Genomic DNA, 144179 nt, shown 5'->3' with positions numbered 1-144179 from the left:
AAATTATAGTAATTAACATATAATTCGTGCATTTGCACGAGTAATGATATAAAAAATTAAGTTAAAATGTGACTTTATAATTTAACTCAATATTTTTTTTATCTAATTATTAAAAAATATGACAAAACTTACATTTTTCCACTCGTTTTATTTAAAATGGTTTTGACTTTATAATTTAACTCAATATTTTTTTAATCTAATTATTAAAAAATATGACAAAACTTACATTTATCTACTCGTTTTATTTAAAATTATTTTGTTATTTTTTTAAGTCTACCCCAAATCATATAAATTGAAAACATTCATTAGGTGGAAATAAAAGTAATTTCGATAAAACAAATATTCAAACATTGAATTTTGTATCAAATTATCAATCAAATATAAAGTTCTACTTGGTCTAATATTACTTATTATTATATCCTTATTTGAAAAATAATAAAATATTAAAAAATTCATATAATAATTACTTTTTTAAAGAGATTCGAACCCTGATATTTAGTTAGAAATACTAACACCGCTCATGATTGTTGAAATAATTATATTATTTTTTGTATGTATATATATTTTGTAAATATATTTTGAATAATTTTATAAATTATCTATTGGGATCTAATATTACTTATTATTATATACTTATTCTCAACAATTTTCTTCCTCCTCCTCCACAATCTTCTCTTTCTCCTCCTCCACAATCTTCTCTTTCTCCTTCTCCTCCTTAGTCTTCTCATTCTCCTTCTCAATATTCTCCTCAGTCTTCTCCTTATCGTCAGTCTTCTCCTTTTCTTCCTCCTTATTCTTCTCTTCCACCTCATCATTCCTCTCCTCTGGGCCATCAAAATTCAATTTGCGAGGGATGTAAAATGGAATTGAGTCTTGAGGCGTGGGCGCAAATCCTCTTCCTCTTCATTCTCCTCGTCCTACACAATCAAAAAATCAGATTAATATACACTGTAGAGAATGGTGCGTGGGGCGCAAATTTATCTCCTCTTCATTCTCCTCCTCCTCCACCACCACCTCCTCCCCCCCTCCTCCTCCTCATCCTCCTCGTCCTACACAATAAAAAATGAGATTAATATACATTTTGCGAGGTGTGGTGCGTGGGGTGTGGTGGGGTGCGTGTTGCGTGGTAGGGTACGTGGTAGGGTGCGTGGGGCGTGGTGTGGTGCGTGGTGCGCAAAGATACATTATTTTCCATCTCTGCCTTCCTTTTCTTGGTGCGTGTTAGGATTTATATCTCCCAAATCCGACCTGCTTGAAAACAATCTGTAAAAACACAAGAAAGAAGAATACAAGAACACACAAATTTATAGTGGTTCACTCAAATTGAGCTACATCCACTTCAGCCACCACCAGATTTACTATGAAGAAGAAGGAATACAGAGTTTTTTCCTCACATTTTATCTCTCTAGAATTCTGTCTTCACAATGTAAACCCTTAATAATTACCTATTTATAGGGTAAACATTCATGTAATAAACCTAAATAACTTTGGTCAGGCTCAAGCCCAAAACCAAAAAAAGAAAACTCAATAAACTTTAATTAACAATGTAAAGTTTATTATAAGTGTAGGCTCCATAACTCAACAATCTCCCACTTGGAGACTAACTTCATCATCTCTCGATTGGTAGTGGCTTTCCATTCGGTGTCTTAACGAAGAAGACCAACTGAAGTTGCACACAACTTCAGTTTCTCATTTGTCACAGCTTTCGTCAACATATCAGCTGAATTCTCACTCCCGGGAATCTTCTCAAGAGCTAATACTCCATCTTTTAAAGCTGATCGGATGAAATGATAACGAACCTGTATATGCTTCGTCCTGCCATGATAAACATGATTCTTTGCCAAATGAATGACACTCTAACTGTCGCATCACAACACACTTCCCTCGTAGTCTTGACCCAATTCTCGCATAAAGGGTTGTAAACACATCATTTCCTTAGCAGCTTCTGTCACAGTAACATACTCTGCCTCACAACTAGAAAGAGAAACAATCTTCTGCAATTTTGAAACCCAACTGATTGCAGTACCTCCCAGAGTATAAATATACCCTGTTGTACTCTTCCTACTATCAACATCACCACCATTGTCAACATCAACATATCCTTCCAAACTCATATTAGACTTTCGAAAACACAAAGCGAGACCCGTACTTCCTCTTAAGTATCGTAGTATCCACTTTACTGCTTCCCAATGTTGTCTACCCAGATTGCTCATGAATCTGCTAACAACTCCCACTACATGTGTTATGTTTAGTCTTGTGCAAACCATCGCATACATAATACAACCAATGGCAGAGGCATACGGAACAGTTGCCATGTAATTTTTCTCCTCTTCTGTTGAAGACGACTGATCTTTAGATAGTCTAAAGTGACTAGCTAAGGGGATAGTAACTGGTTTTGCATCATACAAGTTGAACCTACTAAGAACTTTCTTCACATATTCTTCTTGTGAAAGCTTGAGAACATCTTTATCCCTGAAAAATTCTCATCCCAAAGATTTGTTTAGAAGTTTCTAAATCCTTCATTGCAAACTTTTCAGACAACTCTTTCTTGAGCTTGTTAATCTCATACAAGCTTGCTCCAGCAATCAACATGTTATCAACGTAGAGAAGAAGAATAATGTACGATTTATCAAACCTCTTGATATAGCAGTAATGATCAGCTTCACACCTCAAAAAATTGTTACTTTTCATGAAGCTATCGAACTTCTTATACCATTGCCTTGGAGCCTGTTTCAAACCATACAGACTCTTCTAAAGCTTACACACAAGCTCATCTTTTCCTTTGATTTCAAATCCTTCTGGTTGTCGCATGTAAATCTCTTCATCTAAATCACCATGAAGAAAAGCATTTTTGACATCCATTTGTTGAAGATGAAGGTCTTCTTTTACAACCAAACTCAAAATAGTTCTGATTGACATCAATTTAACTACTGGAGAGAAAATCTCATTGTAGTCAATACCTTCTTTCTGTTGAAATCCTTTCACAACCAATCTTGCCTTGTACCTCATGGTTTTATCATGTTCTTCTTTAATCCTGAAGATCCATTTGTTGTGAAGTGCTTTCTTTCCCTTTGGTAGCTCAGTGAGCTCCCAAGTCTGATTCAACATCAAAGAGTCCATCTCATCTTTCATAGCAGACTCCCACTTAATCGATTCATAAGATTGTATTGCTTCCTCATAACATTCAGGTTCACCTCTATCTGTCAACAAGATATAGTTCAGAGATGGAGACCACCTCTCAACTGGTTTCGATTCCTTGATGATCTTCTCAACTGTATAACCGGTGTTTGCTAATTTACCTCTAGGGCCACGTTCTCAATGATTTCATCTTCAACAACACATTTTTCTTCTTCGACAACCGGTATATATTCAGCTGAAAATTGTCTCAAATCGACTGTACCAGTCTCTTCCAACTTGGAATCACCATCTGATGTCTTCCCAACACAATCTTTGTAGAGAACCTATTCATTGAAGATAACATTTCTGCTACGAATGATCTTCCGATTTTGATTATCCCAGAAACGATAACCAAACTCGATATCACCATAACCAATGAAAAAATATTTATTAGACTTTGGATCAAGTTTGCTCTTATCACATTCATTAATATGAACATATGATAAACAACCAAACACTTTCAAATAAGAAAAATTTACCTTTTTATTGCTACAAGCTTCTTCAGGAATTCTGAATTCAAGAGGAATAGAGGGTCCCCTGTTTATCAAATAGGTAGCAATATTAATAGCTTCTGCCCAGAAGGTTTTAGGCAGCCCTGCATGCAATCTCGTGCTTCTAGCACACTCGTTCAATGTTCGATTCATTCGTTCAGCTACTCCATTTTCTTGAGGCGTTCGGGGAACAGTTTTCACCATACTAATCTCATTCACATCACAATACTCTTTGAAATCTAAATTGATATATTCACCTTCGTTGTCGGATCTCAAGCATTTAACTTTCTGATTTGTTTCATTTTCAACCAAAGCCTTCAATTTCTTGAAAATAGCAAATACTTCAGACTTGTGCTTCATAAAATATACACATACCTTTCTTGTCGAATCATCTATAAATGTCACGTAGTATTGTGATCCGCCAATAGAAGAAACAGGTGCAGGTCCCCACACATCAGTGTGTACCAACTCTAGCCTTTCTTTCTTGAACTCCTTCCCAACTTTTAAGAAACTCGCCCGTTTCTGTTTTCCAAGAATACAGTTTTCGCATAACTGATGTTCAACAGACTCTAGTTCTGGAATCTGTCCATTCTTCAAAATAATTTTCATCCATTTTTCACTCATATGGCCCAACTTGCAATGCCACAACTCACTGTTCTTCGAGTCATCAACTATAGCAACAACTGTTTCTTTGCAAGTTGAAGTCGTGTATAACGTTCCAGTTTTGTGACCTCGAGCAACAACAATTGCTCCTTTAGTCACCTTTCACGCACCATTTCCAGAACTGAAATTGTGACCTTCTTCATCAAGTTGTGTAATAGAAATTAGATTGCGCATTAAACCTGGAATGTGTCTCACCTTATTAATCTTCCAAACAGAATTATTTGTCATCTTCAATTTGATGTCACCAATGTCAACAATATCCAGTGGCTCACCATCCGCGAGATAAACTTTCCCACAGTTTCCAGCCACATAATTCTCCATTAATTCTTTTTGAGCAGTGGTGTGGAAAGACGCTCCTGAGTCCAAAACCCATGAATCTATCGGGCTATCAACAGACAGAAGTAATGCATAGATTCTGTAACAACGTTGGCTGCATCATTTTTATCATCACCATTTTTCTTTGGTGCTTTGCAGTTCCTCTTTAAATGACCATGTTTACCACAATTTCAGCACTCAAATGTCCTCCCAGACTTGGACTGACTCCTCCTACTCCTTGACATAGAGCAGAACCTTTGAATGTTTCACCAAAATCAATTTTACGAACCTCTTCAGCAAACATACGATCTCTAACTTCAACAAATTTCAGTTTAGCATTTCCAATTGAATTACTAATTGTTGCCCTCATAGGTTCCCAACTATTTGGTAGAGATGCTAACAAAATCAGGGTACTAACTTCATCCCCAAAATCAATCTCAACAGATAGAAATTGATTCATAATTGTATTGAATTCATTCAAATGAGTAGTGACAGAAGTACCATCAACCAATCTTAAGTAAAAGAGTCTTTTCATTAAGTGTACCTTATTGTTAGCAGATGGTTTCTCATACATATTAGAAAGAGAGCTTTCATCAGACCCATGGTGGTCTTCTCCTTTGCTACATTGTGAGCAACCGTCTTGGCTAGCGTCAATCGGACAACTCCCAAAACTTGTCTATCAAGGAGTTTCCATTCAGCTTCATCCATCTTCTCTGGTTTCTCACTCAAAGGAACATGAAGCTTCTTTCCATAGAGATAATCTTCAATATGCATTCTCCAAAAGGCATAATCTGTCCCATCAAATCTTTCAATCCCATGTCCTATACTGTTCTCACTTGCCATTGTTTCCAATGCTCAGATCTAGCCTAACTGCTCTGATACCAGTTGTTAGGATTTGTATCTCCCAAATCCGACCTGCTTGAAAACAATCTGTAAAAACACAAGAAAGAAGAACACAAGAACACACAGATTTATAGTGGTTCACTCAAATTGAGCTACATCCACTTCAGCCACCACCAGATTTACTATGAAGAAGAAGAAGAAATACAGAGTTTTTACCTCACACTTTATCTCTCTAGAATTCAGTCTTCACAATGTAACCCTTAATAATTACCTATTTATAGGGTAAACATTCAGGTAATAAACCTAAATAACTTTGGTCAGGCCCAAGCCCAAAACCAAAAAAAGAAAACCCAATAAACTTTAATTAACAATGTAGAGTTTATTATAAGTGTAGGCTCCATAACTCAACAGTGTGTGGGTGTGGTGGGGTGCGTGGGGCGTGGTCGGGTGCGTGGGGCGTGGTGTGGTGCGTGGTGCGCAAATATACATTGGCTGCCATCTCCGCCTTCCTCTTCTTGGCCAACTCCTTCTTGGCCAACTCAGCCGCGCCAACTCCATCAGCCTCTCCTTCCTCTCCTCCTTCTTTCTCTTCATCTCTTCATCCTCCTTCCATTTCTTCATCTCCTTCTTCTTCTTCATCTCCTCATCCTCCCTCCTCTTCTTCATATCATGCATCTTCTTCATCTACTCGCTTCCTCTTCTTCATCTCCTACCTCTTTTTCTCCTTTTTCTTCTCAGTATCAAGTGCAGTACATGCCTCTTCCTTTTCTTCTCCTCCACCATTTTTTTGTTCCTTTATTTCCCCCAAAAATGTGATTATAAGATGTTGATTCTCCTTAATGAGTTTGATTTCAGTTTTAATTTCATTTACATCATTTGTCATCTCATCAAGTTTGGCATCAGTATGGGCTTGAGACACTCGATTGGGTGCACTAGATGTAGAATTGTCTTGATTAGTTTGAGGAGTCGTCGCATAAGGGACTTGATGAGAGTTGTCTTGGCTTTCATGCTCAACTTCAGGGTTGGGGAGCTGGGGACTAATAAGTCTCCTCTTTTTGGTCGGCGGTTTGGGAGTCCTTTCATCTTTTTCATCTTCTTCACAACCTTCAATCATTCTCTTCCTCCCATCCAATTCAAAGAATTCATCATAAATGTTGCCTCTCATATCTTCAAAGTCGTCCCTAGAGTACTTTCTTTTCTCCTTCTCAAACTCGTCAATTTTGCTGAGAACATTGCACTTCTGGAGGGCAGTGAATACCTCCTATATGGAATAACTTCTGTAGGATGTATAGAGCACTATCCTTGGGATTATAGGATCTTGCCACGTCCTTTCAGCAAATTTGGGGACACATGTATTGATAAGCTCATAGGTCCACACTTAGAAGGCTAGTGCGAACCCATGTAAAGTATAAGCGACATCACATACATTTTTCTTGTTCCAGATTTTCTTCTTGGCGAGATATAACCCTCGGAGGTGTTTCATATCTTTGTCAATACCCTGCATGATTGCTATGAAGGACACCTTTCCCCATGGAAATTGGAGGAACATCTTCATGTCCTCCACCATGCGAAAGATTCTGAAACTTACCTTCCTCCTATTATCAGCTGCGAACAGATACTGGTAAATGAGGAATATGAGCCCCATCTTCCATTATCCTCCTTATCAGAACATTCGACGAAAATGGCTTCAACCTCTTTCAGTCTAACATCCATTTTACCCTTAAAATATTTGCGGACAAGGGGTGGACATTCTTCTACCTCCATGTTTTCCACTAAAGGAAATTTGCCAAAGTTGAGGCCTGTCACCAAGACATAATCTTTCATGCCCCATCAGACCTCCTCACCATTGACCAAGAACCTTATCTCCTTCGAATTTAAGTTGATTTTCCTGATAAGCATCTGATGGAGTATGGTTCCTGAAAAAAATAATGTCGGGGCTTTGAATAGATATTGGAATTGAGTCTGCAAAACCCTATCCAAAAGATCATGGTGAGTAAACCTCTCCCTTTATCTTTGCCAAGCTGGTGCCGGTGGATTTCCATGAAGCACGACCAGTAAAATCATTAATAATGGTTTCTGTTGGTGCCATCTACAAAAACAGTAAAACCATATACATAATGCCAGACGCAAACTAGGAAAATTGCATTTGCGTACGTACCACACAATGCATTTGCGTACCACGCAACTCAATTTTGTGTACCACGCAATTGAGTTGGCGTACCACGCAATTAAGTTGGTGTACCACACAATTGAGTTGGAGTACCACACAATTCAATTGCGTACCCACGGAAAAATGTTCACAAACCATTCAGATTAAGGAAAGACTATACATTTCTTATATCTCAAAACATTTCAAACCAAAACAATAGAACTCACTAAAGCCTAAACCCTAACTAAAATCCTAAAACCCTAAAACCTTTCATACTCAACATGCAAGAGAGGGAGGAGTAGTTGAACTAACCAAAAAAATGTTGGGCGAACGTCGGGGAGACGGGCTTAGCGTTCAGGGCTTGGCAATTTTCGGGGAGTCGGGCTGGAAGCGTTTGACGATCGTCGGGTAGTCGGGCTCGAGGGGTAAGCGTCCGACGATCGTCGGGGAGTCGGGCTGGAAGCGTCTTGGCGATCATCGGGGAGTCGGGGCTTGAGGCGTGGGAGTCGGGGGGAAAGAGCAATGGCCGCGGGGGAAGAGAGGGGAAAGAAAACGGGACTGAGAAATGGGGGGAAAAAGAAAAGGGAATAAAAGTAATAAAAAATTAAGTAAGGGTAAAATTGTCCAAACTTTTTAAAAAAAGTTTTATTTAAAAAATCAAATCATCAAGTTTAATTTTAAGGATTAATTTTGAGAATGACCCTCCTTTTGAGGATTATTTGATCAAATTTCCCTTAAATAAGTTAAGACCATATAAACGTAAATAAGAATAAGTTAGATAAGTGGACGTAAATAAGCTGACAATAAACAATTTAGCCCCTAAATTTAACCTGTTATATATTATATTATATTAAAATCATATAATAAACAATTTAGCCCCTAAATTTAATCTGTTATATATTATATTATACTAAAATCATATAATAATTTTGTATTATAGTATTGTTTTCGCATATTTATTAAATTATTAATTCATTTAGTTTTTGTAAGTGATTTATTTTATATTTATTAAAAAAAATTCAGTGACTAATAAAAACATTATTTTGGTTTTAATATATTATTTATAATGTATATCTAATATTTTATATTAATTATATTTTATAAAATTAATAAATATTTCGAAATTATAATTTATTTTAAATAAGATTAATAATTATAATTTATATATATATATATATATATATATATTTGATTTATAATTGTTAAATTAATCATTTTCTTTAAATAATAATTTTGTATAATTATAGATTTTTAGATAATAATTTTATTTTAAATTTTGTTAATAAGATTAATAATTTTAATATATAATTCATATGAAGTGAATATCATGAACTAATTAATTAGAAGAGCATAATTATTTAACTCATCCGAACCGAACCTGCCCTCACAAATCATATGATTTGTCTCTCTCTCTCTTGCACTTTCTTAAAAGTTGTTCTTTTCTGCAATGTAAAAAGGTAGATGTCAACTCCTTCCTATTTCCTCACCAACCCAACAAGAAATTATGATAGTAGACCGTCCATCCAAAAGTTCTCAAAATAGAGTAATCAGCAAGCTTCCCAGACCACAGTTCATAAGGAGTTTTCAGATTTATACTTGTGTGAGGTCCACGATTAATCAGATAGCATACTGTGTTTAACTGCTTCAGCCCAAAACATTCTTGTTAACCCAACATTTGAGAGCATACACCGAGCTCTCTCCAGTAGTGTCTGATTCATACGCTCTGCTACACCATTCTGTTGAGGTGTATTCCTAAACGTATGATGTCTGACAATCCCCTCAGTTTTGCAAAACTCATTAAACTCAGACCAACAGAATTCTAAACCATTATCAGTTCGTAACCTCTTGATCTTCTTCCCAGTTTGATTCTCCACTAATGCCTTCCACTACTTGAAGTTCTTGAAAACATCACTCTTATGCTTCATTATGAATATCCAGGTCATCCTTGAATAATCATCAATCAACGACAGAAAATACATGTGACCCCCCAAAGACTCTACATGTGACGACCTCCAACAATCAGAGTGGATGTAATCAAGTGTGCCTTTTGTTATATGAATCGCTTTGGGGAACTTTTTGCGATGTAGTTTCCCAAAAACACAATGTTCACAAAACCCAAGATCTTTTATCTTATGCCCACACAGAAGATCATCTTTAGCCAGAATTTGCATCCCCCTCTCACTCATATGCCCAAGCCTCATGTGCCACAACTTCGTCATGTCTCATTGGTCAATCTCGGAGGAAGCAACATCAACAGAATCAGATATCGTAGTACCTTGTAGAAAATACAAAGTGCCCCGCTTCACACCTTTGAGAATCACACCTAAACCCTTTTAAACATGTAAGGCTTCACTTTCACCTTTGAAACTAAACCCCTTCATGTCCAAAAGACTTAGAGATATCAGATTCTTCGTCATGTGTGGAACATGTCTAACTTCGTTCAGTGTACGGAATTTTCCATCATGAGTCCTAATATTGATCGAGCCCATCCCAACCACCTTGCAGGTAAAGCTATTGGCCATAGAAATATTTCCACCATCCACATGCTCATAGGTTGAAAACCATTCCCTCCTAGGATAAATATGGTAAGATGCTCCAGAATCCAGAACCCACACATCAGTGTAATGTGTGTGACCATCAGCAACTAAGTCAATATCCTCTTCAGAGTTTGTACCATCTTCAGCAACTGCAACAGTACTTGGTGTCTTCTCATGTTGACTTTGTCTCTTCTTTGGACATTCATTCTTCCAATGTCCCTTTTCCTTATAGTAATTGCACACATCTGTTGGTTTTGAACCTCTACTGAATGGTTTCTTGGGGAACTTCTTTTTCCCCGGTTTACCATATCCCTGATGGTTGTTTGCAACTAGCCCAACAACCTGACTATCCGAAACAGTGCCACTGCAGCTATGTCGCAATTCCCTACTGTGAAGGGCAAATCTAACTTCTTCTAGAGCCAATGAATCTTTACCACTAATGAAAGACTCCCTAAAATTTTCATATGATATTGGTAAAGAAATTAACAGAATCAAGGCAGCGTCCTCATCATCTATCTTAATATCAATATTACGCATATCTAATAATATTGCATTTAATTGATCTAGATGGTCTCTAAGAGGTGTACCTTCCTGCATACGCAGACTGAACAGACGTTGCTTCAAAAACAACTTGTTGGTTAAACTCTTCTTCATGTATAAAGTCTCTAGCTTAGACCACAAACCAGCAGCGATTTCCTCCTCAGCCACCTCAGTGATGATATCGTCTGCTAGAGCCAAGAACAATGTTGAGTGTGCCTTTTCTTCCAAAGACTCCATATCAGCAGGTGGTAGGACAGGTGTAGGCTTCATCAAGGGAGCCCATAGGCCGTGTTATTTCAACAATGCCCGGACCATGATCTGCCATAGACTGAAACTATTCCTCCCAGTAAACTTGTCGGCTTTCAAACTTTTACCTCCAACCATCGTTCTTGCCTAAGAAGATCTGAACAACCCTGCTCTGATACCAATTTGTTATAACGGATGCGAGAACAATGATAATAATAATAGTAAAAGACAGAATGAAAGTGACACCCGATTTAACGTGGTATCCAGCAAAAGTGCTGACTAATCCACGGGCAGAGCCACTGAAAAATATTCCACTATAATCGTTAACTCGAATTACAGATACTCAATAGTTCAAGAGAAAACTAACACCCAAGCCATTTATTTATAGGGCCAGGTCAATACATTTTTCTTGCTCACTTCCTATGTGGGACAATCACCCAAAAAGAATATTCTAGACAAAGAAACCAACATACTGGATACTAGCGGAGTTCAAGAGATTAAAAAAGATGAAAATTAAATAAGGAATGTATATTGAAGAGAAGTGAGAAAGATGGAAGAAAATGAATAGTGAGAAAGACGGAAGGAAGAAAAGGAAAAGAAATTAAGGATATGGGTTAGGCCCGTTAGGATTAGGGTTTTTTTTTGTAAGATAAACAAGTTATTTTTTTTATTAATATATTAGGTGGGTCGGGTTGGGTGGGTGGGTTTGGGTTGATGAGTGACCTAATTTTTTAAATCAGGTCAACCCGGGTTGACCCGAACCCAACCCAATCCAATTTTCTTTTTCAAGTTATATTTTGGGTCTGACCCGAAATGATTCAAACCCGAAAACCCCCAACCCTAACCCAATATTCTTCGGGTCGACTTGTGTCGGGTTGAAGGGTCGAGTTCATTTTTGACACCTCTACTTCATATAGTGATTATTATGTCTTTAGATTATCTTTTTATGTGTAATTTGATTATGAATTTTGTTGAAGAAACATCAACAGATGCAACACCAACTACTTCAAGTGTACAATCTCAAATTTCTGTAAGAGGAAAAATTTATCTTACATGGGCTCATTATATAGAAGACTTAGTAATTAACAAGAATGAAAAAAGGCTCGTCTATCTCTATTGCGAAAAATTGATAAAGGGTGGAAATATTAATCGGTTTAAACAACATATCGCGGGTGTCAAAGAGGAGATTCCAGCTTGTACTAAAGTTAGTGCACAAGTGAGATATGAAATGCAAAATTTTCCAGAAGTTAAAAAGAAAAGATTCATGCACGAAACAAGTGAGCACCCAAAACAAAATTTGAGAGATGAAGAGAATGAAATGTATATGTAAGTTGGAGTAGAAAAAATTGACAATATAACCTCTGAATCCAAGAAGAAGCCAAAGACGATAGCCACCATGTTTATGCCAATAACTATTCCGGGAGCACAACTAACACTCAAAAGTGTTCATCAAGGAAAATCAGCAAAAGAAAATGTTGATTTAGCTATTTCGAATTGAATGATTATGCATCAATTCCTTTTAATGCTATAAATTCTGCATATTATCAGTCGATGTTTGACGCAGCTTGCTCTTTTGGAGCTGGTTACAAAGCTCCTAAAGTTTATTACTTGCGCGGTTATTTGTTAAACAAAAATGTTGAGCAAGTTAAGAATTTTGTGGATAATTTTCGCATCAATTGAAAAGAAACGGGATGCACTATTATGGCAGATGTTTGGATAGATCAACATATGAGGACTCTTATCAAATTTAATCTCTACTTTGACCATTAGTATACTAATCAATTTGATGAATTTTTTTTCTATTTATGTATTATTATATGAAACTCATTGGTTGAACCAGTAATCCATTCCCTTCACCGGGTTTCAAAAATATGGTTTTAGGTGCACTGCGCATCCAAACAAAAATAAATATTTAAGGAATAATTTTTAAAAAAAAAAATTATAAAGAGCAATTTCAACCAAAAATGTATAAGAAATAATTTAAAACAAAATCAAGTAAAGATATTTTAATTTGTTAGTATGCAAACAAGAATTAGTAACTAGTACTATTAGAAAACCGTCTTCTAATACTGGTTGTGATTTTAGTTAGAAAACAAAATACTTTTAAACAAGACTATTTTTATTTGAGACAAATTATAATAAAATTTTAATTTGAAATTAATACGATTAAATCCAACATTGATAAATAAGATCTCCATTAAATTTATGTAATGAAAGGCTACCCATGTAATGTGTGGAAGACTCTCCTAAAATGATTACCTAATTAAACTTTGTAAAACAAAATGATAAAGAAGAAAACAAATATCAGTGAAAAATAAAATTGAAGAGAAAAATGTACAATATCAAGAAAAAAATGTCTCGAATCTCCAAAATCGCAAAAGAAATATTCATATATCATCGAGGAAGAAGAACATTCAATGAAAGCGTGCTCAGTTGTTCACGACGAACAGTAACCACACATTCAACAAAAAGCAGACAACAAAGTCACCCCTCTTTGTCGAGAATCCATTGCTTTTTGGTCTCAATATCCCAACAAACACCAACTCCATATCCAAATTCGTCAACATATGCCTACAACCACGTTTTGCACAGATGAACATAGGATATGTATCCTCATAGTGAAACAAACCTGTTTATTTTTTAAATGATCTGAAATGACTTTCACTAATCCACAATTTCGTGAAATTCGCATATCAGCATTGAAAATAAGGTAATAAAAACATTACATCCCTATAAATTAAAACAACATCAAAATGATCAACTAGCACTCAAAACTCTACAACAAAGTTGAGCTTACACTGCGCAGTGGTTACCTTGTTGGTCGATCATGGAATTAGAAAACCTTGGTGTACTCTTCTCATGATCACATGACTTTAATAGCATGATACAACCTAAATAAAAATTATAAGGGTGAAAATAATGCATACATTATAGATGATCCAAAAGATACAACAATGTTGATAAATTCATGTCATCAGTATTTCAACTATCATTCTATATAAGTATATAACCAATCTAAAACAAGTTCATCAGAAATCAACAATTACCAGCATTATCTGCAAAATAAAGTCTAATTTGTCTTACTATTGCGGTGCTGCCCATTTGGAATATCCAGCATTGTTGTTCCCAACCGAAGGCAATGGAATCTTTGGTCTGGTGTATTCAGGAAAGATAACCCATTCATCCAAGGAATAATCATTCGACAAATATTGGATTATTATCAATTCAAAGCATTTTCATCTAAATTGCAATCTGAATAAAATATATGTATTAGTAAACGCTAATCTTGTTGGGAAATCGCAATGGGAATAGGGGGCTTAAAAAAAATGAAAGTAACTAGAACTGTTTAGTTCAATGGGAGCTTGGAAAAAGTGGTTGTTTCTAATTTAGCAATGTATGTTTGAGAGTGTCAAACAATCTAATAGTCATTTAATTTGGATGAAGCATATATGACCAAACACATTAAAAAAGTGACTGTCCAATTAGGAGCACCAATGGGCTGATAGGGCTTGGGCAGCACCGGCCCGTTATCCTTCCACTGCAAAGAGAGGGAGGTAATCGCTGCTCTGTGAAACCAGCCTGGCGCTGTGCCCTCCGCTCTAAAGAAACACAGACCTGAGCCTTCGCCCAGACCTGCGGTCGTAACTCATCGCTTGGAACGGGCGGGCAAGCAATTAGAAACCCAGAACCCCACCCAATTGATTGAACCCATTATCCAGCCGCATTATTGACCCGACTTGGGTTACAAGCCCATGTTACTGAGCCCGGCAATTACAAATAGAATTCTAATCAATTATATTCAAAACATCACCTTTGTAATCTAGCAATGTGGGAATAATGTCCTCCCTCCTAACATACATATCTAGAAAGTATGAAATTCAAACAGGTAAGGCATCCACTCCCCCATCTTCGTCCTTTATGTCCGGCATTCATTACCTTCTCCAAATTCGCTAATCTTCAGAAAAATGAACAAAGTTAAAAGATATGTATTCTTAAACGCCAATCTTAGATGAAACTTGGTCATATACGCTTTTGACCATCAGAAAACATATATAGGCTATCAATTGAATCAACCAAAATTATCAAATCCAAAATGAGAGACTGTAATAATAGATGGATAGCTAATGCATTGCTTCTTTGTTAATTTGTTGGGATTGAAGGCAGATAAAAATGCTATCTCTGTATAAGTTACTTGACAGATTATTATTATTATTACACAAACAAAAGGAAGCATTAATGCTATATAGACTGATAAATCTTTGCAAGACTATAGATGGAAATTATGATAGCGATATAACCATCTGGATTTATTCCATGAATGCAGAGTTGGAATTTATGAAGCACAGGTTTAAAATGGATCGATGTTTTACCTTACCTGTCACAGTTTTATCATAATCCAATAAAAGTAAGATCTACACAAAAAGAGGGAAAAAAAAAAACAAAATACCATGAGTCGTAGTCTCCAAATACTCGAGAACACTGTACTCTTAACCCTAAGCAACCTCCTCAGTAACTAAGAATCTTCATTCAAATTCACAGAATAATAACGAAACTTCCTTTATCTGTCGCATGATCGATCGATGGTGGAAGCACCGTTGCTTCCCTCACCGTCATCGATGGGTTAGTTCCTAGAGGAGACAGGCTTGAAAGTCTTACTTAGGATAGATAGACTTTCATTCATTTTGGCGGTTACATATGATTGATTGCTCACATCTTACAAAATCTTTAATTTCATCAAATACATTTCAATATCTTTATAAATTTTAAATTATTTAATCACTACCTTAAATCTTAATATAGCAATTTCATAATAATTTAGTCCTATTTCTTTCCTAAATCTTTATAAAATTAATTTTTCAATTGATCACTTCTCGTCTCTCAATTACTTCTTATCAATCACATCATTCATTTTATTAACCAAAATACTAAAATACATCTAATTTAAATTATTATTTTATATTTTATTTATATATATATTAATACTTTTTAAGTCTTTTACCAAAAATAATCATTAACTCCTCAAAATCATCACCCACCATTTAATTTTTCTATCTCTTGGTTTTAAAAAAAATATAACCGTAAGAAGGCCTTAGTATTGTAACTAAAACATGATAGTTAAAAAAAAAACAAACAAAACATAGGTGGGGAGAAGATTAAGAAAGACAAATGATTGTAGTAGTGTCTTCTCTTGAAACGAACATTGTTCGTCTCGACAGAAAAAAAAATTCAGTGTCAGTGGTGAGTATTATAAATAGGGGCGTAACTGGTTTGGTTTGGTCGGTTTTTCATTGATAATTTTATCTCAATCGTTGGTGTCGGTTTTTCAAAAATTTCATTCGTCGGTTGGCGGTTAAAGGTTAATTCGATTAAAAATCGGTTCGGTCAATTTATTAGTTTAATCGTTTGAAAAATTACAAATATAATAAATGAAAAAATTAGTTGAAATTTATAATATATAATACGATAAACTAAACTGAAGAAGAATAAAAAACTAATTAAGTTTTATAATAAAATTCTAATAAATTAAGTATTAAAATAATTATTCAACTTAAAAGAAAATATTTTAGAATATTAATAATCATTAGTTATGAATTAAAAAAGAATTAGCTTCACAATCATAATTCCGCTTAACCTTAAAACGCGACTTTTTGTCTATTAAGTCAACTCTTATCACTTGACTAAATTTGTTATTAATTATATTCAACACTTTATGTATACAAGAGGAAAATGTAATTTTCAACGATTATCATATCCATAAGTCGCATTAGTGTACAATGGAAAAACATATATCTTTTCATATAAAAAAGTTGTACTACAACTTCCTTCTCATCATCAAAATGGCAAAGGGTGGATTCGGGACCGGACTCATGTATGTTTTTAGAAACAATATAACACACTATTTGTCGATAGTTATATTCAACACTTGCATATATGATATTCGTTGCATTCTTTTTAATAAAAAGTTGACACTAAATTATAATTCGACGGACAGTATTGATTGAAAATAATCAATTTAATATGACTGAATTAACATTTTTTTAAAAACTAACTCAATCTTACATTATGGTATTACAAAAAAGATTATGCTCACGAGGGTTTCTCTATCTAACTCTAGACATTAAAGATAAATCATCAATTTTAAGAAAAAACGCAAATACAAACTCACAAACTCCATAATTATTTTATTCTTCAAAGTTTTATTACTAACATTCTCACAATTCAAACCACAATTTCATCAATCCCTCAAATTCACAGCCTTTCAAAGATTCATTATTAACATTGATTCAAACCACAATTTACTTCAAGTACCATAATATCTTATCATTCAAAGATTTATTATTCACATCACCTCACAATTCAAACCACAATTTCATAAATCCCTCATATCCGCAACCCTTCAAAGATTCATTATTAACATCGCTCTTGATTCAAACCATAATTTTCCTCAAATTCGCACCAAATTCTATCAATCATCATTGTTCATCCCTCTAATAGGGTCGACCTTATGGTAAGCCCGACAAGACCTCGGGCTAGGCAGGCCCGACCAGAGGATAATGCAACCAATGCAATTGCATAGGCCCCCATATTTTAGGGGCCCCAAAATTTTAATTTTTTAATATATAATATTATTAACTATATATTATAAAATATATATATTTTACTGTATAATATTATATTTATTAAGCTAATTTTTTCTCTCTATATATAATATTATATTTATTTCATTATAATACACTGTATATATATAATTATATTTATTTCTTTATAATACGTTAACTTTTTCCTCTTTTCTTCCTCAATATTATATAATAATATATATTACTTATTTATCTCTATATTATATATAATATATTAACTTTTTCTCTCTCCATATTATATCTAATATTATAATATATTAAAACAATTTATCTCTCCATAACTCTTTTATCTTTTATATCACTAAACCTAACTATATTGTAACCGATTTTTCATCTTTAATATTTATTTTATTTTATCATAAATTCAACCATAACCTAATTTTAAAATATTTATATTTTTTTTATTAAAGAAACATCATACACAATATATCACAAATATTATTAAAGTAGGTTTCAAAATCACCAAGAGCATATCAAATATTTATACGACCACAAATATTTTTTTTCATTTTTTAATGAATGATCTAGTTAATTATATATTTAATTTGTATATTTAATATGTTTTTAATAAAATATACAATTATTATATTTTTTTTTAAATTTTGGGGCCCCAAAATTTGAATTAGGCCTCCCAACGGGGAATAGTAAAATATTTTATTAAATTTGTTAAAATTTTAAACATAAAGTGTTTAGCTTAGTGGTTGAAGATAAGAATATAAAACTTTTATTTGGTCATGGGCTTAAATCTCACCAAAAGCTATTTTTTTATCAAAATTTTAAAATAGACCAAGAGTAACAACAAAAATATCGATCTTTTTTTCTACCAGAGGTTCGAACAACTCAAAATTCGGAAAAACTCTGGCATATATCATTATATTTCATTCTTAAAGGATTCATCACCCTCAAATTCGTACCCACACATTAATTCCCTTCATTCACACTCAAATATACCACCATCCTTGTCATTTTAATTTTTATAATATTTATTTTAAAATTTGTAAAATTATAATTTTCATAATATTGAAAAAGAATCATTAATAATTTTATTGATATATTAAAAATAAAATTTTAGTTTGAAATTAACCATTTTAATATATATATATATATATATATATTTATATATATATATATATATATATTTATATATATATATATATATTTATAATTGTTACGCTAAATCCTATATTCTCATATTATGAATAAAAATATCAATAATTATTTAGAATACTTTTATCACACAACATAATTATTTGAAATACTTTCATCATCATTTCTTCTTCTTTATAACATTTAACTACATTTTCTAGACAATGAAGGGTCAAGTTATGAAAAATAAATGAATAAATTATATTAATATGAGAAGTGATAGAGTAGGAATTTGAGAGAGAAAATAATAAAGAAGAAAAAAATAATAAAAGGTGAGGAGAGAAAAAAAATAAAAAATTTATTAATTTTTTGAGTGAATAGGATTATTATTATTAATTCATTCTCAAATTCCATCTCTTAAATTTCCTCTTAAATTCCATATTTCAAATAATTTATCTATTATTATTATCCAAAATAATAATTATCAACTCATAGAAAAATAAATACACTGTTGTTTATCTACCTTCAGACTCTATTCATCTATTCGCATCTAAATTAATTTTTTACTATCACCTAATATATTGAAAAAATAAATATAATTTTCTAATACAATTTAAATATATTTATAATACGCTAATTATATATTCTTATAAATGTATTCATAAAAATTTATTATATTATTATTCTTTATTAAAATTTTTTGAATAACACCATTACAGTGCATCTAGTGGTGTTGAACAAAATACTATTTTTATTTTTCATTTAACTGTTAAATATTCTATTATAGGAAAATCATATAATAATTTGTATTATAACTTTTTTTCAGCTTATTTATGAAATTATCATTGCATATAGTTTTTCAATTGATTTATTTATTTATCATTTAATATATATATATATATATATTTCTTTTTTTGGTTACCGTAAATCCTATAGTTTGTTATGACTGTTATAATTTCTCAATGCCAAAAACCAACTATTATTTATTATATTATTAATAAAAATTATAGTAATTAGTATGAGTAATGATATAAAAAATGAGGAGTGATAGAGAGAGAATTTGGTGAGAGAATGACTTGGCATCTCTTCATGGAAAATGTAAAAATAGGAGGAAAGAGAGAAATTATTTGATTTTTTCAGCGAAGATTATGCCAAAGTCATTTTCTCACCAAATTCTCTCACCTAATCATTTATCATAAAAAATTAAGTTAAAAATGTGACTTTATAATTAAACTCAATATTTTTTTATCTAATTATTAAAAAATATGACAAAACTTACATTCCTCCACTCGTTTTATTTAAAATTGTTTTGACTTTATAATTTAACTTAATATTTTTTTAAATCTAATTATTAAAAAATATGACAAAACTTACATTTATACACTCATTTTATTTAAAATTATTTTGTTATTTTTTTAAGTCTACCCCAAATCATATAAATTGAAAACATTCATTAGGTGGAAATAAAAGTAATTTCGATAAAACAAATTTTCAAACATTGAATTTTGGATCAAATTACCAATCAAATATAAAGTTTTAGTTGGTCTAATATTACTTATTATTATATACTTATTTGAAAAAAAAAATTATTAAAAAAATCATCTAACTATTTCATTTAAGTTTTTATATTTTTTATATCTATAATGAATAATAACCAAATTCAAGAGTGCATTCTTAAACATTCAATTACGAACCCTGATCTTCAGTTATAAATACTAACACTTTAACCGCTACACCGCTTATGATTGTTGAAATAATTATATAATTTTTTGTATGTATATATATTTTGTAAATAGATTTTGAATAATTATATAAATTATCTATCGAGGGTCTAATATTACTTATTATTGTGTACTTATTCTCAACAATCTTCTTCTCCTCCTCCTTATTCTCAACAATCTTCTCCTTCTCCACAATCATTTCCTTCTCCACAATATCCTCCTCTTCCACAATCTTTTCTTTCTCCTTCTCCACAATCTTCTCCTTCTCCTTCTCAATATTCTCCTCAGTCTTCTCCTTCTCCATATTATTCTCCTTCTCCTCCTCAATCTTCTTCTCCTCCTCCTTATTCTTCTCCTCTAGACAAACAAAATTCAATTTGCAAGGCAAATCCTCTTCCTCTTCATTCTCCTTGTCATGCACAATCAAACAATCAAATTAATATACATTGTGGAGCATGGTGCGTGGGGCGCAAATCTATCTCCTCTTCATCCTCCTCCTTCTCCTCCTCCACCTCCACAATAAAAAATGAGATTAATATACATTTTGCAAGGTGTGGTGTGTGGGACGTGGTAGGGTGCATGGGGCGTGGTGTGATGCGTGGTGCGCAAATATACATTGGCTGCCATCTCCGCCTTCCTCTTCTTAGCCAACTCCTTCTTGGCTAACTCCTTCTTCTTGGCCAACTCGGTGGCCAACTCAGCCGCCTTCCTTCTCTTGGCCAACTCTATCAGCCTCTCTTTCCTCTCCTCCTTCTTTATCTTCATCTCTTCATCCTCCTTCCTCTTCTTCATCTCCTGCATCTTCTTCATCTCCTCAACTTGCTTCCTCTTTTTCATCTCCTTCTCTTTCTCAGTATCAAGTGCAATACCTGCCTCTTCCTTCTCTTCTCCTCCACCATTCTTTTGTTCCTTTATTTAACCCAATAATGTGATTATAAGATGTTGATTCTCCTTGATGAGTTTGATTTCAGTTTTAATCTAATTTACATCCTTTGTCAGCTCATCAAGTTTGGCATCAGTATGGGCTTGAGACACTCGATTGGGTGCACTAAATGTAGAATTGTCTTGATTAGTTTGAGGAGTCGTCGTAGAAGGGACTTGCTGAGAGCTGTCTTGGCTAGTTTCATCGTTAACTTCAGGGTTGGGGAGATGGGGACTAATAAGTCTCCTTTCTTGGCCGATGGTTTGGGAGTCCTTTCATCTTTTTCATCTTCTTCACAACCTTCAATCCTTCTCTTCCTCCCATCCAATTCAAATAATTCATCATAAATGTTGTCTCTCATATCTTCAAAGTCGTCCCAGAGTACTTCCTCTTCTCCTTCTCAGACTCATTAATTTTGCTGAGAACATTGCACTTCTAGAGGGCAGTGAATACCTCATATAGAGAATAACTTCTGTAGGATTATAGAGCACTATCCTTGGGCTTGTAGGATCTTGCCGTGTCCTTTCAGCAAATTTGGGGACACATGTATTGATAAGCTCATAGGTCCACATTTGGAAGGCTAGTGCAAACCCATGTAAAGTATAAGCGATATCACATACGTTTTTCTTGTTCCAAGTTTTCTTCTTGGCGAGATATAACCCCCGGAGGTGTTTCATATCTTTGTCAATACCCTGCATGGTTGCTCTGAAGGATACTTTTCCCCATGGAAATTGGAGGAACATCTCCATGTCCTCCACCATGCGAAAGATACTGAAAGTTAGCTTCCTCCTATTATCAACTGTGAACAGATACTGGTAAATGAGGAATATGAGCCCCATCTTCCATGAATCCTCCTTATCAGAGCATTCGAAAATGGCTTCAACCTCTTTCAGTCTAACATCCATTTTACCCTTAAAATATTTACGGACAAGGAGTGGACATTCTTCTACCTCCATGTTTTACACCAAAGGAAATCTGCCAAAGTTGAGGCCTGTCACCAAGACATAATCTTTCATGCCCCAGCAGACCTCCTCACCATTGACCAATAACCTTATCTCCTTCGAATTTGAGCTGATTTTCCTGATAAGAATCTGATGGAGTATGGTTCCTGAAAAAAATAATGTCGGGGTTTTGAATAGATTTTGGAATTGGGTCTGCAAAGCCCTATCCAAAAGATCATGGTGATTAAACCTCTCCTTTATCTTTTCCAAGCTGGTGCTGGTGGATTTCCATGAAACACGACCATTAAAATCATTAGTAATGGTTTCAGTTGGTGCCATCTACAAAATAGTAAAAACATATACACAATGTCAGACGCAAACCAGGAAAATTGCATTTGCGTATGTACCACGCAATACATTTGTGTACCACGCAACCTCAATTGTGTACCACGCAATTGAGTTGGCGTTTTCGCGTCTCTCTAAAATTGCAGTCATGGTAAAATCTTGGTTTATTTAATCATCAGGGACTCCTAAGCTCACGAATTTTCATAAATAGAAAATGGAAAGCTTGTTATTTAACAATATAACATGACTTTCAGATGCATCAAAAACGACTAATTCATACAGGGCCATCGAACCGGCCCAACCAGCAACTAGAGCTGTATGCATTATATGGACCGAAAGCAACCGACCGGGATCATTCAACACAACGGTATGAACACAATACTAAGGCAAACCCATGAAAATACCCCTTATATCAAAAAAATAGACACTGTGTTACTTTATTGCATTCAAAAAGACTCTACTTTGGTTTGGCTATGACTAGGCTATGGATCTCCCTTGTTCGGTGGATTCTCTTGTAGGAACTCCTAATTCTCTAGCAAATACAACCCTTTTGATCATTTCTTCGCATGTACCTACAGTAGCATTCAAGTAATGCCCTTTGATTTCACCTGTTTCGGTTTGTGATTTATAAATTGCTTCAGCACAAAACAAGAAACGGTCTCGCTAACGCATAAATGGTTGAGAGTTCACGTTTTCATCATCTTTGATTACCTACTACAGTACTAGAGTGAATGTGATCTCCCCCAGACATACGTAACTCTTTAGCAAGTACACGAAAGTGTATACCATGCTTCTTCTGTCTATCAATAACTTCGTAAGAAGATATCTCGAGAAATCTATGAAGATAGAATTAAATCTCAACAGCAGAATCGGTGTTTTACTACCAATCATAAGTTTCATGTTGAACGCAGTATTCATACTGGAAATTATAATCAAGGATTACTTAATCAATCGCCATCTACTTCAACTTCAGAGATTCCTCGTGAAATTTTTTTCAACTATAAAAGTTCAGCATCTTCCCTAGCAAAACCACTCATTAGAGCCAGCATTAACCATTGATCCTTAAGGCTTATTCTCAAAATACCTATATCTACAATTGTGGCAATCGGGGCGTGATTTGGTAATACGCCAATTTAGTTGGCGTACCACGCAACTCAATTGTGTACCACGCAATTGAGTTGGCGTACCACACAATTGAGTTGAGTACCACGCAATTTAATTGTGTACCACGCATTTGAGTTGGCGTACCACGCAATTGAGTTGGCGTACCACACAATTCAATTGCGTACCCTTCACAAACCATTCAGATTAAGGAAAGACTATACATTTCTTATATCTCAAAGTATTTCAAACTAAAACAATATAACTCACTAAAGCCTAAACCATAAACTAAAATCCTAAAATGTAAAACCTTTCATACTCAACATGCAAGAGAGGGAGGATTAGTCGAACTAACCTCAGAAATGCTGGGCGAACGTTGGGGAGACGGACTCAACGTTCGGGGCTTGGCGATTGTCGGGGAGTTGGGCTAGAAGCGTTTGGCGATCGTCGGGTAGTCGGGCTCGAGAGGTAAGCATCCGACGATCGTCGGGGAGTCGGGCTGGAAGCGTCTTGGCAATCGTCGGGGAGTCGGGGATGATTGTAGTTGGGGGAGTTGGGGCTTGGGGCGTGGGAGTCGGGGGGAAGAGCAACGGTCGCGGGGGAAGAGAGGGGAAAGAAAACGAGACTGAGAAATGGGAGGAAAAGGAAAAGGAAATAAAAAATAAATAAAAAATTAAGTAAGGGTAAAATTGTCCAAATTTTTAAAAAAAAATTATATTTAAAAAATCAAATTATAGAGAATGGCCCTCTTTTAAGGATCATTTGATCAAATTTCCCTTAAATAAGCTAAAATCATATAAACGTACATAAGAATAAGTTAGATAAGTAGACGTCAATGAGTTGAGAATAAACAATCTAGCACCTAAATTTAACCTATTATATATTATATTAAAATCATATAATAATTTTGTATTATAGTATTATTTTCACTTATTTATTAAATTATTATTTCATATAGTTTTTGTAAGTGATTTTTTTTATATTTATTTTAAATGTAAATATTTATTAAAAAATATTCAGTGACTAATAAAAACATTATTTTGGTTTTAATATATTATTTATAATGCATATCTAATATTTTATATTAATTATATTTTATAAAATTAATAAAATATTTCGAAATTATAATTTACTTTAAATAAGATTAATAATTATAATTTATATATATATATATATATATATATATATATATATATATATATATATATATATATATATATTAGATTTATAATTGTTAAATTAATCATAATTTTAAATCATTTTTTTTAAATAATAATTTTTTGTAATTATAGATTTTTAGATAATAATTTTATTTTAAAATTTATTAATAAGATTAATAATTTTAATATATAATTCATATGAAGTGAATATCATGAACTAAAGAGCATAATTATTTAACTCATCCGAACCGAACCTGCCCTCCCAAATCATATGATTTGTCTCTCTCTTGCACTTTCTTAAAGTTGTTCTTTTCTGCAATGTAAAAAGGTAGATGTCAACTCCGATAATCTTCCTTCCTATTTCCTCATCAACCCAACAAGAAATTATGATTTTTTATTAAACGGGAACTATAGTTTACATAATAAATAATAAATTCACTTCTCCCCAAGCGATGGTAAAGTTGGCATATCTTATAGCAGAGTTCCTATTGATTGCAGCTGCCATTGTCAACTGCGATTATGTCCGTCCTCAGCCCAGAAAGCTCCTGAACTTCCCCTTGAGCGGACATCCTTCTCCATACCCTCAACAGGTCTTCTTTTTCTTCGATCTCTCTTGTTGTTGGTGGCACTCTCATATTTCTTTACAAAAATCTGCAGGTGCATATCTCCTTGGCAGGTGAAGCACACATCCGAGTGAGTTGGATAACAAAGAGTGAACATCATCAATCTTCATCTATAGTTCAATACGGAACTTCCACAAATAATTACACCAATGTAGCCCAAGGAGAAACCACTTCATACACTTATCTACTCTACAAATCAGGAAAGATTCATCATACTGTAATCGGCCCATTGAAACATGACACTATCTATTTCTATAGATGTGGAGGATTAGGTTCCGAATTCAGCTTTAAAACCCCTCCATCTAAATACCCATTAACTTTTGCTGTGGCCGGTGATTTAGGTCAGTCCGGTTGGACTAAAACAACACTTGAACACATCAAACATTGTGAGTACGACGTTTACCTTCTCCCGGGAGACTTGTCCTACGCCGATCATATTCAGTCTAGATGGGACACGTTTGGCAAGCTAGTTCAGCCTTTGGCTAGTTCGAGGCCTTGGATGGTAACAGAAGGTAACCATGAAAAGGAAAGTATTAAGTTAGTTGAAGATGGCTTTGTGTCGTATAATTCTAGATGGAAGATGCCGTTTGAGGAGAGTGGATCGAGTTCGAATCATTATTATTCGTTTGATGTTGCCGGAGTTCATGTTATCATGCTTAGTTGTTACACCATGTACGATACGTATTCTGATCAATACAGATGGCTGAAGACTGATCTCTTGAAAGTGGATAGAATGAAGAAAAGGCCTTGGCTTGTTGTAGTGTTTCATGTTCCATGGTATAACAGTAATTATGCTCATCACGGTGAAGGGGATAATATGATGACCACAATAGAACCGTTGTTATATGGTGCCAGTGTAGACATTGTTATTGCCGGCCACGTGCATGCTTATGAGCGCTCAGTATGTTTCGAGACCAGAATCAATCAATCAATCAATCAATCAAGGTGGTTTAATTCAGAATCGAATTTGAGATGTTTTATTTATCTGGGTTATTTGGCAGGTACGTGTGTATAATGGAAGATTGAATCCTTGTGGTGCTGTCCATATTACAATTGGTGATGGAGGGAATAGAGAAGGTTTAGCATACAAGTATGTTGCTGCTGCTGGTGTTGGTTAAGTGTTTTTCTTTTTTCTTTCTTTCTATTATTAATGGCTTGAATTGCAGGTATGTAAAGCCACGGCCTGAATGGTCTGTTTTCAGAGAAGCAAGCTTCGGCCATGGCGAGCTGAGGATAGTCAACTCAACTCACGCATTTTGGAGTTGGCATAGAAATCAAGATGATGAATCCAAGATGTCAGATCAGACTTGGATTACCTCTTTGTCTGGATTAGGAGGAGGATGTCTTAAGAACAACAAGAAGGAAGAACATGAAACAGAATGAATTTAATGGCATATAATATTAATAATGTTGTTGGATTTGATGAGAAGATACATACACTAATCTAAGTCCAAATGAAATAGTTAATTAATTAATTTTACCGGTGGTCATTTTTCTTTGATCCTTGCAGCGTCTTTGATCTGTAATAGTTCATCCAGCCCATGATCAGTTTCATCTCCCAAGCCTTTCAAAGCATATACAATGCTTTCAATGGTGGACAAGCATCCATCCCTTGGCTGACTCCTTACTTCACTGTACAAATGGGGCAACAGATCCAGCCATGGATTCTCCTTATACATCCTCTTTGCCTTTGCCCAAGTCCCATCAAGAACGATCAAATTCTTTACTTCCTCCTCTCCTGAATTCGAACTTCTCTTTCACTAGGGAAGAGAAAAGCATAGATCATGCTGGAACTTTGATCTCAAACTCCTCACAAACCGCATTGTCAATCTTTTTCACCACAAACCCTTTTGACAGCGCATCATCTGTCAATTCAGGATTGATAATCTCTGGGGTGGTGGTGGTGATTTCATCTCTCCTCCGTATTTGGCGATGTTAAAGTAAAATGAAGAATCATCAAAATCTGAACTTTTTTTTGGGTGGATCCTGAGTTTCCATCATCACACGAATGGAAAAAGTGGCGTGGATGTTAACATCGGAGACAGAGGCAACGACAACGTTTTGTAGTCCTAAAGTGGCGATTCTGGCGTAATTAAGAGGGTGCTTCTTTTCGAGTGTGTGCTGGAGAATGGTGACGGCAATGGAGTTATGGAGATTGGGGTTTTGGATTTGGACGCACAGGAAAAAGAGGGAAGGTTTGGCGCAGGAAGGACAAGTGGGTCTGCGATTGGAAGAGGACGGCGGTGGAGGACAAAATTATTGAATTAAAGTGAATTAAACCAGGTTTAATTAATATTTAAATGTTTGAAAAAAATTAACAAATTGAAAAGATTAATGATTGATTTTATTTATATGAAAGTTTATATATTCTTTCTAATATAAAACTCTCGTCTTTAATCTCTAATCTCAAATCAACATATTATTTTATAATTTCGCTTTAGGATTTTAAAAGTCATCTCCTTATTTTGTGAGTAATCTTCGAGTTCTTCATTCGACATTTTTCGTTGAAACTCGGTGATAGTTCATGTTGTTAGGAATTTCAAGTTAAATAATATTTTCCTATTGAAATCAATTGATCTGATTAATTTCACAAGTCAACCAAATTATACTAGCAGATCAGAAAAGTAATAAAAAACACCAGATTTACGTGGAAAACTCTCTCAACACGGAGGGTAAAAAACCACGGGGCAAAACCAACAGATTTCACTAATCAGTAAGAAACCGATACAATTGTTCTTCTCTACTTTAAACCTAAAGTTGAGGTATACATACAGAGAAACTAATTTCATTCAAACCCAAACAAATCTAGAGTTGAGAAAACATGAAATTCCCTTTACAAATAAGAGAGAAATGAACCTGAGGGTAATCAAGACAAAGAAGGTGATACACTGTTCTCCTTCTCTTCTTCTTCCTCTATATCTTCTTCTCTTCTCCTTCCTCTGTATTTTCTTCACTCTGTTTCTCTTGATCTCTTCACAGAACTCTCTCTGAAAATTGTGATAGAGAGAGAAACAAAATTAGGGTTTATTTGGTTTTTATATTGCCTAATTGGGCTGGACCCATAAGGCCCAACAATCTCCCCCTCCAGCCCACGGAGAGAGGCACACCGATTTTCAAGTCATCACTTGGTATTCACGCCGACAAGCCGACAACAAAGCTCAAACTTGTCTTTTGGAACTATCTTCGTAAACATGTCTGATGGATTCTTATCAGTGTGAATTTTCTTCAACTTCATCTGCTGGCTTTCTATTGCATCTCTTAACCAATGAAATCTCACATCAATATGATTAGTTCTGGAATTATATGTAGCATTCTTGCTCAAATCTATAGCACTCTGGCTATCATAGAAAACAACTGCATCTTCTTGTTGCATACCAAGCTCTAAGAGAAATCTAATCAACCACAATAGCTCTTTACCAACTTCAGTGGCTGCAATGTATTCTGCTTCTGTGGTTGACAAAACCACACATTTCTGCAATTTGGATTGCCATGACACGGCTCCCCCTGCAAAAGTAAACACATAACCTGAAGTGGATTTTCTGTGATCCAGATCTCCAGCCATATCAGAATTAGTGTAACCTTCTAGCACATGTTTGCCATTTCTAAAACTCAAACACAAATTGGAAGTGCCTCTTAGATATATAAGAATCCATTTCATTGCTTTCCAATGTTGTTTTCCTGGATTAGAAAGGAATCTGCTTACCACACCGACTGCATAAGCTATATCTGGCCTAGTGCAAACCATTGCATACATCAAACTCCCTATAGCTGAGGAGTATGACACACTTGACATTTCATCATTTTCTTTTTCTGTTGATGGACACAACTTCTTGCTCAATTTCAAATGTCTAGGAAGTGGACAACTTACTTTCTTTGCTCCTTGCATGTTGAATCTTTCAAGCACCCTTTCAATGTACTTCTCTTGTGACAACCAAAGTTTCTTAGCCTTTCTGTCACGAGTAATCTTAATGCCTAATATCTGGCGTGCTTGACCCATGTCTTTCATTTTAAATGTCTTGGACATCTCTTTCTTCAACATAGCTATAAACAGAGCATCATGTCCTGCAATCAACATATCATCAACATAAAGTAAAAGGATTATAAATTTTCCATTAGGAAATCTTTTGAAGAAAACACATGGATCTGCCTTGGTTTTCTGGTACCCATGACTCATCATAAAGGAGTCAAATTTCTTGTACCATTGTCTCGGGGCTTGTTTCAAACCATATAGACTCTTTTTCAATTTTCAAATCATGTTCTCTTTTTCTTTCACTTCAAATCCCCCTAGTTGCACCATATAGATCTCTTCTTCAAGGTTACCATGAAGGAATGCAGTTTTTACATCAAGTTGTTCAAGTTCAAGATCTAGGCCAGATATTAGACCTAACACTGCACGAATGGAAGTCATCTTTACCACTGGTGAGAAAATTTCCTCAAAGTCGATGCCCTGTTTCTGTCCAAAACCCTTTACAACCAGTCGGGCTTTGTACTTCATAAGTTCTCCATTTTCATCTCTCTTTAGCTTGAACACCCATTTATTTCTTAAGGCCTTTCTGCCCTTAGGAAGCTTCACAAGCTCATATGTGTTATTTTCTTGCAATGACTTCATCTCGTCTTTCATTGCATCCTGCCACTTAACTTTGTCTTTATGAGCTTGTGCCTCCTGAAAACTTTCTAGCTCTCCTTCTTCTGTCAACAGGATATACTCTGAAGAAGGGTATCTTTTAGAAGGTTTGTGCTCTCTTTCTGATCTTCTTACTTGGGGCTCTTCTGGCTCCACTTGATGATGTTGCTCCCCCTGCATAGAAGCATCATTAACAATATCATCATCATTACTACCATTCATGTTAGAGGTTTCTTCAGCAACTTCTTCATCATGTTCATCTTCATTTGTTACTGCTGACTTTACATATGAAGGAACTGGTATGAGTTCTATGAACTCATCAACCCTCTCTGAATTCTCGTTGATTTCTGGACTTATCCCTGTCTGACCTTCAAAGAACACAACATCTCTGCATCTGACAATTCTCTTCTTTTCTGAGTCCCATAACTTGTACCCAAATTCTTCATTTCCATATCCAAGGAAAATACATGGAGTTGCTTTATCATCCAACTTGGATCTTTGTTCCATTGGAATATGCACATATGCTTTGCATCCAAACACCCTTAGATGTGAGTATGAAACATTCTTCTTAGACCATATTGTTTCTGGTATCTCGAATTTCAAAGGAACAGATGTCGACCTGTTTATGAGATAGCAGGCTGTGCGAACTGCTTCTCCCCAAAACTGTTTTGGCAACTTTGCCATCTTCAGCATGCATCTCACCTTTTCTACAATGGTGCGATTCATTCTCTCAGCCACACCATTGTGCTGCGGAGTTCCAGGCACTGTCTTCTCATGTCGAATACCATATTTGGTATAGTATGCTTTAAATTCCTTGGAGGTATACTCTCCCCCGTCATCAGAGCGAAGACATTTCAGCTTACTGTCTGTCTCTCTTTCTACCATGACATGGAACTCTTGAAAGTAATTGAATACCTGGTCTTTTGTTCTCATAAAATAAACCCACACCTTTCTAGACGCATCATCAATAAATGTTAAAAAATATCGATTGCCACCCAATGACTCCATTTCAAAAGGACCACACACATCAGAATAAATCAAGTCTAACACATTATGTTTTCTTTCTGATGTCTGACTAAAAGAGACTCGATGTTGCTTACCAATGGGTAGTAGTCGCATAGATCCAGAACCTCATCTTTGGTTGAGGGGATGTGCAGCTTCCTCACCAGAATTCGCAGCCCTTTCTCACTCATGTGGCCAAGGCGTTGATGCCACAGATTTAGAGAGCTTTCAGCTTGTACTGCATTCAGATCATCTTTGAGTACCTTCACATGTGTTCTGTACAATGAGTGCCACGACTTCCCTTTTGCTACAATCATTGATCCTTTGCTGAGTTTCCATTCACCACCACCAAGATAATGCTTGAATCCATCTTTGTCCAATGCATCACCTGATATCAAATTTAGACGCAAATCAGGAATATGCCGCACATCTTTCAGTGTTAACCGATGCCCCTGTTCTGTCTGCAAATAAATGTCACCAATACCCACAATGGTTGAGTGACTAGTATTACCCATCTTCACTGTACCAAGATCTCCGGCCTTGTACGTGGTGAAGAACTCTTTATTCGGTGTAGCATGATAGCAAGCACCTGTATCAACTATCCACTCAACTCCTTGGTGATCTTCTACATGTAGATATTGTTCCTTTTCACAAGAAAGAATAACTACATCCTCTGCAGTTACTGTGGCTGTGGTATTTCTGTTTTCATCATCTTTCTTCTGATTTTTGCCTTCATTCTGTAGTCTTTTCCAGGCTCTACAATTTTTCTTCATGTGACATTCTTTACCACAGTGATAACATTCTCTTCCCTTAGATTTTGATCTGCCTCTTGACTTGCTATGGCCTCTTGATTATTGTCGGTGTTCAGATCTTCCCCTGTTCTCTGTGACTAGGGCCTGTGCATTATTTGTATTAGTTGACTTCCTTCTTGTCTCCTCATTGAACAAGCTGCTAGTAACTATACTCATAGTAAGCACACCATTCGGAGCTGCATTACTAACTGTCACAACCAATGTCTCCCAACTGTCAGACAATGATCCCAATAGAAATAAGGCTTGTAGCTCATCTTCTAAGGTCATCTCCATCACTGATAATTGATTAATCAAGCTCTGGAACTCGTTTAAAAGCTCAGTAACACCTGTGCCTTCTCTGAATTTCAGATTTACCAACTTTCAGATTAGAAACGCTTTGTTACATGCGGTTTTCTGCTCATACAATGACTCTAGCTTCTTCCATAGCTCATGAGCACTTTTCTCACTTGCTACATGGTGATAAACACTATCATCAAGCCATTGTCTGATTGTGCCGACTGCTTTCTGGTTCAGTTTTATCCAATCAGCTTCAGCCATCTCTTTTGGCTTTGCACTATCTCCTTCAACTGGCTCATACAGATCCTTACAATAAAGGATGTCCTCCATTTTGGATTTCCAAATCTGCCAGTTATTGTTTGTCAGCCTGATCATAGCGCTACTGCCTTTCATCTGAACCTGAGAAAAGCACTCTTCAATAGAAAGTAAACCTAACAGCTCTGATACCACTTGTTAGTAATTTCAAGTTGAATAATACTTTCCTATTGAAACCAACTGATTTGATTAATTTCACAAGTCAACCAAATCATACTAACAGATTAGCAACGTAATAAAAAACACCAGATTTACGTGGAAAACCCTCTCAACACGGAGGGTAAAAAACCACGGGGCAAAACCAACAGATTTCACTAATCAGTAAGAAACCGATACAATTGTTCTTCTCTACTTTAAACCTAAAGTTGAGGTATACATACAGAGAAACTAATTTCATTCAAACCCAAACAAATCTAGGTTTGAGAAAACATGAAATTCCCTTTACAAATAAGAGAGAAATGAACCTGGGGGTAATCAAGACAAAGAAGGTGATACTCTATTCTCCTTCTCTTCTTCTTCCTCTATATCTTCTTCTCTTCTTCTTCCTTTGTATTTTCTTCACTCTGTTTCTCTTGATCTCTTCACAGAACTCTCTCTGAAAATAGTGATAGAGAGAGAAACAAAATTAGGGTTTATTTGGTTTTTATATTGCCTAATTGGGCTGGACCCATAAGGCCCAACACATGTACGTTGGTCAAGTTCGATGGATAGTGATTCTAGTGCAGAATCACTATTAGATTTGTTGTATCATGTGAGACAACCATCTGCGATAAGTTCCAGCACAAACGGGAGACGATAAAACTGTTTTAAGGAAAATGTGTTAAGCACATGCATCGAATCTACCATTTATTTAGTGATTATGTATATATATTTTGTACCACATCATCTAAAACATATTACATCATCTTATCATTTCTCACTCTAAGATTCCAAAATATATTTCTTTATCTTTGTAAGTATTCTTTGTGCGTGTTGTTCGAGTTCTTGACTCGACTATTTCTGTTGAAACCCGATGATTTGATTCATGTATCTTTGTCATGTTCGATGCGTAGTGATTCTAGTGTAGAATCATTACTAGATTTGTCGTACCTTGGAAGACAGTCACCTACAATAAACTCTATCACAAACGGGAGACGATGAAACTATTTTAAGAGAAACGAATCAACTTTTATTTGGTGATTTTGTTCTTCTTACATCTAATTTCATTTCATTTCTTTTTAACACCAATATATATATTTAAAGATAAAAAGTTCTAACAATGTTCAATTAAATGAAGTTAAATGTCACTATAATCAATCACAAGGCACCCTCTAAGCAATTATTAGACAATTATCTAAATAAATGAGAAGAGGGAGAAAATACAGGTGAAATTATGAACTAGTATTGAAGTAAAATTAGGAAGTTACAAAGTGTTTCCTAATGATTTTAATAGACACTAAGAAACTTACAATTGAATTGGAATAATAAGAGAAGGCTGTGTCGAAACTATCTCTCTAATGATCCTCATAATCCTCCTCTATCAACTTAGAGACAATCCTATATTTATCCGCCACTATGGATCGAGCAGTTATTCAACGGTTTCTAAAATCCAGTTAGTTAGAATCCGTCCGAGACTAGCTCGTCACATCGGTCGTGAGTCACAATCCGATCATTAGATTTGTGATTTTTAAAGTTATAAACTTTGGGGTAAAAAATGAGTGTCTACAATGACGATTTCTGAGAACATTCTAGAAAGTCAGTGGGTCAGAGAGTTAATCGTTTTTCTTGAGTAACTTCGAGCTCGATAATCTATTAGGTAACGTGAATGCGTATTATATTCTTTCTTTTTTCTCATGTCATGTTTTGTTATTGTGTTTAATTTGTTCTTCTTATTTTTAATATATATGAATCATTTAAAAAATGTTATTTTTTATTATTTTTTGTTTAGTTTTAATGAGGATTTTATCAAAATTGTTATTTGTATACTTTTTTATATTTTATTTGTATTTAAAGTACTATAAATTGTAATATACGAGTGTTTATATTTCTCTAAAATGTTAATATATATATATATAACCTTCCATAATTTCTTGATTTTAAATAAATTTATTAAGATACAAAATGTTTAACATAGTTCTGAAACTCAATTATGGGTTCAAGTAGTGAGTTTCATATAATAATAAAAAAATAACAAAAATCCATCAAATTGGATTATGCAAGGGAGAAGGCTTCAAATTAAACTATAATTTTTTTTGATAACTATGTTTTTATCTAGAGAAGAAACTATGTTTTAGTTATGACTTATAATGATACCTTAAATCGTATTTTTAGTCTGGTAAAAGCGGAATCAGCTGGTTCAGGTAGGACGTGGAGCTTGAGATAAATGAAAGAATTTGTCATTCTCAGTGTTTAGAAATAGAAATCAGTAATCTGAAACTAAAAATAGGTAAATTCAATGAGAACTAAAAAATGGAGAAAGAGGAAATGAAAGAGTGATAAGTAAGAAATAAAAAAATGTTTTTTTTTTTAATATGATAAACCCGTGGATTAACCTGGGCTGCCAGATTTCTGATCCAACCCCAGGTTAATTAATTAAATTGATTGCATTTACAATTTTTTATATTAACCCAACTCAGTTTAACGATCAGTTCACCGAGTTTGCCGATCTAAACGTTGGGTCGGACCGAGTTTGCCGATCTAAACGTTGGGTCGGGCCGAGTTTCAAAATTATGGTTTTAATTAGTTGGAGAACTAATAATAAAAAGACCTATAAGAAAGGTTAAATAATTTTATTTTATTTCTCTTTCTCTTAAAATGACAAATAAATATAAGCATGAATAAACACAAAATAAGGCATTCTTACGTTAATGATTCATTATTGAAATCTAGGTAGGAAAAAAATTGATAAAAATAAAATATAGACAAATCAAAACAAATTTGTTTATTTATTCTTAAATACAAAATATATATTTGTTTTATTTTATAATTATGACCGCATCTCACCTCAACACCTAAATAATTAGTATATTTTTAATTTTATATATAGATAACATAAAAAAAGCTAAATTCTTATATGATAATGAGATATATCTAATACATATAAGACAATATAGGTTCACGACACGCAGGACAAGAATTGCTGATCTTCATCCAATTCTTAATACAATCACAATGAAATTGATGTGAACAATGCAGCATTAAATTAATCTCATCTCCAGCATTATAATTCTCCAAACAAATTGCGCACATATATTTCTCCTCCCTATCTGATGCAATTGATTTATTCTCATCCATGATCTTATCAATGTCGTATTCTAGACGGATGTAGAATGAGAAGTAACACATGATCGAACACTCCCGTAAGATATTGTTAATCTTTTCACCTACTTTTTTCCTTTCATTTAACTGCACGTCTGACTCTCGAAGCCATTCTTGAACATACGTCGCAATCTCATGTCTTTGAATGTTCTCAAAATATGTCCAAACTTCTGGGCCAATATCTTTCACATCGATGATCATCGATTCGCCTCCTGTTGAACGACCCCATTCTTCCTTAACAGTTATCATATGAAGAGAGATGCTATATGTGGGTAGTTCGTTAATTTTGAAAGTGTCATCAAACTTGATGGTAGCATGAACCTGTTGAAAAGAACACTCAAATAGCTCCATCATCAAATTTGATGTTACAAATTTGAAATTGTTAAAAGAATATAGAAAAGAAGGAGGGATGTTTATTTATATGGTAATGTTTGACTAATTATACTATAAAAGTTTTTATGGAAAGGATTAGAAATATGAATTAGTTTCCTATTTAATATAATGTTCTTTTATTAATAAATTAGATTATATATATATATACATACTTAAAATGTATCTTATTATTCTTAAATTATATTTTGGATATAATTATATATTTGTATATCCTAATTTTATGAAGAGTATCAACAAATTCTATTGAAAAATATTTTAATATTAAAACTAATGTTTTATAAATATAATTAATAACTGTTTTTTTAAATACAGATTAATTTTATAAGAGATGATTTTTGGATGGATATGGATTTAGTTAAACTTTATTTTTAGTATTATATAAGATCAATTTGATTAGTTTTTTTTTTATAGGTGATCCATGTATAGTTAAAATATATATTTCTAAATGATTATATATTAATGTTTTAACATATATGTAGTTAAAATTAAAAGATATGATTAACTTGACTGTCAAAATATAAAATAATTAATTAGAATAAAATTTAAATTTTAATGATGATAAATAAAATATATTTTATTTTCAAATATATATTAAACAATTTATCACACTTAAGTATCTCATTAACAACTTATAATATCTGGTTCGCATTTATAATATTTCATTCAATATATATATATATATATCTATATATATATATATATATATATAAATTCAACCAATTATTAAAAATAATAATCTCTTTCCTAATTATTCATATATATAGATTTTTATTATATTTAATTTTATAGATATATAATTAAGAAAGAGTGAATAAAAAATGAATGAAAAGATATTTTATTTCATTTTCTTGTAAATAGTTCTGAAGTTTGATGTATATATTGAAAAGATTCGCCTATAAATTAAAATAATATATAACTGATATATTTTAATTAATGTCAAATAATTTCGTTTATAAAAGGAAACAATATATATTTCACAATTTTCATCTATTTCATACAAAATTTTTAACTTTAGGAAATCTGGTTTATTTGGAAAGATGAATAAGAACAATGTTCATAACTTCTATTACAACTCCTAAACTTTATTACTTGTTCAAAATTATTCCATATACTTTATATTCAACATATTATTTTCTTAAACTAGATTTAAAACTTACCCTTATATTTGAAAATTTTAGGTCATTTATCTCTATTTGTTATTAGTTATATATCAACAATATTTGAATTATATATTGGTCATCTCTCTTTCTTTTGTTTTCAAAATAAATCTCTATTTAGAATTTAATATATTCAATTTATCAAAAACTTGATTTAAAACAAATTTAAATTTTCTATGATAAGTGTCCATGAATTCCTCTTAAATGTTTTAGAAAATTAAGTTTATTAGGATCTTCACCTTCTTTAAATATATATATGTTCAAAACTAAATTTATATTCAATTATTAAGATCATGTAAAAATTCCAAATTAATGTTTATAATTTTAGATTATTGAATTTTTTTTTATTATTTTAATTCTTTTTCTATTTTTTTTATTATAGCATTGTCCTTGATATACCTTATCCCCTAAATGAATAAACTATTTTAGTACTAATTTATAGCATTCTCTTCCTAGATATTAAACTTATTTGTGTGTTTCTGCAATCACCAATGCTTTTAATTTTTCTTCTTCTGTTGGTTACTAATGGAGACAGTTTTATAGTTTGAGAATTATTATTAAGTGAGTTTTACTTTTACACAGCATTAAGATCACGTTCCACTTTTTTTTTTACTGCTTTCCTAAAACTATACAATTAAAAGATTTATGATTTTTTTTTATCAAGTTTGTTTTAGAAAATTTAAGATATGATCTTTATTTTTCAACAATTTAATTGATTTTAGTTAGTTAGTTAAATTGACGGTGGTTTATGTTCAATGTTTGAAATTGAAGCATAATTTAATCTTTACATTTTGGTCTTATTTCTTTGCTAGATTTAAATTGTGATATATATAATTAGCCATTTTCATTTCTAATTGGTATTAAAAAAACTAGGAAGATCTCCGTGCGATGCAAACGGATAAAAATATATTGTTACAACGTCCCGTGTTCATCAAATTTGGTGTTGAATTTAAAATATAAAATGTTATTAGCCTAGTTGGTTACAGAGTTGTAATTGTTTTATTAGGTTGTGAGTTCAAAATATATCTATAACATTTTTAATATTATTTTTAACCGTTTTAAGTTTATGGACGGGTCAACCCAGAATCCGACTCACATATCATATTATGTCGTTTCATACTAATATCGTGTTAATTCGTATTTATCCAACTCATTGTCCTTCTCTAAGAAAAACCCTAATCATTTTTTATTGTAGAAAAATCTCAATCATAAATATGCTAATTTGACTTATGAATAGTCTGTGCTATTTTATATATGTTATATATAAATCACCATTAGCTCAAATTACAAATACAATAAAAAAAAACATGACATTCTTTCTTTCTTCTTTACAAGAAAAAAAAATTGTTAATCATAATTTTCATATCCTTATTTGATTGTGAATTAGTTGCGTAATGTAGGGAAATAGTAATTCCTTACTTGTTTAGCACTGCCCGAAGGATGCTGTTTTAGCTAACGACACCTATCGTGCTCAAAACTTTCTTTTGACATGTAAGGACCATGGAAAATTGTATTCGGGACTAAAAGTATAATTAATTCAACAAATCGGCCAGCTCACCCAAATCAATATTTTTGTTGGTCATTTCAAAGTTTTATTGAGAAACATTTTAGAAGACTTTTATAATGAGTCTGGGAAAAGTCAATCCGTCCCAAAATAATGTGCACGGTTCATTCTTCGTGTCAACCACCCAAAACAAGTTGACATTTTTTATGCAATACTTATGGTCACATGGTGAACCAACAGAACGACACAATGTTTTTCAACGCCTACACTTCCTACCGTGCCAATCTCACGATGTTCAAGACGAAAAGTGTGACGATTTAGGTTGTTGTCAAGTCACGATTCCTCAAAATACACTGTCTTTGAACAATACAATTTTTAGTTACTATAATCATTTCAAGGTTTTCGGCTTTAATCCTTAAAGTTATGCTTTTGTAGCGAATACACGTGTCTACAATTTCTTTAGCAAGCATCTCAAGGAAAGGTCGTAGGAGGAGAACTGACTGGTCGTGCTCGAATGGGATATAAGTAAGAAAATGTCCGATGAGATAACCAAAGATGCTCAAACATTTGATTGTAATTGTCAAAACATTGAATGTTTGGACTTTCAAAATGGAGAAGGTTATAAATGCAAATGTCTTGACGGATAGTAGAGTTGGACAATGGGTTAGGTCAATATGAACCAATACGATCAAACACGATATTGGTATAAAAGACTACAGTACGATATTATCTCACTCGGGTTGTGAGTTGGACACGACACAAGTTCGAGACAATACAATCACGAAATGATTCAAATTAACACGATAATGACACGATCACGAGTGAGCACGACACGAACACAACACGAGTACAAGTCTGCAAACGAATTTGAATCGAAATGAGCACAACTTGTCACATGACATGTCAACTCTAAATTTATTTATGTTATACTCACATTTCCTATTTCGATTGTAATAAAAAAAACTTAAATAATAAAAAAAAATAAAAATAAAATATATTATATAAATATTTAAAAAAATATTATATGAATAAAAATAAGAGTCATAATTTTCTAACATGAATTTCCGAGGCTATTCTCAAACGAGTTTCCCAAGAAGACATGAGGTGAGAACTGGTCTTATTGTTTTTAGGATGTATGTGATCGTGTAAAGTTACATTTGAGATTTACTCGTAAACTAATAAGGGCACTTCCTCCAAACAACATCAAGTAGTTTTACTATGTGTCGGTGATTGACTTACGATAAAATAATGACCTCGTTTATGAATTCTTCGTTTTGACCCTTCTTCTCGTCGGGGATGAATTGTTCAACGTGGCATTTCTGCATGTTTTTCGACACCTTAACAACAACAATTTTATTTGGAGGCCTTTATAAATAGTGTCAAAACCGTCTTCTCTGAGTTGTATAGTTCGGTTGCCACCTCTAACTCATGGCGCTAAATATCTTTGTAGTTTCTGTAAAAGATGACCCTTGACTCGATGAGAGATGATTTCGCATAATGAAGTCCCTGTTTTGTTGAAAGAAACTTTGTATGATTTTTATTAAAAAATTTTTTACCAAATGATACAACCAAATAAATACTGTGATTAAGAATAATAAGCCCATCCCAATACTTGCATGCAACTTAAATATGTCTAATTAAATTTAATTTTCAAACAAATATTGTTTTCAAATGTTAATTATAATTTACCGAGAACAACTATAACCACCAATGGGAAAACCCTTGAACAACAAGTCACACCATTCTTCCATTGTCATGATATCGCAAGGACAAGAACACTAATTAGTCCCCTTGATGCAATGGAATTATCGACAATGATGCAATGCACTCTCGGAAGACTAGACCTCGAGTACTAAAGTTGAACAATGAGTTGGATCAACACAATCCAAAAAGATATTCATACGGAATTGCACGATACGATAATATTTCACTCAGGTTATGGGTTGGACACGACACAAGAACAACACAATTACAAATTAACACGATCATTACACAATCACGAGTCGACACGAATCGAACACAACACGAGCACAAATGTGCAAACGAATCTTAATTGTAATGAGCACAACTTGTCACATGACATGTCAACTCTAAATCTAGTTATTTTGCCACATTTCTTTTTTTTCAAACTTCATATTTAAAATAAAATTATGTCGCAAAGTATAATATTTGGGTTCCTCGAGATTGGTATCCATTGATACAATAGAATTATCGACAATGGTGTAGTGCACTCTCGGATAACTAGACCTCAAGTACTAGAATTGGGAAATGAGTTGGGTTAACACAATCCAACAAGATATTGATACAGAACATCACAATACGATAATATTTCATTCAAGTTGTGGGTTGGACACGACACAATAACACGATCATGAAACAGTAACGGTTCGACACGACACGAACACAACACGTGCACAACTTTACAAACAAATCCAAATTGTAATGAGCACAACTAGTCACATGACATGTCAACTCTAAATCTATTTATTTTGCACACATTTTTTTACAAACTTCCATATTTAGAATAAAATTTTGTTGCAAAGTATATGATTTTGGTGCATTGAGATTGATAACCATTGATATATGAGGAGGACCGACTGGTCTTGCTCGAATGGGCTATAAGTAATAAAATGTCCAATGAGATGGAAAAAGATGCTCAAATATTTGATTGCAATTTTCAAAACATTGAATGTTTGGACTTTCAAAATGGAGAAGGTTATAAATGAAAATATCTTGACGAATACTAGACTTGGACAATGGGTTGGGTCAATATGAACCAATACGATCAAACACGATATTGGTACAAAAGACTACAGTACGATATTATCTCACTCGGGTTGTGAGTTGGACACGACACAAGTTCGAGACAATACAATCACGAAATGATTACAAATTAACACGATCACGAGGGAGCACGACACGAACACAACACGAGTACAAGTCTGCAAACGAATTTGAATCGAAATGAGCACAACTTGTCACATGACATGTCAACTCTAAATTTATTTATGTTATACTCACATTTCCTATTTCGATTATATTAAAAAAACTTAAATAATATAAAAAAATAAAATAAAATATATTATATAAATATTTTTAAAAATTATATATGAATAAAAATAAGAGTCATAATTTTCTAACATGAATTTCCGAGGCTATTCTCAAACGAGTTTCCCAAGAAGACATGAGGTGAGAACTGGTCTTATTGTTTTTAGGATGTATGTGATCGTGTAAAGTTACATTTGAGATTTACTCGTAAACTAATAAGGGCACTTCCTCCAAACAACATCAAGTAGTTTTACTATGTGTCGGTGATTGACTTACGATAAAATAATGACCTCGTTTATGAATTCTTCGTTTTGACCCTTCTTCTCGTCGGGGATGAATTGTTCAACGTGGCATTTCTGCATGTTTTTCGACACCTTAACAACAACAATTTTATTTGGAGGCCTTTATAAATAGTGTCAAAACCGTCTTCTCCGAGTTGTATAGTTCGGTTGCCACCTCTAACTCATGGCGCTAAATATCTTTGTAGTTTCTGTAAAAGATGACCCTTGACTCGATGAGAGATGATTTCGCATAATGAAGTCCCTGTTTTGTTGAAAGAAACTTTGTATGATTTTTATTAAATTTTTTTTTACCAAATGATACAACCAAATAAATACTGTGATTAAGAATAATAAGCCCATCCCAATACTTGCATGCAACTTAAATATGTCTAATTAAATTTAATTTTCAAACAAATATTGTTTTCAAATGTTAATTATAACTTACCGAGAATAACTATAGCCACCAATGGGAAAACCCTTGAACAACAAGTCCCACCATTCTTCCATTGTCATGATATCGCAAGGACAAGAACACTAATTAGTCCCCTTGATGCAATGGAATTATCGACAATGATGCAATGCACTCTCGGATGACTAGACCTCGAGTACTAAAGTTGGACAATGAGTTGGGTCAACACAATCCAAAAAGATATTCATACGAAATTGCACGATACGATAATATTTCACTCAGGTTATGGGTTGGACACGACACAAGAACAACACAATTACAAATTAACACGATCATGACACAATCACGAGTCGACACGACTCGAACACAACACGAGCACAAGTGTGCAAACGAATCTGAATTGTAATGATCACAACTTGTCAGATGACATGTCAACTCTAAATCTATTTATTTTGCCACATTTCTTTTTTTTCAAACTTCATATTTAAAATAAAATTATGTCGCAAAGTATAATATTTGGGTTCCTCGAGATTGGTATCCATTGATACAATAGAATTATCGACAATGGTGTAGTGCACTCTCGGATAACTAGACCTCAAGTACTAGAATTGGGAAATGAGTTGCGTCAACACAATCCAACAAGATATTGATACAGAACATCACAATAAGAAAATATTTCATTCAAGTTGTGGGTTGGACACGACACAATAACACGATCATGAAACAGTCACGGTTCGACACGACACGAACACAACACGTGCACAACTTTACAAATAAATCCAATTTGTAATGAGCACAACTAGTCACATGACATGTCAACTCTAAATCTAGTTATTTTGCCACATTTCTTTTTTTTCAAACTTCATATTTAAAATAAAATTATGTCGCAAAGTATAATATTTGGGTTCCTCGAGATTGGTATCCATTGATACAATAGAATTATCGACAATGGTGTAGTGCACTCTCGGATAACTAGACCTCAAGTACTAGAATTGGGAAATGAGTTGGGTTAACACAATCCAACAAGATATTGATACAGAACATCACAATACGATAATATTTCATTCAAGTTGTGGGTTGGACACGACACAATAACACGATCATGAAACAGTAACGGTTCGACACGACACGAACACAACACGTGCACAACTTTACAAACAAATCCAAATTGTAATGAGCACAACTAGTCACATGACATGTCAACTCTAAATCTATTTATTTTGCACACATTTTTTTACAAACTTCCATATTTAGAATAAAATTTTGTTGCAAAGTATATGATTTTGGTGCATTGAGATTGATAACCATTGATATATGAGGAGGACCGACTGGTCTTGCTCGAATGGGCTATAAGTAATAAAATGTCCAATGAGATGGAAAAAGATGCTCAAATATTTGATTGCAATTTTCAAAACATTGAATGTTTGGACTTTCAAAATGGAGAAGGTTATAAATGAAAATATCTTGACGAATACTAGACTTGGACAATGGGTTGGGTCAATATGAACCAATACGATCAAACACGATATTGGTACAAAAGACTACAGTACGATATTATCTCACTCGGGTTGTGAGTTGGACACGACACAAGTTCGAGACAATACAATCACGAAATGATTACAAATTAACACGATCACGAGGGAGCACGACACGAACACAACACGAGTACAAGTCTGCAAACGAATTTGAATCGAAATGAGCACAACTTGTCACATGACATGTCAACTCTAAATTTATTTATGTTATACTCACATTTCCTATTTCGATTATATTAAAAAAACTTAAATAATATAAAAAAATAAAATAAAATATATTATATAAATATTTTTAAAAATTATATATGAATAAAAATAAGAGTCATAATTTTCTAACATGAATTTCCGAGGCTATTCTCAAACGAGTTTCCCAAGAAGACATGAGGTGAGAACTGGTCTTATTGTTTTTAGGATGTATGTGATCGTGTAAAGTTACATTTGAGATTTACTCGTAAACTAATAAGGGCACTTCCTCCAAACAACATCAAGTAGTTTTACTATGTGTCGGTGATTGACTTACGATAAAATAATGACCTCGTTTATGAATTCTTCGTTTTGACCCTTCTTCTCGTCGGGGATGAATTGTTCAACGTGGCATTTCTGCATGTTTTTCGACACCTTAACAACAACAATTTTATTTGGAGGCCTTTATAAATAGTGTCAAAACCGTCTTCTCCGAGTTGTATAGTTCGGTTGCCACCTCTAACTCATGGCGCTAAATATCTTTGTAGTTTCTGTAAAAGATGACCCTTGACTCGATGAGAGATGATTTCGCATAATGAAGTCCCTGTTTTGTTGAAAGAAACTTTGTATGATTTTTATTAAATTTTTTTTTACCAAATGATACAACCAAATAAATACTGTGATTAAGAATAATAAGCCCATCCCAATACTTGCATGCAACTTAAATATGTCTAATTAAATTTAATTTTCAAACAAATATTGTTTTCAAATGTTAATTATAACTTACCGAGAATAACTATAGCCACCAATGGGAAAACCCTTGAACAACAAGTCCCATCATTCTTCCATTGTCATGATATCGCAAGGACAAGAACACTAATTAGTCCCCTTGATGCAATGGAATTATCGACAATGATGCAATGCACTCTCGGATGACTAGACCTCGAGTACTAAAGTTGGACAATGAGTTGGGTCAACACAATCCAAAAAGATATTCATACGAAATTGCACGATACGATAATATTTCACTCAGGTTATGGGTTGGACACGACACAAGAACAACACAATTACAAATTAACACGATCATGACACAATCACGAGTCGACACGACTCGAACACAACACGAGCACAAGTGTGCAAACGAATCTGAATTGTAATGATCACAACTTGTCAGATGACATGTCAACTCTAAATCTATTTATTTTGCCACATTTCTTTTTTTTCAAACTTCATATTTAAAATAAAATTATGTCGCAAAGTATAATATTTGGGTTCCTCGAGATTGGTATCCATTGATACAATAGAATTATCGACAATGGTGTAGTGCACTCTCGGATAACTAGACCTCAAGTACTAGAATTGGGAAATGAGTTGCGTCAACACAATCCAACAAGATATTGATACAGAACATCACAATAAGAAAATATTTCATTCAAGTTGTGGGTTGGACACGACACAATAACACGATCATGAAACAGTCACGGTTCGACACGACACGAACACAACACGTGCACAACTTTACAAATAAATCCAATTTGTAATGAGCACAACTAGTCACATGACATGTCAACTCTAAATCTATTTATTTTGCACACATTTTTTTTCAAACTTCCATATTTAGAATAAAAATTTGTTGCAAAGTATATGATTTTGGTGCATTGAGATTGATAACCATTGATATATGAGGAGGACCGACTGATCTTGCTCGAATGGGATATAAGTAATAAAATGTCCAATGAGATGGCAAAAGATGCTCAAATATTTGATTGCAATTTTCAAAACATTGAATGTTTGGACTTTCAAAATGGAGAAGGTTATAAATGAAAATATCTTGACGAATACTAGACTTGGACAATGGGTTGGGTCAATATGAACCAATACGATCAAACACGATATTGGTATAAAAGACTACGGTACGATATTATCTCACTCGGGTTGTGAGTTGGATACGACACAAGTTCGAGACAATATAATTACGAAATGATTACAAATTAACATGATAATGACACGATCACAAGTGGGCACGACACGAACACAACACGAGTACAAGTCTGTAAACGAATTTGAATCGAAATGAGCACAACTTGTCACATGACATGTCAACTCTAAATTTATTTATGTTATACTCACATTTCCTATTTCGATTATATTAAAAAAAACTTAAATAATATAAAAAATAAAATAAAATATATTATATAAATATTTTAAAAAATTATATATGAATAAAAATAAGAGTCATAATTTTCTAACATGAATTTCCGAGGCTATTCTCAAACGAGTTTCCCAAGAAGACATGAGGTGAGAACTGGTCTTATTGTTTTTAGGATGTATGTGATCGTCTAAAGTTAAATTTGAGATTTACTCGTAAACTAATAAGGGCACTTCCTCCAAACAAAATCAAGTAGTTTTACTATGTGTCGGTGATTGACTTACGATAAAATAATGACCTCGTTTATGAATTCTTCGTTTTGACCCTTCTTCTCGTCGCGGATGAATTGTTCAACGTGGCATTTCTGCATGTTTTTCGACACCTTAACAACAACAATTTTATTTGGAGGCCTTTATAAATAGTGTCAAAACCGTCTTCTCCGAGTTGTATAGTTCGGTTGCCACCTCTAACTCATGGCGCTAAATATCTTTGTAGTTTCTGTAAAAGATGACCCTTGACTCGATGAGAGATGATTTCGCATAATGAAGTCCCTGTTTTGTTGAAAGAAACTTTGTATGATTTTTATTAATTTTTTTTTACCAAATGATACAACCAAATAAATACTGTGATTAAGAATAATAAGCCCATCCCAATACTTGCATGCAACTTAAATATGTCTAATTAAATTTAATTTTCAAACAAATATTGTTTTCAAATGTTAATTATAACTTACCGAGAACAACTATAGCCACCAATGGGAAAACCCTTGAACAACAAGTCCCACCATTCTTCCATTGTCATGATATCGCAAGGACAAGAACACTAATTAGTCCCCTTGATGCAATGGAATTATCGACAATGATGCAATGCACTCTCGGATGACTAGACCTCGAGTACTAAAGTTGGACAATGAGTTGGGTCAACACAATCCAAAAAGATATTCATACGGAATTGCACGATACGATAATATTTCACTCAGGTTATGGGTTGGACACGACACAAGAACAACACAATTACAAATTAACACGATCATGACACAATCACGAGTCGACACGACTCGAACACAACACGAGCACAAGTGTGCAAACGAATCTGAATTGTAATGATCACAACTTGTCAGATGACATGTCAACTCTAAATCTATTTATTTTGCCACATTTCTTTTTTTTCAAACTTCATATTTAAAATAAAATTATGTCGCAAAGTATAATATTTGGGTTCCTCGAGATTGGTATCCATTGATACAATGGAATTATCGACAATGGTGTAGTGCACTCTCGGATAACTAGACCTCAAGTACTAGAATTGGGAAATGAGTTGGGTCAACACAATCCAACAAGATATTGATACAGAACATCACAATACGATAATATTTCATTCAAGTTGTGGGTTGGACACGACACAATAACACAATCATGAAACAGTCACGGTTCGAAACGACACGAACACAACACGTGCACAACTTTACAAATAAATCCAAATTGTAATGAGCACAACTAGTCACATGACATGTCAACTCTAAATCTATTTATTTTGCACACATTTTTTTTCAAACTTCCATATTTAGAATAAAATTTTGTTGCAAAGTATATGATTTTGGTGCATTGAGATTGATAACCATTGATATATGAGGAGGACCGACTGGTCTTGCTCGAATGGGCTATAAGTAATAAAATGTCCAATGAGATGGCAAAAGATGCTCAAATATTTGATTGTAATTTTCAAAACATTGAATGTTTGGACTTTCAAAATGGAGAAGGTTATAAATGAAAATGTCTTGACGAATACTAGACTTGGACAATGGGTTGGGTCAATATGAACCAATACGATCAAACATGATATTGGTATAAAAGACTACGGTACGATATTATCTCACTCGGGTTGTGAGTTGGATACGATACAAGTTCGAGACAATATAATTACGAAATGATTACAAATTAACACGATAATGACACGATCACAAGTGGGCACGACACGAACACAACACGAGTACAAGTCTGTAAACGAATTTGAATTGAAATAAGAACAACTTGTCACATGACATGTCAACTCTATATTTATTTATGTTATACTCACATTTCCTATTTCGATTAAAATAAAAAAAATTAACTTAAATAATATAAATAAATTAAAATAAAATATATATTATATAAATATTTTTAAAAATATTATATAAATAAAAATAAGAGTCATAATTTTCTAACATGAATTTCCGAGACTATTATCAAACGAGTTTCCCAAGAAGACATGAGGTGAGTACTGATCTTATTGTTTTTAGGATGTATGTGAACGTGTAAAGTTACGTTTAAGATTTAATCGTAAACTTAAAAGGGCACTTCCACCAAACAACATCAAGTAGTTTGTCGAGTGTGAGGTTGGTTTTAATGGTTGGTTTGATGGTTGGTTTGACGAGCATTTGAAAATGTGAGGTCACGAGATGAATGTCGGATGGTGGTTAATGGTTGGTTTGACGTTGGATAAGAGATTTGTGATCAATTTGGGGATTGGTTGTTGATTTGTTGAAGTGAGAGTAAAAGAGAGGCTGATTAAGATTGGTGAGTGGGTTGTTGAGGTATAGAGGCATATGAAAAAGTGTGAGTCACAAGATTAGGTTCAGTGGGTGGTTTGCGAGGGGATAGAGAAGCATATGAAAAAGTGTGAGTCACAAGATGAGGGTCAATTGGAGGGTTAGTGGTTGAGTTTGACGAGCATTTGAAAATGTGAGGTCATGAGATGGAGGTCGGGTGGTGGGTGGTTTGTCGAGTGTGATGTTGAAATTAATGGTTGGTTTGACGAGCATTTGGAAGTGTGAGGTCACGAGATGAATGTTGGATAGTGGTTTGTTTGATGTTGGATAAGAAGTTTGTGATCAATTGGGGGATTGATTGTTGATTTATTGAAGTGGAAGTAAAAAAAGGTTGACTAAGATTGGTGAGTGGTTTGTCGAGGGATGGAGTCATATGAAAAAGTGTGAGTCACAAGATTATGGTCAATGGGTGATTTGCCGAGGGAATAAAGAGTCATATGAAAAAGTGTGAGTCACAAGATGAAGGTCAATTGGATGGTTAGTGGTTGAGTTTGACAATATATAATAGGTGTGTCATCAATTAAGATCGACTAAGATTGGTGAGTGATTTGCCGAAGGAATAAAAATTGATGTATATATCAATTAATGATATATACAACACCCTTATACAACACCTTCGCATAGCACCTACCTCATTTGGAAAGAAAGAGAAAATAATTTTCTCTCTCTTGTATTTTTTTAAGATATATTTTCTCTTTCTTTCCAAATAAGATAGGTGCTATGCAAATGTGTTGTATAAGGGTGTTGTATATATCATTACTCTAAAAATTGCATATAAAAAAGTATGAGTCACAAGATAAGGGTCAATTGAGGGGTTAAGTGGGTGTCGAATGGATAAAATATAAGTTAATATTAAGTTTAAAATTAAACTTAATTTTATCTAAAATATTTATAAATAAATAATATTTTATATATATTCTCATCTAGTATTTATGCTAATAAATATAAGCATGAATAAACACAGAATAAGGCATTCTTACGTTAACGATTCATTATTGAAATCTAGGTAGGAAAAAAATTGATAAAAATAAAATATAGACAAATCAAAACAAATTTGTTTATTTATTCTTAAATACAAAATATATATTTGTTTTATTTTATAATTATGACCACATCTCACCTCAACATCTAAATAATTAGCATATTTTTAATTTTATATATAGATAACATAAAAAGAAGCTAAATTCTTATATGATAATGAGATATATCTAATACATATAAGACAATATAGGTTCACGACACACATGACAAGAATATGACAAGAATTGCTGATCTTCATCCAATTCTTAATACAATCACAATGAAATTGATGTGAACAATGTAACATTAAATTAATCTCATCTCCAGCATTATAATTCTCCAAACAAATCGCGCACATAAATTTCTCTTCCCTATCTGATGCCATTGATTTATTCTCATCAGTGATCTTATAAATATCGTATTCTAGACGAATGTAGAATGAGAAGTAACACATGATTGAACACTCCCGTAAGATATTGTTAATCTTTTCACCTACTTTTTTCCTTTCATTTAACTACACGTCTGACTCTCGAAGCCATTCTTGAACATACGTCGCAATCTCATGTCTTTGGATGTTCTCCAAATATGTCCAAACTTCTGGGCCAATATCTTTCTCATCGATGATCATCGATTCGACTCCTGTTTAACAACTTCATTCTTCCTTAACAGTTATCATATGAAGAGAGATGTTATATGTGGGTAGTTCGTTAATTTTGAAGGTGTCGTCAAACTTGATGGTGGCATGAACATGTTAAAAAGAACACTCAAATAGCTCCATCATCAAATTTGATGTTACAAATTTTAAATTGTTAATAGTGTATAGAAAAGAAGGAGTGATGTTTATTTATATGTTAATGATTGATTAATTATATTATAAAAGTTTTTATGGAAAGGATTAGAAATAGGAATTAGTTTCCTATTTAATATAATGTTCTTTTATTAATAAATTAGATTATATATATTCTTAAAATGTATCTTATTATTCTTAAATTATATTTTGGATATAATTATATATTTGTATATCCTAATTTTATGAAGAGTATCAACACATTCTATTGAAAAATATTTTAATATTAAAATTAATGTTTTATATATATAATTAATAACTTTGTTTTTTTAAATACAGATTAATTTTATAAGAGGTGATTTTTGGATGGATATGAAATTAGTTAAACTTTATTTTTAGTATTATATAAGATCAATTTGATTAGTTTTTTTTTATAGGTGATGCATGTATAGTTAAAATATATATTTTTAAATGATTATATATTAATGTTTTAATATATATTATATATGTAGTTAAAATTAAAAGATATGATTAACTTAACTGTCAAAATATAAAATAATTAATTACAGAATAAAATTTAAATTTTAATGATGATAAATAAAATATATTTTATTGTCAAATAAATATTAAACAATTTATCACACTTAATATCTCATTAACAACTTATAATATCTGATTCGCATTTATATTATTTCATTCAATAAATAAATAAATAAATATATATATATATATATATATATACCAATTATTAAAAATAATAATCTCTCCTGATTATTCATATATATATATATATATATATATATATATATATATATATATATATTTATTATATTTAATTTTATAGATATATAATTAAGAAAGAGTGAATAAAAAATGAATGAAAAAACATATTTTATTTTCTCGTAAATAATTCTGAAGTTTGATGTATATATTGAAAAGATTCGCTTATAAATTAAAATAATATATAACTGATTATATTTTAATTAATGTCAAATAATTTTGTCAATATATATTTCACAATTTTCATCTATTTCATACAAAAACTTTAACTTTAAAAGGATTAATATATTCAATTGATCTGGAGAAGCATTTCACACATTTAGATAAATAGGAAATCTGGTTTATTTGGAAAGATGAATAAGAACAATGTTCATAACTTCTCTTACAACTCCTAAACTTTATTACTTGTTCGAAATTATTCCATATACTTTATATTCAACATATTATTCTCTTAAACTAGATTTAAAACTTACCCTTATATTTGAAAATTTTAGGTCATTTATCTCTATTTGTTATTAGTATTTGAATTATATATTGGTCATCTCTCTTTCTTTTGTTTTCAAAATAAATCTCTATTTAAAATTTAATATATTCAATTTATCAAAAACTTGATTTAAAACAAATTTAAATTTTCTATGACTGTTTGAAATAGTGGATAAGTGTCCATGAATTCCTCTTAAATGTTTTAGAAAATTAAGTTTATTAGGATCTTCACCTTCTTTAAATATATATATGTTCAAAACTAAATTTATATTCAATTATTAAGATCATATAAAAATTCCAAATTAATGTTTATAATTTTAGATTATTGAAATTTTTATTTATTATTTAATTCTTTCTCTATTTTTTATTATAGCATTGTCCTTGATATACCTTGTCCCCTAAATGAATAAAGTATTTTAGTACTAATTTATAGCATTCTCTTCCTAGATAATAAACTTATTTGTGTGTATCTGCAATCACCAATGCTTTGAATTTTACTTCTTCTGTTGGTTACTAATGGAGACAGTTTTATAGTTTGAGAATTATTATTAAGTGAGTTTTACTTTTACACAGCATTAAGATCATGTTCCAAATTTTTTTTACTGCTTTCTTAAAACTATACAATTAAAAGATTTATGTTTTTTTTTTATCAAGTTTGTTTTAGAAAATTTAAGATATGATCTTTATTTTTCAACGATTTCATTGATTTTAGTTAGTTAGTTAAATTGATGGTGGTTTATGCTCAATGTTTGAAATTGAGGCATAATTTAAACTTTACATTTTTGTCTTATTTTTTTTTGCTAGATTTAAATTGTGATATATATAATTAATCATTTTCATTTCTAATCGCTATTAAAAATACTAGGAAGATCCCCGTGCGATGTAAATGGATAAAAAATATATTGTTACAACGTCCCGTATTCATCAAATTTGGTGTTGAATTTAAAATATAAAGTATTATTAGCTTAGTTGGTTAAAAAGTTGTACTTGTTTTATTAAGTTGTGAGTTCAAAACATATCTATAGCATTTTTAATATTTCTTTTAACCATTTTAAGTTTATGGACGGGTCAACCCAGAATCCGACCCACATATCATATTATGTCGTTTCATATTAATATCGTGTTAATTCGTATTTATCCAACTCATTGTCCTTCTCTAAGAAAAACCCTAATCATTTTTTATCGTAGAAAAATCTCAATCATAAATATGCTAATGTTTTTCAATGCCTACACTTCCTACCGTGCCAATCTCACGATGTTCAAGACGGAAAGTGTGACAGTTTAGGTTGTTGTAAAGTCACGATTCCTCAAAATACACTGTCTTTGAACAATACAATTTTTAGTTACTATAATCATTTCAAGGTTTTCGACTTTAATCCTTGCAGTTTTGCTTTTATTGTGAATACAAGTGTCTACAATTTCTTTAGCAAGAATCTCAAGGAAAGGTCGTATGAGGAGGACTGACTGGTCGTGCTCGAATGGGATATAAGTAAGAAAATGTCCGATGAGATAACCAAAGATGCTCAAACATTTGATTGCAATTGTCAAAACATTGAATGTTTGGACTTTCAAAATGGAGAAGGTTATAAATGCAAATGTCTTGACGGATACTAGAGTTGGACAATGAGTTAGGTCAATATGAACCAATACGATCAAACACGATATTGGTACAAAAGACTACGGTACGATATTATCTCACTCGGGCTATGAGTTGGAAACGACACAAGTTCGAGACAATACAATCACGAAATGATTACAAATTAACACGATAATGACACGATCACGAGTGAACACGACACGAACACAACACGAGTACAAGTCTGCAAACGAATTTGAATCGAAATGAGTATAACTTGTCACATGATATGTCAACTCTAAATTTATTTATGTTATACTCACATCTCCTATTTCGATTATAATAAAAAAACTTAAATAATATAAAAAAACAAAATAAAATATATTATATTATATAAATATTTAAAAAAATATTAAATGAATAAAAATAAGAGTCATAATTTTCTAACATGAATTTCCGAGGCTATTCTCAAACGAGTTTCCCAAGAAGACATGAGGTGAGAACTGGTCTTATTGTTTTTAGGATGTATGTGATCGTGTAAAGTTACATTTGAGATTTACTCGCAAACTAATAAGGGCACTTCCTCCAAACAACATCAAGTAGTTTTACTATGTGTCGATGATTGACTTACGATAAAATAATGACCTCGTTTATGAATTCTTCGAATTGACCCTTCTTCTCGTCGGGGATGAACTGTTCAACGTGGCCTTTCTGCATGTTTTTCGACACCTTAACAACAACAATTTTATTTGGAGGCCTTTATAAATAGTGTCAAAACCGTCTTCTCCGAGGATATTAATGAATATTTAAATATATTGAATAAGTAATTAAGTGGTTGAAAAGTTGGTTGTTTTAATGAATATTTAAATGATATATGGATAAAGATAAAGAAACTGATGTAGAATAATTTATATTTTGATTCTCTAAAATAAGGATATTATTATTTTATATTATTTTTAGGGATACAAAATAGGGTACAAATGCCCTAATACGCTAACTTTTTCCATTTTTCTTCCTCAATATTATATAATAATATATATTACTTATTTATCTCTATATTATATATAATATATTAACTTTTTATCTTTTATCTCTAATATAATAATATATTAAAATAATTTATCTCTCCATAACTTTTTCATCTTTAATATTTATTTTATTTTATCATAAATTTAACCATAACCTAATTTTAAAATATTTATCATTTTTTTCTATTAAAGAAACATCATACACAATATATAAAAGTAGGTTTCAAAATCACCAACCAAAAGCATATCAAATATTTATACGACCACATATATATATATATATTTTAATGAATGATCTAATTAATTATATATTTAATTTGTATATTTAAATGTTTTTGATAAAATATACAACAGGAGCTCATTTATTAAAAATAGTAAGATATTTTATTAAATTTGTTAAAATTTTAAACATAAAGTGTTTACTTAGTGGTTGAAGATAAGAATATAAAACTTTTATTTGGTCATAGGCTTAAATCTCACCAAAAACTATTTTTTATCAAAATTTTAAAATAGACCAAGAGTAACAACAAAAATATCGAACGTTTTTTACCGGAGTGAGTCTGGGGCAACTCAAAATTCGGGAAAACTCTCGCATATATCATTATATTTTATTCTTAAAGGATTATCACCCTCAAATTCGCACTCACACATTAATTCCCTTCATTCACACTCAAATATACCACCATCATTGTCATTTTAATTTTTATAATATTTATTTTAAAATTTGTAAAATTATAATTTTCATAATATTAAAAAAAATCATTAATAATTTTATTGATATATTAAAATTAAAATTTTGGTTTGAAATTAACCATTTTAATATATATATATATATATATATATATATATATATATATATATATATATTTATAATTGTTACGACTAAATCCCATATTCTCATATTATCAATAAAAATATCAATAATTATTTAGAATACTTTTATCACACAACATAATTATTTAAAATACTTTTATCATTATTTCTTTTTCTTTATAACATTTAACTACATTTTCTAGACATGAATGGTTAAGCTATGAAAAATAAGTGAATAAATTATATTAGTAAGAGGAGTGATATAGTATGAATTTGAGAGAGAAAATAATAAAGAAGGAAAAAATAATAAAAGGTGAGGAGAGAAAAAAAAAATAAAAATTTATTAATTTTTGAGTGAATAAAATTATTATTATTAATTCATTCTCAAATTCCATCTCTTAAATTTCTTCTTAAATTCCATATTTCAAATAATTTATCTATTATTATTATTATCCAAAATAATAATTATCAACCCACGAATGAAAATAAATACACTGTTATTTATTTACCTTCAACTCTATTCATCTATTCACATCTAAATTAATTTTTTACTATCACCTAATATATTGAAAAATTAAATATATTTTTCTAATACAATTTAAATATATTTATAATATGCTAATTATATATTCTTATAAATGTATTCATCAAAATTTATTATATTATTCTTTATTAAATATTTTTGAATAACACCATTATATAGTGCATCTAGTGGTGTTGAACAAAATGCTATTTTTATTTTTCATTTAACTGTTAAATATTCTATTATAGGAAAATCATATAATAATTTGTATTATAACTTTTTTCAGCTTATTTATGAAATTATCACTGCATATAGTTTTTCAATTGATTTATTTATTTATCATTTTATATATATATATATATATATATATATATATATATATATATATATATATTTGTTACCATAAACCCTATATTTTGTTATGACCATTAGAATTTCTCAATCCTAAAAACCAACTATTATTTATTATATTATCAATAAAAATTAGAATAATTAGCATATAATCCATGATATAAAAAATTAAATAAAAAATGTGACTTTATAATTTAACTCAATATTTTTTTATCTAATTATTAAAAAATATGAAAAAACTTACATTTCTCCACTCTTTTTATTTAAAATTGTTTTGACTTTATAATTTAACTCAATATTTTTTTTAATTTGATTATAAAAAAATATGACAAAACTTACATTTATCCACTCGTTTTATTTAAAATTATTTTGTTATTTTTTTAAGCCTATAAATTGAAAACATTCATTAGGTGAAAATAAAAATAATTTCAATAAAACAAATCTTAAAACATTGAATTTTAGATCAAATTACCAATCAAATATAAATTTCTACTTGGTCTAATATTACTTATTATTATATACTTATTTGAAAAAAAAAAATCATCTAACCATTTCATTTAAGTTTTTATATTTTTTATATCTATAATGATTATAATTATTTAATAACCAAATTCGAGGGTGCATTCTTAAACATTCAATTACACCTTTAGATATAAACCCTTAGGTTTTTTATCACTAATGTTTGTGTTACTCAAGCCGACATTTCCTCCATAGAGGAACCCTTAAGTTTTTCACCAATGTTTGCGTGAAGCCGACATTCCCTCTATGGACAAATCCTTAGGTTTTCTCAAGTCAACATTCTCGATTCCGCTTCATCTACCAATGTTTGCGCACTAACATATAATAATTACTTTTTAGAGGGATTCGAACCCTAATATTTAGTTAGAAATACTAACACTTTAACCGCTACACCGCTTATGATTGTTGAAATAATTATATAATTTTTTTTTGTATGTATATATATATATATTTTGTAAATAGATTTTGAATAATTATATAAATTATCTATCGTGGGTCTAATATTACTTATTATTATATACTTATTCTCAACAATCTTCTTCTCCTCCTTATTCTCAACAATTCCTTCTCATTCTTCTTCTCTTTCTCTTTCTCCACAATCTCCTCCTCCACAATCATCTCCTTCTCCACAATTTTCTCCTCCTCCACAATCTTCTCTTTCTCCACAATCTTCTCCTTCTCCTCCTCAAGGAGTCTTCTCATTCTCCTTCTCAATATTCTACTTAGTCTTCTTCTTCTCCACATTATTCTCCTTCTCCTCCTTAATCTTCTCCTCAGTCTTCTCCTTTTCTTCCTCAGTCTTCTTCTCCTCCTTATTCTTCTTCTCCTCCACCTCATCATTCTTCTCCTCTGGGCATCAAAATTCAATTTGCGAGGGAGGCAAAATAGAACCTCATCATTCTTCTCCTCTGGGCATCAAAATTCAATTTGCGAGGGAGGCAAAATGGAATTGAGTCTTGGGGCTTGGGGCGCAAATCCTCTTCCTCTTCATTCTCCTCGTCCTGCACAATCAAAAAATCAGATTAATATACACTGTGGAGCATGGTGCGTGGGGCGCAAATCTATCTCCTCTTCATCCTCCTCCTCATCTTCCTCCTCGTCATGCACAATAAAAATGAGATTAATATACATTTTGCGAGGTGTGGTGCGTGGGATGTGGTGGGGTGCGTGGGGCGTGGTGCGCAAATATACATCGGCTGCCATATCCGCCTTCCTCTTCTTGGCCAACTCAGTCGCCTTCCTTCTCTTGGCCAACTCCATCAGCCTCTCCTTCCTCTCCTTCTTCTTTCTTTTCATCTCTTCATCCTCCTTCCTCTTCTTCATCTCCTTCTTCTTCATCTCATCATCCTCCTTCCTCTTCTTCATCTCCTGCATCTTATTCATCTCCTCGCTTTCTCTTCTTCATCTCTTGCCTCTTTTTCTCCTTCTCTTTCTCAGTATCAAGTGCAGTACCTACCTCTTCCTTTTATTCTCATTCACCATTCTTTTATTCCTTTATTTCCCGCAATAATGTGATTATAAGATGTTGATTCTCCTTGATTCTCCTTGATGAGTTTGATTTCAGTTTTAATCTCATTTACATCATTTGTCAGCTCATCAAGTTTGGCATCAGTATGGACTTGAGACACTCGATTGGGTGCACTAGATGTATAATTGTCTTGATTAGTTTGATGAGTCGTCGCAGAAGGGACTTGCTAAGAGCTGTCTTGGCTAGTTTCATCGTTAACTTCAGGGTTGGGGAGCTGGGACTAATAAGTCTCCTCTTCTTGGCTGGCGGTTTGAGAGTTCTTTCATCTTTTTCATCTTCTTCACAATCTTCAATCATTCTCTTCCTCCCATCTAATTCAAAGAATTCATCATAAATATTGTCTCTCATATCTTCAAAGTCGTCCCCAAAGTACTTATTCTTCTTCTTCTCAGACTCATCAATTTTGCTGAGAACATTACACTTCTGGAGTGCAGTGAATACCTCCTATAGAGAATAACTTCTGTAGGATGTATAGAGCACTATCCTTGGGCTTGTAGGATCTTACCGTGTCCTTTCAGCAAATTTGGGGACACATGTATTGATAAGCTCATAGGTCCACACTTGGAAGGCTAATGCGAACCCATGTAAAGTATAAGTGACATCACATACGTTTTTCTTGTTCCAAGCTTTCTTCTTGGCGAGATATAACCCCCGAAGGTGTTTCATATCTTTGTCAATACCCTACATGATTGCTCTGAAGGACATCTTTCCCCATGGAAATTGGAGGAACATCTACATGTCCTCCACCATGCGAAAGATTCTGAAACTTACCTTCCTCATATTATCAGCTGTGAACATATACTAGTAAATGAGGAATATGAGCCCCATCTTCCATGAATCCTCCTTATCAGAGCATTCGGAGAAAATGGCTTCAACCTCTTTTAGTCTAACATCCATTTTATCCTTAAAATATTTACGGACAAGGGGTGGACATTCTTATACCTCCATGTTTTCCACCAAAGGAAATCTGCCAAAGTTGAGGCCTGTCACCAAGACATAATCTTTCATGCCCCAACAGACCTCCTCACCATTGACCAAGAACCTTATCTCCTTCGAATTTGAGCTGATTTTCCTGATAAGCATCTGATGGAGTATGGTTCCTGGAAAAAATAATGTCGGGGCTTTGAATAAATATTGAAATTGAGTCTGCAAAGCCATATCCAAAAGATCTAGTGAGTAAACCTCTCCTTTATCTTTGCCAAGCTGGTGCCGGTGGATTTCCATTAAACACGACCAGTAAAATCATTAATAATGGTTTTGGTTGGTGCCATCTATAAAAACAGTAAAAACATATATACAATGTTAGACGCAAACTAGGAAAATTGCATTTGCGTACGTACAACGCAATGCATTTGTGTACCACACAACTCAATTGTGTACTACGCTATTGAGTTGACGTACCACGCAATTGAGTTGAATACCACGCAATTTAATTGTGTACCACACAATTGAGTTGGCATACCACGCAATTAAGTTGGCGTACCACGCAATTGAGTTGGCGTACCACACAATTCAATTGCGTACCCACGGAAAAATGTTCACAAACTATTCAGATTAAAGAAAGACTATACATTTCTTATATCTTAAAGCATTTCAAACCAAAACAATAGAGCTTAATAAAGCCTAAACCCTAAACTAAAATACTAAAACCCTAAAACCTTTCATACTTGACATGCAAAAGAGGGAGAAGTAGTCGAACTAACCTCAGAAATGTTGGGCTGACGTCGGGGAGACGGGCTCAGCGTTCGGGGCTTGGCGATTGTTAAGGAGTCGGGCTGGAAGCGTTTGGCGATCGTCGGGTAGTCGGGCTCGAGGGGTAAGCGCTCGGCAATCATCGGGGAGTCGGGCTGGAAGCGTCTTGGTGATCGTCGGGGAGACGGGGCTTGGGGAGTGGGAGTCGGGGGGAAGAGCAACGGTCGTGGGGGGAAGAGAGGGGAAAGAAAACGGGACTGTGAAATGGGGGGAAAATGAAAAGGGAATAAAAAAATAAAAAATTAAGTAAGGATAAAATTATCCAAATTTAAAAAAAAAAAGATTATATTTAAAAAATCAGGATTAGTTTTGAAAATGACCCTCTTTGAGGATCATTTTATCAAATTTCCCTTATTATTTTTTAAGATCATATAAACGAATAAGTAAAATAAGTGGACGTAAATAAGTTGAGAATAAACAATCTAGTCCCTAAATTTAACCTGTTATATATTATATTATATTAAAATCATATAATAATTTTGTATTATAGTATTGTCTTCGCTTATTTATTAAATTATTATTTCATATAGTTTTTGTAAGTGATTTTTTTTTATATTTATTTTAAAATTAAATATTTATTAAAAAAATTTCATTGACTAATAAAAACATTATTTTGGTTTTAATATATTATTTATAATGTATATCTAATATTTTATATTAATTATATTTTATAAAATTAATAAAATATTTCGTAATTATAATTTATTTTAAATAAGATTAATAATTATAATATATATATATATATATATTTGATTTATAATTGTTAAATTAATCATAATTTTAAATCATTTTTTTTAAATAATAATTTTGTATAATTATAGATTTTTAGATAATAATTTTATTTTAAAATTTGTTAATAAGATTAATGATTTTAATATATAATTCATATGAACTGAATATCATGAACTAATTAATTAGAAGAGCATAATTATTTAACTCATCCGCAACCTGCCCTCACAAATCATATGATTTGTCTCTCTCTTGCACTTTCTTAAAGTTGTTCTTTTCTGCAATGTAAAAAGGTAGATGTCAACTCCGATAATCTTCCTTCCTATTTCCTCATCAACCCAACAAGAAATTATGATTTTTTTATTAAACGGGAACTATAGTTTACATAATAAATAATAAATTCACTTCTCCCCAAGCGATGGTAAAGTTGGCATATCTTATAGCAGAGTTCCTATTGATTGCAGCTGCTGCCATTGTAAACTGCGATTATGTCCGTCCTCAGCCCAGAAAGCTCCTGAACTTCCCCTTGAGCGGACATCCTTCTCCATACCCCCAACAGGTCTTCTTTTTTCTTCGATCTCTCTGGTTGTTGGGGGCACTCTCATATTTCTTTACAAAAATCTGCAGGTGCATATCTCGTTGGCAGGTGAAGCACACATCCGAGTGAGTTGGATAACAAAGAGTGAACATCATCAAGCTTCATCTATAGTTCAATACGGAACTTCCACAAATAATTACACCAGTGTAGCCCAAGGAGAAACCACTTCATACACTTATCTACTCTACAAATCAGGAAAGATTCATCATACTGTAATCGGCCCATTGAAACATGACACTATCTATTATTATAGATGTGGAGGATTAGGTTCCGAATTCAACTTTAAAACCCCTCCATCTAAATACCCATTAACTTTTGCTGTGGCCGGTGATTTAGGTCAGTCCGGTTGGACTAAAACAACACTTGAACACATCAAACATTGTGAGTACGATGTTTACCTTCTCCCTGGAGACTTGTCCTACGCCGATCATATTCAGTCTAGATGGGACACGTTTGGCAAGCTAGTTCAGCCTTTGGCTAGTTCGAGGCCTTGGATGGTAACAGAAGGTAACCATGAAAAGGAAAGTATTAAGTTAGTTGAAGATGGCTTTGTGTCGTATAATTCTAGATGGAAGATGCCGTTTGAGGAGAGTGGATCGAGTTCGAATCATTATTATTCGTTTGATGTTGCCGGAGTTCATGTTATCATGCTTAGCTGTTACACCATGTACGATACGTATTCTGATCAATACAGATGGCTGAAGACTGATCTCTTGAAAGTGGATAGAATGAAGAAAAGGCCTTGGCTGGTTGTAGTGTTTCATGTTCCATGGTATAACAGTAATTATGCTCATCATGGTGAAGGGGATAATATGATGACCACAATAGAACCGTTGTTATATGGTGCCAGTGTAGACATTGTTATTGCCGGCCACGTGCATGCTTATGAGCGCTCAGTATGTTTCGAGACCAGAATCAATCAATCAATCAAGGTGGTTTAATTCAGAATCGAATTTGAGATGTTTTATTTCTTTGGGTTATTTGGCAGGTACGTGTGTATAATGGAAGATTGAATCCTTGTGGTGCTGTCCATATTACAATTGGTGATGGAGGGAATAGAGAAGGTTTAGCATACAAGTATGTTGCTGCTGCTGGTGTTGGTTAAGTGTTTTTCTTTTTTCTTTCTTTCTATTATTAATGGCTTGAATTGCAGGTATGTAAAGCCACGGCCTGAATGGTCTGTTTTCAGAGAAGCAAGCTTCGGCCATGGCGAGCTGAGGATAGTCAACTCAACTCACGCATTTTGGAGTTGGCATAGAAATCAAGATGATGAATCCAAGATGTCAGATCAGACATGGATTACCTCTTTGTCTGGATTAGGAGGAGGAGGATGTCTTAAGAACAACAAGAAGGAAGAACATGAAACAGAATGAATTTAATGACATATATATTAATAATGTTGTTGGATTTGATGAGATGATACATACACTAATCTAGTCCAAATGAAATAATTAATTAATTTTACCGGTGGTCATTCTTCTTTGATCCTTGCAGTGTCTTTGATCTGTAATAGTTCATCCAGCCCATGAACTATTAGACAATTATCTAAATTAACACATTCAATCAAAATAAATTAGAAGAGGGAGAAAATACAGGTGAAATTATGAACTAGTATTGAAGTAAAATTAGGAAGTTACAAAGTGTTTCCTAATGCTTTTAATAGACACTAAGAAACTTACAATTGAATTGGAATAATAAGAGAAGGCTGTGTCGAAACTATCTCTCTAATGATCCTCATAATCCTCCTCTATCAACTTAGAGCCAATCATATATTTATCCGCCACTATGGATCGAGCAGATATTCAACGGTTTCTAAAATCCAGTTAGTTAGCATCCGTCAGAGACTAGCTCGTTACATCGGTCGTGAGTCACAATCCGATCATTAGATTTGTGATTTTTAAAGTTATAAACTTGGGGGTAAAAAATGAGTGTCTACGATAACTATTTCTGACAACATTTTAGAAAGTCAGTGGGTCAGAGAGTTAATCATTTTTCTTGAGTAACTACGAGTTTAATAATCTATTAGGTAACGTGAATGTATTATATTTCTTTCTTTTTTCTCATGTCATGTTTTGTTATTGTGTTTAATTTGTTCTTATTACTTTTAATATATATGAATCATTTAAAAAATGTTATTTTTTATTTATTTTTTGTTTAGTTTTTAATGAGGATTTTATCAAAATTGTTATTTGTATACTTTGTTTATATTTTATTTGTATTTAAAGTATTATAAATTGTAATATATGGGTGTTTATCTTACTCTAAAATGTTAAAATATATATATATAACATTCCATAATTTCTTGATTTTAAATAAATTTATTAAGATACAAAATGTTTAACATAGTTCTAAACTCGATTATAAGTTCAAGTAGTGAGTTTCATATAATAATAAAAAAATAATATACAAATAACAAAAATCCATTAAATTGGATTATGCAAGGGATAAGGTTTCAAATTAAACTACAACCTCTGATTTTTTTTATAACTATGTTTTTATCTAGAGAAGAAACTATGTTTAAGTTATGACTTAATATGATACCTTAAATCGTATTTTTAGTCTGGTAAAAGCAGAATCAGCTGATTCAGGTAAGACGTGAAGCTTGATATAAATGAAAGAATTTGTCATTCTTGTGTTTAGAACTAGAAATCAGTCATCTATCAATATGAAACTAAAAATAGGTAAATCCAATAGGAACTAAAAAATGGAGAGAGAGGAAATAAGAGAGTGATAAGTGAGAAATAAAAAAATGTTTTTTTTTTAAATATGATAAACCCGTTGGGTTAACATGTGCTGCCAGATTTCTGATCCAACCCCAGGTTAATTAATTAAATTTTTGCATTTTCGATTTTTTATATCAACCCAACTCAGTTTAATGATCAGTTCACCGAGTTTGCCGATCTAACCGTTGGGTCGGGCCGACTTTCAAAACTATGGTTTTTAATTAGTTGGAAAACTAATAATAAAAAGACCTATATAAGAAAGGTTAATATTTTATTTTATTTTTCTTTCTCTCAAAATGACAAATAAATATATGTATGAATAAACACAAAATAAGGCATTCTTACGTTAATGATTCATTATTGAAATCTAGGTAGGAAAAAAATGGATAAAAATAAAATATAGACAAATCAAAACAAATTTGTTTATTTATTCTTAAATACAAAATATATATTTGTTTTATTTTATAATTATGACCACATCTCACCTCAACACTTAAATAATTAGCATATTTTTAATTTTATATATAGATAACATAAGAAGAAGCTAAATTCATATTGAGATATATCTAATACATATAAGACGATATAGGTTTACGACATACAGGACAAGAATTGCCGATCTTCATCCAATTCTTAATACAATCACAGTGAAATTGATGTGAACAATGTAGCATTAAATTAATCTCATCTCCAACATTATAATTCTCCAAACAAATCACGCACATATATTTCTCCTCCTTATCTGATGCCATTGATTTATTCTCATCCATGATCTTATCAATATCGTATTCTAGACGAATGTAGAATGAGAAGTAACACATGATCGAACACTCCCGTAAGATATTGTTAATCTTTTCGTCTACTTTTTTCCTTTCATTTAACTGCACGTCCGACTCTCGAAGCCATTCTTGAACATACGTCGCAATCTCATGTCTTTGAATGTTCTCCAAATATGTCCAAACTTCTGGGCCAATATCTTTCTCATCGATTAGCCTACTGTTGAACAACTCCATTCTTCCTTAACAAATATCATATGAAGAGAGATGATATATGTGGGTAGTTCGTTAATTTTGAAGGTATCGTCAAACTTGATGGTGGCATGAACATGTTGAAAAGAACATTCAAATAGCTCCATCATCAATCAAATTTGATGTTACAAATTTGAAATGGTTAAAAGTGTATAGAAAAGAAGGAGTGATGTTTATTTATATGCTAATGATTGACTAATTATATTATTAAAGTTTTTATGGAAAGGATTAGAAATTGGAATTAATTTCCTATTTAATATAATGTTCTTTTATTAATAAATTAGATTTTAGATATATATATATTCTTAAAATGTATCTTATTATTCTTAAATTAAATTTTGGATATAATTATATATTTGTATATCCTAATTTTATGAAGAGTATATTCTATTGAAAAATATTTTAATATTAAAATTAATGTTATATATATATAATTAATAACTTTGTTTTCTTAAATAGAGATTAATTTTATAAGAGGTGATTTTTGGATGGATATGAAATTAGTTAAACTTTAATTTTAGTATTAAATAAGATCAATTTGATTAGTTTTTTTTATAGGTGATCCATGTATAGTTAAAATATATATTTCTAAATGATTATATATTAATGTTTTAATATATATTATATATGTAGTTAAAATTAAAAGATATGATTAACTTGACTATCAAAATATAAAATAATTAATTACAGAATAAAATTTAAATTTTAATGATGATAAATAAAATATATTTTATTGTCAAATAAATATTAAACAATTTATCACACACTTAACTTAAGTATCTCATTAACAACTTATAATATCTGATTCACATTTATAATATTTCATTCAAAATATATATATAAATTCAACCAATTATTAAAAATAATAATCTCTCCTGATTATTCATATATATATATATATATATATATATATATTATATTTAATTTTATAGATATATATAATTAAGAAAGAGTGAATAAAAAATAAATAAAAAGACAAAATATTTTATTTTATTTTCTTGTAAATAGTTCTGAAGTTTGATGTATATATTGAAAAGATTCGCCTATAAATTAAAATAATATATAACTGATTACATTTTAATTAATGTCAAATAATTTCGTCTATCAAAGGAAGCAATATTAGGATCTTCACCTTCTTTAATATATATATATATGTTCAAAACTAAATTTATATTCAATTATTAAGATCATGTAAAAATTCCAAATTAATGTTTATAATTTTAGATTATTGAAATTTTTATTTATTATTCTAATTTTTTCTCTATTTTTTTATTATATACCTTGTCCCCTAAATGAATAAAGTATTTTAGTACTAACTTATAGCATTCTCTTCCTAGATAATAAACTTATTTGTGTGTATCTGCAATCACCAAAGCTTTGAATTTTTCTGCTTCTGTTGGTTACTAATGGAGACAGTTTTATAGTTTGAGAATTATTATTAAGTGAGTTTTACTTTTACACAGCATTAAGATCATGTTCCAAATTTTTTTTACTGCTTTCTTAAAACTATACAATTAAAAGATTTATGTTTTTTTTATCAAGTTTGTTTTAGAAAATTTAAGATATGATCTTTATTTTTCAACGATTTAGTTGATTTTAGTTAGTTAAATTGATGGTGTTTGAAATATTGATGGTGTTTGAAATTGAGGCATAATTTAATCTTTACATTTTTGTTCTAATTGCTATTAAAAAAATTAGGAAAATTTTCGTTCGATGCAAATAGATAAAAATATATTGTTACAACGTCCCGCATTCATAAAATTTTGTGTTGAATTTAAAATATAAAGTGTTATTAGCCTAGTTGCTTAAAGAGTTGTATTTATTTTATTAGGTTGTGAGTTCAAAACATATCTATAGCATTTTTAATATTATTTTTAACCGTTTTAAGTTTATGGACAGGTCAACCCAAAATCCGACCCGCATATCATATTATGTCGTTTCATACCAATATCGTGTTAATTCGTATTTATCCAACTCATTGTCCTTCTCTAAGAAAAACCCTAATCATTTTTTATTGTAGAAAAATCTCAATCATAAATATGCTAATTTGACTTATCAATAGTCCGTGCTATTTTATATATGTTATATATAAATCACCATTAGATCAAATTACAAATAAAATTACAAATACAATAAAAAAAACATGGCATTTTTTCTTTCTTCTTTACAAAAAAAAAATTGTTAATCATAATTTTCATATCCTTATTTGATTGTGAATTAGTTGCGTAATGCAGGGAAATAGTAATTCCTTACCTGTTTAGCACTGTCCGAAGGATGCTATTTTTAGCTAACAACACCTATCGTGCTCAAAACTTTTTTTTGACATGTAAGGACCATGGAAAATTGTATTCGGGACTAAAAATATAACTAATTCAACAAATCGGCCAGCTCAACCAAATCAATATTTTTGTTGGTCATATCAAAGTTTTATTGAGAAACATTTTAGAAGACTTTTATAATGAGTCTGGGAAAAGTCAATCCGTCCCAAAATAATGTGCACGGTTCATTCTTTGTGTCAACCACCCAAAACAAATTAACATTTTTTTATGCGATACTTATGGTCAAATGGTGAACCAACAGAACGACACAATGTTTTTCAACGCCTACACTTTCAACCGTGCATATCTCACGATGTTCAAGACGGAAAGTGTGACGGTTTAGGTTGTTGAAAAGTCACGATTCCTCAAAATACACTGTCTTTGAACAATACAATTTTTAGTTACTATAATCATTTCAAGGTTTTCGGCTTTAATCCTTGCAGTTATGCTTTTATTGCGAATACAAGTGTCTAGAATTTCTTTAGCAAGCATCTCAAGGAAAGGTCGTATGAGGAGGACTGACTGGTCGTGCTCGAATGGGATATAAGTAAGAAAATGTCTGATGAGATAACCAAAGATGCTCAAACATTTGATTGCAATTGTTAAAACATTGAATGTTTGGACTTTCAAAATGGAGAAGGTTATAAATGCAAATGTCTTCACGGATACTAGAGTTGGACAATGGGTTAGGTCAATATGAACCAATACGATCAAACACGATATTGGTACAAAAGACTACGGTACGATATTATCTCACTCGGGTTGTGAGTTGGACACGACACAAGTTCGAGATAATACAATCACGAAATGATTACAAATTAACACGATAATGACAAGATCACGAGTGAGCACGACATGAACACAACACGAGTACAAGTCTGCAAACGAATTTGAATCGAAATGAGCACAACTTGTCACATGACATGTCAACTCTAAATTTATTTATGTTATACTCACATTTCCTATTTTGATTATAATAAAAAAAATATATAAAAAAATAAAATAAAATATATTATATTAATATTTCAAAAAATATTATATGAATAAAAATAAGAGTCATAATTTTCTAACATGAATTTTCGAGGCTATTATCAAACGAGTTTCCCAAGAAGACATGAGGTGAGAACTGGTCTTATTGTTTTTAGGATGTATGTGATCGTGTAAAGTTACATTTGAGATTTACTCGTAAACTAATAAGGGCACTTCCTCCAAACAACATCAAGTAGTTTTACTATGTGTCGGTGATTGACTTACGATAAAATAATGACCTCGTTTTTTAATTCTTCGACTTGACCCTTCTTCTCGTCGGGGATGAATTGTTCAACGTGGCCTTTCTGCATGTTTTTCGACACCTTAACAACAACAATTTTATTTGGAGGCCTTTATAAATAGTGTCAAAACCGTCTTCTCTGAGGATATTAGTTTTGTTGTATAGTTCGGTTGGTACCTCTAACTCATGGCGGTAAATATCTTTGTAATTTCTGTAAAAGACGACCCTTGAATATATGAGAGATGTTTTCGCATAATGAAGCCCTCGTTTTGTAGAAAGAAACTTTGTCTGATTTTTATTAAAAAGAAGTTTTTTTTACCAAATGATACACCCAAATAAATAATGTGAATAAGAATATTAAGTCCATCCCAATACTTTCATGCCACTCAAGTATGTCTAATTAAATTTAATTTTCAAACAAATATTGTTTTCAAATGTTAATTATAACTTACCGAGAACAACTATAGACATCAATGGAAAAACCCTTGAACAACCAGTCCCACCTTTCCTGCCATTGTCATGATATCTTAAGGACAAGAACATTGCTAACTCCCCTTAATACAATGGAATTATCGACAATGGTGCAATGCACTCTCGGATGATTAGACCTCGAGTACTAGAGCTGAACAATAAATTGGGTCAACACAATCCAAAAAGATATTAATACTGAATTGCACGATACGATAATATTTCACTCATGTTATGGGTTGGACACGACACAAGAACAACACAATTACAAATTAACACTATCATGACACAATCACGAGTCGACACGACTCGAACACAACACGAGCACAAGTCTGCAAACGAATTCGAATTGTAATGAGTACAACTAGTCACATGATATGTCAACTCTAAACCTATTTATTTTGCACACATTTCTTTTTTTTCAAACTTCCATATTTATAATAAAAATGATGTCGCAAAGTATAAGATTATGGTGCATCGAGATTGGTATCCATTGATGTATGAGGAGAACCGACTGATCGTGCTCGAATGGGCTATAAGTAATAAAATATCCGACGAGATGGCCAAAGATGCTCAAACATTTGCTTGCAATTGTCAAAACATTGAATGTTTGTACTTTCAAAATGGAGAAGGTTATAAATGCAAATGTCTTGACGGATACTAGATTTGGACAATGGGTTGAGTCAATATGAACCAATACGATCAAACACGATATTGGTACAAAAGACTACGGTACGATATTATCTCACACGGGTTGTGAGTTGGACACGACACAAGTTCGAGCCAATACAATCACGAAATGATTATAAATTAACATGATAATGACACGATCACGAGTGGGCACGACATGAACACAACACGAGTACAAGTCTACAAACTAATTTGAATCAAAATGAGCATAACTTGTCACATGACATGTCAACTCTAAATTTATTTATGTTATACTCTCATTTCCTATTTCGATTAAAAAAAATAAACTTAAATAGTAAAAATAAAGTAAAATATATTTTATAAATATTAAAAAAAATATTATATGAATAAAAATAAGAGTCATAATTTTCTAACATGAATTTCCGAGGCTATTCTCAAACGAGTTTCCCAAGAAGACATGAGGTGAGAACTGGTCTTATTGTTTTTAGGATGTATGTGATCGTGTAAAGTTACATTTGAGATTTACTCGTAAACTAATAAGGGCACTTCCTCCAAACAACATCAAGTAGTTTTACTATGTGTCGGTGATTGACTTACGATAAAATAATGACCTCGTTTATGAATTCTTCGTTTTGACCCTTCTTCTCGTCGGGGATGAATTGTTCAACGTGGCCTTTCTGCATGTTTTTCGACACCTTAACAACAACAATTTTATTTGGAGGCCTTTATAAATAGTGTCAAAACCGTCTTCTCTGAGGATATTAGTTTTGTTGTATAGTTCGGTTGGTACCTCTAACTCATGGCGGTAAATATCTTTGTAATTTCTGTAAAAGACGACCCTTAAATATATGAGAGATGTTTTCGCATAATGAAGCCCTCGTTTTGTAGAAAGAAACTTTGTCTGATTTTTATTAAAAAAAAGTTTTTTTTACCAAATGATACACCCAAATTAATAATGTGAATAAGAATATTAAGTCCATCCCAATACTTTCATGCCACTCAAGTATGTCTAATTAAATTTAATTTTCAAACAAATATTGTTTTCAAATGTTAATTATAACTTACCGAGAACAACTATAGCCATCAATGGAAAAACCCTTGAACAACCAGTCCCACCTTTCCTGCCATTGTCATGATATCTTAAGGACAAGAACATTGATAACTCCCCTTGATACAATGGAATTATCGACAATGGTGCAATGCACTCTCGGATGATTAGACCTCGAGTACTAGAGCTGAACAATAAATTGGGTCAACACAATCCAAAAAGATATTAATACCGAATTGCACGATACGATAATATTTCACTCATGTTATGGGTTGGACACGACACAAGAACAACACAATTACAAATTAACACTATCATGACACAATCACGAGTCGACACGACTCGAACACAACACGAGCAAAAGTCTGCAAACGAATTCGAATTGTAATGAGTACAACTAGTCACATGATATGTCAACTCTAAATCTATTTATTTTGCACACATTTCTTTTTTTCAAACTTCCATATTTAAAATAAAAATGATGTCGCAAAGTATAAGATTATGGTGCATCGAGATTGGTATCCATTGATGTATGAGGAGAACCGACTGATCGTGCTCGAATGGGCTATAAGTAATAAAATATCCGACGAGATGGCCAAAGATGCTCAAACATTTGCTTGCAATTGTCAAAACATTGAATGTTTGTACTTTCAAAATGGAGAAGGTTATAAATGCAAATGTCTTGACGGATACTAGATTTGGACAATGGGTTGAGTCAATATGAACCAATACGATCAAACACGATATTGGTACAAAAGACTACGGTACGATATTATCTCACACGGGTTGTGAGTTGGACCCGACACAAGTTCGAGCCAATACAATCACGAAATGATTATAAATTAACATGATAATGACACGATCATGAGTGGGCACGATATGAACACAACACGAGTACAAGTCTACAATCTAATCTGAATCAAAATGAGCATAACTTGTCACATGACATGTCAACTCTAAATTTATTTATGTTATACTCTCATTTCCTATTTCGATTAAAAAAAATAAACTTAAATAGTAAAAATAAAGTAAAATATATTTTATAAATATTAAAAAAAATATTATATGAATAAAAATAAGAGTCATAATTTTCTAACATGAATTTCCGAGGCTATTCTCAAACGAGTTTCCCAAGAAGACATGAGGTGAGAACTGGTCTTATTGTTTTTAGGATGTATGTGATCATGTAAAGTTACGTTTGAGATTTACTCGTAAACAAATAAGGGCACTTCTTCTTAACAACATCAAGTAGTTTAACTATGTGTCGGTGAATGACTTGCGATAAAATAATGACCATGTTTATGAATTCTCCGACTTGACCCTTCTTCTCGTCGGGAATGAATTGTTCAACGTGGCCTTTTTGCATATTTTTCGACACCTTAACAACAACAATTTTATTTGGAAGCCTTTATAAATAGTGTCAAAACCGTCTTCTCTGAGGATATTAGTTTTGTTGTATAGTTCGGTTGCCACCTCTAACTCATGGCGCTAAATATCTTTGTAGTTTCTGTAAAAGATGACCCTTGACTCGATGAGAGATGATTTCGCATAATGAAGTCCCCGTTTTGTTGAAAGAAACTTTGTCTGATTTTTATTAAAAAAAAAATTTACCAAATGATACAACCAAATAAATACTGTGAATAAGAATAATAAGCCCATCCCAATTCTTGAATGCAACTTAAATATGTCTAATTAAATTTAATTTTCAAATAAATATTATTTGAAAATGTTAATTATAACTTACCGAGAACAACTATAGCCACCAATGGAAAAACCCTTGAACAACAAGTCCCACCTTTCTTCCATTGTCATGATATCGCAAGGACAAGAACACTGATTAGTCCCCTTGATGCAATGAAATTATCGTCAATGATGCAATGCACTCTCGGATGACTAGACCTCGAGTACTAAAGTTGGACAATGAGTTGGGTCAACATAATCCAAAAAGATATTTATACGGAATTGCACGATACGATAATATTTCACTCAGTTTATGGGTTGGACACGACACAAGAACGACACAATTATAAATTAATACGATCATGACACAATCAGGAGTCGACACGACTCGAACACAACACAAGCACAAGTCTGCAAACGAATCTGAATTGTAATGAGCACAACTTGTCACATGACATGTCAACTCTAAATCTATTTATTTTGCCACATTTCTTTTTTTTTAAACTTCATATTTAAAATAAAATTATGTCGCAAAGTATAATATTTGGGTGCATCGAGATTGATATCCATTGATGCAATGGAATTATTGACAATGGTGCAGTGTAGTCTCGGATAACTAGACCTCAAGTACTAGAATTGGGAAATGAGTTGGGTCAACACAATCCAATAAGATATTGATACAGAACATCACAATACGATAATATTTCATTCAAGTTGTGGGTTGGACACGACACAAGAACGACACAATAACACGATCATGAAACAGTCACGGTTCGACACAACACGAACACAACACGAGCACAACTTTACAAACAAATCCAAATTGTAATGAGCACAACTAGTCACATGACATGTCAACTCTAAATCTATTTATTTTACACACATTTTTTTTTCAAACTTCCATATTTAGAATAAAATTATGTTGCAAAGTATATGATTTTGGTGCATCGAGATTGGTAACCATTGATGTATGAGGAGGATCGACTGGTCTTGCTCGAATGGGCTATAAGTAATAAAATGTCCAATGAGATGGAAAAAGATGCTCAAATATTTGCTTGCAATTGTCAAAACATTGAATGTTTGGACTTTAAAAATGGAGAAGGTTATAAATGAAAATGTCTTGATGAATACTAGAGTTGGACAATGGGTTGGGTCAATATGAACCAATACGATCAAACACGATATTGGTATAAAAGACTACGGTACGATATTATCTCACTCGGGTTGTGAATTGGATAATACACAAGTTTGAGACAATACAATTACGAAATGATTACAAATTAACACGATAATGACACGATCACAAGTGGGTACGACACGAACACAACACGAGTACAAGTCTGCAAACGAATTTCAATCGAAATAAGCACAACTTGTCACATGACATGTCAACTCTATATTTATTTATGTTATACTCACATTTCCTATTTCGATTAAAATAAAAAAAAATTAACTTAAATAATATAAATAAATTAAAATAAAATATATTATATAAATATTTTAAAAAATATTATATGAATAAAAGTAAGAGTCATAATTTTCTAACATGAATTTCCGAGACTATTCTCAAACGAGTTTCTCAAGAAGACATGAGATGAGAACTAATCTTATTGTTTTTAGGATGTATATGAACGTGTAAAGTTACGTTTGAGATTTAATCGTAAACTTAAAAGGGCACTTCCACCAAACAACATCAAGTAGTTTGTCGAGTTTGAAGTTGGAATTAATGGTTGGTTTGACGAGCATTTGAAAATGTGAGGTCACGAGATGAATGTCGGATGGTGGTTAATGGTTGGTTTGACGTTTGATAAGAGGTTTGTGATCAATTTGGAGATTGGTTGTTGATTTGTTAAAGTGAGAGTAAAAGAGAGGCTTATTAAGATTGGTGAGTGGGTTGTTGAGGTATAGAGACATATGAAAAAGTATGAGTCACAAGATTAAGTTTAGTGGGTGGTTTTCGAGGGGATAGAGAAGCATATGAAAAATTGTGAGTCACAAGATGAGGGTCAATTGGAGGGTTAGTGGTTGAGTTTGACGAGCATTTGAAAATGTGAGGTCATGAGATGGAGGTCGGGTGGTGGGTGGTTTGTCGAGTGTGAAGTTGAAATTAATGGTTGGTTTGACGAGCATTTGAAAGTGTGAGGTCACAAGATGAATGTTGGATAGTGGTTGGTTTGATGTTGGATAAAAAGTCTGTGATCAATTGGGGGATTGGTTGTTGATTTGTTGAAGTGGAAGTAAAAAAATGTTGACTAAGATTGGTGAGTGATTTGTCGAGGGATGGAGTCATATGAAAAAGTGTGAGTCACAAAATTAGGGTCAATGAGTGGTTTGCCGAGGGAATAAAGAGTCATATGAAAAAGTGTGAGTTACAAGATGAAGGTCAATTGGATGGTTAGTGGTTGAGTTTGACAATACATAATAGGTGTGTCATCAATTGAGATCGACTAAGATTGGTGGGTGATTTGCCGAAGGGATAAAAATTGCATATAAAAAAGTATGAGTCACAAGATGAGGGTCAATTGAGGGGTTAAGTGGGTGTCGAATGGATAAAATTTAAGTTAATATTAAGATTAAAATTAAACTTAATTTTATCTAAAATATTTATAAATAAATAATATTTTATATATATTCTCATCCGTGCAAATACACGGGATTCATGCTAGTAAATATAAGCATGAATAAACACAAAATATGACATTCTTACGTGAATGATTCATTATTGAAATCTAGGTAGGAAAAAAATTGATAAAAATAAAATATAGACAAATCAAAACAAATTTGTTTATTTATTCTTAAATACAAAATATATATTTATTTTATTTTATAATTATGACCACATCTCACCTCAACACCTAAATAATTAGCATATTTTTAATTTTATATACAATAACATAAAAAGAAGCTAAATTCTTATATGATAATGAGATATATCTAATACATATAAGACAATATAGGTTCACGACACACAGGACAAGAATTGCTGATCTTTATCCAATTCTTAATACAAACACAATGAAATTGATGTGAACAATGCAGCATTAAATTAATCTCATCTCCAGCATTATAATTCTCCAAACAAATCGCGCACATATATTTCTCCTCCCTATCTGATGCAATTGATTTATTCTCATCCATGATCTTATCAATATCGTATTCTAGACGGATGTAGAATGAGAAGTAACACATGATCGAACACTCCTGTAAAATATTGTTAATCTTTTCACCTACTTTTTTCCTTTCATTTAACTGCACATCTGACTCTCGAAGCCATTCTTGAACATACGTCGCAATCTCATGTCTTTGAATGTTCTCCAAATATGTCCAAACTTCTGGGCCAATATCTTTGGCATCGATGATCATCGATTCGCCTCCTGTTGAACGACTCCATTCTTCCTTAACAGTTACCATATGAAGAGAGATGCTATATGTGGGTAGTTCGTTAATTTTGAAGGTGTCGTCAAACTTGATGGTGGCATGAACATATTGAAAAGAATACTCAAATAGCTCCATCATCAAATTTGATGTTACAAATTTGAAATTGTTAAAAGTGTATAGAAAAGAAGGAGGGATGTTTATTTATATGCTAATGATTGACTAATTATATTTTAAAAGTTTTTATGGAAAGGATTAGAAATTGGAATTAGTTTCCTATTTAATATAATGTTCTTTTATTAATAAATTAGATTATATATATATATATATTCTTAAAATGTATCTTATTATTCTTAAATTAGATTTTGGATATAATTATATATTTGTATATCCTAATTTTATGACGAGTGTCAACAAATTCTATTGAAAAATATTTTAATATTAAAATTAATGTTATATATATATAATTAATAAATTTGTTTTCTTAAATAGAGATTAATTTTATAAGAGGTGATTTTTGGATGGATATGAAATTAGTTAAACTTTAATTTTAGTATTATATAAGATCAATTTGATTAGTTTTTTTTTTTTTATAGGTGATCCATGTATAGTTAAAATATATATTTCTAAATGATTATATATTAATGTTTTAATATATATATTATATATGTAGTTAAAATTAAAAGATATGATTAACTTGATTGTCAAAATATAAAATAACTAATTACAGAATAAAATTTAAATTTTAATGATGATAAATAAAATATATTTTATTGTCAAATAAATATTAAAAAATTTATCACGCTTAAATATCTCATTAACAACTTATAATATCTGATTCGCATTTATAATATTTCATTCAATATATATATATATATATATATATATATATATATATATATATATATATATATTATATATATATATATATATATATTCAACCAATTATTAAAAATAATAATCTCTCACCTGATTATTCATATATATATATATATATATATATATATATATATATATATATATATATATATATATATATAATTTTATAGATATATAATTAAGAAAGAGTGAATAAAAAATGAATGAAAAGACATATTTTATTTTATTTTCTTGTAAATAGTTAGTTTGATGTATATATTGAAAAGATTCGCCTATAAATTAAAATAATATATAACTGATTATATTTTAATTAATATCAAATAATTTCATCTATAAAAGGAAGCAATATATATTTCACAGTTTTCATCTATTTCATACAAAAACTAACTTTAAAAGGATTAATATATTCAATTTATCTGGAGAAGCATTTCACACATTCAGATAAATAGGAAATCTGGTTTATTTGGAAAGATGAATAAGAACAATCTTCATAACTTCTATTACAACTCCTAAACTTTATTACTTGATCGAAATTATTCCATATACTTTATATTCTTTATATTCAACATATTATTTTCTTAAACTAGATTTAAAACTTACCCTTATATTTGAAAATTTCAGGTCATTTATCTCAATTTGTTATTAGTTATATATCAACAATGTTTGAATTATATTTTGGTCATCTCTCTTTGTTTTGTTTTCAAAATAAATCTCTTTATCAAAAACTTGATTTAAAACAAGTTTATATTTTCTATGACTGTTTGAAATAGTGGATAAGTGTCCATGAATTCCTCTTAAATGTTTTAGAAAATTAAGTTTATTAGGATCTTCACCTTCTTTAAATATATATATATATATATATATATATGTTCAAAACTAAATTTATATTCAATTATTAAGATCATGTAAAAATTCCAAATTAATGTTTATAATTTTAGATTATTGAAATTTTTATTTATTATTCTAATTTTTTCTCTATTTTTTATTATATACCTTGTCCCCTAAATGAATAAAGTATTTTAGTACTAATTTATAGCATTCTCTTCCTGGATAATAAACTTATTTGTGTGTATCTGCAATCACCAATGCTTTGAATTTTTTTTCTTCTGTTGGTTACTAATGGAGACAGTTTTATAGTTTGAGAATTATTATTAAGTGAGTTTTACTTTTACCAGCATTGAGATCATGTTCCAAATTTTTTTTACTGCTTTCCTAAAACTATACAATTAAAAGATTTATGTTTTTTTTTATTAAGTTTGTTTTAGAAAATTTAAGATATGATCTTTATTTTTCAACGATTTAGTTGATTTTAGTTAGTTGGTTAAATTGATGGTGGTTTATGCTCAATGTTTGAAATTGAGGCATAATTTAATCTTTACATTTTTGTCTTATTTCTTTGCTAGATTTAAATTGTGATATATATAATTAACCATTTTCATTTCTAATTGCTATTAAAAAAAATTAGGAAGATCCCCGTGTGATGCAAACGGATAAAAATATATTGTTACAACATCCCGTGTTCATTAAATTAGGTGTTGAATTTAAAATATAAAGTGTTATTAGCCTAATTGGTTAAAGAGTTGTACTTGTTTTAGTAGATTGCGAGTTCAAAACATATCTATTGCATTTTTAATATTATTTTTAACCGTTTTAAGTTTATGAACGGGTCAACCCAGAATCCGACTCACATATCCATTTATTCTCACATATATATCCAAATTAACCACAGCTCTCGACCCGGCTATTCGGAAACTTTCAAAATTAAGTATCATTATATATATATATATATATATATATATATATATATATATATATATATATATATATATATATATATATATATATATATATATATATATATATATATATATATATATATTAGTTAGTTAAAAATGTCCCGCGTTCATTAAATTTGGTGTTGAATTTAAAATATAATGTGTTATTAGTCTAGTTGGTTAAAAAGTTGTACTTGTTTTATTAGGTTGCGAGTTCGAAACATAACTATAGCATTTTTAATTTTATTTTTAACCGTTTTAAGTTTATGGACCGTTTTAAGTTTATGGGCAGGTCAACCTAGAATCCAACCCACATATTCATTTACTCTCACATATATATCCAAATTAATCATAGCTCTTAACCCGGGAATCCGGACACTTTCAAAATTAAGTATCAATATACATATATAGATTTTCACATATCTTACAATATTAATTAACCATTTTCATTGTTGCTATTAAAGAAATTCATAATAATTAAAAAATTCATAAATTAAATATTTATTAGGATCAAATTTTACCATTTAATTCACGAATTTAATGTGAATTTTATTTAATTTTATTTAACTACATCATTATTTACATTCATTAATAAATTTAGTTTAAAATTCTAGCAATCTCCCACATTATTGCAAAACTGAAAAATTAACTTGGTGAATGTTAACGGTTGAAACATATTTAGGAAAAGTATTTGTTACCTTTTAAATCTTCTCTTATGAAAGTATATATAACTTTACTAGTTAATTAATAGACTCGTTCTCCTTGAACTATATGTATTCACATAAAATTCTTCATGATACATGTAAAGCTCTCGTGGTTGTATTCATTTTGGTCATAAAACACATGTCTAATTTTGTGAGAGAGTCTAGAATTAAAACGTACAATTTTTTCTTCGAAGTGGTCAGACTTTTTTTTTTAAATATCTGTGTATATTAAAAATGATAAAAATCGTTTAATCACAACAACAAAGTATGACATAAAAATGCGTTACTCCGTATATAAATTATAGAAAATTACGACATTATTTTAATATTTTAAGAGAAAGATAAACACTCATGTACTACATTATTTTAAACACAAATAAAGATAGACAAATGATCAAATATGTCATAATTATTACATTCTTACATATAGCAATGAAGCAATCTCAATATGTCTACGCTAGTAGTACACTTATGGGTATTCAATATTTTGTTTATACCGAATATCAACGGAACGAATTCACAGAATTTTAATAAATCGAATTCGAATTTCATTTTTTAATTTTCGAGTCGAATTTTAAACGATTCGAATTCAAATACAGTTTTCGATTTAATTTTCAAGTTCGAGTTTAAGTTTCAACTCGAAAACCAAACCTAAAACTGAATTCATTATTTATTATTTATTTTAATTATACATATTTTATTATACACTATATAATTTATTACAATAATTATATATAATTTATTATATAATATATTGTTTTTTTTAAAGTTCATATATATTAAAAATGAAAAAAAAAATTTGTTTAAAAATAACGATAAAACATGACATGAAAAGAAAAAGAAAAAGAAGAAATAAAACATAAGACATAAGAAAAAACGGTATCGGCTCATAAATTTTTGAGAAAAATGATTATGAAAATAGTAATGAAAATAACATTATGAATGATACGCAATAGACGACTACAATCATTGAGTTTTATGTTACTTTTTAAGTTCATGCCAAAAAAATTAAGCTCACCCCAATTTGAATTATTAGATTCATCATGTAATTAAATTTTTTTAGATGTATTAACATCAACTTCACTGGCTGAAGCTACGAGTATTCGAAGGATTATCTCTTTTGTCGTTGAACAAGGGTAAAGTAGGGTCGAATCTCGACGTTATAGAATGGCCCCCTATGTACATGATATCAAGTTTCAACTTCATTTTCATTTAGAAATCAATACAACTTTTATTAGTAGAGAACCAACTTTGGTGGCTAATTTGATAGCAAAATATTAAAATATTTTTAATTGTTTTCAGTTTTTTTTCTCATATTTTTTATATGATACTTTTTTCAATTTATTGTATAATAAATCTATTAAAAATAAATAAATATCAAGAACATAAGAACGTTCTATATCTAATACCTCTCTCAAACTTATGTTCCTTTCTTTTCCCAATAGTTTTTTTTTATTCTTTTTCCTCTATCTTTTTCAAATTGGTCCTTATCCTTTGTTTCTTTCTAATTCGAATCTTAAACTTACTTTAAAAATACCTATTTGGGTTTTTGAGCTTTTCTTGTTAAGGATTAGTTTTAATTTTGGGTCTGGCCCAACCTCAATAAAAAAAAAATCAGTCCATATATTTTAAAAGCCTACTTATTATTACTTTTATTAGTTTTTTTTTCAAATATATTTTATTGGGATAACTCATATTTTTTATAATCGAATTTTGTGTTAATTTTGTTTCGAACGCAGAAAGTTTGAATGACCAGCTAAAGTAAATATTTTATTTGGAAATTAAATACGCAATATTTTAATTTTTTTTTAGAAAATATTCTCATCCCACATAGTGGGTCAATTTTGTGTTCATTTTTAAATTACTCTATATAATGTTTAATTTATGAGATTATTCAATAAAATATATAATGTTTGATTTTTTTTATTATTAAATAAGTTTAAAATACATTAATTCTTAACTTTATAAATTAACTAAGATTAGTTAATATACTTTTATTTTATTGTTTAATTTAAATATTTCTTGTTATTTTATATTTCTAGCTTTCTCATTTTTTATTTATATTTAAAACTATTTTTTCAATATTTTAAAACTATTTATTATTCATATAAGTAAATATAAAATCTTTAAATATTTATATATATAAAATAATTTAGTTAACACTAAATTTGACATATTTTTTAAAAGAATTGATCAATATTTATTATTTTAATTTATAATATTATTGTAACCGTATATTAATGTTATTATTTAAACAAAATAAATATTATTATTTTATTTTTAAAATATATTATTAAAATGAAATAAAAATTTAAATAAAAGTAAATAGAATTAAAAATCTAAAAAAAATATATTAACTCACCTCATTAATTTACTTTTTTAAATTAATATGATAATATATTTCAAAATTATTTGTAGCATATGTAGAACGATCATACGGGCCAATTCAGGGTGGGGCGGGCCTATTCATCAAAACTCATCGTTTGACGGGTCGACGTGGGTCAGCCCATCATTCTGGTGGGCTGAAAATCCTCGACTTAAGGTGTGTTGCGAGTTAGGCGGACCAGCATGTGAGTTGTCTCACTACAAATAAAAATAAATAAAAATCATTAATATTTCTAAAAAACAAGAGTTCAAGAATATTCTTAATCATGTAGGAATCAGTTTTTCTAGAAATAAAAGCACCATCATGATTTACATGCTTCATCCATGCTCTAACACCATAATACTCAAAAAATGCAAATGGTAAATCATGCCTAATGAATGCACAAATCATTAGCTCACGTGAAATCGTGAAATCTTTTGGTCTATTTTTTTAGACTTCATCTTTCTATCTTGATCAAGAATCATTTGTCCTACGTCGTGAAACTTCAATTTGTTGCAAGTTTTAACATGACGCCACAATGTAGAAGTCCCATAATATTTACCCCACATTTATATTGTTTTTGCATCCATTACATTCAGTTTTTTTCTATATTATCAATACCCTTCATTTATTAAAATACATCTAAATAACATAATATTCTTAGACTTTTTAGATGACCATTCATCATGCTTAGAACTTTCAAATTCATCAACATCCAAATCAATATCTTGATTTTGAGAGGAGTCAATTTCAAAAATGAATATGTTATTTAACAGAATATTAAGTTTCAGACTTTCAGTGTGAAGCTTCTCGAACTGAAACTAAGTTTGAATCCACAAACCTTTGAAGGTGAGAACAAAGAGAAGAAAAACAGAACAAATAAGTAGTCAGCGACCAATGGGTGAAGTATTGAGTATTGACTGCTGCAGTTTGGAACCAAGTTTGAATCCATGAACCCTTGAATGCGAGAACGAAGAGAAGAAAGACGGAACAAATAAGTAGTCGGTAGTCGATGTGCGAAGTATTGAGTATTGACTATTGCAGTGTTGCTTGGGAGAAAAAAAAACTAGGTTTATGCGGCATATGCTTATAAGGCTTTAAATTAGATTTTTTTTTTTGTCAACCAGCCTAGGCCCGCGACCCGAGCGGGCTGGCCCGTGTATGTCCACTTCCAAATGGGTTGCTAATATTTCAACCCAACTCGTCTAAATTGTTTGGTGGGACGGGTCAACCCAACAAATCTAACCCAAATTGACAACTCTAAGCATATGTAGCAAAATCAAACAAGGTGCACTTTAAATAGCAATTTGAGATAAGAGGCAAAATTTAGTGGGGAATATAAATTATTTTTATTTTATTTATTCAATAATAAAATAAATATTTTAAAGCACAATACTAATTTTATTTTATTATTCTAAATTGAGTATTTCAGTTAAAAATTCTCTGTGGATCTCTGAATTTTGAAAAAAAAAATTATACTATGAATAAATTTGTTTAAGGATATTAAGTTTTTTAAGACTTGGTTTAGGTTAGGAAAAATGAATAAAAGTTTTTATAAATTATTTTAAATTTATGGATAGATTCTAAGAAAAAATTAAAAATAAGTAAAGAAAAACTCTAAAAAAATGAAAATTTATAACTTATAAATATTGTTATCATCCTTATATTTATAATAATTAATTTAATATTTGGTTGATAAGATGTTATTATGGATTTAACTATTAGATAATAGTTTTGTATAAAATATTTTAAAAATAAAATTGTTAAGTGCATATTTTAAAAATATATTTAAGTGAATGTTAATATATATACCATGTAAAATTAAAAACAAATCTTAATTCTATTGAGATAAAAAGTCATTTTTGTATCTACAAGTTTTTAATTAGTTGAAAAGATATATTTATGAGACCATAAGGCAAACCAACACGATCAACAAGTTATTCACCATCCCATAAGAGAGGAGTTAATTAATAGATTTTTTTCTTTTCTTTTCTTTTCAATCTATATAATGAGATACACGGATGGACCCGAAAACAACATTATGAATAAAATATATTTACATTCTTTCATTTCAATTTGACATGTTAATTATGTACACATTCTTCAATAATTTTACCAAGATGTTACACAAAGATGAAAATACTAATTATTTACTAGGTTTTATGTGCCAATTGGTGTCAAATTGTAATGTTGGATCTCCCTTAATCTTTATGCCTCCAAGTGGATCTTTGGGCGTGTCTTCCCCTTCTTCTCTTTCTCCCGCTTTCACAATAATGTATTCTTTTTCTTGATCATCTTTTATCCTTCCTATCTCCCTAAGTTTTATGTCTTCATTTTTTTTACCCGTTATTTCTTCTTCTATATTTCTCGTGTTTGGATGATCATGTTTTGTTCCTTTTTCCAAAATGTCTTTATAACTACATTTCTCGGCTTCTTTTTCGGGCTTCTTTAGAATATCCTTATAGCTACACTTCATCCAACCCAACCTATCCGATAAATAATTAGACGACGACATTGATGACTCGGAACCCCTTCTAGTAATGTTGTATGTTATGTCAACCATGATCTCCTTCTCGGGCAACCCTCCATGAGTCAAAATTGATGTGCACAACTTGAACAATGTTATTAAGAAGACATACACCCAACTCAAGAATTGATCTAGAGTTATTCCACTTGGAAAGTTACTTCTGAAAACGCCATCCAACTTCGCAGGAAGGATTTCTACCATGTGTAGGGCTTCGTCCACGGCGTCGAACGCTAATGTGGACGATGGAAAAGCGGTTTCGATCTTGCTTTCGATCTCGAGGATGCGATCGTCTGCGAAAGAGAGGGCGGATTCGCTCTGACTTTCGATGATATTTATGACGGGAGCGGATAAAGCAACCAATGGGTCCATTCTCGCGACCATTGATCCCAAGGCTCCTTGGGAATTCTTGACATCTTTGTACAAATTTTGAGTAATTTTTGAGATGGAAGATCCACAAGTTTTAAGTGGACGATGTCTTATTGACATTTTGTAATTGTGGGAAGAGGGGGAAATTGAGGGAGGTGAAAATGTATATGATTGAAAGATTTGCAATTGTATAAAAAAAAAAAGTGAAATTTGGTGCTATAATGAATCTAGTCCAATTAGGGTAGCAATGGCTCAAAAAGTAAATGGGCATGGAAAAGTTGGTGGCTGGTGTTGCTTTCTTTTGTCCCACAAATTAATAGCATGCGCCAATTTTATGTGGTGAATATGGATTGTTTTGGCTTTATTTTTATCCAATCAATGAAATAACTACTTTTCGTTTATTTATTTTTTTAATATTTCATTTAATAAAAAATTGTTTAAGCCTAACATGAAAAAAAAAATGATGTACAAATTGATTATATTAGAATATTTAATTGACTCGAAGATCTTTAATAAGGGCAATAAGATCTCCATATGAATCCACTAATTTTCTAGATTTAATTTCCGACATCGTCATGATAATGACATTATGAATAATCTTTAACGGTCTACTTTCGTTGTTAAAATTTCTTCGATTTCTTTCCAACCAGATAATCTACCAAAAAATTATAGGAATAGAGACCCATCTTTACTTTTGGTTTAACTCATAATGTTTAAATTATATATTTAATTTTGTGATTGGACCAAATTTAATTTATTTTTCAAATATAAAAATTTTAGTTCTATTGATTATAAGATATATATAAATTTTCTTTCATTTTGATTTTTTTTCTCAATATGGGTAGTTTTCGCGACACCTTTGTTTAAGGGAAATATATCACACTTTTTCAAAAACTTTGTTTAAGGGAAATATATCACACTTTTTCAAAAAAATTCATATATTCGTAGCCTAAATTAATTCGGTCACAATTTAAATTTTCTGAGTATTTTTTCTTTAAACAAACAAGTTAATAAAAAATGCTCATTTTGCATATTTGAAAAGAAACTATGTGTTTTTTTAGATAATTTGTATATAATTATGCTTTATATCGAATAATCGTCAATTTATTTGGAAAAATATGTATTTTTATTTGTTATAAAAGTATGGAGTCTTTGATTAATCAAGACTATAACTTTAAAACATGATTATTATTTTTATGTAAAATTTGGTTTGTTATTTGAATAATTTGTTTATTAGTTACTTATAAGAAAAGTGTTGGACACAAAAAAGAAGGGCAAAAGCAAAAAAAATATAATAACAATCAAAATGTTTTTTCTTTCTTGTTTGGTTGGTTGACAACACATTTACATTCATCAATGTTCACAAAACATAGATTTATGATTGTACTACATCATTTATTTTTTTTTAAAATGAAGAAGATGTTAGCAACATCCAACCTCAAAGAATAAAGGAACAATATAATATGTGAAATATTTCACACAAGAGGAAAGAACAATATAATATGTGAATTGCATAGTACCAATAATTATGACAAAATTGATGTATATATACTAACCAGTAACCACACAAAGTTGGTACCATTAATTATAACACAACCTAAAACAAGAGAAATGAAAATAATTTGTTATTCATATATTTTAATGACATTATTATGTTTACTTGATAAAATAATCATATCCATGAATCATTACTATTTATTGACTTTTTTAAAATAGGGGTAGATGTATCTCATTTAAAATTATATATATAACAGATATAATAATATATTGGTGAGAATAGATCAGTCTGATCAAAGGAGACAAAATTGGATTATATATATCTTGATACTGTGAGCCCATATTTATTTAATATGTAGGATAGTCAATAAAATATCTTACAAATTTATATCTTCTAGAAAGAAAAGAACGGGAGAAAAGAGAAATCATTTTGATTTTGTGCTATTTGATTTTGATTTTGGTTTTTATATTGAAGATCGGATAGTTTTTAAATTTTTCAATATTCAAAATTGAGTTGCTCATTTATTTTGTTAAAGACATTTTATTTAGTTGGATTAGATTTATTGTTTCGAATTATTTTTTTTAATAACACTATACATCGTTGTTGAATAGTCTATTGTTTATACACTTCGATTATGTTGGTTATGTTTTCCGTTTGTATTCGTCAGCTTCTTAGTAACAAAAGACATATGATTATGTCGGATTCGAGTTGTTTTTATTTTTCTAGTAAAAATTATTAGAATTGATATTTGATTGGGATGTCTTTTTAACAGACCCCGATATTCTCATTGTATATGTTTCTTGTTATTTTGATTATATGTATAAATAGTTATCATTTTACGACATTTTTCAATATCTCTCAAAATATTTGGTAAAGAATTTTTTGGCATCATTATTAATTTGTTCGACTTGTTCATCATTATTATGAACTCAAATAAGTTTATATTTTTAGCCACTCTTGAAAATAAATTTGTGTGATAATTGATAATTGTTCACTGAAAACTTTAGTTTTTATTATCATATTATTTAATATTTTATTTTATAAATATTATTTTGTATTATTTATAAATAAATAAAATTCTAATTCTCACCAAAAACGTTTTAAATAGAAGCGGAGTGTCACGGGCTAAAACTCAATCACCGAATATTTTCTCATCTCGCACGGCACTAGTCTAGATTGTTACAATACTATCTAGTCAGTTTTTCCAAAGATGCAAGAAGATGAAATACTTTGAGAGAGAAAAAAGTTAGAAAATATCTTGTTTATTGCTTAATGCTTTACAAGTGTGGGGTACAAAGTTATAAGGTAGTGTAAGGTGCTTGGTTTTTTATGGCAAAGACTTATTTATATACAAGTGGATAAATTATTTTAGAGAGTTCTATTAACTATTATTCTTGAGAACTTCTAGATACATACTTTAGAAACTCCTAGAGAAATTTAGAGAGTTCCATAATTAACCTACTTAATATTTAAGAACTTTTAGAGAATTCTAGAGAGTTCTATAACATTACCTATACTTTAAAAATTCCTAGAGAATTCTAGAAATTTCATGGTAGAAAAAACCTAGCACAATTTGGAATCTTCTAAGATGTGCATATTGTGGGCTTGACATCGTCACTTATGTGAATGAGTTGTGACAAAAGTGTCATTATTGTGAGGTATCATTCTAGTTTTTCTTAATTTTAAAAAAATATATTTTATATGTAATCTCTTTTTTAAATTATTGAGAATTAATTTTAAAATAAATGTTGGAATTGATTTAGAAGTGATTTAGTTAAGTGAACTAATTAAAAAATGCCAAATTTTCCTATATCACTTTCCAATTAAGCTGGCATTTATCTAAACTTTATATAAGTGGCTCATTATATAATTATTGTTGCTCTTTTGTTTTTTTAAGAAAAAATAAAACAACCGACGTCCAAATTTTAATTCTTGGAATAATTAAAGCTAGTATATCACCCATTTTACTCGATTAATTCAATCAATGTATTATTAATGAAAATCATTCTATTATATTAAATATTGCTAATTTATCATGGTTGTATATGATTTATTTACACATATAGTTAAAGTTTTTATTAGTGGACTGAATTAGAAATAGTTTAATTTTTGTGATTTCAGTATTCTTGTAAATAAGAAATATTATAACTATAGATGAAATATATATAAAATAAATAACTTCTTAATAATGTATATATCATATATGCATTATTAATCTAATCTAGTTAAATTTTTTTTACTATAACTTATCTCTATCATTTTAAATTAATATGAATTTTTCATGAGTTAACAACTGCCCATATTTATTTATTACTGTTACATGGGTTTAATAGAACCAAATGCAATTGTTACATAAATGGTCTACTCAATAATAGCAGAGGCAGTACGTCAATCACTAACTATATATAAATGAACAAAAAAAATTGATATTAAAACTTCAATTTGTGCACAATTTGTGTGCACATGATATGATGAAATCTATATATATATATATAATATATATAATGATGCTTAATTTTTAAAGTGTATGTATTGTCGGGTCAAGAGCTATGGTTAATTTGAATATATATGTGAGAGTAAATAGATATTTGGGTTGAATTGTGGTTGACCCGCCCATAAATTTAAAACAATTAAAAAATGCTATAGGTATGGTTCAAACTTGCAACCTAACAAAATAAATACAACTTTTTAACCAACTTTATATTTTAAATTCAAGACCAAATTTGATAAACGCGGGACATTTTAACAATATAAGTTCAACTTTTTAGCTAACTAATCTATATATATATATATATATATAATATAATGATGTTTAATTTTTAAAGTGTCCGGATTGCCGAGAGCTATGGTTAATTTGGATATATATGTGAGAGTAATGGATACTTGAGTTGGATTGTGGGTTGACCCGCCCATAAATTTAAAACAATTAAAAAATGTTATAGGTATGGTTCGAATTTGCAACCTAACAAAATAAATACAGCTCTTTAACCAACTAAACTAATGACACTTTATATTTTAAATTTAACACTAAATTTGATGAACTTGGAACATTTTAACAATATAAGTTTAACTTTTTAGCTAACTAATCTATATATATATATAATGATGTTTAATTTTTAAAGTGTTTGGATTGCCTGATCGAGAGCTGAGAGTAAATGGATACTTGGATCGGATTATGGGTTGACGACCCGTCCATAAACTTTAAATGGTTAAAAATAAAATTAAAAATGCTATCATATTTTTATCGTAATATATTTTTATGATTTTTTATATTATTACTCGTGCAAATACACGGGATGCATGCTAGTTGGACTAAAACCCAAAATTATTCTTGCCCCACTTTTAAGGGATTGCACTTTTAATACTATCTTTCCTCGACACTATAGATATATCCATAATTAAGGATTATAATATATATGGATTTGTTCTCTCTAAAATTTTCAAATAATTTCAACATTTAAATCTCAAAAATCTAATTACTCAATTAATTAATTAATTAAAATATTAATATATATATATATATATTATGATTATATAATAATACTTTTTAAGTATTTTTAAAAATAATAACTTTTTAAATCTCTACACAAATAAACTATTTAAACAATGTCATGGATTATCATATAACCCTATGTAACATGTCTAGTTTATAGAGTAAGAAGATTTTAGCTTATAGAAAGTTGTGACAGCGTTTATGAAACTAGACTAAAAAAAATGAGGGTAATAATATATCTTTGGAAAAGAAGTCAACACTTAAATGAATAGTTTATGACTTGCTTTCTTTAAGACTAGTTTTCTTTTTATCAATGAAAAAATTGATATGAATATTCAAATACCAAAAAGATAAAAAGAAATTGGAGTCGTCACTAAAACACTACTCTATAGTTCATCGTCTGCAATCCATCGAAGCAATGTTATTTGAGAGGATGAATATCGGTTCAATAACTATTTAGAGTTTTTTTTTTTTTTAAATGAGACATCTTTATGGTGAGTTGTCTCTGAATAAAGAAAAGAGGAGAAAAATAGAAGCAATGGAAAAAAATGAGAAATGATATAGAGCGGAAAAATATTAACAGAAATATATAGGGAAATGATGTGTCATCCTTTTATTATATTAAAAATGTAATGAAAAGAGAACTTTAAATTTTCAATCTAATGGAGGGATGACACATCATTTCCCTATATATTAATGTCAATACTTTCCCGCTCTCTATCATTTCCCAGAAAATACTTGTTTACTTGTTTGAACGAACAAATGTTATTAAATTTTTTATTATATACATAATTAAATTGTATTTCATAACATTATTTCATATAAATCAATACTCTAATAAAATATTTAAAACCAGCCTATGTCATCCCATATTCAGTCTCTCGCTGAAAACCTTATTGAAGCTCAACTTCTATGTTTTCATTATATTTTTAAAGGAATATAATATTTTTTTAAGCATTGAAGATTCTATAAATTTAACTGATGTGGGATGCATGATCTTAATCTAGATTTTTTAAAATTTAGTGAGTGTCGACAAAATTGAAGACAAAGACGTGCAAATGATGAAATATGAATATAAAATTTTACTTTATTTCAACTAATTAAAATATTAGTCGTTATATGAATCAAGCTGGTGCATATCATGAATGAGTGTGAAGATTCTAATTATTATAAAATATATTCGATCTGTTTTTTATTTTTTATTTATTTGACACCATACATTTATTTATATTCCATGTCACTAATGGTAATGGAGTACCTTAAAAAAAGACTTCGACCCATTGAGTTGACTTGATTCATATTCTAAATCTTTTAATTAATTAATAAATCAAACACATTTTAACAAAGAAAAGTATATAATTATAATATTAATTAATAAATAAAAAATAACAGTGCGTACTTAATTCTTTAAATTCAGTTAAAATATTTAACTTGATAAAATAAAAAATAAAAATGACTTGGTTTCATTTGATATGAAAAATATAAATAAATTGTTTTATTTTGAAAAATAGATGAAGAAAAAGTAATTTTATTTAATATTATGTTATTTAGATATTTATTTAGTTCACACTTAAAATTAACTATTTCTTAATTAATTTAACTTTTTAATCCATCAAATGTAAATGTACTGAATTCTCGTTCCATAATTTTAGATTGAATTTATTTAAGTTATTTAAATAATTCAAATAACTTCAATATTATTTTAGTCTCACATTAATCCTATCATCTAATTCATTACCAAAAATACTAAAATATCATATATTTTAAATTATTATTTTTTATTTTACTATTATATATAAATACTTTTAAAATCATTTTACTAAAAATATTTTTACCTCCTTAAATCATTACCATTCATTTTATTTAAACATGATAAAGATATCTTGTTTTTCTTTATACTACTCAGATTTGAATTGATGTTATATTTTGTTCGGTCTAACATCTTGTTTAGTCAATAGATTTTTTGTCCCAAATTTATAATCCTAATAATATTCTCAGCTTTCGTTGGATTGTTCTTGCTTGTACGTACCAGTTAATTAGATGAAGTTGCTAAATTTAGGTCATCTCCAATCCAAATACTTATTCTTAAACCCAAAATGCAGTAAACATCCCATCAAACAATAATTCATCTCTAACCCGAAAATCCAAACTCAAACTCAAAAGAATATTCTAAGAATATTCCTTTTTATAATAATTTTTAATTTTTTTCAATATTATCTATATATTTATCTAAAATTACAAATTGAACTCATAACTTTACACCAACTTATTAATGTAATCAGAATGTCTTTTTCAATTTCTTAGTTAGGTAATGGATTATTGTATTTTTTCGGTTTTTCTACATGTTTTATTTTATTAAAATTGTTTTTATTATTTATTATTTTTTTTATCAATATTGTTTATTATTATAAATTTATAATACTTAAAAAATATAAAATATAAATATAAACAAATTTAAATATAAGTTAATTATATAAACTGTTAGATAAATTCATACCGGTTCAAATAAACCTAACTTAAACAAACTTCCTATGCAGGAACAAGGAACCGGACCGGATAAACAGAAGAGAACCAACTGAAGAAACCGAACCGGTCAAGCTACCAAACCGATCAAGAGTATTCGGCACGTGACCGCACAGAGGAAGGATCGGCCAAAGCTCAAAACCGGAACCATCATATAGCCGATCAATCCACAAGGCAATCATAACCGGAAGAAGTCCGGTTACTTCACTATCAAAAGACATTCGGCCAAGTCAAGTGGCCAATCTAGGCCAAGTCAAGAGGCCGACTAGTACAAGAAGACACTTTGGGTATCTGTTGAGAATGATACCAAAGGAACAGACTGAATACTTCCATATCCATGCAAGTCTGAGGAAAGACTGTAGGCTGCAGAAAAAACAGTACTACCGGATCCTTCTACTTCGGGATAAGCCAGAAAGGAAATCTTCAAAGTACAGACAACTGTCCAAGCAGACAGTGCCTACATTGAGTAAAAGACAAACCCAGCAGGTTTGCTTTACAGACCGGCAGGTCTGAAACAGGATGCCAGGTCTGAGATTGACCGTCAGGTCTGAGGAGAAGACCGCAGGTCTGAGACACTGAATCACTGCATCTCTGATCAGCCAATCAGATTCAAGGCTTTGAAATATGACCGTTGGCATATTTCACCTATAAAAGGAGGCAGTTGCAGAAGAGTAAATGTGGGATTTTGAGCAGTTACTAAGAGTCATTAAGTGAGACAAACATTGGGATAACAAGAGCTAAGTGCATTTACTACAAGTGATAACAGTGTGGCATTCTAAGAAAGCCTAAGTGCTGAATTCTAAGAGTGTGTTACAATTTCGGTGTAAATTGTAAGAGTGTTATCGAGCAGGAAATAAGTCTCGATCGGATTGTATTTGTATTCCTTAGTGAATATCCTTCTCGCGGTTTCGAGAGGAAGGGGTGACGTAGGAGTTTTATCTCCGAACATCCATAAAATCTGTTGTGTTACTTACTTTCTGTTGGCTTCATTACATAACCGACTAATCTAACAATACCGCTCAGAACCGAATTTACATTAACCACACCAAGTATCCAGATTGCCGAAACCGACCCACCATTCTTCAAATCCCCATCATCCGAAACCGACTCCGCCTATCATACACGTGTACCGCTTCAACTTGAAAGCAAACCTCTTCCGCGCTTGAACCTAGTTCAAGGGTTTGTGACAGGTTGTGTAGTATTGAAACCCCGGTGTTAATCTCTAACCGGATTAACCACCACCCTACGAGTGAGAACCGCTAACCGGTCCAACCCCCGGTCCACCAGCGGCGACCTAGATCCTAACAATTGGTATCAGAGCAGTTAGTTTCAATACTCAAGCAAACATGTATCAAGATAGGCCTCCAATGCTAGAAGGTGATGACTTTGCCAACTGGAAGGCACGCATGCATCTACATCTAGTCACCTTGGATGATGAAATGGAATCCATTCTGACCGAAGGACCGATAATCATTGATAAAGATAGAAAATAATGGACGGCTGAAGATAGGAGAAGGAACAATCTGGACAACCATGCAAGAAACCGGATCTCCAACAGCGTGGACAGAAATACATACTGCAAGATCAGAGATTGCAAAACCGCGAAGGAGACTTGGAACACGGTCATCCAGATCTTTGAGGGAAATGAAAGAACAAAGGAGAACAAAATAATGGTGGCCACACAAAGGTTTGAAAGCATCAAAATGAAACCAGGAGAAACGATGAAGGAATACAGCGACCGGTTCACTGGTGTGTTAGATGAGTTAGCAAATCTGGGCAAAAAGTACGACAACAAAGAGGTCATCATGAAGGTTTTGAGATCTCTTCCGAGTGCTTTGGATATAAAGACGATGGTCATGAGAGAATCAAATAGCCTACGTAAGATGAAATTATACGATGTATTCGAAGATCTTAAGGCATATGAGTTCGAGATGAATTCCAGAACTGAAGAGGAAGTCTCGGCCTCAACGTCAACCAGAGCACTGTTCACATCTACGGAACCGGCTGCACCTGTTCCTGCTCCTATATCTACATCTGCACCGGTACCGATTCCTGCACCTGCACCGATCAGAACCGCCGAACAGTTTACTGAGGACGCCATGGCAATGCTTGCACAGAAGTTTGGGAGGTTCATGAAAAGGAGCCAACCGACAAATAACTACTATGGTGACAAATCCAATATAAGATGCTATAACTGTAACTGTATGGGACATTTTAAGTGGGAATGCAGGAAACCAAGGAGAGATACACAGAAACCAGACTACCAAAATAACCGGAACAACTATCAACAAACCGGTGAAGGAAGTGAAGTACCGAAAGCACTGATAGCCGATGATGGAGGAAGCCTATGGGCTCACAGTGACAGTGACGATGACCTCACATGTCTCATGGCAAATGAGGAACAGGTATTTGACTCTCCTTGTGATGAATTTACTAAAGATGAGTTATATGAAACATTGAATGACATGGTAGAAGAATATAAGAACCTATTGACCATGTTACCTAAGCACCTCAACATCAAAACCGATCCCATAGTACCTATCCCAGTAGAACCAGAGGTACCCATCATAACCGAACCGGAAGCCATACAACCTGATGATACTCATACCCTAGAAACCGAATTAGACCTTAAGATCGAACAACCTAGTGAGCCGACTAGAGACCTAACCGAGAAAGAGAATGCCAGATTTCAGTATACGATGGCCGCCTATAGGAGATCTAGCGATATAGTAAAGAACCTGAATAAAGAATACAGGCATCCACGTTGTAAGAATGGCCTAGGATACACAGAGAACAGATCTAAAAACCGAAAATCCATATGGAAAGCGAAGCTTACAAAAGGAAACCTTCCCTTTATAAAATTCCTTAAGAGCACCTGTACAGCTGAAGAAGAGGAGACCGCGTATTATAGGGAAGAAAAGACAAAGTATAACTATGTTGGGCCAACCGATTCATGGCTTGACCTTGAGAAAAGGAAAGCAGAAATCCTCAAATATAAGAAAGATTTCCCTGAACCACGAAGATCAAACTATAGATCATCAAACCAAAGACCACCATCATTTAGGTCATCTGTAGGGAAACCGAAATACACCAGACCAAGTGTGAGGAGAACAGTTGAAACTTTAGCAAAGAAGACCGTTCGATTTATCAAGGTTTGGGTACCTAAGGGACTAATCGCATGTGGACCCAAGTAAATGTGGGTACCAAATAGTTGTAAATATGTACTTTTTGCAGGATCCAAAGAAACGGCTAGGAAACTCCGAATGGTTCTTGGACAGCGGTTGCTCCAGACACATGACCGGAAATAGCAATCTGCTAACCGACATTAGATCAGTAACCGGTGCTCCTATCACTTTCGGTGACAACTCTAAAGGTAAAACCGTGGGCAAGGGTAAGATTGTCCATGGTAACCTAACTATTGACAATGTACTTCTAGTTGAAAACCTACGTTTTAATCTACTTAGCATTAGTCAGATGTGTGATGCCGGATACACAGTAGAATTCCTTAAACATGCATGCTTAGTTAAGAACTCTCAAGGGATAGTGCTACTAACCGGAAATAGGATAGGTAACATCTACAAGGTAGACTGGAAAACTAGAGTAGAACACCCTATATGCATGATAGCTAAAACTGATCAAACCTGGCTATGGCACAAAAGACTAAACCACCTAAACATGAAAACCTTAAACTACATTCGTGGTAAGAAATTAGTGGAAGGCATCCCAGATATAGTATTTAACCAGGATAAGGTTTGTTCAGCATGCCAGATGGGTAAACAAACTAGGTCATCGTTTAAGAGCAAAGGAAATCTCCAATCTAGCCGATGTCTAGATCTTCTTCACATGGATTTATTTGGACCAATTCAGGTCATAAGCCTAGGAGGTATGCTTTACACCATGGTAGTTATTGATGATTACTCTAGATATACATGGGTAATATTTTTACCATCTAAACGTGAAACGGTATCAAACCTAATCAACCTCCTTAAGCGTTTGCAAAATGAAAAATTAACTCGTATAAATTGCATTCGAAGCGATAGAGGTACCGAATTTACTAATAGCACATTAACTGCATATCTTGATGAATCCGGCATTAGACACGAGTTGTCTAGTGCTAGGACTCCTCAACAAAATGGCCTGGCCGAGAGAAGAAACCGGACTCTCAAGGAAGCCGCACGGTCCATGATAGCCGACTCCGGCATTGCTCAGAAATATTGGGCTGAAGCTATCAACACTGCATGCCATACACAAAATCGGTCTTTGATTAACAGATTTCACAACAAAACACCATATGAGGTTTATTTTAACAGAGTTCCTAAACTTAAATACCTCAGGATTTTCGGCTGTAAATGTTATATTCATAATAATGGTAAAACTCAACTCACTGCTTTTGATGCAAAGACCGACACCGGCATTATGCTAGGATACTCGTCAGTAAGTAAAGCATATAGAGTATATAACAATAGAACTGCAACCATGGAGGAAACAATTCACGTTGTTTTCGATGAATCGGTTGAAAGCAACACTGCTTCATGCTTTGATCTACACAACAGACTGGAAAACAACGATATTCATTCTGATAGCGACGATGAGACCCCGGTCTTCAGGGGATTTGTCCATGATCTAATGGGTAATATTGATACCCAGCCGGATCAAGCTGTTTCACAGCAGGAAGCTGACACTTCGGTCCAACCCGAGGAAGCCGGTCGGTCTGACAATCTTGGTCAGCCTACCGACATGTCTAGCCTTGATCAATTAAACGGTAACTTGGTAGACACCCTTGAACTGAATCTCAGAAGAAATAGTAAACATCCTCCTGAGCAAATTATAGGTGACCCTTCAGAACCTGTTCGAACTAGGAGTCAACTTCTGGAAGGATATTTTAACTCTGCTTTTATATCCCAGATTGAACCGAAAAGAATAGATGAAGCATTGTCAGATCCGGATTGGATCTTAGGAATGCAAGAAGAGCTAAACCAGTTCGAGAGTAGTAAAGTCTGGTACTTAGTTCCCAGACCGAAAGATAAATCGGTCATAGGAACAAGATGGGTATTCAGAAACAAACTCAATGAGGACGGTTTGGTCACGAGGAACAAAGCCAGATTAGTGGCTCAAGGCTACAAACAGGAAGAAGGCATTGACTTTGAAGAGTCATTTGCTCCTGTAGCCAGGATTGAAGCCATTAGGATTTTTCTTGCATTTGCTGCTTTCAAAAATTTCAAAGTTTTTCAAATGGATGTTAAAAGTGCATTTCTGAACGGTGATATACGTGAAGAAGTGTACGTTGAACAGCCACCCGGCTTCAAAAATGCTGCACTTCCAAACCATGTATACCGGCTAAACAAAGCTTTATACGGTCTAAAGCAAGCACCAAGAGCCTGGTATGATACACTAACCGCATTCCTATTAGAGCATGATTTCACCATCGGTTCAGTGGATAAGACCTTGTTCAAATTTGAAAAGAAGGAACATATCCTACTTGTTCAAATCTATGTAGATGATATTATTTTTGGTTCCACTGACCCCAAGCTTTGTGACAAATTTTCAAAAATGATGACTGACAAATTTGAAATGAGTATGATGGGAGAATTAAGTTTCTTCCTAGGTCTTCAGGTTAAGCAACTCAAGGAAGGAACATTCATCAGTCAACCGAAATATACCAAGGAGCTTCTAAAGAAATTCGGTATGGACACCTGCTCCTCGGCGGCCACTCCAATGAGTTCATCCATTAAATTGGACAGAGATGATGAAGGGCAATCAGTAGATCAGATTGCATACCGGGGCATGATCGGTTCCCTGCTATATCTGACAGCAAGTAGACCGGACATCCTGTTTGCAGTTGGCGTATGTGGGAGATTTCAAGCAAATCCAAAGCAATCCCATTACACAGCCGCAAAGAGGATACTGAAGTATCTAAAGGGCACACCTGATGTCGGTCTGTGGTACCCAAAGGACTCATCATTCAATCTAACGAGCTACTCAGACGCAGACTATGCAGGCTGCAAGATTGACAGAAAGAGCACCAGCGGAACATGTCAGTTCCTTGGTGACCGACTGGTATCATGGCATAGCAAGAAGCAGACATCCGTGGCTACATCAACCGCAGAAGCTGAATACTTGGCGGCCGGAAGTTGCTGTTCTCAACTTCTCTGGATCCAACAGCAGCTGAAGGATTTCGGTATTACAGCCGAAGAGTCCCCAATTTTCTGTGACAACACAAGTGCCATTGCGATTACATACAACCCGGTTCTCCATTCCAGAACCAAGCACATCGACATAAGGCATCATTTCATTCGAGAGCATGTCACGCTGAAGCATATCCGGCTGGAATACGTACCCACCGACCAACAAGTAGCCGATATCTTCACAAAGCCTCTACAGGAAGCTAAGTTCTCTCAATTTAGACTTACTCTCGGTTTAACCGACATCAGTCAGATCCTTCCTAAGGATACTTAAAAGGAAAACCGGCTTCGACAGATAAAACAGGTAGTTCTTCTTAAGCTGCTGATCTTTGAATTCTCAAGATGCCTATGGAAGAACCGCCCAGCTCATCAGACAGAGTAAACCGACCGGCTACTTGGTGGAAACACCAGCTAACCGCATCGGGATGAACAACTGATGACTGACCGGTTCTGAAGCAGGTCATCCCAGATTATTTGAATTTCACAGATGTGGAACAACTACCAATGTTTGTAGATGTCTGTTCTGAAATGTTGCCTTTTCAAAGAAAACTGGTCGCGCCTAAAAAGACGTGAAGATCTTTTGATATCTTTCATGGTTCAGGCCTATGACCGACACCTAGACTGCAAACATACCCATTTTGGTGAAAAACCTTTTATCCTGCAGTTAATACATGTCATTCCATTTAATGCCTGGACAATAGGTTAGCCCCTAAACTAGTATTTAAGAGAGGGAAACACTCACCACAAAACTCACAAGTCACAAGAATACTCTCTCACTAAGGCAAACTAACCATGTCTCAATTCCCAAACATCCTCCAAGTAGATTTTGAATCCTGTACCGGTACCGAACACTATGAAGTGTATCGGATGATTAAGAAGTTAGAAGATACTGGTCTCCAGTATTTTCTGGATGATAAGCAAATCATCTACCCTGCATCCGTTATGGAATTCTACTACAATGCCAGAGTATTCCGGGGAACACCCCATTTTGAGACCCACATCCAATCCAAAGTTGGGGGGGTAATTTTCGACTTCACCGAGCAGGACTTTGGTCGGTGTTTCAGTCTGCCCAAGCAAGGGATCACAGATCTCAATCCTCCTGCAGACATTAAGGCTGAGGTATCCCTAGCCTTTGCCCGGTCGGATGAACCTGTCAATGATCATGGTTCTAAATCTCTCTTGAGGGCTCAGTACCAGCTCCTCAATGATGTGTTAGGAAGGGGCATCTTTGGAAGAGATGTCACTAACACCTACTGCGTGGTAAGTTTCAATATGATGGCCGCCATCATTACTGGCACACCGGTAAACTGGTCCCGGGTGCTGTTCGACACCTTAGTTTGGATGATTAACGTCCAGTCAGTCGGTCTCATTCCCCAAATGAGCACCCTTTTGGTGGAACTCGGTGTTCCAACTTGTCCTGGCGAAGGTCTGAACCAGGCTCAGGTGCTAACTAGGGAAATGACCGACTCTTTCTATAGTCGGTTTGAAAGAGAATGGAGGAGGAGGAACTTCAACCCCCCTCGCTAAGTCACTTCGTCTGGCATCCGGTCGTTTTGCTGCATGTACCGGATGCATCATTAATCTATTCAACTCTGACCATATCGGCCTCACCCATGTCCACTTCGGTTTTAGTTGTGCTTTCTTTAACTTCATCATTTATGTATGTCATTTTCGGTGTTGTCTCTACAGTTTTCGGTCTCCATCTAATATATATCATTATGTGTTAAATGCATTCAATGAGATAATCCAATTTAATGAGATAACTCTCAACCACCCGCATATTTAATTCCCAACTAATCTGGTCACTTTTCAACTACCATTTACCTCGAGATCCGCAAACCGCCACTTCCCAATGCACTTTGGAAAGGAAAAGATTCCTTCCCTTAATAAAACAAAATTGACCATCAATGCACAGATTTTCCCTCCAAAAACGATTCTATATAAGGAGCCATCCTCCTTTCATTTTCTCACATCCACAATCACTAGTATTTCTCTTGAATCTCTCTCTCTCTACATCATAATCATGCCAAGCCGAACTTTGGGAAATTTTCTAAGTGTTGACTTCGGCTCATGCTTGGCCGAATGGGACTATGACCACCCAAAGAAACACATGTTTGAAAGTCTCATTGTTACCGGTCTTCAAGCCTTCCTTGACGAATCCGGTCCCATACTGACTGAGGATGTCAAGGAATTTTTCAGAAATGCCATCAACTGGGGAGATCGCATTGTAACCACTGTAAGGAATCATACCTTCCGGCTTGATGAAGCCGAATTTGCCACCCTCTTCAATCTGCCCAAAGAAGGGTTCTCTGACTTTCCGGCCATGGAGGGCACTGATGAATACTACTATGTGTTCCGCTGCTTAGGAACCTTCGATACGGTGGAAACCCATGGGTTAAAGACCCGTCTCGGTCGTAGCACTCAGCTACTTCTTGAGATTGTCACTCGGTCCATTCTGTGCCAATCTGTAAATCAGCGGTTTTCAAAGAATACCTACAATATGATGACCCACATCTACAACCACACGCCCATTAATTGGGCAGCGGTCCTGTTTCAAATCTTGAGGAAAATGGTGCGGACCAAGAAGGGTCTCGGCTTTGCACCCCACATCAGCAGGTTGATTCTCAAGCACCGGCCAGATTTTGGACCGGGCACACCGGCATCCCCCTCAAATATTCTCGATAGAGATGCCGTGGTGGAAAAGTATTCCAAAATGGTGCTTACTGCTTAAACACCTTCGTTTAAATGTCTTTCTTTCGTCCTATCGGTTTTCATTCTAATAAAATATCGTTTCAGTTTTGATCGCTTCTCTTTACTCTTTGTATCTATCTAACATAACCAGCTTAATATCGTTCGTATCCGGTCTCATAAAATCTGCTTAAAACTGTTAAACACCGATCAATCAAAATATCTGAAACACTATTAGAAACCGATCTGCCATTCGGTCTCAAAGAAAAGATTGCGTCACCGATGACATAGGCAAAGTTTTGGAGGGAAAAACTCCCGCTCAAAGACACCGCACACCGTTTCGCACGGAACCATGTCCTTTCATTTTGGAGGGAAAACTCCCGCCCATTCATGATGGGACGGTTTGGCTTCCAAACCGTGCCTATAAAAGGGGGCCTTCGTCATATTTTTCATTCTCACACAAATTCACTTTCTCTCTCTAAACTTCTAAAATCCTTTGAAGCCGAATTCTTTCATTTTCAAACTCTTCAAACATGGGTCGAGATTCGGCGTTGTTCAAACTATACTCTCAAGTGGACTTCGAGGAGATTCGGCAGAACGGAACGGCCGAAGCAAAAGAAGTAATTGACCGATTGATTAAAACCGGTTTGGAATATCTACTAGACGGCCCCCACGTAATATACAAGGACGCGGTCGAAGAGTTCTTCAAAACCGCAACCATTTCCTACGACAGGATCCTCGCAACGGTTTGCGGCTCCCAAATAGAAATCACCGAAGCTGTAGTGGCCGAAAGTCTGCATCTCCCAACTACCGGTATGGACGCAACAGCAGAGATGGACGATGACATTTTTAAGATGGCTTGCCGCCGTGTATCAGCAACAAACAAGCCGGTTCCCACATCCGGAAAGAAACAACTGCTGAAACCGGAGCTCATCCCGGCGTGTGACGTTTTTGCCAGGGCGATACTGGCAAGGGGAGGAAATTTCAGCAATCTGACCAAAGACAAAATCAGAATGATTTTTCGTCTAATGGAAGGCACAGAGATCAACTGGGCAAGATCGGTCTTCAGCAACCTTATGGAAATGGTGAGACCGGACTCAGACAGGTCTTGGGGGTATGCCGTACAACTCGGCAAGATCTTCTTACATCTGAAGATCAAAGTCGGTCCCGGTGTTGGAATACTAAAACGCAGCATCATCCGATCAAGGCATTTTCTTCCAAGAAAGCAATCGGTCTCCAGTTCCACATGTGGCCGAAAGAAGAAAGCCGCAAAGAAAAATACCCCGGCAAAAGAAAACACCGGAGGAAAGAGAAAAGAAAAAGTAATTTTCGAAGACCTACCTCAACAAACAGAGGATGAGGAGTGGGACGATGAGGAAGCCGACACAGAGGGAACCGAAAATAGAACGGACCATGACGATGATCTTTCGGCTCAAAGTCCAAACAATGCCGAACATAGCATAAATCCTGAAACCACCGAGGGTGAGGACGGGGTTGACACAGGTGCTAATGATGAAGGCCTCAGCAGGGAAGAAGCCGATGAGGCCGAGGCCGAAAGATTAGCCCAGAATATCTTTCAAGGCATCATCAGGCGGGATGAGGACGTTATAAGCTTATACTTGGAGTGGCATGAGCACCGCTTCAACACGAACTATAAGAACATCATGACGGACTTAAACCAAGAAGATTGCTTCGCCAGGTTGGAGGAGGTGGAGGCCATGATCTTAAGCCTCACAAAATCCAATACCATTCATGAGGTACAAAGCCGAACTTGCCTACTGATACCGAGAAGTCATCTTCGACAGATAAGAAGGCGTATCAGAAAGATTAAGGAAGAATATGTCGAAGGGGGATCGGTGTCTACAGTAGCGCCGCGAGTATTGGATAAGCTTGAAAAGGGCAAACTGGAAATTCGGCAGGAAATAGACCGGCTGGAAGCCATATGCAATCAGAAAGAAGTACCGGTATATACCGCTCCAGTCATCGAAGAATTTCCAATTGACTGGTCAACAACCTCAAGAGAAGACACTGAGACACCGAGGGACATTGAGACACCGATACAGGACAATGCTGAAATACCAACTTCAAAAACTGTTGAAGAACAAACTCTAGAAGATGCCGAGGTACCAATCACAGAAGCCCCGGTTACGAACTTGGAGGAGGCGGTCACATTAGAAACACCTACTGAGGTTGTTGAAATAACAGACTCCGATGAGAGAGCCGATCCTGATCCAACCGAGCAGTCCCATCCTACTCCACCACCGGCAGCCACCATTTCAGTTCCCCCTAAGGAATGGATTGAAGACCGGCTCCAAGAGTTTGAAGCATCCGTTTCGGGGCGGATTGATGAACAACTCAAGAAATTTGAAGTGTCCACGTCAGGGCAAATGGAAGACCGGCTTCAGAAATTTGAGGCATCAATATCAGAGATGATTGATGACCGGATAGTTGAACACAACGTCTCTAAGCTTCAGCCATTCAAGGATAGCGCCGATAAAATATTTGACTCGGCCATAAAGTTCGCCAATGTGACAAAACAGGTTGTGGATCAACATCAAGCACGCCTGGAGCAACTCAGCACCGGACTATGGGAAGAGGCCGGTGAGCGAGAAAATTGTGCTCATCATATTATAGCTCTGGAGGGTCTCACTTCGGAATTGAAGAAGGATTTCGAACGGGTTGACCCGACAATTGAACGAGTCTCGGTACTGGAAAATTCAAATAAGACTCTCGTGTCCGAGGTAAAGGCACTTACAGAGCAGATAGCCGAAATCCTGAAAGCTAAGGAAGTCGCGGATGCCGCGGCTATAGAGGTCGATGCTCTGGTTGCTAAGAGAGTCCAGGAAAGGCTGGACGCCGAAGTCAGCAGAGACAAAGAGGCGCCGCGAGCGACTCCGCTGACCGAGGAAGAGGTAGAGGCCGAGAGAATACGAAGGGCTGAGATCATGTATCCAGGGTATGCTGAGAAAATAGCAAGACAGGCCGCAGCGGATGCCGAACGATTGGAAACGGAGCAACGACGGCTGGCGGGATTTACGAAGGAACACGAGAAAAAGAAGAAAGCGGCCGCCTCCGTTTCAGCACCGGCCGCCTCTGCCTCAGAACCGAAGAAGAGAAAGAAGCCGGCTAGTAAGAAAGTTCGAATTGTTGAGACGCTCAACACAATCTCTGAACTGGTCGAGACGGGTACCTCGCAGCAAGCCGACCCAGTAGAGGACGAAGTCGAAGAACAGCTGCGGTCCCGGTCTAAAAGACCACGATCTTCTCAACCGCAACCGCCACCACCACCGAAGAGAAAGAAGAGCGCTTACGAATTCACGGACTCGGAATAGGGACTCTCCTTCCTTTTCTTATTTGTCTTAAGAATTTATGCTTTGTCTTTCTCGGTTAGCTATAAATATATATATCAAGTTATTTTTGAACACCGGCCTTATTTTGCACTTCTACTTGGTTTTGATAATTTTAAATAAAATAATCAAAAAGGGAGAAATTGTTAGATAAAAGATAGAGATTCTTCCAAACCCCTCCCTCAAATTTTTTTTTTTTGAAAATTCTCTAAGTCTTTTTCAATAACTGGCCAAACAAAACAACCGGCCTACGGTTGCAAACTTACATGATTTTGATAATTTTAAATAAAATAATCAAAAAGGGAGAAATTGTTAGATAAATTCATACCGGTTCAAATAAACCTAACTTAAACAAACTTCCTATGCAGGAACAAGGAACCGGACCGGATAAACAGAAGAGAACCAACTAAAGAAACCGAACCGGTCAAGCTACCAAACCGATCAAAAGTATTCGGCACGTGACCGCACAGAGGAAGGATCGGCCAAAGCTCAAAACCGGAACCATCATATAGCCGATCAATCCACAAGGCAATCATAACCGGAAGAAGTCCGGTTACTTCACTATCAAAAGACATTCGGCCAAGTCAAGTGGCCAATCTAGGCCAAGTCAAGAGGCCGACTAGTACAAGAAGACACTTTGGGTATCTGTTGAGAATGATACCAAAGGAACAGACTGAATACTTCCATATCCATGCAAGTCTGAGGAAAGACTGTAGGCTGCAAAAAAAACAGTACTACCGGATCCTTCTACTTCGGGATAAGCCAGAAAGGAAATCTTCAAAGTACAGACAACTGTCCAAGCAGACAGTGCCTACATTGAGTAAAAGACAAACCCAGCAGGTTTGCTTTACAGACCGGCAGGTCTGAAACAGGATGCCAGGTCTGAGATTGACCGTCAGGTCTGAGGAGAAGACCGCAGGTCTGAGACACTGAATCACTGCATCTCTGATCAGCCAATCAGATTCAAGGCTTTGAAATATGACCGTTGGCATATTTCACCTATAAAAGGAGGCAGTTGCAGAAGAGTAAATGTGGGATTTTGAGCAGTTACTAAGAGTCATTAAGTGAGACAAACATTGGGATAACAAGAGCTAAGTGCATTTACTACAAGTGATAACAGTGTGGCATTCTAAGAAAGCCTAAGTGCTGAATTCTAAGAGTGTGTTACAATTTCGGTGTAAATTGTAAGAGTGTTATCGAGCAGGAAATAAGTCTCGATCGGATTGTATTTGTATTCCTTAGTGAATATCCTTCTCGCGGTTTCGAGAGGAAGGGGTGACGTAGGAGTTTTATCTCCGAACATCCATAAAATCTGTTGTGTTACTTACTTTCTGTTGGCTTCATTACATAACCGACTAATCTAACAATACCGCTCAGAACCGAATTTACATTAACCACACCAAGTATCCAGATTGCCGAAACCGACCCACCATTCTTCAAATCCCCATCATCCGAAACCGACTCCGCCTATCATACACGTGTATCGCTTCAACTTGAAAGCAAACCTCTTCCGCGCTTGAACCTAGTTCAAGGGTTTGTGACAGGTTGTGTAGTATTGAAACCCCGGTGTTAATCTCTAACCGGATTAACCACCACCCTACGAGTGAGAACCGCTAACCGGTCCAACCCCCGGTCCACCAGCGGCGACCTAGATCCTAACATAAACAAATTAAAATTATTATGAATTAAACATATAAATAAAGTAAAATATAAATAAATTAAAATATAAATAAATTAAAATATAAATAAATAAAATATGTAAAAAAATTAAAATATAAATAAGTTATGTAAATTAATTAAAAACAAATTAAAGAATTGAAATGAAAGTTTTAAAAACTTTTGAGTATGTAAAAAATGTTTCTGCAAATTTGAGTTTGGAAAACTAAAACTTATTATGGAGATGAGTTTACATGTGGGTTGGAGATATCTTAGATATATATTTAATAAAGAGAAACTAATATTTTATTTGAATGTTATGTTAAATATATCATTTCTTGATTTTTATCTCATTATTTTGACATATAGATAGATTATGAATTGTCACTTTACATAACATTATGAATTGTATATGTTTTTTTTTTTTTTTTTTTAACTCTATGAATTCGCACGTTCTTGTTTCTATTTATGAATTGCTGTCAGCTGCGTTGTGGTCAATCACAGTCGCTGCCCAGTGCCCACCAGCCAGCAACTAGCGTCCGTCAATAGTGATTCACCCCATTAATATTTCATGATCATCCTCTCTTTCTCTCTCTAAAGTAATCTGCTTTGCAGCATGCTAAAACGTAATGGGTTTGCTCTAAAAAGATCATCTTTTTCGTTTGATAATTGGAATATTATTAATGAATCTAAAAGTTTTCTCATAGATTTTGTGAATGGATTAAAGATCTCAGTTTCTCTATTAATGAATATATATATATTTTAATGGATGATTGATATCATATTTGTTTTTGTTTATTATATTTACAAGTTTGAAGAAGAAGAAGAAAGTTTTCCTAGTTGACTCTGAGCTTTACTCTCTGCTATCGGTTCATCCAACATGTTTCTAGCACCCGGAAAACCAGTCGTTTCCGCCACCATCTGTAACTTTCCGGCCAAAAGTATCGATCTTTGTAATGGGGATCACGTTGCTGTTAAATGGAGAAACTCCAACCGGCGTTTCCTACTTGTGACATCAGTGATTAGCCGAGGAGACAACAAAACCTCCGAATCTTCCTCATTGGAGGCGGTGGCTAAAGATTCATTCAACGGCTCGATCTCAAAAAGCGGCAAGGGTATTGAAGTTAGGGCAGTGATCACTATAAGGAAGAAGACGAAGGAGAAGATCAATGAGAAGATAGAGGATAAATGGGATACTGTCATCAATGGGATCGGTCAGGGCATCTCGATCCAGCTCGTTAGTCATGAAATAGATCCCGGTTAGTTGAATCACTTAATAAAAATTTTTACTTTATGAGAATATTGATGAGATTCTGACATGGGTTTTCTCTCTATGATCTTGAATCTTGATCTTGCCTCAGAAACCATGTCAGGGAAAACAGTAAAGTCATCGGTGAAGGGTTGGCCGCCAAAGAAGCCGGAGAATCCAAATATAGTAGAATACTATGCAAACTTCACCGTACCTTACGATTTTGGAATTCCGGCCGCCGTTCTCATCACCAATTTCCTTGGAAAAGAGTTCTACTTGCTTGAGATCATTGTTCATGGCTTTCAACAAGCACCCATACATTTCACAGCAAATACATGGGTTCATTCTAGACAAGATAATCCAGAAAGCAGAATCATTTTCGAAAACAATGTAATTAGATAAATTCCTTTCCTTGTTTACATTGTCTCAATTCATGAACTGACTCCTTTATGAACAGGCGTATTTACCATCACAAACCCCTCCAGGGATAAAGGATCTTCGACATGAAGATCTTCTGAGTGTTCAAGGAAACGGTAAAGGAAACAGAAAGCAACACGAACGAATCTACGATTACGCACCTTATAACGATTTGGGTAATCCAGACAAATCAGAGGAATTAGCCAGACCGGTTATGGAAGGCTTAGATATGCCTTATCCTAGGAGATGTCGAACTGGTAGACCTCCAACAAGAACAGATCCATTTTCGGAAACAAGAATCGAAAAGCCTAATCCTGTTTATGTTCCAAGAGACGAAACATTTGAAGAGATTAAACAGAATACATTCTCTGCTGGAAGATTGAAAGCTTTACTACATAATTTGATTCCATTAATTGCAGCTACACTATCAAGTTCAGATACCCCTTTTACATGTTTCTCTGAAATTGATAAGTTATACATTGATGGTGTGATCTTGAAAGATGATGAACTTAAAGAAGGAGGAATGCAGATGCAATCTTTAACCAATTTGTTTAGTCAGATTCTATCAGTTGGACAGAAGTTGTTGAAATATGAAGTTCCTGCTATTATTAAAAGAGATAGATTTGCTTGGCTAAGGGATATTGAATTTTCTCGTCAAGCTTTAGCAGGAGTTAACCCGGTTAATATTGAATTACTTAGGGTTAGTAAATTCTGTAAGTTTGTGTTAGAAATTGAATCTTTTTGTTATTGAATTACTAAAGGTTTCTCTTGTTTTCCAGGAATTTCCTATTGTCAGCAAATTAGACCCTGCAATATATGGTCCACCAGAATCTGCTATAACTAAAGGGATGATAGTAGAAGAACTGCATGGAATGAGTTTTGAAGAGGTTCTGTTTTTACTTTCGAGCTTTCGATTCCTATTAAGAGAACGCCTTGATAATGTTAAGTGACAAAAGATTTTATTTTTGAAGGCAATGGAGAATAAGCGATTGTTTATACTGGATTATCATGACATGATGTTACCATTCATAGAGAAGATAAATTCATTACCAGGGAGAAAATCATACGCCACTAGGACTATATTTTTTCATACTCGAACTGGGCTTTTAAGGCCAATTATTATCGAGCTTTCGCTCCCACCAACTCCATCTTCCCAACGAAATAAACAGGTTTACACCCATGGACATGATGCGACAGCTTACTGGATTTGGAAGCTTTCTAAAGCTCATGTTTGCTCCAATGATGCTGGAGTTCATCAATTAGTCAATCATTGGTAAGATTCTAATTTTTTCAGCCTTTTCTTTTTTTCGATTCAATGATTTGATTATGTGTTTGAAAATGATAGGCTGAGGACTCATGCTTGTATGGAACCATACATAATTGCAACACATAGACAGCTTAGTTGTATGCATCCCATCTTTAAGCTTCTTCATCCTCATATGCGTTACACATTGGAAATCAATGCTCTCGCGAGGCAGAGTTTAATAAACGGTGGAGGAATAATCGAGGCTAGTTTTAGTCCTGGAAAGTATTGTATGGAAGTAAGCTCGGCAGCTTACAAGAGCAATTGGCGGTTTGACATGGAAGGACTTCCAGCTGATTTAATTCGAAGGTATTCATTCTATTTGATCGCTGTATAATTGATCGTCGATCTTTGTTATGAATGTTGTTGACGGTTTCAGGGGGATGGCTGTTGAGGAACCTTCAATGCCAGGTGGTGTGAAACTTGTGATCGAAGACTATCCTTACGCAGCTGATGGGATCTTAATATGGGCTGCGATAAAAGAGATGGTGGAATCTTACGTTGATCATTGGTATTCCGAGTCTGAATCATCAGTAGCTTCTGACGTCGAGCTACAAGCGTGGTGGAACGAGATCAAGAACAAGGGACATCCCGAGAAGAAGAATGAGAAGTGGTGGCCAAAACTCAAAACCAAAGAGGACTTAAGCGGGATTCTAACAACCATGATCTGGATTGCTTCGGGCCAGCATGCAGCCATAAATTTCGGGCAATACCCGTTTGGTGGGTACATGCCAAACCGTCCTACACTCATGAGAAAACACATCCCTTTAGAAACGGATCCAGGGTATGAGAAATTCATGCATAGCCCACAAAGTACTTTTCTTTCGTCATTGCCAACTCAACTTCAGGCAACAAAGGTGATGGCTGTACAAGACACATTGTCAACTCACTCGGCCGATGAGGAATACATATCACAGCTGTACCGTCTTCAGAGATATTTCATCAACGACGAAAAAGTGTTGGAAATCTTTGAGAAATTTGATAATAAACTTAAGGGTATTGAAGAGATTATAAAGAAGAGGAATAAGGATGTTCGGCTTAAAAACCGAACTGGTGCTGGCATCCCACCATACGAGCTGCTTCTTCCCTCGTCTGGCCCGGGTGTGACTGGCCGTGGTATCCCTAATAGTATTTCGATCTAGTTATATTATGTTCGGGTTATGTAAAATAGACATGATGGACTAGAACCATTATTTTGTATTTGTCTGGTTGTAGCTTGTTGTTTGTAGGCAGATTGTTGAAGAACCAAATGTAGTTGGAGATGCATAGTTGAAATATAATAAGGTATTAGCTACTTTAACCAATTGAAAGGATTCTTTGGTTTCCATTAGTATTGATTATTCGAAAGATCTGATCTTTTTTATCTAATAAATTTTCAGAACTTCATAATCTGGTTCAAATTCACCTGATAGAAGAGATTTCTTTTTTCATCTTAGTTTTATGAACAAGATATAGAGAAATATTAATAGTGATGTTTGCCACTACCTCTCACAAACTCTCACTTCAATGGCAAGTTAACATGTGATCTGTTTTTAAGTGTAAATGATTAGTTTGAAAACACTTTTCAATTTAAATATCTCATGTGAATACACTTAGAACAAAATTTAATCAAAAGACAGATTCTTTATCCGACAGTTTTACTATGGTCATCATGAATGATGTAGTAGAATAATGATTGATAATGATAGTAGCAGTAAAATCTTTATGAGACTGAGAAAAACAGAAATGCGGTAGCCACGATCTTCTTCTTCTTCATCATCTTCTTGAATGAGTGAAGCGTGAGATCAATCGTCATATGACATGTGTGTCAACTTCTTCTTCTATGATCATTTCTTTATTACCTAGTCACGGGACTGGATCTTGTCTCTTCATGAATACACATACTAATATTAATTCTTCAATAAGTTTAATCCTTTCCTTCCATTTCACTTCACCAACCATTATTTCTCTTCATTCAGAATCTTTTCTATTCAATTCATTCAGATTTCAGACGATGACAGATCTGCCGACAGATACCCAAATCCCTCTTCTCAGTTCAACAGACCAGATGCCTGAAAACCCACCAACCAGAATCGAAAAGATTGAAGATTTCGACACAGACGATGTAGACAAAACCCTCTGTCAGCTTGAACGGATCATATCTTTTCTGGGTTTCAATCAGCCTTCAATTCAAACTTGTCTTCTTTCATGGGTCGTTTTCCTTCTATTTGGCGTTTCATTTCCTGTAATCATGATTGACCTATTTAACTGCGATGGATGTGAATCTTTCCAAAACAGAGACTTCGAGATCTCCATTGTTATCTTTCAAGCATGTTTAGCCGCCATCTCTCTACTCTGTCTTTCCTACAATCTACGCAAATACGGCATTAGGAAATTCCTCTTCGTTGATCGTTACAGTGGACAAGCATGCCGTTTCCAAGATGAATACATTCAGAAAATTCGAGTAAGCAAAAGACTTTTCACACAAAAAATTGCTCATCAGAAATGAATTTCTCTTTTAATCATGGGTAATTATCAGGATTCAATCAGCTCCATTATTTTCTGGGTAATACCGTGTTTAGTTCTCAAGACAGTACGTGAGGTCGTTCGTGTTTCATACCAGCAACATAATTTTAGCGAATCGAAGCTGGTTCGTTTTCTGATTCTATCTGGTTTAGTCGCGTCGTGGACTTACGTTTCTGCAATCTATCTAACAGCATGTGTAATCTTCCATCTGGTCTGCAATCTTCAAATCATACACTTTGATGATTATGGAAAGTTTATGGAGAGACATTCAAATGTAATGGTTTATATAGAAGAACACAGTCGTCTACGACATTACCTATCCAAGATCAGCCATAGATTCCGAATTTATCTTCTTTTGATCTTCTGGGTTGTCACTGCAAGCCAATTCATTACTCTTTTCCAAACAACTGGATATACTGGAAATGTTAATCTCATCAATGGTGGTGATTTTGCTGTAAGTTTGCATCTCCAAAGTAAATTCAAATAACCCTTTATTCAATGTAAGTTAAAGAAAGAAATTAAGCTACTTTGACCATTTGGAGTTTGACCATTTTACCCTTTCTGAAATTGTAATTAATTATTGGGTTGAAAGATATTTATTAGATGCAGATTAATTCAAATAACCCATTATTGAATCAGTAATAGGAAGCCAAGATTTTGAATTCTATTGTAATTTTTTAGCAAGTTGACTAAATTGAGTTTTGTTTGTCCATACCAGGTTTCTTCAGTTGTTCAGGTAGTGGGAACGATTCTCTGCTTAAATGCTGCAGCAAAAATATCGCATAGAGCACAAGGGATAGCAGCACTGGCTAGCAAATGGCATGCGAGTGTAACATGTAATGTCAACAACAACGAACAATTAAGAGTTTCAAACAGTAATGGGAGTTTAGACAGAGTCAATTCGATGGAGAGCGATTCATCCGACAGTGATATGGAGGATTCAGTTAATGGTTCTCAACACTCGGCTTCTCATATGACATCTTACCATAAAAGACAAGCTTTTGTGTTATACTTACAGACAAACCCAGGAGGAATCACCATCTTTGGATGGACGGTTGATCGTGGTCTGATCAACACCATCTTCTTTACTGAACTGTCACTTGTGCTCTTTGTTCTTGGTAAGACCCTCATCTCTGCAAGTGAATGAATGGATAGATGAATGAAATTGTCATCCATTTGTTTTGGTTTTCAACCCTTGCCAAAGCTTTAATGTTTGGGATCAAAACTATTATTATTTTGTGAAGATTGCTTTATGTACAATAATAATATATAAGTACCATATTGAGAAATTTGTACAAACTTACAATTGGATAAGAGTTATTATTACACATTCCATATAGAAGATATTAACCAAAATTATGTCAACACAATAGAACAACAGCATATGCTCAACTTCCCACTTCCCAATCAAGTAAGTTGATTGACTAACAACATTTCAACAAGATTACAGATTAACCCAGTTATGAAACATCTCTAGCCATGGATAATTCGAAACGATTATACTAATAAATCAAATCCACTCAATATTAGAAAGTAATCTACATGGAAACCAATTGGCGATTAAAACTTCATGTTAACCCCATATACATATGAGCTAAACCCTGGAATCAGTTCAACATAACTGCATCTAATTTTAGATTGGGCAGAAATGCTGATTTCTCCCCCAAAAGGTTGCTTAGACAAAAAAAAAAAGTTTTAAACTAAAGCCATTTCTTTTACACAAAATACCACACAAATATTGCAAAGATCTAAAAACTAGAGAATACATGATGATGTATATATATGTAGATTGACATTTATGGATAAGTAAATGAAGTTTAGAGAACAGATTACCAACTCTTTGATAAACAATACAAAAACCAGAATGTATAAAAGCTATCCTTCATTAACTCCATATTGATATGGTAATTGAAATCAAATTCTGAATATTTAACCAAAGCAAAATGTTACAGTGCCATAGGAAATATGTTACATATGCAAGTTGCTTCATAGTAAGAAAGCAAATGTCACACCTTGCAGAACAAGAAAAGTCAGATGGATTTCTATATTAATTGAAAGGCGGGCTTGACATGTAGAGGCAAAAATATTTCTCTTCACCAAGATCATCAAAGTAGTCAGCTGCAAAATAACATGTGTGACTTGACAAACAATTGCATCTTCCTCCTTTCAATGAACAGCTATCACCTCTAACACCAAAAGATCAAGTTAATAAAGCAGTACACCAGAACATGGAGAACAAGCCTTAAGTTGCTTTCTCAGCCAAACAGACCACCCGTCCCTAGATCTGCTTGTTGCAACTCCTTGCGCCGCTGCTCTTCCAAAGGATCTGGACTCTTCATTATCCTCCGCAAACGCCTGAGTTAGATGGAAGATGGGTGTTACTAATAAACCAAAAACTTGTTTGATGTAGAGATTTATTTTATAAATTTGATTTTTGGGTTCATTGTATAAAATATCCATTGTATTTAATATTTTAGGTGAGAATCTGATTGATAAAGAGACATAGGATAAGGGGTTATTAGTCGTAAATCCAAATAACCCTTCATCCAACAAAGTCCTAGATAAATCAATTAAAAAAAATCTTTTGAAATGATCGAAATCACACACCTGTCTTGTGCATGTTGTGCAGGAAATGTAGGCATAAATTCTTTAGACTTTGGCAGGGGAACTTCACGGAACCACTCGTGGTTGAGAGCAGCTTCAGCTGTAATCCTCTGTACATTCATCAGACAAATTCACCATTAGCCTCAATAAAGCAAAAAGACATTTTCAAACTTTCAAGGATATATATTCCAAAATTACCTTCTCAGGGTCATAAGTTAGAAGTTTATTCAGTAAATCGAAACCAGCATCGGAGAGAACTGGTGATCCAGTGAAAGACGTGGCTGGAAATTTCTTGCGTAATAGATTATACCTGCAACAGACACATCGGCAGTTAATAGACACATGATATACATGTTTGTAACTGAAACTTTCACCAATGAAGATCAGAAAGCCAGACCAGAATCACCCAAAGCTGGAAGCCTGGGAACAGTCGCAAAAACAAGACAATGTGAATATCGACATTTGATCAATATCATAAATGTCAGAGATAGATACTTACTGGTGCTTGACAAAGTTCACCCTGACGCCAGGAAGCTTGGAGAACCCGGGCCAGATTGTTTCGTTTGGGGTGCCAAGAGTTCTGAAAATCTACAGAATGAGTGGTCAATAAAAATTATATAAATACCAAATAGGTATGGATAAATTGGTCAATCATGCAAAGGAGAGAAAACAGTATATTTCAATGATGCCAATATTAAGACTGACACACCTTGTCGAGTTGATCAACCTCAGTTCTCCCATTAAATAAAGGTTCTTTTGACAATAGTTCAGCCATAATGCAACCTAATGACCACATGTCAATTGCTGTTGAATACTGTTTTGCTCCAAGTAAAAGTTCAGGTGACCTGTAACATAGATATATACAATAATTAGGCATAATATCAAGTTAGAATATAATCATGACTAAACCAGATAAAATATAAGAATGCATCTTTTACACAACAGAAGTTCAACAAAGCATACTAAATAAGAACAAGTAAGAACTTCGAAAAGCATTTAACCGATAAAGAAAATGCAATGAGCCTATTTGGAAACAAGTATTTGTCACAATCACATTGGAAAATCACCAATGTAAAACGTTTAAGTTTTTTTTTGCATTTGGTATGGAAAGTGTTATTGAATTGGATGAAACTTCATTTTAATGAAAAGTGTTGGAAAGATGCCAAATTGTTTGATTGTGCTACAGAAATTTTTTATGGATCAAAGATTTTAGCCAAATGTAGAATTTTAAAGTTTGGCAAAAATACAACCCAAATAGGATTGTGCTCCTACACAAAATAACCACACAAATAGAGTGTACAACAGTGGAAGGATGACAAACACAAAATATCAATTCCACTAAAGACAAGATGTTAAACTCACCTATACCACAAGGTTACCACCAAATGCGTGTATGGCTTCAATGGGCTTCCATATTGCCGAGCTAACCCAAAGTCACAGATTTTCAAGTCACCTTGATTATTTAAAAGAAGGTTGGATGTCTTCAGATCACGGTGAAGCACCCAATTGTCATGAAGATATTTAATGCCTTCTAACAGCTGGATCATCAGACACTTAACTTCACTTTGGCTATACGGTTGCTTCATTGTCTCCATCAAACCCTTTAGATCATGTTCCATGTACTCCATTACCATAAAAATGCTATCAAGACTGCTTCCAACCACAACTTCTTTGACATCCACAATCGACGGGTGATGAAAAGAAAGAAGAATGTTTATTTCCCTCAAAGAAGTCAAAGGAAAACCTTCTCTTTCTTTTTCCATCTTCACCTTTTTCAGTGCAACAATTTCTCCAGTTTTCTTATCTTTAGCTCTATAAACTACTCCATAAGTTCCTTCATCTATCTTATTCAGTCTCTCAAATTCATCAACACTTCTACAGCCTTGAAGCATATTTACCATTCTTTGGGGCGGGGTATCAGGTTCGGGAGTAGATTTTGAAACCTCCATTTCATCAGACTCAGTATCCGACTCGCTACCACTAGATCTATTTTTCATGCGTCCCTCATCTATGTCCATGTAATCACTTCTATGAAAGTCAGTGTCAGGGCAATCATCTCTTCCAGAAGATCTGACATTGTAACCATTTTCATCAGATCCGGACGATTTTGTTTTCTCTATATCAGATCCAGCTTTTAACTCCCCAAACTCAGGAGTCAATGATTTCTTGTGCCTCTTGATTGCAACAGACTCTGGAAGTGACCTCTTCACCCTTGTTGGCAATTCCTCTTCTGAAATTTCACCTTCATCAGCAGGTGAATTGGCATCCCCTGCCCATCGAGAGGCCAATATATTCCGGGCTGGAACATAATCATCGTCATCCAATGGTTCTGGTTCCTGGTAGTTACCCCACTGCTGCTGCTGAACTGGAGACACTGCAGCAACAGAGGCATGCGGTTCTAACTCTACGGGTGGGTTGTTAGGAAGATCATCAGAATCAGTCTCCCTTTTGGGAGAAATACCAACTGTTGTGTCCTGAATATGCTCAGACAACTGTTCATTAGATTTAGGAGGCTGCGGCACAGAAGAATTGACAGTAATAGCCAGAGGAGACTTGTTCTTCAACGGATTGGTTGTCTCCTTTTCATCTCTGTCCCAAACAATAGGTGAAAACTTCCTTTTCTTGTTTTCAGCAGGCGCCTTACTCCGATTCTCTCCCTTCGGACGTCCCTTTGCTTTAACCTGCAACTCTGAATCAGTAGCCTCGTCAGAACCACTCTCACTAGACAATTCACCAGGTTCTTTATCCACCACTCTTACCAAATGGCTATTCTTCCTAGAACCACCACCACCACCACCTCCACCTCCACTACTACTTCCAGAGTCTCCGCTTCTGCTTGAAGCGGAGCGATACCCACCATCTATTGTATCCCTCTCTTTAACATCCTTCTGCCTATGCTTAACCCTATCTTTCATCCTCCTCCCTGTATCTTGACCATTACTAAATTCGCCTTGCCTACTATCGTAATCATTTTTTGAATAAGAAAAATCCCGCATAGAAATCCCAATTTCAGATTCACGGTCCTTGAATTCTTCATCGCGATAGGCTCCATATCTTCCAGCCGCCATAAATGTATATAAAAACCCAAAGATCTTGTGAGCGATCCCTGATTTTGATAACTAGTATAAATTGAAATACCGGATGGAAATCCTAACCCTAGACACGAAGACAATCCTCACAAACAATAACAATATTCTTAAAATAAAACCTAGATCTGGAAGCAAACTAACAATTGAAAACTAGAAGAAGCAATCGATGCCAGGAATTCTCCTCTTCGAAACAATACAATTCCGAATATGGAAAAGAATGAAGAGGAACTCCTAGGGAAAACAATAAAGATGAGAAAGAAATCGAAAAAGAAAGACAAACCCTAGATGACAGACTTTAGCAACGGTATCCCTCGATTGAAGACTCCAAAACCTCGGTGATTTGGTGTACGATCTTCAGAGAGAAGAGAGACGAAAGGTAGGCGGGAGTTTATACGCAGCTAAGAGAAAAATCTCTTCAATCCAAGAACCAGACGAAGAAGATTGGGGGATAGCCGCCCCGCTATACAATCGCAGTATAAAAAAGGTGGCCCCTTTTTTCACCCCCCAAAGTATTTTTCGATTTCCCTCCCAACTCTCTCTCTCCACACATAGAATATATTCCTATTTCCTTATTTCATTACATCAAATAATATAAATTTATTATTATAAATTTATAAAATAAAATCCAATAATTACTCTCTAATGTATTTAATAAAAATAAAAATTAATACTTTTATATTTTACTCCATATTATTGTTATTTGAGTTATTCTAATACATATATTAAAAATTAAATTTGTTGGTAAAGATGTATAAGTCTAAACATTATCTTTATTTTTAGATTATTTGTCAAGAAGATAAAAGAGGGTTTTAATTCGATTTAATAAAAAAAAAATTCTAATTCTAGGTTTTATTTAAAAACAAATCCTTTAATTGCATGCATTGAAGCCATTTGTTAGAGACTTCATGTGTTATATTGATGAAGTTTTCAATTTAGAAATTATTCAAGTGGAATTAAATTTGACTATATATTGCAATGATTGTTACTTCATGGGTTATGATCATATGTTAGGTTAATAATAGTTAATCCAATTGTGAAAATGTACTTACTTGAATTCTTTTTGAATTTTAGGTTATTTGTTTTTGTTTGTTATTTTAGAGGTTATTTAATTTATTTAATTACCGTTAGCTATGAATTGTATCTTCTTATGGAGGGTAAGGCAAAAACCTTAACCATGCAACCAAAGTCGTCCCAAGATTAAGTTGTATGTCAGTTGCATATTGATTACGCAAAATTCTACCTCAAAAGGTGTATCGGCTACGAAAATTGTTGTTCGGAAGCTACCCATAATCTCTCGCCGATAGTTATCAAAGCCTTAGACACACATGTCTGAGGGAAGAACTTTATCAGCAGAAATGCCGATTTCTTGGAGAGTCTTCCAAGGACATATGTTCAGTGTCGAACCATTGTCGATTAGAGTTATGGGAATGACTTTATCAGCCATCTTTACAGAAATGTAAAGTTCTTTAACATGAGTTTCATCAGGAGCAGGTAGATCTTTCTCCTCAAAACCAATCATGTTAATTTGAGGAGTTGTTAAAATGATTCCAACCAACTCTTCAGAAGTTGTATTGGCTGGTATACTAGTATGGCTTAGTTCATTCAGCACGATTTGCTTGTGTTCGATAGAATACATCAGGATTTCGCATATAGAAATATTGACATTTGTCTTCTTAAGTTGAGTAAGGAGACTATTGCTCGGGTTTTGAGCTCTAGGCTCATTTTCCTTTCTTGGGCATTAGATGGTCCATGAAGGTTAGTCGTAGGGGTTGTTTTCATGAAACTGGGTTGGAAGTCAAATCCACTTTGAGTTGCTAAGACTTCTGACACATCTCTTCTTGGAGAATCAATGCTAGGATTATTAGGAATCCACCAAGTTTGAGATACCGCTGGCGGAGGTAGAATTCTTCGATCCTTTTTTTGGGCCATAGATTAACCATATTAACTTCAAGACTGTTAATATGTTCGACCACAAATATCATATCCACCTGATGATCGGGTAATGGATTTTTTGAGATTTCAAGTTTAGGGATTATCTTCTGATGGATCAGATCTTAACATTGATGCTTAAGGGCACTACATTTATCAGTAGAGTGACCTTTCATTTGATGGTATGCACACCATGCACTTTCGAATTTCCCGAGAAACTATTTATCTTATCGTGGAGTCAAATGTTTGATTAGATTCCTTTGTTGGAGGAGAGTAAGGGCTTGACTCAGGGTCATACCCAAATCATCAAAAGTTCTAGAGGCCTTGGGACCCTTAGTATTGGTGGTCTAGATGTCATTGGGACATTTTTTTAGCCAACACCGATTTGCTTGGACTTGACTTAGGAAAGGCTGGAGCTTGCCAAACAGTTGTGACCTGGTGAATTTCGGTTTTGTCCTTCCTCTGAGGACGTGGAGGAACAACATATGCCTTCACGATTTTACCCTCTTCTCTTTCCTTTTCAAAAGCTTCATCGAGGTTATTGCCCGTTTTGAGGAGCTTCTTCATGTTTTGGAAATTTTTAGCAGGGAATCAAACAGAATATCGGTCGTTAATATTATCCAGAATCATATCAATTTGTCTTTGTTCACTGGGTAGAGAATCAATTTCCTCAATAACAACTTTCCATCTTTCAATGAAAATTGTGAATTTCTCGTTCTCGCCTTGTTTCATGTTTTTGAGATTTTTCTTAGACCGTTCTAAGCTAAGATGCATCCTAAAGTGTTCTGTGTAGGATGAGGCAAGTTTCTCGATAGTTTGAAGATAAACTATCTTCTTTTGGTGGTACCAACGTAAGACCGCACCATCTAAATATTGTAGAAATAGATGGAGGACAATTGGTTCTCCCAGGTAAAAAGGCATCATCGCCATTGTGTATATCTAGAAGAAAGTGGTAGGGTCACTCTTACCTACGTACTTTGACAAAGATGACAATTTTATCCCAAACGGGATGATTGCTCGTTCGACAGTTTTCATAGCACTTTTTCAATCACGGTGTTCATCAATGATACCATTGGTAAACTAATTGAATTGATCTTGAAACTTGGTCTGATTGACATTTAATTGAGCCATTTTGACCTCGTATTCCGTAGGAGTAATGATCGTAAGGTTTACGCCTTCATAGGCGTTGGGGTCATCAACGACTTTTGGTCGAGTTCTTGCTGACCTATTATCACCATCTTTAGAAGTTTCCTCATAGAGAGAGATTTCATCGATGTTACGACGAGTTTGAAGATTAATCCTGATTAGTGGGATGATAGGTGAAACATTCTATCGCGGTTGTCGTGATGAGGATGGTTGTTCCTAAATAGAAATAACAGACTTAGTCATTAAGTTTGTTAATATTGCCAATTATTCTGTTATTTGTTGCGGAGTAGCCTTGACTTCAGCAAACTCAGTTAGAGATACTGTATCCTTATCATTTTTGGAGTTCCTTCAGCCATTTCTTGGCACACAAAACGTCCAGTTCTTGGATCTTTTCTTCGTGGGGCTGTACTTGTTCAAAGTGACTAGCGGACTGCGTTGTAGATGTGACAAAAATATAAATGCAAATGCACAAGATATGAATCTTAGAGAGTAAGGATCTCCATTATGATTCGATTAGATAAAAAAACCATAGAGTTGTATATAAACATACTCGCATCGTTTGTTACAGAGACTCTTTTATTTCTATAAAAGAGTTTAAAGGGAAAAAAATGCTAGACAAAAGTAAAATCTTTTAGGTCCAGACATAGTCTTCTTCAACATTAACATCTTCTTCTACTTCAGTTCTCTAAGCTTTCTCGTACTGATTGTAGATAAGTTCTAGATATTTTGTTCGTTTTGACTGGACATTCATCTAGAAGGCATCATGCCATTTTTCGAGGTATTCTGCATAAATCCTCCAGTCAATAGATTTATCTACCGCGATAGCGGCTTCAATGTAGCTATAGCCGAATTTCCTGAACATGTCATGGGTATTGTAGTAGGTAACCAATTCCAAACTCATGAGTATAATCATTGACTTGTCATCCATCATGAAAGTCATTTTCTTGATGGGATACTAGGGAAGAATGTCCCAGATTTCATCATTGTCTTGTATCGGAAGTTCGGGCAAAGCTTTCCTCATTCTTTGGTATTAGATGAAAGGGGATATGATGCCATCAGGAAGAACTGGCGGTAGGCGCCTGTGCTTGTCAAGCAGCTAGATGTAAAGAATTAAGGGGAACCTCTTTTACTCATAGTTAAAGATCTACATGAGCTGTTAAAGCTCGTGAGTGTTTCTGCTAAGATAATACTAGAGAGATCTTTATTATCCCTTCACATTTGATGTGTCACTTCAATGATTCTTGAGGAGGGCTTATCATTTGCTGGTGCTATGAAAAAATAAGCTAGTAGGACTGACATTATGATCATAGACGATCCCGATCTTAGAGGGATTTCTCAATCTTTTATTTCTATTTCGGCCCAAGCCTGGAAATTGGTGTGCATGCTGGCAATGATATCATCAGAGGTTGTTTTGGAGTAGCGATACTCTTCTTATAGAAGTTTTCTAATGGACATTGAGTTTATAAACGACCTTAGATGTAGAACATTTTTGTTATCCATCATTAGGATAGCTCAAGATTCTTCTATGGTTGGGCATATAGTCCATTGACCGAGTAAGTAAACTTTTTTGTCGTGATTCCACCTTTGCTACATCTTCATCATGAAGTTGGAGTTTACTTTACATTTTAAGAACCTCACGATGGGATTGAGGCCATAAATTTCAAAGTTCTAACGATTAGCATGGAATTTATCTACCTAGGAGATCAACTCGATATTCGTTAGCATGAACATCGTTGAAGATTGATTGCAATTGTAAAAACAAGAGCAAAATGCATATGCAAATAACATGGCTTAAAGTAAACATCTCATAAGGCTTTATATACTTGTTTTTAAAAGAACTTCTGATATTACATGTTTCAAAATTTCGAAGTTCTAGGTTTGCTAGTTAATTATACTATCGTAGTTCTAACTTTTTCCGTTTATACAAAAGTGGTAAAACTTAGAGCTCCTCTTCAGGGGGAGTGGATTCGGATGCAACAGGTAGAGGTGACGAAACCTTCACTTTCTGCTTCCTCCTCTTACTGATGTTGGAACTCCTCAATGATCTAGTCGATATTGTTCTTTTTATCTTTCGGGATGCCCATCTTGACTGCGTCATTCCACATATCAAGGTAGTTGACAAAGTCATTGTGTTCGATGGGCCTATCTATGACGATCACGCATTCACAACAAGGAGTCATGTAGTCTCGCCCGAAATGCTTAAACAACTCACTAGTGTAGTAAAAAGTGATACATTCAAGACCCATAAACATGATTATGGGTTGGTCATCCATGAGGTAGACCATTTTCTTAATACCACACCAGGGCAAAAGCTCACGTATGGAGTCGTTGATGGGTATTTCCGGTTTGGCGCTCCTGATCCGTCGACATGGGAGGGAAGCACCCCACACATTGCCAAGAAGTGGAAGAGGTATATCATCTTTTCTAGGAGCCAAATGTAGAGGATGATTGTAGCTCATCTCTTGTTGAAGTAGTAGGTGAAATATGTTAGGATTTGTATCTCCCAAATCCGATCAGCTTGAAAACAATCTGTAAAAAACACAAGAAAGAAGAACACAAGAACACACAAATTTATAGTGGTTGACTCAAATTGAGCTACATCCACTTCAGCCACCACCAGATTTCACTATGAAGAAAAAGAAGGATTATAGAGTTTTTGTTTCACACTTTATCTCTCTAGAATTCAGTCTTTTTAATGTAAACCCTTAATAATCACATATTTATAGGGTAAATATTCAGATAATAAACCTAAATAATTATGGTCAGGCCCAAGCCCAAAACCAAAAAAGAAAACCCAATAAACTCTAATTAACAATGTAGAGTTTATTATAAGTGTAGGCTCCATAACTCAACAATCTTCCACTTAGAGACTAACTTCATCATCTCTCGATCGGTAGTGGCTTTCCATTCGGTGTCTTAACGAAGAAGACCAACTGAAATTGCACACAACTTTAGTTTCTCATTTGTCACAACTTTCGTCAACATATCAACTGGATTCTCACTCCTGAGAATCTTCTCAAGAGCTAATACTCTATCTTCTAAAGCTAACCGGATGAAATGATAACGAACCTGTATATGCTTCGTCCTGCCATGATAAACAGGATTCTTTGCCAAATGAATGGCACTCTGACTGTCGCATCGCAACACACTTCCCTCGTAGTCTTGACCAAATTCTTGCAAAAAGGATTGTAATCACATCATCTCCTTAGTAGCCTCTATCATAGAAACATACTCTGCCTCACAACTAGAAAGAGCAACAATCTTCTGTAATTTTGAAACCCAACTGATTGTAGTACCTCCTAGAGTATAAATGTACCTTGTTGTGCTCTTTCTACTATCAACATCACCACCATTGTCAGCATCAACATATCCTTCTAAACCCATATTAGACTTTCTAAAATACAAAGTGAGACCCGTACTTCCTCTTAAGTATCGTAGTATCCACTTTATTGCTTCCCAATGTTGTCTACCTGGATTGCTCATGAATCTGCTAATAACTCCCATTGCATGTGCTATGTCGGGTCTTGTGCAAACCATCGCATACATAATACAACCAATGACAGAAGCATACGGAACAGTGACCATGTAATTTTTCTCCTCCTCTGTTGAAGGCGACTGATCTTTAGATAGTCTGAAGTGACTAGCTAAGGGGGTAGTAACTAGTTTTGCATCATACAAGTTGAACCTCCTAAGAAGTTTCTTCACATATTCTTCTTGTGAAAGCTTGAGAACTTCTTCATCCCTGAAAATTCTCATCCCAAGGATTTGTTTAGCAGCACCCAAATCCTTCATTGCAAACTTTTCTGACAACTCTTTTTTGAGCTTGTTAATCTCATACAAGCTTCCTCCAACAATCAACATGTCATCAACGTAGAGGAGCAGAATAATGTAGGATTTATCAAATCTCTTGATATAGAAGCAATGATCAGCTTCACACCTTAGAAAATTGTTACTTTTCATGAAGCTATCGAACTTCTTGTACCATTGCCTTGGAGCCTATTTCAAACCATACAGGCTCTTCTGAAGCTTACACACAAGCTCATCTTTTCCTTTGATTTTAAATCCTTCTGGTTGTCGCATATAAATCTCTTCATCTAAATCACCATGAAGAAAAGTAGTTTTGACATCCATTTGTTAAAGATGAAGGTCTTCTTTCACAACCAAACTCAAAATAGTTCTGATTTCCATCAATTTAACTACTGGAGAGAAGATCTCATTGTAGTTAATAACTTCTTTTTGTTGAAATCCTTTCACAACCAACCTTGCCTTGCACCTCATGGTTTTATCATGTTCTTCTTTAATCCTGAAGATCCATTTGTTGTGAAGTGTTTTCTTTCCCTTTGGTAGCTTAGTGAGCTCCCAAGTCTGATTCAACGTCAAAGAGTCCATCTCATCTTTCATCGCAGACTCCCACTTAACCGATTCATCAGATTGTATTGCTTCTTCATAGCATTCAGGTTCACCTCTATCTGTCAATAAGATATAGTTTAGAGATGGAGACCACCTCTCAACTGGTTTCGATTCCTTGACAATCTTCTCAACTATATAACCGGTGTTTGCTGATTTACCTCTAGGGCCATGTTCTCAACGATTTCATCTTCAACAACACATTGGTCTTCTTCGACGGTCGGTATATATTCAGCTGAAAATTCTCTCAAATCGACGGTACTAGTCTCTTCCAACTTGAAATCACCATCTGATGTCTTCCCAACACAATCTTTGTAGAGAACCTGTTCATTGAAGATAATATTTCTGCTACGAATGATTTTCTGATTTTGATTATCCTAGAAACGATAACCAAACTCGATATCACCATAACCAATGAAAAAACATTTATTAGACTTTGGATCAATCTTGCTCCTATCATATTCATTAATATGAACATATGATAAACAACCAAACACTTTTAAATAAGAAATGTTTACCTTTTTATTGCTCCAGGCTTCTTCAGGAATTCTGAATTTAAGAGGAACAGAGGGTCCCCTATTTATCAAGTAGGCAGCAGTATTTATAGCTTCTGCTCAGAAGGTTTTTGGCAGCCCTGCATGCAATCTCATGCTTCTAGCACACTCGTTCAATGTTCGATTCATTCGTTCAGCTACTCCATTCTCTTGAGGTGTTCGGGGAACAGTCTTCACCATACTGATTTCATTCACAGCACAATACTCTTTGAAATCTGAATTGATATATTCACCTCCGTTGTCGGATCTCAAACACTTAACTTTCTGAGTTGTTTCATTTTCAACCAAAGCCTTCTATTTCTTGAAAATAGCAAATACTTCAGACTTGTGCTTCATAAAATATACTCATACCTTTCTTGTCAAATCATCTATAAACGTCATGTAGTATTATGATCCGCCAATAGAAGAAACAGGTGCAGGTCCCACACATCAGTGTGTACCAACTCTAGCCTTTCTTTCTTGAGGTCCTTCCCAATCTTTAAGAAACTCACCCGTTTCTGTTTTCCAAGAATGTAGTTTTCACATAACTGATGTTTAATAGACTTCAGTTATGGAATCTGTCCATTCTTAAAAAGAATTTTCATCCTTTTTTCGCTCATATGGCCCAACCTACAATGCCATAGTTCACTGTTCTTCGAGTCATCAACTACAACATCAACTGTTTCTCTGTAAGTTGAAGTCGTGTATAACGTTCCAGTTTTGTGATCTCGAGTAACAACTATTGCTCCTTTAGTCACATTCCATGCACCATTTCCACAACTGAAATTGTGACCTTCTTCATCAACTTGCGTAACAGAAATCAGATTGCACATTAAACCTGGAATGTGTCTCACCTTATTAATCTTTCAAACAGAACCATTTGCCATCTTCAATTCGATGTCCCCCATGCCAACAATATTCAGTGGCTCACCATCTGCGAGATAAACTTTTCCACAGTTTTCAGCCACATAATTCTCCATTAATTCTTTGTGGGCAGTGGTGTGGAAAGACGCTCCCGAGTCTAAAACCCATGAATCTATCAGACTATCAATAGAAAGAAGTAACGCATCAATGACAGTTTCTGTAACAACGTTGGCTGCATCATTTTTATCATCACTGTTTCTCTTCGGTGCTTTGCAGTTCCTCTTCAAATGACCATGTTTACCACAATTCCAGCACTCAAATGTTCGCCCAGACTTGGACTGACTCCTCTTGCTCCTCGACATAGATCTGCTCTTACCTCGGTTGAAATTTCTATCATTACCTCTACACCTGTTTTCTACATTCAGAGCAGAACCTTTGAACGTTTCACTAGAATCAACTTTACGAACCTCTTCAGCAAGAATACGATCTCTAACTTTAACAAATTTCAGTTTAACATTTTCAACTGAATTACTAATTGTTGCCCTCATAGGCTCCCAACTATTTGGTAGAGATGCTAACAAAATAAGGGCACTAACTTTATCCCCAAAATCAATCTCAACAGATAGCAATTAATTCACAATTGTATTGAATTCATTCAAATGAGTAGTGACAAAAGTATCATTAACCATTCTGAAGTAAAATAGTCTTTTCATTAAGTGTACCTTGTTGTTAGCAGATGGTTTCTCATACATATCAGAAAGAGCTTTCATCAGACCCATGGTGGTCTTCTCCTTTACTACATTGTGAGCAACCGTCTTGGCTAGCGTCAATCGGACAACTCCCAAAACCTGTCTATCAAGGAGTTTCTATTCAACTTCATCCATATTCTCTAGTTTCTCACTCAAAGGAACATGAAACTTCTTTCCATAGAGATAATCTTCAATCCGCATTCTCCAAAATGCATAATCTGTCCCATCAAATCTTCCAATCCCATGTCTTATACTGTTCTCACTTTCCATTGTTTCCAATGCTCAGATCTAGCCTAGCTGCTTTGATACCAGCTGTTAGGATTTGTATCTCCCAAATCCGACCAGCTTGAAAACAATCTGTAAAAAACACAAGAAAGAAGAACACAAGAACACACAGATTTATAGTGGTTCACTCAAATTGAGCTACATCCACTTTAGTCACCACCATATTTCACTATGAAGAAAAAGAAATACAAAGTTTTTGCCTCACACTTTATCTCTCTAGAATTCAGTCTTTTTAATGTAAACCCTTAATAATCACATATTTATAGGGTAAACATTCAGGTAATAAACCTAAATAACTTTGGTCAGGCCCAAGCCCAAAACCAAAAAAGAAAATCCAATAAACTCTAATTAACAATGTAGAGTTTATTATAAGTGTAGGCTCCATAACTCAACAAAATATGATTAATTTAATCCTAGCAATATTTTCAAATAGGATGATGCCGATGGGATCCTTATCTCCTGCCCTGAGGTGGTAAACCACTTCCAGTATTTGGGAGAATGGCGCACGACTGCCTATTGGGGCAAGAAGAAAGTGAGCTATCATGATTGTCATGGTGAGAAAGGAGGTAGTGAAATTCAGTGAGATTTCTCTAGTCTAAATGGCCAGGTTTACCCATCGTAGAAGGTTCAAGTAGGTTTTTGCCAAAATCTTATATGTCGTGGTCTTCGTATACCCAAATTCTTTATTGAGTATACGTCGGAGGGACATGGATTCCGTGTAAGGTAACGTCACGCATGTATGCCAAAACAATAATCGATTATAATAAAACCTTAAATTAATTTTCAACAAGCATAAAGATGTATCGTTTATTCTCCACATTCTTCTAGCCAAATCCTGTATAGAAAGAATCTAACAAACCATATATATGATTAGTGCACCCTCAATTCATACATTAGAAATTATCATTCTTGGTAGAACTCTTGAGTCATCAAAACCCACTTAACAACTTCGCACCAGCATTTACCGGGATTGTCAATCAAAACATACTCACAAAGTTTGATGTAAATCTAAATCCGGCCATTATACACACATATCAAAACCACACGCTTGCAAACAAATCTTAAAGCCACCTGCTTTAATTAAAAAACTCTTACATGTTGCATCAACTGTCTTCCACAACCTACAACATTGAATAAGCACTCCTCCTTCTTTTTCAACTTCAATTTTCAATCTTCATATTGACGAATATCAAATCTCTTATAAGATAAATCACAAATCTCCATCTTTGAGAAATTTAGTCAAATAAGCCTCAATACAAATTCAAGATCAAAACATACGAAACTTTGAGAATTTAATTAAAATCAAACAGGGATTTACTTGTGAAAATTGGAATCAATAGGTTTTAAACCTATTTTTATTTAATCAAACGAGACCTAAAGAAAAAGTATTAGTTGAAAAAGTCTTAGTTGAAAAAGTCTTATTTGTTGGTTTCAAAAATTCTTGACTCCTTCTCTATATATATATATTATATTATTTCATAATATAATATCTATATATATTATATGCAAATTGCTTTTCCCACCCCCTCCCATATTCCCACCCCGCTTAACTCCTTAATTAATTTCAAAATGACTTATTTATCCATACCACTTTTATATATTTACACATTTCTTATTTTATTTTATTATTGAGTGTTTTTATTAAATATAATTAATTAATTAATTTTTAATATTTTTTTAACTTTATTTATTTAATTAAAAATACAAAATATTATTATTTTTATATTATAATTATTTAAAATATATTAAATATTGAAATATATAATAATTTAATAAAATATAAATATTTAATATTTTATTATATTAATTATATATATATATATATATATTGAAATACTTACAAAAATTATTTATCAAATAATAATTAATAATTAGTCTAATCATAATATTTTTAATTTTAATTAATAATATTATATATTAATAATTATTTTTAATTTTAATTAATAATATTATATATTAATAATTAGTCAAACATAATATTAATAATTATTAATATTTTTATAAATAAAATTATCTATTAAATAATAATTAATATAGTCATAATATTTTATTTAATAATATTATATATTAATAATTAGTCAAACATAATATTTTTAATAATAAGTCGCTTCACCGCCGCCCTAAATTAATAAAATCAAATCTAAATAACACGTGCTAATTTGTGGTAAGAAATAATGGGTACAAGACCTACCGCCCTAAATTATTTTTATTTATTTGTTAGATAATTTTATTTATTTGTTAGATAATTTTATTTATAAAAAAAATTGATTTTTATAAGTATTTAAAATATATATATATAATTAATATAATAAAATATTAAATATTTTATTTTATTAAATTTGTATACATTTTAATATTTAATATATTTTAAATAATTATAATATAAAAATAATAATATTTTGTATTTTTAATTAAATAAATAAAGTTAAAAAATATTAAAAATTAATTAATTATATTTAATAAAAAACTTAATAATTAAATAAAATAAAATAAGTAAATAAATAAAATAAGAAATGTAAATATATAAAGGTGGCATGGATAAATAAGTCATTTTAGAGTTGATTGAGGAATGAGGGAGGGGGTGGGAATATGGGAGGGGGTGGGAAAAGGAGCTCCCATATTATATTATTTTATAATATAATATCTATATATATGGAATATATATTTTTTCATTTTTATATTTTAATATACCATATGTCCCAAATTAAAATAGGTCAAAAAGAAATACCTCATCTTCGTGGTGACGCTGGCTCCACGACGACTTTTCGTCACTTTCACCCATTGACGCATTTGAAAAGAATAAAAGACTCATTGTCTTCTTCTTTCTTTTTATCAAGACATCATCACCAAAAACTAAGAAATATTTTAACGACGGTTAATATCTCCTTAGCAATTGAAGATTTCAACTTTTTTCAAATAACCAATAATATTGAACAAAAGCACAAATATCTAACAACTTTTTCAATGGTGGTTAGGGTTTTCTGTCATATATTCACAAATATATTATGATAAATATTTTCAAAATATACTCTGATATCACTTGTTGAGAAAAGATCTAATCTAACACATGATAAAATAATATATATAGAGATAAAGTGGTAAATGATAGTAAATAACACAAAATATAACGAGGTTCGACCAATAATGCCTCATCGGAAAGTCGTTCATTCTATTGATTTTTCATGAAATAATAGTACAAATAACCCTATGTTATAATGTCTCTATTTATAAGAGTAAATCAAAAGTTAAAAGACTAAACTACTACTCTATTTATAAGAGTAAATCAAAAGTTAAAAGACTAAACTACTACTCTTAAGCCCAAATAAAGGCTTAAAGCCCATTACAATATATATAATAAATATGAATCCAAAATCCAACAAATATTTAATGATTTTAACATTTATTTAAAGTGAATACATGTACAAATTAGAGGTTTCAAATAGGAGGTCGAAATTCAAACACCAAAACATTTTGTAATTCTTAAAATAGAAAAAAGGAATAAGAAAACAAAGGAGAAGCCTTTCTCCTCCTCAGTAGACCTTCTCTTCTACTCTATCTATCTCCCTCTATAGAATGAGAGTTTTAGGGCTTAGGAAAAGTTTCACTGAATTTGGCGCCAACAGTAACAATATCATTACAAGATACTGGCGGAGATCTTTGTCTTCCTGTAATTCCACATCCGATGGCTTTGGTGGACAAGATTCGATCTTGCCGGTACTCATCATCGGCGCCGGTCCTGTTGGGCTCGTGCTTTCCATCCTTCTTACAAAATTGGGTACTTTATTTATACTCCATTTCTTCTTACGACCTATTAGGTGTAACCCATCATACTGAAGTTTCTTTTGCTTTTTTAACCAATAAAATGTTTAACATCTCTCTGTTCTAGTTTATTAACACTCGTTATACTAGGTTCGTCCATGCTTTCATTTCTTTTGGACAATTCACTTCTATCTATGTTATTAATATATAAACTTTTGAATCTGTTGATTATATTGGTTACGTGTTCATCCTTACAGGAGTCAAGTGTGCAATTATGGAGAAAAGCAAAGTCTTTTCGACGCATCCTCAAGCACATTTCATCAATAACCGGACAATGGAGGTTTGCTTCCTTCTCTATAGCTAGTGAAAAAATAGATAGCAACAATAAGATGAGAACCCAAAAAACTTGAATAGATTACATTATTCATATAGCTAATTTATAGAGAGCATTGAGAATATATGATAGCTAGATAAAATCAAATAACTCTTAATAGTTGAAAATCAGGGAAATCGCAATCTTCTCGGCATTCTGTTTTTATTTGGCGTTGATCTGTGTCTTCTAAGACTGTGCTTTAACAGTGTTAAAACGCATAACTCTAGGCTCATCAAACGTGTAAATTTTTCTCTCTTTTATTGAAGGTGTTTCGCAAATTGGACGGATTAGAAGAGGAAATTCAAATCGCCCAACCGCCAGTAGACTTATGGAGAAAATTCATCTATTGCACTTCACTCACAGGCCCCATCATTGGTTCTGTAGATCATATGCAACCTCAAGGTGGTGCAACCTATTTTCATTCTATATAAGTCATATGTTATTTCCCAAAAAAAAGTCATATGTTTGTTTGTCTTAGGTTTCTCATTGTTATGCAGATTTCGACAGAATTATCAGCCCAACTTCTGTTGCACATTTCTCACAATATAAATTGAATACTTTACTCACAAAGAAGTTGGACAAACTCAACTTCCACGCTCATACAGATATTGACAACAGTTCTGTTATAGAAAGAGTGATCTTAATGGGGCATGAATGTTTATCAATTGACGATACTAACAGTTACTTGAGAGTGACTGCATCTTTTCTCGATAAAGGTCAGTGCAAGCAGAGAACTCTGAAGTGTGGTGTTCTAGTAGGTGCTGACGGTTCTGCAAGCACTATAAGGAAGCTTGCAGGAATTGAAATGAAGGGAGAAAAAGATTTACAGAAGCTTGTTAGTGTTCATTTTATAAGCCGAGACCTTGGACATTACTTGCTTAAAGAGCGTCCGGGTATGCTTTTTTTCATTTTCAATACCGAGGCTATAGGTGTTCTTGTTGCTCACGATCTCAAAGAAGGGGAATTTATATTACAGGTAGTATAAGAAATTTTTTGTATGAAATATTCCATAAATATATATATATACATAATTTGTTCTTATCATATTGCTTGATCATGCAGATCCCATTTTATCCACCTCAACAGAAGCTTGAAGATTTTGGCCCTGAGGTATGTTTTATAGTCTATTGCGCGACTCATATATTTCTTTTCATTGTAGAGTTTTCCTTTTTCTTTTGTAAGGATAAAATATATTTTAGTTCATTGTTCACCAAACAACATTGAACAATCAAAATATCCATTCTTTCACCAATTGATGTCATTCTTTATCTTGTATATATCTTAGAAGGTGTTCGAATATTGTAGACTTGTGAAAGGTTAATCTTCAAATTGGTTGGCCGAGAGCTTGCAGACATAAATGTGATTGAGATAAAGCCATGGGTGATGCATGCTGAAGTTGCTGAGAAGTTTGTAACTTATGATAACAAGGTAGTTCTTGCTGGCGATGCTGCTCATCGCTTTCCTCCTGCTGGTGGTTTCGGTAAGTTACTTTTATTTTACTTGTCTTTTGTGGTGAAGAAGTAGGAAAAAGAAAACTTAACTACTACCATAGTCTCTGTTGAAAACGAGAGCAAATATTTTTCAGAAAATATTACTTTCCTCAATAAATTTGTTTTGCGTTCTTTTTTGATGAAATGGTCCCCATTTCTAAACACTTTTATGTATATATTTTTGTATCTGAATCCGGATCTATATAAAAAAAGAAATTTATGAACTGTGTGTCTAAGTTTAGTTTCCAAACGTTCTTGTAGAAAACAAATATAAAAAGTGCTTATATATTAGTAAAGAAGCAAATGAGTTGAACCATCTAAATTTGTAAATGATTTCATCAGGAATGAATACTGGCATCCAGGATGCCCACAATCTTGCATGGAAGTTGGCTTCAGTAGTGAAAGGCATTTCTCCACGAACGATCCTTCACACCTATGAAACAGAACGTAGACCGGTATAGGTTCTTGTTAGAAAAATATTTTAAAAAAATATCTGTTTACGGAAATCTAATCTGTTTGTCACGTGGGTAAATTTCAGATTGCCATTTCCAATACATCTCTTAGCATCCAAAACTTTAGAGCAGCAATGTCAATTCCAACTGCTCTTGGCCTTGATCCATCAGTAGCAAACTCAGGTTTGATGTTTTTTATAGACTTTTTATTTGATTAAGCTACTATATAGATCATTAACTGTAGAATAGTTATCTGTCAGTGCATAGTGTTATTAATCGGGGAATTGGTTCTGTATTGCCATCTGGGCTTCAAAGAGCCATTTTAGAAGGAGTCTTCACCATGGGACGTGCACAAGTCTCTGAACTGGTTTTGAATGAAAACAACCCACTTGGATCTCTCAGGCTAGCAAGAGCAAGACAGATTTTGGAAGAAGGGAAAAGTCTACAACTTCAGTTCCCAGCTGAAGATCTTGGTTTCAGGTTTTAACATAACTTTAATGGTCACCTTATTGATGATTCTCCTTGGAATTAGTAAATATTTGTTATCCTTGTTATAGATATTATGAAGGCGCTCTTGTTCCCGAAACTGATAGTCTTATTGATGAGATGGAAGTACCTTCTGGTCGTAGAAGAGATTATGTTCCTTCTGCAGCTCCGGGTGCAAAGTTGCCTCACATGAATGTGAGACGTCTAAGAAGTGACAAGGGAAGCCTGGTATAACTTTCTTTTTGCATGAATCTCATGTTTCGATTAATTATATAAATAGATAAAAATTATAGTGAGCTGATTGATAGGATGAATATCATAAAACTAAAAATTAAGTGTTGAATAATAAATACTGTATTTTAAGTGCATAATGAGTTAAGTACTTGTAAGATAAATGTTGAGGAAATCAAATGAAAATATATAAATTTAAAGTAATAATTGGTAAGTAAGTTGATTTGATCAAATGTGAAAGTAATGTCCGATTAATTTTCAGCTGTCTTTTGAATGTCCTTACTAGATACGGGATTAAGTCTTTTATGGCTTATCGAATTAAATGATTTTATGTAACATTTATCAAATAAACTTGATTCAAATCAGCATTAAACACTGCTTAGTTGTTCCTATTTTGGCTGTTTTGCAGGAAATGTTGTCTACACTGGATTTGGTTTCAGAAGATGAACTCGAGTTCCTTCTCGTAATAGCACCAGTGGATGAATCTTATGTTGTTGCTCGATCTGTGTATAAGGTTGCTGAAGAATTTAAAGTCTCGGTCAAACTTTGTGTAATTTGGCCATTCGATGGGGTTAAAGAAGGGGGAAGCAATGGTGTACTTGAACCTTGGAAGAACTTCATAGATGTTGTGGAAGTGAGACCGTCATCATCATCTACTTTCTTGTCATGGTGGGATTTGTGTGGGATGACTGATAAGGGAGTTATCTTGGTCAGACCAGACCAACATATCGCTTGGAGGGTGAAATCGAGCCTTCTCGATGATCCCAATCTAGTTATGAGAAATGTTTTCTCTTCTGTGATTGGAATAATTAGGACATAAATGTGCTCTTTAGAACGTGTAAAACACTAATCTGATATGATTTCTCTCTAATTTATTACTTATTTCTTTTTCAAGCATAAATATTTTTGTCTATACATCAAATCAATTAACTCTTTTCCAAATCAATTCAATTTGATTAGTGAATCATTGTTTTCTATAAATTAAATTATTATTTAAGTAGAATTATATCTCAATTTTTTAGTTGTGAGGTCTAATCACGCTTAAAATATTTTAATTTAAGAAGAGATATTTTAGTTATAAAAGAGATATTTTAATTAAAGAAGAGATATTTTAAATTAGTATAATTAATTTGTAATTGAAATGCAATTCCTAAATTAGTAGGTCATAAGTCTTATAAATAACTCAAAGGTATTACATTATAAATACACAAATAATACAATTCTTTACATATTTTCTCTTTCTCTTTATTATTTCTATATGGTATCAGAGCTTTCTTAAGCTTTTTCTCGACGGTTTCGTCATTTTAAAAACTGTCATTTTATATCTCGGCCAAATATGTTTGTATTCGTGTCTCGACAGATTTCTGTATAAATATATTATCATTTTCCAACTTCATTCAGCGATTCAAAGCCAACTTGCTGTAATCAAATATTCAGCGACACTCCGACAATTCAAAGTCAACTCGCTGTCATCAACATCCAGCGATATTCCGACGATTCAAAGCCACTCGTTGAAGTGAAAAAATGTCATCAACACTTCATCCCCTCGACAACATCTTCTCTGCAACCTACTTTGGCGTCACAATCAACTTCTGTTGCCCAAAGCGTTTAACGCTCACTTAGGTACATGTAATTCAAAAGATTGGATTGTCGATTTAGGGGCATCAGAGCACACGAAGGAGAACCTATCTCTGCTACATGATTTTTATGTACAAAATCATCTATCCACCGTTCGTGTGGCTAACGATGCATTCACAAAAGTTCTAGGAACTGGATCAGCTTACGTAACATCTAACATTTGTTTAAAAAATGTTCTCTATCTTCCAAATCTTCATTCCAATTTATTGTAAATTAGAAAGATTTCTCATGATTTAAAATGTCTTACCAAATTCTATCCGAATAGTTGTGAATTTCAAGATACGGGAACGGGGATGATGATTGGAAATGCTAAGTTTCAGGTTATTCAACTTCTCTATCAAACAAACGTGCTGAAATAATGTTGTGACATCATAAACTTGGACATCCCAATTTTTTGTATTTGGCTAAAATTCTTCCGAACTTATTTATCAATGAAACTACCACTTCTTTTTATCGTGACCCTTGTCAATTTGCCAAACATACTCGATCATCTTACCCAAGTATTGCATATAAACCATCTAAAATGGCGTAGCCTAAAGAAAAATCGTCATCTACTCGAGGTGACTCGATCTCTCTTAATTGATTCAAATGCTCCCAAAATATATTGGGGAGATGTCATATCCACCGCTGCCTACCTCATCAACCGTATGCCATCACGCATTCTTCAATTCCAAAGTCCAACTGAAACTCTTAAAAATATTTCTCGATTCTAAAATCGCATCCAAACACACTCTCGCAAAACTTTTTGGATGCACTTCTTTTCTCCACACTCATAACCACAATTGGGACAAACTCGACCCTCGAGCCACAAAATGTATCTTTCTAGGGTACTCGCCAAATCAGAAAGGATACAAATGTTACTGTCCTCATTCTAAAAAGACTTTCTACTCTATGGATGTCTCATTCTTTGAAGATTAACCCTTTTACCACCATGTTGAGGGGGAGAATCTCAACAATCTTCAACATGATGGTCCTCCCCAAAATATCATCCCTCGTACCTCCATACATGTACCCGAATCTGTACCTAAAACCATAACATCATCTTAAATCTAAGTTACATCCGAACCTACAACCATTTCTTCACCAGCATCACATACATTCATACTTGTACTAAAACCTGTAATTGAAACCACAATATCATCTCCAACCTCACAACCACCTTCTTCCAAAAAAGAGCTAAAAGTCTACATTCGACGAAGAGCACAATTTGCACCCGTCCATGAATCCTCCTCAGGATCGAGTCCAACAGAAATTTTAGGTACGATAGTTAATCATGATATTCCTTCTATTAATTTACCCATTACTCTCAGGAAATGTGTCAGGTCATGCAAAAATCACCCAATCTCGAAATTTGTTTCATACAAATGTTTATCGGAGTCATACCGGGCATGAATTGCCGATTACGACAATGCGAAAATACATACATCCATTAATGAAGCCTTCAAACAACCAGAATGGAAGCGTGTCGTTAATAAGGAAATTGAGGCACTTATAAAAAATCATACATGGTCCCTTTGTGAGCTTCCAAAAGGAAAGAAATTCATCGGATGTAAATGGATCTTCAAGACGAAACATAACTCAGAAGGATCGATTGAAAGATACAAAGCACGTCTAGTCGCCAAAGGATTTTCCCAATCATATGAATAAATTACTTAGAAACATTTGCGCCCATTGCCAAACTCAACACCGTCTGAATACTTCTATCTCTAGCGGCTAACAAAGAATTGGAACTACACCAACTCAACGTAAAAAATACTTTCCTAAATGGAGACCTTGAAGAAGAAGTCTACATGAACGTGCCTCCTGGTAGCAATGCTTCACCTAACGAAGTTTGTCGCATCCATAAATCTTTTTATGGTCTCAAACAATCACCAAGGGAATGGTTCGAAAAATTCTCAATCTCCATCATCGAGAATGGCTTCTCTCAATGTCAAGTCGACCACACAACGTTGTCAAGATTGCTCCGAATAAAAAGACCACAATCCTCATTGTTTACGTTGATGACATCATTATAACTGGAGACGATGAAAAAGAGATTTAACATTTGAAAGAGTTCATTAGTAGCCAATTTGACACCAAAGATCTCGGACCCCTCAAATTTTTTCTAGGAATGGAACTTGCCTGATCAAAGAAGGGATTCTCATTATCTCAAAAGAAATACACCATAGACCTTTTAAAGGAAACCGACATGCTTGGATGTATGCCTGCTAACTCTCCCATGGATTTGGTCCACAAACTTGGAAATCACAACGATGATACTCCAACCGACAAAGGTAGATACCAACGAATTGTGGGATGACTTATGTATTTATCTCACACTCGTCCTGATATTGGCTTCGCAGTGAGCGTTGTTAGCCAATTCATGAATCGTCCCTCCGAAGATCATACGAACGCAATTTTCAGAATTCAAAGGTGCCTAAAATGTTCTCAGGGAAAATGCCTTCTATTCACAAGTAAAGATGACAAGTCAATTCGTGTTTTTTTTGAGAAATGGTTTACGCCATTAATTAAAAAGACCTGAAAAGGGTAAAAGGAATACAAGAGCTGAAATTGAGATTACAATAGTTTGTTCAAAGTCAACACACGATAACCATAAGAGCATCTCCAACGCATGACCTGTGCCTGCATCGGACAACGTGGAAAATGGCATGTCATTGCTTTTTTTAATTATATGCACTGTATGTAAAAGCAAAAAGAGGGTAGTTCCCTCTATGCCGGTCATGCCCAACTCTGACATTTTCATTATTATATAATATACTCTATAATATAAGATATTAGTTATATATTTAATTATACTATTTTTTCCTATTATTTTTAAGGAACATTATAATTACATTAAATAAATATATATATTCTAAAATTTTTCTAATATTAGTTATATATTTAATTATAAAAATATTTTAATATATTTTAAATTATAAAAGTATTTTATATTTTATTATAATATAGAAATATTTGTTATATATTTTCAATTTTTTCTATAATATAGGAAAATTAGTTATATATTCTCAAATTTATTCTTGTAATGTTTTTAATATTATAATATATTTTAAATTATAAAAATATTTTATATTTTATTATAATATAGAAATATTAGTTATATATTCTTAAATTTTTATATCATATAGAAAAATTAGTTATATATTCTCAAATTTATTCTTGTAATGTTTATAATATTATAATATATTTTAAATTATAAAAATATTTTGTATTTTAAAAATATTAACATGTTTTATATAATTAATAAATATATATTTTAAATAATTTAATATATATATTTTTTAATTATATTAACTAGTTTTAAGGGTTTAAATTCTCAAATTTTCCTATAATATAGGAATATTAGTTATAATAGTATAAATTAGTTATTTATTTAAAATAGTATAAATAAAATTCACAATTAAATTATTTAGAGCCCGTTGTAGCGTTTTGCCCAAGTACAACATGTGCCCTCTTTCTACTGAGGTGGAAGATTGATTTTTCAAAATAAGAGGGCAGAGGTCTTGTGCTGCTGAAGATGCTCTAAAGAATCCACAGTGATGGAAATGCACCACAACGGTAAACAACAAAATGCGGAATTTATCCTTCGTTTGGCAACACTTTCCCAAACCGTTTAAACTTGTGAGAAAACTAACAAATAGGTATGCAAAATGCAATCAACACAGCCCTAAAACATTGAGTAACACACCAAGCAACCACACACAAACAACACAGAATTTTAGCGTGGAAAACCCCTCAATGAGTAAAAACCACGGGACACCTAGTGCCGCTTAAAATCCACTATCACCAGCAAGAGAGCAATACAAAAGTCTTCTCTAGACAATACTAGAGGCATATAAATTCATAATACCCTTGTAAACATGCACATAAAAGATATAGAAACAATCAAAGAACAAGAAAGGAAGAATATCACCAAAAACAACTGCTACTGTTCCGGAAACGAAACCCCGACCTCCAGACCTTAGAATCCGATCTCCACCGTCCAGAATGTTGGCCCAGAAGTTGTGAAGCTGCTGTCCAAAATTTAGGACGATCCAACGGTGCAAAATTCGGCAATCATCAAAACACTAAGGCAGCTGAAACTTGAAGTTTTTCCCTCTTTTCTTTCTTGATTTTCTCTCTCTTTCATTTGCTCTTATTTTTGCAAAAGAAGCTTTTTCCCCTTTTATATTGCTCCCAAATAAGTGAATTAAGTGGGCCCAAAATGGGCCTATTTGCTGGGCTTTTCCTCATGAACTAAGGAAAACAAAAACCCAACAAATCTCCCCCTTTTCCTGACTATGAGGAAGAGTTCGCCATCCCGACGATCGAACAACACACCTTCAACTTTTCCCTTGCCAATGCATTTGTCAACATATCAGAACCATTATCATCAATGTGAACTTTATCAAGTTCAAACAACCCATCTTCAAGAAATTCTCTAATCCAATGATATCGCACATCAATATGTTTCATTCTCTTATGAAACATGGAATTCTTAGCAAGATGTATTGCACTTTGATTATCACAAAGAACTACGTAGCGCTGTTGCTTGAAGCCAAGCCCCTGCAGAAATCTTTTCAACCACAATAGTTCTTTGCAAGCTTCCGTTGCTGCCATATACTCAACCTCTGTTGTCGATAAGGCCACACACTTTTGCAATCTTGATTTCCATGAAATAGCTCCCCCTGTAAATGTCATCAAATATCAAGAAGTGGATTTCATGTTATCCTTATTTCCAGCCACATCAGAATCTGTGTATCCCATAAGCACCGACTTTTCATTTCCAAATGTGATACCCAATTTGGAAGTACCGCGCAGATATCTGAGAATCCATTTAATTGCTTCCCAATGCTTCATACCAGGATTTGACAGAAACCGGCTAACAACACCAACTACATGAGCTAAATCCGACCTTGTACATACCATAACATACATCAAGCTACCAACCGCTGAGGCATATGAAACCTTATCCATATCTTCAATGTCCTCCTTTGAAGTAGGACAATCTTTACCTGTTAGCTTAAAGTTGGTAAGAAGAGGAGAACTAACCACTTTAGCTTTGTCCATGTTGAACCTACAAAGCACCTTCTCGATGTATTGCTCTTATGACATATGCAATTCTTGGAAGCTCTATCTCGAGTGATCCGTACCCCAAGAATCTGTTTCACCGGCCCCAAGTCTTTCATTGCAAAAGACTTGCTCAACTGCTGTTTCAACTTAGCAATTCTTCCTGCATTCTTGTCAACGATAAGCATGTCATCAACATAAAACAATAAAATGATGAAATCATCATCACCAAACCTTTGAAAGAAAACACAATGATCTAAAGTAGTCTTTCGGTAGTCTTGCTCCCCCATAACAGACTCAAACTTCTTATACCACTATCTCGGTGCCTGCTTCGGCCCATATAGACTTTTTTGAAGTCTACACACATAGTCTTCTTTACCTTCTACCTGAAACCCTTCAGGCTGCTCCATATAGATTTCTTTATCCAATTCACCGTGAAGCAAAGTAGTCTTGACATCCATCTGCTCAACCTCAAGATCAAGACTGACCGCTAAACCGAGAACCACCCGAATAGAACCCATCTTCACAATCGGAGAGAAAATCTCATCGAAATCAATACCCTTTTTTTGGCTGAATCCTTTGACCACCAATCTAGCTTTGTATCTGGGTTGTGAGGTGAACTCATCGGTCTTCACCTTATAAACCCACTTGTTCTTCAATGCTCTCTTGCCTTTAGGAAACTTCACCAACTCATAAGTATTGTTTTATACAAGGAATCCATCTCATCTTGCATAGCTTCAGCCCATTCTTTCTTATGCTCATCTTCTATAGCTTTTGCATAACACTCAGGCTGCCCCTCATCTGTGAGAAGAACATACTCATTTGCAGAATAACGTACAAAAGGATGACGATCTCTCATAGACCGTTTGAGTGGAATACATGGTGGCATGTCTGGAACTGGTAACTCTGGATGAACAACTTCATCTACATCTTGCTCTTGAGCATCAACATCATCAGCACCATGGTCATCAATAGGAACATCATCTCCAACCTGTGTGTCAACATGTTGTAGAGGAACTGGACCTAAATCAATAAGATCATCACTATGTCGAGGAATTGTCTCTGTCTTTTCAACATCCTTCAAAATCTGATCTTCAATAAACACAACATCTCGGCTTCGAACAAGCTTATTCTAAACTAGATCATAAAGCCTGTATCCAAAATCATCATCGTCATAACCGAGGAACGTGCAAAGCTTAGACTTCACATCAAGCTTTGACCTTTCATCTTTGGGAATATGCACAAATGCCTTGCATCCAAAGACTCGCAAGTGAGTGTAAGAAACATATTTGCCACTCCAAACCCTGTTAGGAACATCAAACTGCAAAGGAACACAAGGGGTTATATTAATAACATGTACCGCCTTGTTCAACGCTTCACCCCAAAAGGAACGTGGCAACCCTGAATGTGAAAGCAAACATCTGACTCTCTCAACCAATGTTCTGTTCATCCGCTCTGCTAAGCTATTCAACTGTGGTGTCTTTGGAGGAGTCTTTTGATGCCGAATACCATGCTCTCTATAGTAAACATCAAATGGCCCAATGTATTCACCTCCATTGTCTGTCTGAATACACTTGAGCTTTTTTCCAGTCTCTCTCTCAACTGAGGCACGAAACTGCTTAAACACATTTAAAACTTGATCTTTAGACTTCAAAGTATAAAACCATACCTTCCGAGAGTGGTCATCAAGGAATGTGACAAAATATGAGCAACCACCAAGTGTTTTTGTCTTCATAGGACCACAAACATCGGAATGAACAAGATCAAGTATGTTCTCTCTTCTGTAGGGAGGATGACTATTGAAGGAAACTCTGTTTTGTTTATTTGCAAGACAATGAGAACACCTCTTCAACTGGACATAATTTACACCTGATAACACTTCCTTCTTTGACAACAAAGCCATGCCCTTTTCACTCATATGACCAAGTCTCTTATGCCATATCTCAGTCATGTCAACATTCTCCACAGCATTAACAATGCTCTTGGAGATCTTCGTTTGTACCACATACAACTTTGAGAACCTTTTACCTCTTTCCACGATCAAAGAACCACGAGTGAGTTTCCACAAACCATTACCAAAGTAGTTGTTGTACCCATCATCATCAAGTAAACCTGTAGAAATCAAATTTAATCTCATATTTGGGACATGTTTTACATTTTGTAAAACCAACTCCATCCCAGTATCAAATTTCAAACAGACTTCTCCAATGTCAACAACCTTTGATAGCCCACTATTACCCATCTTGACATCCCCAAAATCACCTGGAGTGTAAGATGAATAAAAATCTCTTCGTGATGTAACATGACACGAAGCTCCATTGTCAATAACCCAACTCGCCTCATCATGTGCAAAGTTCACCAAATTATCATTACAACAAACAAAGAAATCATTAATGATAGTATTCACTTCAACCTTGTCATTGTCATCGTCATCTTTCCTTTGATTGTTGTTTTGGTTATTGTAGTTTTTCTTCTTGTTCTCTTTCTTTGTCTGTCTGCAGAACTTTACTGTGTGCCCCTTTTTACCACAATAGTAACACTCAATATTAGCATACTTCCCTTTACCGGAGCTGCTAGTACCACGCTGATTTCCTTTGTTACCCGGACCTCTACTCTGACTTCTCCCCCGCTTTTCAAAGACCAAGACATCTGATTGTGAAGAGGAACCCTGTGACTTTCTTCTAATCTCTTCATTCATAACACTACCCTTAGCCAATTCCATGGTGATAATACCATCCGGTGCAGAGTTGGACAAGGATGCCCTAAAAGTCTCCTAAGAATCCGGTAATGTACCAAGTAGCCATAGACCTTGAATCTCATCATCAAACTTGATACCCATTCCTGAAAGTTGATTCACAATGCCCTGAAATGTATTTAAGTGATCTGTAATAGGAGTGCCATCTTTGTATTGCAACTTAATCAATTGCTTAATCAAGAACAATTTATTATTCCCAGTCTTCCGAACATACAACTGTTCAAGCTTGTTCCACAAAGTACGAGCATGTGTCTCCCCAATAATATGATTCAACACATTATCCTCCACCCATTGCCGAATATATCCACAAACCTGTCTATGCAAAATAGTCCATTCTGCATTAGTTTTATTCTTAGGTTTATTAGTAGCAAAAACAGGTAAATAATAATCTTTCACATATAAGAGATCTTCCATTTTTGCCTTCCAAACATGATAATTAGAACCATTCAAATTAATCATCCTACTTGTATTAGTTTCCATCGTTCAAACAGTTCAATTCACAAATAAGCAACCAAGGCTCTGATACCACTTTGATGGAAATGCACCACAACGGTAAACAACAAAATGCGGAATTTATCCTTCGTTTGGCAACACTTTCCCAAACCGTTTAAACCTGTGAGGAAGCTAACAAATAGGTATGCAAAATGCAATCAACACAGCCCTAAAACAGTGAGTAACACACCAAGCAAGCATACACAAACAACACAGAATTTTAGCGTGGAAAACCCCTCAATGGGTAAAACCA

The 144179-nt window shown here is 33.4% G+C and overlaps 8 protein-coding genes across 9 annotated transcripts; 5 read left to right on the top strand and 3 right to left on the bottom strand.

The window, feature by feature from the left end:
- Positions 1–25260: 25260 nt before the first annotated feature.
- Positions 25261–26881, top strand: LOC124922296 (purple acid phosphatase 18-like). Its single transcript, XM_047463032.1, has 4 exons — positions 25261–25465; positions 25533–26399; positions 26500–26588; positions 26665–26881. The coding sequence occupies exons 1-4, from the start codon at positions 25328–25330 to the stop codon at positions 26879–26881; spliced, it is 1311 nt and encodes a 436-aa protein (XP_047318988.1). The 5' UTR covers positions 25261–25327.
- A 34429-nt stretch (positions 26882–61310) lies between these two features.
- On the top strand, positions 61311–63018 carry LOC124920866 (purple acid phosphatase 18-like). Its single transcript, XM_047461436.1, has 4 exons — positions 61311–61518; positions 61587–62453; positions 62546–62634; positions 62711–63018. Exons 1-4 carry the CDS (start codon positions 61378–61380, stop codon positions 62928–62930), a joined length of 1317 nt encoding a protein of 438 aa, XP_047317392.1. The 5' UTR covers positions 61311–61377; the 3' UTR covers positions 62931–63018.
- Positions 63019–75677: 12659 nt separating this feature from the next.
- Positions 75678–76256, bottom strand: LOC124925225 (probable E3 ubiquitin-protein ligase plr-1). Its single transcript, XM_047465198.1, has one exon. It carries the CDS (start codon positions 76254–76256, stop codon positions 75678–75680), a length of 579 nt encoding a protein of 192 aa, XP_047321154.1.
- A 7731-nt stretch (positions 76257–83987) lies between these two features.
- Positions 83988–84857, bottom strand: LOC124925194. Its single transcript, XM_047465168.1, has one exon. The coding sequence runs from the start codon at positions 84852–84854 to the stop codon at positions 83988–83990; it is 867 nt and encodes a 288-aa protein (XP_047321124.1). The 5' UTR covers positions 84855–84857.
- A 22047-nt stretch (positions 84858–106904) lies between these two features.
- Positions 106905–110394, top strand: LOC124922294 (lipoxygenase 6, chloroplastic). Its single transcript, XM_047463031.1, has 7 exons — positions 106905–107380; positions 107483–107760; positions 107828–108487; positions 108567–108674; positions 108759–109060; positions 109133–109399; positions 109470–110394. Exons 1-7 carry the CDS (start codon positions 107002–107004, stop codon positions 110230–110232), a joined length of 2757 nt encoding a protein of 918 aa, XP_047318987.1. The 5' UTR covers positions 106905–107001; the 3' UTR covers positions 110233–110394.
- A 491-nt stretch (positions 110395–110885) lies between these two features.
- Positions 110886–112787, top strand: LOC124922410. Its single transcript, XM_047463144.1, has 3 exons — positions 110886–111533; positions 111609–112049; positions 112314–112787. The coding sequence occupies exons 1-3, from the start codon at positions 110886–110888 to the stop codon at positions 112740–112742; spliced, it is 1518 nt and encodes a 505-aa protein (XP_047319100.1). The 3' UTR covers positions 112743–112787.
- A 675-nt stretch (positions 112788–113462) lies between these two features.
- On the bottom strand, positions 113463–117790 carry LOC124922292 (cyclin-dependent kinase G-2). Of its 2 annotated transcripts, none has more exons than XM_047463028.1 (6): positions 115562–117786; positions 114909–115044; positions 114699–114787; positions 114398–114509; positions 114203–114309; positions 113463–113950 (listed from the first exon to the last, which is right to left on the bottom strand). In XM_047463028.1, exons 1-6 carry the CDS (start codon positions 117265–117267, stop codon positions 113851–113853), a joined length of 2250 nt encoding a protein of 749 aa, XP_047318984.1. In that variant the 5' UTR covers positions 117268–117786; the 3' UTR covers positions 113463–113850. The 2 variants fall into 2 exon arrangements, with proteins under 2 accessions (XP_047318984.1, XP_047318985.1); XM_047463029.1 differs by lacking the exon at positions 113463–113950 and adding an exon at positions 114597–114619 and having other exon boundaries at positions 114197–114309; positions 115562–117790.
- A 12935-nt stretch (positions 117791–130725) lies between these two features.
- Positions 130726–134909, top strand: LOC124922283 (putative polyketide hydroxylase). The gene is made up of 11 exons (XM_047463020.1): positions 130726–130976; positions 131218–131300; positions 131600–131735; positions 131831–132309; positions 132396–132443; positions 132639–132813; positions 133166–133278; positions 133362–133458; positions 133536–133755; positions 133833–133989; positions 134402–134909. The coding sequence occupies exons 1-11, from the start codon at positions 130775–130777 to the stop codon at positions 134810–134812; spliced, it is 2121 nt and encodes a 706-aa protein (XP_047318976.1). The 5' UTR covers positions 130726–130774; the 3' UTR covers positions 134813–134909.
- Positions 134910–144179: the final 9270 nt, after the last annotated feature.

The sequence above is a fragment of the Impatiens glandulifera genome, chromosome 1 (assembly GCF_907164915.1).
Source record: "Impatiens glandulifera chromosome 1, dImpGla2.1, whole genome shotgun sequence".
Classification (NCBI taxonomy): domain Eukaryota; kingdom Viridiplantae; phylum Streptophyta; class Magnoliopsida; order Ericales; family Balsaminaceae; genus Impatiens; species Impatiens glandulifera.
Note: the sequence above shows the minus strand (reverse complement) of the source record. Positions and strands in the feature narration are given on the sequence as shown.

What these genes read in the sequence shown, in the direction of transcription:
- LOC124922296 (XM_047463032.1), top strand. Translation starts at nt 25,328, where the DNA reads ATGGTAAAGTTGGCATATCTTATAGCAGAGTTCCTATTGATTGCAGCT. An exon ending in CTTCTCCATACCCTCAACAG is followed by an intron (nt 25,466 to 25,532) that starts GTCTTCTTTTTC and finishes AAAAATCTGCAG; the next exon opens with GTGCATATCTCCTTGGCAGG. An exon ending in AGAGAAGGTTTAGCATACAA is followed by an intron (nt 26,589 to 26,664) that starts GTATGTTGCTGC and finishes CTTGAATTGCAG; the next exon opens with GTATGTAAAGCCACGGCCTG.
- LOC124920866 (XM_047461436.1), top strand. Translation starts at nt 61,378, where the DNA reads ATGGTAAAGTTGGCATATCTTATAGCAGAGTTCCTATTGATTGCAGCT. An exon ending in CTTCTCCATACCCCCAACAG is followed by an intron (nt 61,519 to 61,586) that starts GTCTTCTTTTTT and finishes AAAAATCTGCAG; the next exon opens with GTGCATATCTCGTTGGCAGG. An exon ending in AGAGAAGGTTTAGCATACAA is followed by an intron (nt 62,635 to 62,710) that starts GTATGTTGCTGC and finishes CTTGAATTGCAG; the next exon opens with GTATGTAAAGCCACGGCCTG.
- LOC124925225 (XM_047465198.1), bottom strand. Translation starts at nt 76,256, where the DNA reads ATGGAGCTATTTGAGTATTCTTTTCAATATGTTCATGCCACCATCAAG.
- LOC124925194 (XM_047465168.1), bottom strand. Translation starts at nt 84,854, where the DNA reads ATGTCAATAAGACATCGTCCACTTAAAACTTGTGGATCTTCCATCTCA.
- LOC124922294 (XM_047463031.1), top strand. Translation starts at nt 107,002, where the DNA reads ATGTTTCTAGCACCCGGAAAACCAGTCGTTTCCGCCACCATCTGTAAC. An exon ending in CATCAATTAGTCAATCATTG is followed by an intron (nt 109,061 to 109,132) that starts GTAAGATTCTAA and finishes TGAAAATGATAG; the next exon opens with GCTGAGGACTCATGCTTGTA. An exon ending in CCAGCTGATTTAATTCGAAG is followed by an intron (nt 109,400 to 109,469) that starts GTATTCATTCTA and finishes TGACGGTTTCAG; the next exon opens with GGGGATGGCTGTTGAGGAAC.
- LOC124922410 (XM_047463144.1), top strand. Translation starts at nt 110,886, where the DNA reads ATGACATGTGTGTCAACTTCTTCTTCTATGATCATTTCTTTATTACCT. An exon ending in AATACATTCAGAAAATTCGA is followed by an intron (nt 111,534 to 111,608) that starts GTAAGCAAAAGA and finishes GGTAATTATCAG; the next exon opens with GATTCAATCAGCTCCATTAT. An exon ending in TCAATGGTGGTGATTTTGCT is followed by an intron (nt 112,050 to 112,313) that starts GTAAGTTTGCAT and finishes TGTCCATACCAG; the next exon opens with GTTTCTTCAGTTGTTCAGGT.
- LOC124922292 (XM_047463028.1), bottom strand. Translation starts at nt 117,267, where the DNA reads ATGGCGGCTGGAAGATATGGAGCCTATCGCGATGAAGAATTCAAGGAC. An exon ending in AGGTTGATCAACTCGACAAG is followed by an intron (nt 114,788 to 114,908) that starts GTGTGTCAGTCT and finishes CTCATTCTGTAG; the next exon opens with ATTTTCAGAACTCTTGGCAC. An exon ending in TAACTTATGACCCTGAGAAG is followed by an intron (nt 114,310 to 114,397) that starts GTAATTTTGGAA and finishes ATGAATGTACAG; the next exon opens with AGGATTACAGCTGAAGCTGC.
- LOC124922283 (XM_047463020.1), top strand. Translation starts at nt 130,775, where the DNA reads ATGAGAGTTTTAGGGCTTAGGAAAAGTTTCACTGAATTTGGCGCCAAC. An exon ending in AAGGGGAATTTATATTACAG is followed by an intron (nt 132,310 to 132,395) that starts GTAGTATAAGAA and finishes TTGATCATGCAG; the next exon opens with ATCCCATTTTATCCACCTCA. An exon ending in ATGAAACAGAACGTAGACCG is followed by an intron (nt 133,279 to 133,361) that starts GTATAGGTTCTT and finishes GGTAAATTTCAG; the next exon opens with ATTGCCATTTCCAATACATC.